Raw genomic sequence first — 144,179 nt, forward strand, 5'->3', positions numbered from 1 at the left:
CCCCAGTGAACGGCACTCACTGTGTGTGTAGACGAAGCTCCTGGGTGACTGGGAAAGCTTCATGCTCTGCTCTCATTCTGAAAAGAGAGAGGACAGGAAGATTTTTGGAGTGGTGATACTGCTGCTTCAAAGCATTTTCTGTCTTGTGGCTGGACATGACCCTTCTCTGCTTTTGTGAGGCTTATGGGTTCCTAGGACCTGCTCAGTGGGCTGGCGAAATAGCTCAGTTGGGTAGTGCGCTGCTTTGCTATGTGCGGGACTCAGGGACTCAGGTTCCAGCCTGGCCCTCACTGCATCAAGGGATACTTCCATGCTGCAATCTCTCTCTCTCCCATCTCTTTCTTTCTCTCTCTCTTCCCCTCTGTCTCTAACAACAGAAGAAGAAGAAGAAGGAGGAGGAGGAGGAGGAGGAGGGGGGGGGGAGGGGGGGAGGGGGAGGGGAGGGGAAGGGGAAGAAAGAGAAGGAGAGGAGGAGAAGGAGGAGGAGAGCACAGAGTAGACAGACCCAGGGACAGATGGGGTGAAAGCCAGCTAATGGGACGTCAGCAGCAGGGGACTTGCTCAGCAGGAAAGACGGTGGGAGCCTTCCCCACAAGACACTACCTCTGCCTTCCCTTCACCTCCTGTCTGCAGCCACCCTGGTACTGGGGTCCAGGAGCCACCTGCCCAGGTTGTCTGCTGGCGTCACCTTGTGGCCTTGGCTGACATGCACAGACCCCAGGCCCCCAGCTTGGAGCAGTGTGAGGGCTCTGTGTGCGACTGTCCTGCCTGCTTCCTGGCTGCTGCTTTGGCAAGCAGTGGCTGCCACTTTGTGAGAATGCCACAGGATCAGAGACTTGCTTCATGGAGCTAGAGGGAGGCCTGGACTTCAAGGCCCTTGTCGAGGGAGGGAGGCTGCAGCCAGGTGAGGCTAGTTCAGGCTAGTTCAGGCTAGTTCAGGCCCACGGGCTGTACCCTCTCTGTCAGCGAGCTGCCCCTGCACCACCGTCTGTTTTGGTGGAGCCAGTACACAAATGACATGTGTGGTCTCACTGCTCCTGGGCCGTTCAAAGAACGAAACAGAGAGAAAGAAAGAGACACCACAGCACCAGAGATCCCTCTGAAGCCTCCACAGCACCCTCCAGTGACCTCCCTGAGTTCAAACTTTCCTGACCACTAGGACAGAGGCATTTGCCAAGCTGCTTGCCATGTGGACGGACAGGCAGACAGGCCCCACACCAGCCTCTGGCACTCCCTACTCACTACAGCTCAGAGCAGATCTTGGGGGCTTGTTCCTACCTGGCTGGCAGGTAGAAACAGGTTGTTCTGGTGGGCAGGGCCCAGGAGGGGAGCCTCGGTCCTCGGTCCTCAGTGGCACAGCCAGAACCCAGGGCCCAGCCAGGCTCTGAGTCTGCGCCCTCTCAGGCCTTGTCCCCAGACTGCCTTTAAGCCGCAGCCGCAGCAGCTGAAGCTGTGGGTCCAGATTTCCATTTGCTCAAGGGCAGATGAGGTGATTGCCATCCTCAAAGCATTGACCTAGACCTTGGGGTACATCTGTTCTTGCTGCAGGCTAACTCCTCTTCCTTCTCTCCCAGCTCCAGCTCCAGCTCCAGGGGAGGAAAATCATCATTACGAGGGCAGCTCCTTCCCCCACCACCTGCACTTTGCTCCCCCATTTCCCCAGACTCTCAGCTCTGCCGGCATATTCTCTCTCCCTCCTTTCAGCCCCACACCACTACAGGCTGCTGGAAAGTTGCAGCCTTTTTTTCTTGGCACATGGAGGAGAAAATTCACTTGTGAGGCCGGCTGAGGCATGTGGAGGGGGCTGCTCCTAACCAGGGGTGACTACCAGGGGCTTCAGGCTCCCCAAGTCTGCCCCCCACCCCAGGCTGTTCTGGAGGCTAAGGGTTTTTACCTGGGAGCCACCAGCCCCAATTCTAGGGGCGCTATGCTGGGGAAGTGCTGGGCTGGGGATGGACCTCTTGGTCCCCTGGGGTGTCAGCTGAAGGTGGAGGGTTGATCTGCTTCTTTCTCACTCACTCAGGAAGGCCAGTGCTTGCATGTGGCACCTGGCAGGTCTTCCAGGTTGGGAAGGTCTCCAGCTGCTCCTCTGGCTGCTGGGTTCCCTTCCCCTGGGCCCACATGGGGCTGGGCTGCAGCCTGGCCTTCCAGCAAAAAGCAATGGCTACAAAAGGAAGCATTTGGAAACACAGAAAGGCCACGTGGGAGGGGCAGCCCAGCCTCACAAGTAAGGTAGTACCGTAACTTCCGAGTTAAAGAGCTCCTTGTACCTGGCCCCCAGATGATGTTGCTGGGGGCACAGGACCTCCATCTCCTTCTTCCATGTGTAGCCAAAAGCTGCCCGGCAAATCAAAGTGCACTTAAGAAGTTACTGCTTAGGGGAAGTGGGGTTGGAAGAAGCCAGCACAATGGCAAGCCCTCCCCGTGGGCGACCGTTCCAACGTGGACAGCAGTCTTCCAGGCACCGCAGCTGCTGACATGAATCCCAGCTCCGTCGTTTCTGCCCGTGGGCCTGAGCCCTTAATATGCACGTTTTGGAGCAGCCAACAGGGGTCTCAGCTGGGGCTTTGCAAGAACAGCCTTATAGGGTGGGAGAGACAGCTTAATGGTTATAGAAAAGACTTTCGTATCAGAGACTCGGAAGTCCTGGGTTCAATCCCCTACACCACCATAAGCCACATAAGCACAAAAGGTAGAGCAGAGCAGTGCTCAGGAGGAAAAATAATGAAGCAAAGCAGCAACTGATGGGGGTGTGTGTGAACCGCAGCACATTCCAGTATCTCCAAGTGATCCACATTCACACTCTCAGAGGTGCTGTGACCTGGAGAAATGCTGAGCCAAGCTGAGCCTGCTGATGACATTGTCCTATTTTGTCCAGGCTGATTTCTTCCAGACACATGCAGGAAGACAGAGGGACAGGAGAGACAGCACACACTGAAGCTTCCCCTGTATAGCGGGGACCAGGCTTGAACCAGGGCCAGGCAGATGACAGAGCAAGCAGTTTCCCAGGTGAACCCTCTTGCCCTATTGCTTCTTTTTTTTTTTTTTTTTTTTGGCTACCAGGATTATTGCTTGGGCTCACATTAAGAGTCCACTGCTTCCACTGGCCATTTTTTTTCCCTTTTAAAATTTTTTTGACAGGACAGAGGGAAATTGAGAGGTGAGGGAAGATAGAGAAGGAGAGACCTGTTTCACCACTCATGAAGAGTTCCCCCCAAGCAAGTGGGGAGCAGGGGCTCGAACCCTGGTTCAATTAGGTGTCTCATTGCCCTGCCCCCTCCTCTTTCTTCACTTTTGAGATAATTTTTTAATTTTAATTTTAATTTTTAACTTGCTTCCCCCCTTTTGTTGTCCTTGTTTTTATTGCTGTTGTAGTTATTGGTGTTGTTATTGATGCCGTCGTTGTTGGATAGGACAGAGAGAAATGGAGAGAGGAGGGAAAGAGAGAAAAGGGGAGAGAAAGACAGACACCTGCAGACCTGCTTCACTATCTGTGAAGCAACTCCCCTGCAGGTGGGGAGCCAGGGGCTCAAACTAGGATCTTTACGCCGGTCCTTGCGCTTTGCGCCACGTGCGCTTAACCCACTGCGCTACCGCCCGACTCCCACTTTTTTTTTTTTTAATTTTTTATTTAAGAAAGGATTAGTGAACAAAGGCATAAGGTAGGAGGGGTACAACTCCACACAATTCCCACCACCCAATCCCCATAACCCACCCTCTCCCATGATAGCCTTCCCATTCTCTAGCCCTCTGGGAGCATGGACCCAGGGTCGTTGAGGGTTGCAGAAGGTAGAGGGTCTGGCTTCTGTAATTGCTTCCCCGCTGAACATGGGCGTTGACTGGTCGGTCCATACTCCCAGTCTGCCTCTCTCTTTCCCTAGTAAGGTGTGTCTCTGGGGAATCTGAGCTCCAGGACACATTGGTGGGGTCTTCAATCCAGGGAAGCCTAGCCAGCATCCTGGTGGCATCTGGAACCTGGTGATTGAAAAGAGAGTTAACATACAAAGCCAAACAATTTGTTGAGCAATCATGGATCCCAAGTTTGGAATAGTGGAGAGGAAGTGTTAGGGAGGTACTCACTGCAAACTCTAGTGTAATCCTGCTTTCAGGTATATATTTTGCAGTAGTTTATGGATACGTGTGAACATAAGCTCTCTCTCACAGAAACTGTTGTATGTCTAGGTTATGGGACTTTGTTAGAAAGTGAACTACCTGAGATGAAATTAGAGTGTACTATAAAAGGAAAGGTCTCACCCAAGTAATGAAGCTGAAGGGTTGTCATTCCACACGTGAAGTCTGGATACATTCTGAGGTGAAGCATGTTGAGATGGCAATCGTTGCTTTCCGACTCCCACTTTTGAGATAATTTTGTCACCACTCAGCTGAGCGCTAGCAGTGCAGAGCAGGTGAAGCCAGCTAGTGACACATCTGGTTGAGCGCATGGCACAGTGCAGAAGAACCTGGGTTTGAGCCCCAGTCCCCACTTGCAGAGGGAAAGCTTTGCAAGCAGTGAAGCAGTGCTGCAGGTGTCTCTCTCTCTCACCCTATCTCACCCTTCCCTCTCAATTTTTGGCCATCTCTCTTTAAAGATTTTATTTCTTTATTTCTTTCTTTTACCAGAGCACTCCTCAGCTCTGGCTTATGGTGATGCAGGGGATTGAACCTGGGAAGATTTTATTTATTTGTTAATGAGAAAGACAGGAGGAGAGAAAGAACAAACCAGACATCACTCTGGTACATGTGCTGTCGGGGATCGAACTCAGGACCTCATGCTTAAGAGTCCAGTGCTCTATCCACTGTGCCACCCCCAGGACCATGATTTCTGCCTGTCTCTATCCAATACATAAAAATTTTAAAATTATCAGGCCGAAGTTGAAAAACAAGACCAGAAAAGAAAACACAAGTCGAACCTGAAATGGAATTGGAGTATTACACCAAAGTAAAAGACTCTGGGGTGGGTGGGTAGGTGGGGAGAATACAGGTCCATGAAAAATGATGAATGAAATAGTGGGGGTTGTATTGTTAAATGGGAATCTGGGGAATGTTATGCATGTTCAAACTATTGTATTTACTGTTGAATGTAAAAAATTAATTCCCCAATAAAGAAATAAATTATTTTAAAAAAAATAAAAAAAAAGAACATTAGGGGGTAGGGTGGTAGCACAAGGGGTTAAGCGCACATGGCACAAAGCACAAGGACCGGCATAAGGTTTGAGGACCCACAGGCGGTGAAGCAGGTCTGCAGGTGTCTGTCTTTCTCTCCCCCTATCTGTCTTCCCCTCCTCTCTCCATTTCTCTCTGTCCTATCCAACAATGAACAATAACAACAATGATAAAGCAACAAGGGCAACAGAAGGGAAAAAGTGGCCTCTAGGAGCAGAGATTCGTGGTGCAGGTACCGAGCCCCAGCAATAACCCTGGAGGCAAAAATAAATTAATTAATTAAAAAAAAAAGAGTGCTAAGGCTCTCAGGCCCCAGATTCAATCCCCAGCACTTTAGCCAGAGCTGAGCAGTGCTCTGGTCTCTCTGTGTCTTTCTCCATATATATCTCATTAGTATAATCAGATTTTTAAAAAATATTTATTTATTACCTTTTTTATATTTATCTATTTATTCCCTTTTGTTGCCCTTGTTGTTTTATTGTTGTAGTTATTATTGTCGCTGTTGTTGGATAGGACAGAATTGTAGTTATTATTGTCATTGTTGTTGGAAGACAGAGGGGGGAGAGAAAGATAGACAACTGCAGACCTGTTTCATCACCTGTGAAGTGTCCCCCCTCCAGGTGGGGAGCTGGGAGCTTGAACCAGGATCCTTCCACCAGTCCTTGCACTTTGTGCTACGTGTGCTTAACCCACTGCACTACTGCCCAACCCCCAAGATATTTTTTTTAAATAATGCATAGCACACCTATGGACATCTAATCTTTGATAAGGGGGCCCAAAGTATTAAATGGAAGAAGGAGGCTCTCTTCAATAAATGGTGCTGGGAAAACTGGGTTGAAACATGCAGAAGAATGAAACTGAACCACTTTATCTCACCATAAACAAAAATCAACTCCAAATGGATTAAAGACCTGGATGTTAGACCAGAAACAATCAAATACTTAGAAGAAAACATTGGTAAAAACACTTTCCTACCTAAACCTCAAGGACATCTTTGATGAAACAAACCCAATTGCAAGGAAGGCTAAAGCAGAAACAAACAAATGGGACTATATCAAATTGAAAAGCTTCTGCACAGCCAAAGAAACTAGCACAAAAACAAGGAGACCCCTCACAGAATGGGAGAAGATCTTTACATGCCATACATCAGACAAGAGACTAATCACCAAAATATACAAAAAGCTCAGCAAACTTAGCACCAAAAAAACAAATGACCCCATCCAAAAATGGGCAGAGGATATGAACAAAACATTCACTCCAGAGGAGATCCAAAAGGCCAACAAACATATGAAAAACTGCTCCAGGTTGCTGATTGTCAGAGAAATGCAAATAAAGACAACATTGAGATATCACCTCACTCCTGTGAGAATGGCATACATCAAAAAGGACAGCAGCAACAAATGCTGGAGAGGCTGTGGGGACAGAGGAACCCTTCTGCACTGCTGGTGGGAATGTAAATTGGTACAGCCTCTGTGGAGAGCAGTCTGGAGAACTCTCACAAGGCTAGACATGGACCTTCCATATGATCCAGTAATTCCTCTCCTGGGGATATACCCCAAGGACTCCATAACACCCAACCAAAAAGATGTGTGTACTCCTATGTTCATAGCAGCACAATTCATAATAGCTAAAACCTGCAAGCAACCCAGGTGTCCAACAACAGATGAGTGGCTGAGAAAGCTGTGGTATATTTACACAGTGGAATACTATGCAGCTACTAAGAACAATGAACTCACCTTCTCTGACCCATCTTGGTCAGAGCTAGAAGGAATTATCTTAAGTAAGCTAAGTCAGAAAGATAAAGATGAGTATGGGGTGATCCCACTCATCAACAGAAGTTGAGAAAGAAGATCAGAAAGGGAAACTAAACTAAAAGGATCTGACTAAATTGAAAGTAGGGCACCAAAGTAAAAACCCTGTGGTGAGGGGGAGGGTGGACATTCGGCTTCCTGGGCCGGCGGGGGTGGGGGGATGGGTGAGTGGGATGGGACACAATCTTTTGGTGATGGGAATGGTGTTATGTACACACCCATTAAATTGTAGTCATATAAATCACTATTTAATTAATATGAGAGGGGGAAAATTGTATGTCTAACAAAGAGACTTTTCAAAGTTAACCCAATTACCAAATAATGTGATGATAACAGTAACTATCCATTGTCTTCTTGAACCCTAAGACAGCAGGAACCTCACATTTCCAATATAGAACCTAAATTTCCCCCAAGTCCTGGGACCCTAGGGTAGGGCCCACTTTCCCGTATGCTTCTCCCAATTCTTATCAAATAATATTGCATCCACTGATCACAACCTAATCAATACAAGGAGTGCCACCCCAGCATGCTTCACTTCAGACTGTGTCCAGAGACTTCAGGTGTAGAACAACAACTCTTCAGCTTCATTACTTGGGTGAGACCTTTCCTTTCATAGTATTCTCTAATTCCATCCCAGGTGGTTCACTTCCTAACAAAGTCCCAAAACCTAGATATAGACCAGGTTCCAGGAGATAGAGCATATGTTCACAGGTATCCATAAACTAGGGCAAATATATACCTGAAAGCAGTAGTACACTAGAGTTTGCAGTGAGTACCCCCCCAACACTTCATCTCCACTATTCCAACCTTTGGGTCCATGATTCTTCAACAATTTGTTTGGCTTTGTATGTTAACTCTCTTTTCAGCCACCAGGTTCCAGATGCCATCAGGATGCTGGCCAGGCTTCCCTGGACTGAAGGCCCCACAATATGTCCTGGAGCTCCGCTTCCCCAGAGACTCATCCTACTAGGGAAAGAGAGAGGCAGACTGGGAGTATGGACCCACCAGTCAACGCCCATGTTCAGCGGGGAAGCAATTACAGAAGCCAGACCTCCCACCTTCTGCAACCCACAACGACCCTGGGTTCATGCTCCCAGAGGGATAGAGAATGGGAAAGCTATTGGGGAGGGGATGAGATATGGAGATTGGGTGGCGGGAATTGTGTGGAGTTGTAACCCCCCCATCCTATGATTTTGTTAATGTCTCCCTTCTTAAATAAATAAATTAATTAATAATAATAATAATAATAATAATGCATAGCACACGTCAGTCACCTGAAGGATTTATATATTTATTTTGTGATCCAGGGCTTTACCCATTGTCACACCACAGCACTGGACCTTTCTGCAATGCCATGGCACCTCCCACATGCAAGAAATGCTCCCTACCCAGTGAGCTGTCTCTTTAGCCCGGCCACTTGAACGGCTGATCAACTGATCAGCGCAGTCTTCTGCCAGCCTGCTGTATTCCCAAAGAAGCTCAAAGTGGGATGAATATTTAATATAGCAATAGAAACAACCAATCTGACATTCATAAGCAAACATCACTTTTATTGAAGTGTTTAGGAAGACAATAGACAACTTCATAAAACACAAATAAGATGACATCAACACAGAGGGGAGCGAAATTGCAGCAGAGAGTTTAATACTCTTCAGCCTTACTCTCTCTATCAGTTTATCCCCTCCAACCTCCTCATAATCCTTCTCCAGGGCAGCCATGTCCTCACGGGCCTCAGAAAACTCTCCCTCCTCCATGCCCTCACCCACATACCAATGAACAAAGGCACGCTTGGCGTACATCAGGTCAAACTTGTGGTCCAGCCGGGCCCAGGCCTCAGCGATGGCCGTGGTGTTGCTCAGCATGCACACAGCCCGCTGGACCTTGGCCAGGTCTCCACCAGGGACCACAGTGGGAGGCTGGTAATTGATGCCAACTTTGAAGCCAGTGGGGCACCAGTCCACAAACTGGATGCTGCGTTCGGTCTTGATGGTGGCAATGGCAGCATTGACATCTTTGGGGACCACGTCACCACGGTACAACAGGCAGCAGGCCATGTATTTACCATGGCGAGGGTCACACTTCACCATCTGGTTGGCTGGCTCAAAGCACGCATTGGTGATCTCTGCGACAGAAAGCTGTTCATGGTAGGCTTTCTCAGCAGAGATGACAGGGGCGTAGGTGGCCAGAGGGAAGTGGATGCGGGGGTAGGGCACCAGGTTGGTCTGGAATTCTGTCAGGTCAACATTCAGGGCTCCATCAAACCTGAGGGAAGCAGTGATGGAGGACACAATCTGGCTAATAAGGCGATTAAGGTTGGTATAGGTTGGGCGCTCAATATCAAGGTTTCTACGACAGATGCCATAGATGGCCTCATTGTCTACCATGAAGGCACAGTCAGAGTGCTCCAGGGTGGTGTGGGTGGTGAGGATGGAGTTGTAGGGCTCCACTACAGCTGTGGAGACCTGGGGGGCTGGGTAGATGGAGAACTCGAGCTTGGACTTCTTGCCGTAGTCCACAGAGAGCCGCTCCATCAGCAGAGAGGTGAACCCAGAACCGGTTCCCCCACCAAAGCTGTGGAAAACCAGGAAGCCCTGAAGCCCTGTGCACTGGTCGGCCTGTTAGAAGAGAGCAGAGGAGACACAGTTACAGTTTTCTGTGATGCCATCATAGTGGATACACCTTCACTTCTCATACCATCTTAAGAAATGCATAGGGGGGGGTCGGGCGGTGGCGCAGTGGGTTAAGCGCATGTGGCGCAAAGCGCAGGGACCGGCGTAAGGATCCCGGTTCGAGCCCCCGGCTCCCCACCTGCAGGGGAGTCGCTTCACAGGCGGTGAAGCAGGTCTGCAGGTGTCTATCTTTCTCTCCCCTTCTCTGTCTTCCCCTCCTCTCTCCATTTCTCTCTGTCCTATCCAACAACGAATTGCGTCAACAAGGGCAATAATAATAACCACAAGGAAGCTACAACAAGGGCAACAAAAGGGGGAAAAAAATGGCCTCCAGGAGCGGTGGATTCATGGTGCAGGCACCGAGTCCAGCAATAACCCTGGAGGAGGAGGAAAAAAAAAAAGAAATGCATAGGGATTCAGGCGGTAGGTAGTGCAGCGGGTTAAGCGCAAGTGGCATAAGGATCCTGGTTCAGGCCCCTGGCTCTCCACCTGCAGGGGAGTCGCTTCACAGGCGGTGAAGCAGGTCTGTAGGTGTCTATCTTTCTCTCCCCCTCTCTGTCTTCCCCATCTCTCTCCATTTCTCTCTGTCCTATCCAACAACGACAACAATAACTACAACAATGAAACAACAAGGGCAACAAAAGGGAATCAATAAGAAATACATAAAAAACCTATTCATTTATTTATTATTGGATAGAGACAGAGAAGTTGAGAAGGGAAGGGGAGATAAGAGAGGGAAAAAGACAGACACCTGCAGCTCTGCTTCACCACTTGTGAAGCTGTCCCCATGCAGGTTAGGACCAGGGGCTTGAACCTAGGTCCTTCGCACACTGTCATGTGAACACTTAACCAGGTGTGCCACCATCTGGCCCCCTCTCACTATCTTCTTCTTCTTCTTCTTTTTTTATTTATAAAAAGGAAACATTAGGGAGTCGGGCGGAAGCGCAGCGGGTTAAGCGCACGTGGCACAAAATGCAAGGACCGGCTTAAGGATACTGGTTTGAGCCCCCAGCTCCCCACCTGTAATGTAGTTCCTTCACAGGTGGTGAGGCATGTCTGCAGGTGTCCGTCTTTCTCTCCCCCTCTCTGTTTTCCCCTGCTGTATTCATTTCTCTCTGTCCTATCCAACAACGACGATATCAATTACAACAATGATAACTACAATAGCAAAAAAATAAAATAAAAAAGGAAACATTGACTAAACCATAGCATAAGAGGGGTGCAATTCCACACAATTCCCACCACCAGAACTCTGTATCCCATCTTGATAGCTTTCCTACTCTTTAACCCTCTGGGAGTATGGACCCAAGGTCACTGTGAGGTGTAGAAGGTTGAAGGTCTGGCTTCCGTAATTTCTTCCCCACTGAACATGGGTGTTGACAGGTTGATCCATACTCCCAGCCTGTCTCTCTCTTTCCCTAGTGGGGAAGAGCTCTGGGGAAGCAGAGCTCCAGGACACATTGGTGGGGCTGTCTGTCCAGGGAAGTCTGGTCTGCATCATGCTAGCATCTGAAACCTGGTGGTTGGAAAGCGAGTTAATATACAAAGCCAAACAAGTTGTTGACCAATCATGGATAAAGGCTGGAATAGTGCAGATGAAATGTTGGGGGATACAGGTCCATAAAGGATGATAAATGACATAGTGGGGGGTTGTATTGTTAAATAGGAAACTGGGGAATGTTATGCATGTACAAACTATTGTATTTACTGTTGAATGTAAAACATTAATTCCCCAATAAAAATAAAAAAACAAAACAAAACAAAGAGTTGGGGGGGGTCCTCCACTTTGTAGAGAGCTAGTAGGCATATTTTAGTTATATTCCAAAGGGCCTATGGCTATACTAGGTTTTTTTTCTTTCTTTCTTTCTTTTTTTCTTTGTTCTGTCTGAGCCTGAAATCTGATATGCAGGTGTGTTCAAGTTATTGTCTGGGGAAATGATGTCATGGCTGGAAAAAGGACCAGAAAGCTGGATCAGGGAAGAGTAGCTCCCTAATATGGAAAGGTGTATAAATATTGTTGACTGTAAACCCCATTGATTTGATGTGATCTGGGGCCCATATTCAGCTTAGGAGCCTATATGACCTCTGCATCTCTGTAGATCTGAGCTCACATTCTGTGGTCATGAGTAGGAACATTCCAAGCTGCCCCAATATCAGGACCCATCTTCCTCAAGTGTAGCATAGAGTATGTTGTCCATCCTCCCTTCAGAGGATGGAACATTCTCTACCATTGTTGATTCAAGTTGAGGGCAGGGTCCTATGAGACCCCATTGTGTTGTTCCTGATAGAAATGACCGGTAACAGTGGAGAGAGGGATTTATTCGAGGTCTAGGCCCATCATAGCTGTTTGGGAATCTCAAGACTCCCCGATTAGGGCCCCAGCTAATGGGGTGGCCTGACTATCTTCTTCTTTATTGTACTTTATTTTTGAGAATTCACATACCAGCTTCTGGATTCGGTCCAAGACAAGGTCAATAATCTCCTTGCCAATGGTGTAGTGGCCACGGGCATAGTTATTGGCAGCATCTTCCTTGCCTGTGATGAGCTGCTCAGGGTGGAAGAGCTGGCGGTAGGTGCCAGTGCGAACTTCATCTGCAAAGGACACCACAGCAGCCACCCGTCACTGACCCTGTGTGAGACCGCCCAACCCAGGAAGTCAAAGGGGCCCCTGGACACACCCCAGCCCTGGGGTCTGACTGAGGCCAACTCACCGATGACTGTGGGCTCCAGGTCTACAAACACTGCCCTGGGCACATGCTTGCCAGCGCCCGTCTCACAGAAGAAGGTGTTGAAGGAGTCATCTCTTCCCCCAATGGTTTTGTCACTGGGCATCTGGCCATCAGGCTGGATGCCGTGTTCCAGGCAGTAGAGCTCCCAGCAGGCATTGCCGATCTGGACACCAGCCTGGCCAACGTGGATGGAGATGCACTCACGCTGTGGGAGGGAGACAGATGCCTGAACATGACACAGCAGGTGGACTCTTTTGGAATGATTTACACCTCCAGGATAGAGAATCACTTGGTGGGTGTGTATGTGTGTGTGTGAGTCCTGCCCAGGAACTATTGCACAAGCAAATATATATAGATATAGATAGATTTAGATATATACATTAGATAAAAATGTCCAAATTGGAAGAAAAATGAAGGCATAGCTATTTGCAGGTGACTTAATAACATCTATAAAAAATCGTAAGGTAGGAAGTCAGGCTGTAGTGCAGCGGGTTAAGCACAGGTGGTGCAAAGCACAATGACTGGCATAAGGATCCAGGTTTGAGCCCTGGCTCCCCACCTGCAGGGGAGTCACTTCACAGGCAGTGAAGCAGGTCTGCAGGTGTCTATCTTTCTCTCCCCCTCTCTGTCTTCCCCTCCTCTCTCCATTTCTCTCTGTCCTATCCAACAATGACAACAATAATAACTACAACAATAAAACAAGGGCAACAAAAGGAATAAATATTATAAATAAATAAATAAACATTTAAAAAATCCTAAGGTGGAGTCAGGTGGTAGTAGCACAGAGGTTTAAGCGCACATGGCGTGTAAGGATCCAGGTTCGAGCCTCCAAATCCCCACCTGCAGGTGGTGAAGCAGGTCTGCAGGTGCCTATCTTTCTCTCCCCCTCTCTGCCTCTCTCCATTTCTCTCTGTCCTATCCAACAATGATGACATCAATAACACAATAATAACTACAATAACAATAAAAAACAAGGGCAACAAAAGGAGAAATAAATAAAATTAAAAAAAAGAAAATCCTAAGGACTCCACCAAAAAAAAAAAAAAACTCACTAGAAACTATCAATAAACTCAGTAAAGTGGCAGAATAAAAATCAGTCTAGGCCAGGTGGCAGCACACCCATTTGAGCCCACATACCTGCAGGGGGAGCTCAACGAACACTGAGGCAAGTCTGCAAGTGTCTCTCTTTTTCTCTCGCTCTCTATCTCTCAATTTCTATATGTCTATAAATAAAATTTAATGGGGAAAATAAAAGGAAAAAGGACAAATGTCCGCCAAGAGTGGTGGGTGTGTGTGTTCAGCTAAGTGTGCCCACCCAGCCTAGTGCCTCTCTTCCTCTTTGATTCTCTCCTGCACTCTCGCCTCCCCACCTCTGTCTCCCACCTTCTATCAAAACTAAACAAAAAGGACTCATGCCTGAGGCTCCAAAGTCCCAGGTTCAATCTCCTGCACCACCATAAGCCAGAGCTGAACATGCTCTGGTAAAAAAAAAAAAAAAAAAAAAAAAGGGGGGGGGCCGGGTGGTAGCGCAGCGAGTTAAGCACAAATGATGTGAAGTGCAAGGACCAGCGTAAGGATGCCGGTTCAAGCCCCCGGCTCCCCACCTGCAGGGGAGTCGGTGAAGCAGGTCTGTGGGTGTCTGTCTTTCTCTCCCCCTCTCTGCCTCCCTTCCTCTCTCAATTTCTCTTTGTCCTATCCAACAATGACAACAATAATAATAATGACAACAAGGGTAACAGCAAGGGCAACAAAATGGGGAGAATGGCCTTCAGGAGCACTGGATTTGTAGTGCAGGCACCGAGCTCCAGCAATAACCCTGGAGGCAAAAAAAAAAAAAAAAAAAGGAGAAGAAAGAAAGAAAGAAAGAGAAAGGAAAAGAAAAGGAGGCCCATGTGGTAGAACACCTGGTTGAGTGCACATGTTACAATGTGTAAGGACCCAGGTTCTAGCCCCATCCCCACCTACAGGGGGAAAGAAAGCTTTGTGAGTGGTGAAGCAGTGCTGCAGGTGTCTCTCTGTCTCTCTCCCTATCTTCCCCATGCCTCTTGATTTCTGGCTGCCTCTATCCAATAAAAAGATAATTTTTTAAAAATTTGTAAAAACAGGAAAGGAAAAAAATGCCCCCTGCTCACCTACAACAGTGGAGTTGTGCAGGCACTGAGCCTCAGTAACAAACCGGATTTTAAAAAGGAGGAAGAGGAAGAAGAGGATAAGGAAGAAATAGAAGTCAACAAGACAGCTCACTTGGATAGTATGTTTGCTTGGCCAAGTTCATGGCCCAGGTTTGAACTAGGCCCCAGTGTATCAAAAGAAATTTTGGTGCTCTGATGTCTCTGTCTCTGTCTTTCTATCTGCAAAAGTCAGCCTGGAGCAGTGAAGCTCCAGTGAAGACCAAACAAACAAATATACAAGACCAAGGATTGAGCATGGCAAGAAGAGACAACCAGTATCAGCTTCTTGAATAGGAAGTCAGTGAGTTAGGAGGAGGAAACCCAGTTCTTCTTCTAGCGTTTGCCCTTCTTCAGTAGCCAGTCAACAGCGTCAGGTTAAGCCTGATGTAGAGTTTCGAGACCTCCTTTGAATCTGGAGAGGTGGCAGTCGTTGACTATGTGGGTCATAGTCTGTCTGGAGCCGCAGGGGCAGTTCGGGTCGTCTCTGGCTCCCCAGCGATGGAACATAGAGGCGCACCAGCCATGGCCTGTTCGATAGCGATTGAGGAGGGCCCGATCATAACGTGCTAGGTCAAAGCCGGGTTGACGCTTGCCCCAGTAAAGTCTTAGAAAGGAGAACTCAGGTGTCAAATGCTGCGAACAAGTGAAGAAGGGGAACAACTCCACAACAGGTGCAGGTGATGGTGCACCCAGGGGAGTGAAAGCGCTACCATGTATAAGAACCTGAGTTCAAGCCCCCAGTCCCCACCTGCAGTGGGGGAAGCTTCCCGAGTGGTGGATCAGTGCTACAGCTATCTTTCTCTCTTTCCCCTTTATTTATCTCTGTCCCTCTCTGAGAGAGAAAGAGAGACAGAGACAGAGATTGAGAGACAGAGAGTGGCTCCAGAGAAAGTTTTGTTGTGGTGGTTTCTCTTTCTGTCTCTATCTGAGAAAATTGGCCCAAAGAGATGAAGTCCCGCTTATGACAAAAACCAGTAAACTAAAAAGTACCTAGGAAACCCAAATTAATAGGCCCAAGGATTTTCCTTCTGTGACTACGACCTCTTGCCAGCAGCCAAGAAAGGAGGGGATTTACTTAGATTTACTTAGAGATTATGCATCTTATGATAGATAACCTTTCACCTTTCACCTTCCTGGGTCTCTGCCTACCTAACCCCCTCTCCCTAGGACACACAGCTAGGTATTTGAAAGGTCACTCAGGATTTACTCTTTCCTACATATTATTACAGTAGGAACTCAAACAAAGAAATATAAGTATATAAACTATATGGGGAGGAATCAGGCAGAACCATCTCAAATTTGATCTAATTAAAAGCCGTCTGAGTCTCCAGTGGGTATGTCTTCCCACTTCATTCCCAGTGGGCTTCTCCCTAACCTGAACTGTGACTGTTTCGTCTGCTCACTGGAGTCCAGAGCCAGCTAGAGTCACTTATTATTAGATTTCCAGGGATTGGGTGGGGAGATAGCATAATGGTTATGCAAAATGACTTTAATGCCTGAGGCTCTGAGGTCCCTAAAGTTTAATCCCCAGCACAACCATAAACCAGATTGGTGCAGTTTTACCAGAGCAGATGCAAGCTCTGGTAAAAATACATAAATAGGTAATCCCAGAATCCGAGCCAGTAGGATAGCACATAGGTAGTTGGAAATAAGCTGTGGTGGGTGTGTTTATACTCTGGGAATTGGTGACTAATATAGGTGAGGCTGGCCTAGAATTTCCCCAGAGCTTTAGACATCTCCATCTCCCCCACCGACATGAAAGTCTTTCCTATAGTCATTATGCTTCACTGCTCAGGGATAACGAGAGAGAGAGAGAGACCACTGCACCAAAGTTTCCTTCAATGCACTGGGGACCAGGCTCGAACCTGGGTCATGCACACAGCAAAGCAATTCTGGCTTCCGGTGGTGATTCAGCAGGAGACTGAAATTGCAGCCTCAGGTTTGAAGGTCTTTTTGCATAACTATTATGCTATCTCCCAGCCCTAAAACTTTATTTACTTATTTATTTGATTTACTCTCTGCCACCAGAGTTATTGCCTGTGAAGTGACTCCCCTGCAGGTGGGGAGCCGGGGTTCGAACCGGGATCCTTATGCCGGTCCTTGTGCTTTGCGCCACCTGCGCTTAACCCGCTGCGCTACAGCCCGACTCCCTTCTTTCTTTTTTTTAAGATTTTATTTATTTATTAATGAGAAAGATAGGAGGAGAGAAAGAACCAGACATCACTCTAGTACATGTGCTGCCGGGGATTGAACTCAGGACCTCATGCTTGAAAGTCCAGTGTCTTATTAGCCACTGAGCCACCTCCCGGACCACTTATTATTATTTTTAAAGATGTATTTATTTATCAGTAAGAGAGAACCAGAGCATCACTCTGGTATATACAAATGCTGGGGATGAAACTCGGGACCTCACACACACAAGTCTGACACACTACCCACTGCGCTAACACCTGAGCTGTATAAAATCGTAAGTGCATGTTTATTATCCCCATCTCTCCAGACCTGGGATGATCACCAAGCTCTTAGGTTCTAAGACACAATGAAAGAAGGAGGCTGGTAATGAGTCCTAACAGATGCGGGGCTGTATTCAAAGGTCTATTTTTATAGCTCTTTGCTATTTCGGTCCTCTAGTCTGTGTTTTTTCCCTCACCCTCCAGCATATTTTGTTCCAGTCAAATCAGGAATACAAGCCATCTACAAACCCTGAAAGGCCTTTTTTTTTTTTTGCTTGTTCTTGTTAGATCCAGATTGCCTCATTCTAAACCACATTCTTTGTTTTGGGGACTTGTGGTCCCTTGCTGACCTTGTAAATGTGGAACAGCCCACAAGCTGACAAGAGTCAGCTTGCTCACCCAGTTCCCTCAGGAGCTCTGTTTGACCTGAACCCAAGGGACAGAGTCCAGTTCATAGACTGTAAGGAAAGAGGAGGAGGAAAATCTTTGTGTTCACAACAAAACCAAAATGCTAATTATGGGATGTTTTCCCCCTTCACTCTGCCTGAATGGTGTCTAGTAAACCAACCCTATTTCAGAAGAGAAAAAGCTAAGCTAGAGAGGTGGTCACCTACCAAGCTGTGAAATCTGGTTCCTTGCTGTTGGCTCTCTTGATTGCATTACGGGGTGCACGGTCTGTGGGCAGGGCTCAGATAGCCTGTCTTGGGCACAGTGCTTGTATCTCTCCAATTCCTACAAGGAGGAAGTCCACCGTGATGGCCAGCAGGGAGGCAGAAGCTCGGGGAGGTAACTGGGTCACAAGGTCAGAGCCTGGTGCTTAGTGCTGATGACAAGGACCTGGGAGCGCTGGTTTGCCAAGTGAGCAGAGGAGGGTATGGCAGCCTGCCACCAACAGGAGGCACCCTGGTCTCAGGCCTCCAGCCTCCAGAACTGTACGGCATGGATTTGTGCTGTGGCGGCAGCTGAAGAATAATATAGAATCGTGTTGCTGGGAGTCCGGCGGCAGCGCAGTGGCTTAAGCGCAGGTGGCACAAAGCGCAAGGCCTGGCGTAAGGATCCCGGTTCGAGCCCCCGACTCCCCACCTGCAGGGGAGTCGCTTCACAGGCGGTGAAGCAGGTCTGCAGGTGTCTTTCTCTCCCCCTCTGTCTTCCCCTCCTCTCTCCATTTCTCTCTGTCCTATCCAACAACGACGACAATAAGAATAACTACAACAATAAAACAAGGGCAACAAAAGGGAATAAATAAATAATTTTTTTAAAAGAATCATTTTGCTAAGAAGTTACAGAGTTTACGGTGATTTCTTTGTGAAAATTAACCGTTCTAGGGGGTTGGGCGGTAGCGCAGCAGGTTAAGCGCAAGTGACGCAAAGCTCAGGGACCCGCGTAAGGATTCCGGTTCGGCTTCCCAACTGCATGGGGGGGGTCGCTTCACAGGTGGTGAAACAGGTCTGCAGGTGTCTATCTTTCTCTCCCTCTCTCTGTCTTCTCCTCCTCTCTCCATTTCTCTCTGTCCTATCCAACAACAACGCCATCAATAGCAGCGATAATAATAACCACAACGATAATAAAAACAAAAACAACCAGGGTAACAAAAGGGAAAAAATGGCCTCCAGGAACAGTGAATTCGTGGTGCAGGCACCGAACCCCAGCAATAACCCTGGAGGCAAAAAAAAAAAAAAAAAAAAAGCTGACCATTCCATAGACTTTTTTTTTTTTTTTTTTTAATGGGGCCAGGCAACATTCATATAGAAATTGTATCACCTCCTCCTGGAAACTAGACCCAGGGCCCAGGATAGCACAGCCCAGAATGCACCAGAGGTACATGTCTCCGCTCCAGAAGAGGCCTAAGTTTAATTCCTGGTGCCAAACATATGTCACAGCTGAGCAGTGCTCTGGCCTCTCTCATAACAAATCAATATTTTATTTTTTTTTTACTAAAGAGATAGGCCAAAGCAATTGCTTTAAAACATATTGAGGGGTCTGGATTGGTGGCACACCCAGTTGAGTGCACACATTAACATATTCAAGGACCCTGGTTCAAGCCCCCCACCCGCCCCACCTGCTGGGGGGAAGCTTCGCAAACAGTGAAGCAGGTCTGCAGGTATCTCTCTCTCTCTCCCTACCTCCCCCTTCTCTCTCAACTTTTCTGTCCTATCAAGTAAAATAGAAAGAAAAATAAATGGCAGCCGGGAGCAGGGGATTCATAATGCTGGCACCGAACCCCAGTGATAACCTTGGTGCCAATGACAAAGATGTTTGAGAGGTTCTCTAAGTCGTAAGGACCAAAGGTTACAGAATTTTTGATGGAGGATAGAATCAGAAGCCAGTTGTGCATAAACAAGCATAGTTTAAGATTGTTAGCACAAATCAACTTTTTTTTCCCCCACAGTATAATGTTCTACTTTTATCTTTAAATAGTAATTATGGGGAGATAACATAATGGTTATGCAAATGTCTTTCAATCCCCAGCACCAGCAAGCAAAAAGGACAAAACTGTATGCATAAAATATTTTCTTACTTATTTCATGAGGGGCAGGTAGACCAAGAGAAAGAGGCCAGAGCAGCACAGGCAAATGTGGTGCCAGGGGTTGATCTCAGTGCCTCCTGCCTGCCAGCTCAGACCTCTACCACCCTACCACCTCTTTGGTTACATCTCAGCACTGAGTGCCTCATCTCCCTCCCATCAGAAATGCCCAATTTAACCCTTGTTTTAGTGTGTGTGGCACATTTTAGGTTTCCATTTGACCCTTACTGTGTACCCCAAATTGCAACCCATTAACCGCAAGTAAGAGTGCTGAAAAAAGCTTTGTGCAATGGCAGTATCGTAGCCAATGAGATTTATTCGAGGTGCAATTGTTGCTATACCTATATTTTTAAAAAGGAGTGCTTTAGAAGCTGCAGAGGACCAAGTTCAGCAGTAGGGGGAAGTATTTATTTCCAGAGTCCTTCCCCCACCTGTCCTCCAGCCTCTCCTCCCTCTCCCCATCACCAGTTTGGCTCTTGCTCAGACCTGCAACTCCCTTTCTCCTTTTTCTTTGTTGTGTTCAACTGACAAAACCCCAAAGCTGATTAAATCTAACCCACCTCCCCCATGCCTGCAGGCATGGCAGTGACAGGCTGACAGATTCATTTGAAATTCCTGACTCCTCGCCTCCACTGGGCACTGCACTGCTCAGAAGTGTGCTAAATTGCCCAGGCTCCTTCACTTCCCCACTCGCCTCAAAGTCTTCTTATTCTCCCTTCACTGTCCTCAAGCCTCCAAAATGTTCTTCCCGTTCTCACTTTCAGTTCATTATTTGGCATCCTTAGCCACTGAGAGAATAGAAGCAATCAGGGAGAAAAAAAAAAAAAGAAGAACTATCATAACCACCACCCCCATTATTTTATATATATATATATATACATTCCTTGTTAAAATGGACTTTTCAAAAAGTTAGCCAGTCCAGGGAGAGTAAGGTAAGAGTTGGCAAGAGGGGATGAGTATCAAAAAACAACAACAACAAAAAAGAAGCTAAAATCATGATCCATATAAGTATAAATATGTATCCAAGATTTATTAACTAAGTGTTATAGCATAAAAGTACAAATAAAGGGGAGTCAGGTGGTAGCACAGCGGGTTAAGCACACGTGGCGCTAAGCACAAGGACCGGCATAAGGATCCTGGTTCTGAGCCCCTGGCTCCCCACCTGCAGGGGAGTCGCTTCACAGGCAGTGAAGCAGGTCTGCAGGTGTCTGTCTTTCTCTCTCCCTCTCTGTCTTCCCCTCCTCTCTTCATTTTTCTCTGTCCTATCCAACAGCAACATCAATAACAACAACAATAACTACAACAACAATAAAAAAACAAGGGCAACAAAAGGGAAAATAAATAAGTAAATAACTATTTAAAAAGTTTTTAAAAAAAGTATAAGTAAAGCTGTTGGGGGCTGGAGAGACAGCATAATGGTTATGTAAAGGACTTCCACGCCTGAGGCTCTGGGATCTCAGGTTCAATCCCCAGCACCACCATAAGCCAGAGCTGAGCAGTGCTCTGCTCTTGCTCTTTTTTCCATATATGTAAATGAAGCTTTTTGCCAAGAAGACAGAGAGCAACAGTTCAGAGATAGGCCAGTGAAAACCCTCAAGCTTAAGACATTTTTAAGTGGGAGCCGAGAAGTGGCCCACCTAATTGAATGCACAAGGACTCAGGTTCAAGTCCCCAACCCTGCAGTCAGCTGCTAGTTGTTCTGAATGATAATATCAAAAGGTAAGGCTCCAACCTGATGATTGAACAGGACAGGCCGAGGAAGCTCCCTGACTCCAGCAGAGGGCCAGCAGCACACTCACCCCTTTCCTGTTTTCCCACAAAACCCAATTTCAGTTAAAAGCTGTATTACCAGTACCCTCCTGCCCAGCCGCGGGCAGTTTGCTTTGGCTCTTTGCTGACAGGACTCCCTCAGTCCCACCTGTCAGAAAGATGGTTCTTTTTCACTCTTCACCCTTCTCTTCTCTTGGTGACATTTTTTTTTTTTCAATTTTATTAGTGATTACAAAATTACAAAATAACGGGTACAATTTCACACTGATCCCACCACCAGAGTTCTGTGTCCCTATTCCCTCCCTTGGAAACTGCAGTGGTTCTCCCAAGGTCACAGATAAGGGTTGACTATAACTTCTAAGTTGACTATTTCCTAACTTGTTTATTCCAGTAAACTTTCTTTCTTTTAAATATTTATTTATTTATTCCCTTTTGTTGCTCTTGTTTTATTGTTGTAGTTATTATTGTTGTTGTTATTGACGTCGTTGTTGTTGGATAGGACAGAGAGAAATGGAGAGAGGAGGGGAAGACAGAGGGGGGAGAGAAAGAGAGACACCTGCAGACCTGCTTCACCGCCTGTGAAGCGACTCCCCTGCACATGGGGAGCTGGGGGCTCGAGCCGGGATCCTTATGCCGGTCCTTGCGCTTTGCGCCAGGCGCGCTTAACCCGCTGCGCTACTGCCTGACTCCCTTTTTTTTTTTTCAATGGAAGCATGCCTTTTTAAAATACTTATTTATTCCCTTTTGTTGACCTTTGATTTTATTGTTGTAGTTATTAATGTCGTCGTTGTTGGATTGGACAGAGATTGAAAGAGGAAGGGAAGGGCGGGGGAGAAAGATAGACACCTGCAGACCTGCTTCACCGCCTGTGCAGAGACTCCCGCAGGTGGGGAGCCTCCCCGAATCGGAATCCTTGCGCTGGTCCTTGTGCTTTGCGCCACCTGCGCTTAACACACTGCGCTACCGCCCGACTCCCCTCCAGTAAACTTTGTATAACTTTTGCTGTGTGTGACCTTATTCTCTCCCAGATCCCCTGTGCCTCACTGGCTAGAAGTCAGCAAGTGCCAGTAAAATGATAAAGCTGGAGCCAAGAGGTTTGAAAAGTCTATACAGTTTTTAAGGAAAAGTACTTTAAAAATATTACAATCGGGAGTCGGGCAGTAGCGAAGCGGGTTGAGTGCAGGTGGTGCAAAGCACAAGGACCAGCGTAAGGATCCCAGCTGGAGCCCCAGGCTCCCCACCCACAGGGGAGTCGCTTCACAGGTGGTGAAGCAGGTCTGCAGGTGTCTGTCTTTCTCTCCCCTTCTCTGTCTTCCCCTCCTCTCTCCATTTCTTTCCGTCCTATCCAACAACGACGACATCAATAACAACAACTACAACAATAAAAAAAATAGCAACAAAAGGGAATAAATAAATAAATATTACAATAGGGGCTGGGTGGTGACACATCTAGTAGAATGCTCACATTGCCATGTACAAGGACCCAGGTTCAAGCCCCCAGTACCTATGTGCAGACAGGAAGCTTCATAAGTGGTGAAGCAAGACTACAGGTGTCTCTCTCGCCATCTCTATCTCCCCCTTTCCTCTCAATTTCTCTCTATCACTATCCAAAATTAAGTGAATAAAATATTTTCAAAAGATATGTGATTAATATTACTGTAGCATCCCAGGAGGTGACAAGTGGATAAAGCACTTGATGCTCAGGTGTGGAATCTCAGGTTTGATCCCTGGCATCACAAGTATCTCAGTGATGCTCTGACTGTCTCTCTCCCTCTCTCTCTTTCATTGATATTTTTTTCTTTTGCCTCCAGGGTTATTGCTGGGGCTCGGTGCCTGCACTACAAACCTTCTGCTCCTGGAGATCATTTTTTTCCTTTTTGTTGGCCTTGCTGTTTATCGTTGTTGTTGTTATTATTGTTGTTGTTGTTGCTGTTATTGCTGTTGGATAGGACAGAGAGAAATCGAGAGAGGGGGAGAGAAAGATGGCCACCTGCAGACCTGCTTCACTGTTGTGAAGCGAACCCCTGCAGATGGGGAGCCGGGGGCTCAAACCAGAATCCTTGTGCTTTGTGCCATGTGCACTTAACCTGCTGCACTACCACCTGGCCCCCTTATCAATAAATCTTTTTTTTAATTTCTTTATTGGGGAATTAATGTTTTACATTCAACAGTAAATACAATAGTTTGTACATGCATAACATTCCCCAGTTTCCCATTTAACAATACAACCCCCACTATGTCATTTATCATCCTTCATGGACCTGTATTCTCCCCACCCACCCACCCACACCAGCCAGTCTTTTACTTTGGTGTAATACTCCAATTCCATTTCAGGTTCGACTTGTGTTTTCTTTTCTGGTCTTGTTTTTCAACTTTTGCCTGAGAGTGAGATCATCCCATATTCATCCTTCTGTTTCTGACTTATTTCACTCAACATGATTTTTTCTTTTTTTTTAATATTTATTTATTTATTCCCTTTTGTTGCCCTTGTTATTTTATTGTTGTAGTTATTATTGTTGTCGTCGTTGCTGGATAGAACAGAGAGAAATGGAGAGAGGAGGGGAAGACAGAGAGGGGGAGAGAAAGACACCTGCAGACCTGCTTCACAGCTTGTGAAGCAACTCCCCCTGCAGGTGGGGAGCCGGGGCTCGAGCTGGGATCTTTATGCCAGTCCTTGCACTTTGCGCCATGTGCGCTTAACCTGCTGTGCTACAGCCCGACTCCCTCAACATGATTTTTTCAAGGTCCATCCAAGATCAGCTGAAAACGGTGAAGTCACCATTTTTTAAAAAATTTTTTTATTTAAGAAAGGATTAATTAACAAAACCATAGGGTAGGAGGGGTACAACTCCACACAATTCCCACCGCCAAATCTCCATATCCCACCCCCTCCCCAGTAGCTTTCCCATTCTCTATCCCTCTGGGAGCATGGACCCAGAGTCATTGAGGGTTGCAGAAGGTAGAAGGTCTGGCTTCTGTAATTGCTTCCCCGCTGAACTGGTCGGTCCATACTCCCAGTCTGCCTCTCTCTTTCCCTAGTAGGGTGTGTCTCTGGGGAAGCTGAGCTCCAGGACACATTGGTGGGGTCTTCAATCCAGGGAAGCCTGGCTAGCATCCTGATGGCATCTGGAACCTGGTGACTGAAAAGAGAGTTAACATACGAAGCCAAACAAATTGTTGAGCAATCATGGACCCAAAGCTTGGAAAAGTGGAGAGGAAGTGTTAGGGAGGTACTCACTGCAAACTCTAGTGTACTTCTGCTTCTTACTTTGGTGCCATACTCCAAACTCAGTCAATTTCTGCTTTGCGTTTCTACTTCTTTTTTTTTTTTACATGCATAACATCCCCCAGATTCCCATTTAACAATACAACCCCCACTATTTCATTCATCATTTTTCATGGACCTGTATTCTCCCCACCTACCCACCCACCCCAGAGTCTTTTACTTTGGTGTAATACTCCAGTTCCATTTCAGGTTCGACTTGTGTTTTCTTTTCTAATCTTGTTTTTCAACTTCGGCCTGAGAGTGAGATCATCCCATATTCATCCTTCTGTTTCTGACTTATTTCACTCAACATGATTTTTTCAAGGTACATCCAAGATCGGCTGAAAACGGTGAAGTCACCATTTTTTACAGCTGAGTAGTATTCCATTGCGTATATATACCACAACTTGCTCAGCCACTCATCTGTTGTTGGACACCTGGGTTGCTTCCAGGTTTTGGCTATTACAAATTGTGCTGCCAAGAACATATGTGTACATAGATCTTTTTGGATGGATGTGTTGGGTTCCTTAGGATGGACCTTGAAAAATTCATGTTATGTGAAATAAGTCAGAAACAGAAGGATGAATATGGGATGATCTCACTCTCAGGCAGAAGTTGAAAAACAAGATCAGAAACAAAAACACAAGTAGAACCTGAAATGGAATTGACATATTGCACCAAAGTAAAAGACTCTGGGGTGGGTGGGTGGGGAGAATACAGGTCCATGAAGGATGATAAATGACATAGTGGGGTTGTATTGTTAAATGGGAAACTGGGGAATGTTATGCATGAACAAACTATTGTATTTACTGTTGAATGTAAAACATTAATTCCCCAATAAAGAAATAAATTTATTTAAAAAATATATATAGGGAGTCGGGCGGTAGTGCAGTGGGTTAAGCCCACGTGGTGCAAAGCACGAGAACCGGCTTAAGGATCCCGGTTCAAGCACCTAGCTCCCCACCTGCAGGGGAGTTGCTTCACAGGTGATGAAGCAGGTCTGCAGGTGTCTATCTTTCTCTCCCCGTCTCTGTCTTCCTCTCCTCTCTCCATTTCTCTCTGTCTTATACAACAACGATGGCATCAATAACAGCAACAATAATAATAACTACAACAACAATGAAAAACAAGGGCAACAAAAAGTGAAAATAAATAAATATTTTTTAAAAATTTTAAGATAATAAATAAATATAAAATATATACAGCTGGGTGTCAGGCAGTAGCGCAGTGGATTAAGCACACGTGGCGCATAGCTCAAGGACCGACATAAGGATCCCGGTTCAAGCCCCAGCTCCCCACCTGCAGGGGAGTCTCTTCACAGGCGGTGAAGCAGGTCTGCAGGTGTCCCTCTTTCTCTCCCCCTCTCTGTCTTCCCCTCCTCTCTCCATTTCTCTCTGTCCTATCCAACAACAATGACATCAATAACAATGATAATAATAACCACAACAATAGTAAAACAACCAGGGTAACAAAAGGAAAAAATGGCCTTCAGGAGCAGTGGATTCACGGTGCAGGCAGTGAGCCCCGGCAATAACCCTGGAGGCCAAATTTATATATACATATATATATATACAGCTAGAGAAATAGCTCCACTGGTAAAGCACTGGGCTTGTATGGCTGATTAAGAGGCACCACATATGCCAAAGTCCCTTTGTATAACCATTATGCTGTCACCCCAACTCCTTTGCTCTTTTTTAATTAATTTTTTAAATATTTATTTATTTTCCCATTTGTTGCCCTTGTTGTTTTATTGTTGTAGTTATTATTGTTGTTGTTATTGATGTCGTCGTTGTTGGATAGGACAGAGAGAAATGGAGAGAGGAGGGGAAGACAGAGAGGGGAAGAGATAGACACCTGCAGACCTGTTTCACTGCCTGTGAATCAACTCCCCTGCAGGTGGGGAGCCGGGGGCTCGAACCAGGATCCTTATGCCAGTCCTTGCCTTTTGCACCACGGGCGCTTAACTTGCTGTGCTACTGCCCAACTCCCTAATTAATTTTTTTTAACCAGAGCACTACTCAGCTCTGGCTTATGATGGTGCAGGGGATTGAACCTGAGACTTTTGAAGCCCTAGGCTTGAGAGTCTCTTTGCTATCTCCCTTGCCCTGCCCCTGTACTCTTTTTAAACTTACCTATTCTCCAGGTAAGTATATATTCCTTATATTATTTTTTCTTCCTTATATTATTTTAAATAATATAGCTTCTTCTCTCCTTGTGACACTCTTTCTCATGCATAATCAGTAAAAAAATATTAAAAATATTTTTATTTTACTTATTTCACATAAAATAGTCTTTCACATGAGAGAGGAAGAGAGAGAAGACAGAGCTTCTGTTATATGCGGTGCTGGGGGCTGAACTGAGAGCCTCAGGCATACAAGTCCTGCACTCTACCTGTTGAGCTATCTCCCCAGCTGCATATATAACAAGAGAGGGAGAAAAGCAGAATATCACTTTGGCACTTCTGGCACTGGTGAGTAAACTTGAGCCTTGTGCATGCAAGCCCTGTACTCTGCCTCTGCACATCTCAGCAGCCCATTCCTTCAACTGGCTGCATGTGTGACCAGCACATCCCCACTCTGCACAGTACATCTCGACGTGTGCACACTTCATTTGGAAAGGGATACACTGGGGCCGGGGTAGCGCAGCGGGTTAAGCGCACATGGCTCAAAGTGCAAGGACCTGAGTAGGGATCCTACTTTAAGCCCCCGGCTCCCCACCTGCAGGGGGTCGCTCCATGAGTGGTGAAGCAGGTCTGCAGGTGTCTACCTTTCTCTCCCCTTCTTTGCCTTCCCCTCCTTTCTCGAGTTCTCTGTCCTAGCAAACAACAACAGCAATAGCAACAACAACAATAATAACAACAATGATAAACAACAAGGGCAACAAAAGGGAAAAAATAGCCTCCAGGAGGATTCGTGGATTTGTAGTGCAGGCACCAAGTCCCAGTGAAAACCCTGGAAGCAATAAATAAATAAATAGATAAATTGATATACCATTGTATTTCTGTGTGTACAATTTACAAACATGTACCAAAACAGAACACTGAAGAGGATGGCATAAAAATAGTGTAAGCAGAATTTGAAACATTTTCCCTCAGTAGTTCTTAAGTATCTCTCTCTGAAGACCACTGGCTTATAGGATAAAAACTGGCTTCTAGGGAGTCGGCAGTAGTGCAAAGGGTTAAGCGCATGTGGCTCAAAGCACAAGGACAGGTTAAGGATTCCGGTTCAACCCCCACCCCCAGCTCCCCACCTGCAGAGGAGTCACTTCACAGGCAGTGAAGCAGGTCTGCAGGTGTCTATCTTTCTCTCCCCCTCTGTCTTCCCCCCCTCTCCATTTCTCTCTGTCCTAACGACAGCATCAATAACAACAACAATAATAACTACAACAGCAATAAAAAAACAACAAGGGCAACAAAAGGGAAAATAAATAAATAAAGATAAAGAAAATTTTTTTAAAAACTGGCTTCTAGGGGGTCGGGTGGTAGCACAGTGGGTTAAGCACACATGGCTCAAAGTGCAACGACCTGAGTAAGCATCCCAGTTAGAGACCCCGGCTCCCCACCTACAGGGGAGTCACTTCACAGGCAGTGAAGCAGGTCTATAGGGTCTCTCTCTCTCTCTCTCTCTCTCTGTCTCCCCTCCTCTCTCTTTTTCTCTCCGTCCCATCCAACAATAACAACTTCAGTGGCAACAATAACAATAATAACGGCAACAAGGGCAATAAAATGGGAAAAAATAAAAGGCCTCCAGGAGCAGTGGATTCATAGTGCAGGCACCGAGCCCCAGCGATAACCCTGGAGGAAAAAAAAAAAATTAATGAAAGAGAGGGGGAGAGAGACAGTCAGAACATCACTTTGACACTTGTGATGCCATGGATCGAACCTGAGATACCCTGGAGGCAAAAAACAAACAAGCAAATAACAACAACAACAAAACCCACTTTCTATAAAGCCTTAGTCTTCACACTGAGAGAGCTAGGTCCTCTGAGAGAATACAGTATAGATAATATTGCATGATATGTGTACCATGTGCAGATATGTATAATTACATACACACATTTTCTTTTTCTTGCTTCAGTTTATCTGAGCTACAGTAAAGAAAACTGCAGTGAATATGAGAGTTCATAGATTTTTTTTTTTTATTTTTACTTTTTTTGTTTGTTTGATTGATTTGTTACCAGAGCACTGTTCAGCTCTGCCTTATGGTTGTGCGGAGGACTGAACTTTGGACTTTGGAGCCTCAGGCATGAGAGGCCATTTGCATAACCATTATGCTATCTACCCTGTTGGTAAGCTTCTAGTTCTGCTTCTGTGATCCCTTCTGTTACATAGCTTGACGTTGTGGTCTATTTACATGGTCATTCTGTTACATTGGTTTGGTCTCACTCCCCCTGCCTCTGGGAGATTTTGGTTTAGTCTTTGCCTTTTCAAGCTTCTTCCTTCTCCCCACCCCATATATCCTACGTACTTCCTGGGTTCCTGATGCTGCCGCTGGAGGAGAAGGATGCAGGATAGATTTGGGTTGTGATTAGATTAGATTAGTTTTTTGAACCGTTTGCTCGTGAATAAAGAAATATTGCTTCTCCGCTCAGCCATGTGTCCCTGATCATCTGTCTCCCGCCGCGAAGCTAGCCTGGCATACTGGCGCCGTGAACTTTGACCGACACTACTCTCCACTGAGTCACAGATCTTTTCAAGCCAGTGTGTTGAACTGAAAAATAAACCGAAGACTGGGGAGATATGCAGCAGTAGCACACAGGACTTGCATGTAAGAGGTTCAATCCCCAGCACCTCCAGTAGACACAGCTGAGCAGTAATTTGGTCAAAAAGTAACAAAATAAAAGGAAAAAAACTTAACACATTTCTGGTAAAGTCTATCTGGTTAATTGGCTCGCCTATATAGACTAGTTTTGCAAACTAAGTAGTATTTTCCACAAGTGGAATGGACTCGATCTATGACTATGCTTCTGGTGAAGATATAGGCAAAACCCTTACCTCACATACAATATACCAGAAACTTTATCAGCAGCAACTACCGCTAACTCGTGAACAACCCAGGGCTTGTCTGGGAGACATGAAAAATCCGAGTATAATTTATAGTCAGCCCTTACATGTCAGAGTATAATTTCAAATCAGTGTGGTTCAAGGGTCAACTGTATTTCAGCTTCTGGTGATTACCTTGAGCCAGTGTTCACAATAGTCTTACCCACTCAGACTCCTTCCCATCTTATCTCCCGTCAGCCCCTCCGGCTTCAGCTTGACTACACTCCTGCTTGCTCCATGGGAAACAGGCTGCCCTCCCTTCACCGTGTGTTGAAATCCCACCTGACTTCTGCTTGGTCTGAAGCACTAACTGGGCACTGAGGAAGCAGAATGGGCATACTGAGAGCCTTTTCCCCATTTCCAGAGTGGAGAGTGTAGTGTGGGAGACACACAGGTGAGCACTGCCCTGACACAACACATAGCCAGGGAACCACGAGGTGCTGGGAACTTGCCCGCCATCCAAAAAGGTGGAGGCCAAGGAAGGCTGTGACCAGAAGGCCCAGACCCACTGATAAGTGGCGATTAGCATGAGTTTTTCCAGGGAGGAGAGAGATCTATAATGAGAAAGCAAAAGGCAGAGGAACTGACATTGTTAAGGCAGTATCTCTATGAAGTAAGGGTTTCAACCAGGAGAAATATAGTTAGCCAACTCTCGGGTCCAGATTACACATTCTAGCAAACTCCATCTGCTTCATGTTTCGGGGCTCATGGCCACTTCCAGCAAAAGCCCATTTTAGAACAGCCTGAAAGATCAAGGGAGGGGTCATCTTTTGGAACAAATTTCCCTCCCTCAACTTTTTTTTTCAAACATAAAACATCTGAACCCCAAGCTCACTTACTGGGGCAGCGGGTAGCCATCTTCTGTTGGGTTCACCAGAAACAGGGCTCGAAGAATGCTCTGTGAAGAAGGTGCCATGTAAAGTGAGTGTGTGACTGTTTCTGAGGGTGGAAACGCCTTCTAAATAAATAAGCTCATGAAGTAAGGAGAACCACAAAAGAGAAAACATCCAAGGTGAGGGAGACAGCATAATGGTTATCCAAGCAGACTCTTATGCCTGAGGCTCCTAAGTCCCAGGTTCAATCCCCCACACCACCACAAGCCAGAGCTGAGTAGTGCTCTGGTGTTTTTCTGTGTGTGTGTGTCTCTCTCTCTGCATCTCTCTCAAAAATAAAATCAATTAAAAAATTTTTTAAGTTAAAAAAAACCTCCAGTTTCCAAGGTCTGCCCTGTTTTGGTTTTTTGCCACCAGTGTTATCACTGGGGCTCAGTGTCTGTATGATGAACCCACAACTTTCAGCAGCTTTTTTCTTTTTCTCTCTCTCTTTTTTAAAGATTTTATTTATCTATTAATGAGAAAGATAGGAGGAGAGAGGGGCTGGATAGTGGCGCACCTGGATGAGTGCACATTACAATGCCCAAGGATGCAGGTTCAAGCCCCTGTTGCCACCTGCAGGGGGAAAGCTTCATGAGTGCTAGAGCAGGGCTGCAGGTGTCTCTTTGTCTCTCTCCCGCTCTATCTCCCCCTTCCCTCTCAATTTCTGGCTGTTTCCAGTAAATAAAGATAGTAAAAAATTAAAAAGAGAGAGAGAGGGAGTCAGGCAGTAGCACAGAGGGTTAAGTGCACGTGGCGCGAAGTGCAAGGACCAGCATAAGGATCCCAATTCGAGCCCCAGGCTCCCAACCAGCAGGGGAGTCACTTCACAGATGGTGAAGCAGGTCTGCAGGTGTCTGTCTTTCTCTCCCCCTCTCTGTCTCCCCCTCCTCTCTCCATTTCTCTCTGTCCTATCCAACAACAGCAACAACAACAACAATAATAACCACAACAATGATAAAACTACAAGGGCAACAAAAGGGGAAAAATGGTCTCCAGGAGCAGTGGATTCGTGGTGCAGGCACAGAGCCCCAGCAATAACCCTGGAGACGGAAAAAGAGAGAGAGAGAGAGAGAGAGGAGGAGGAGGAGGAGGAGGAAAGAAAGAACCAGACAACATCACTCTGGTGCATGTGCTGCCGGGGACTGAACTCAGGACCCCATGCTTGAGAGTCCAATGCCTTTATCTGCTGCGCCACCTCCCGGACCACAAGACATTGTTTTTGTTTTGTTTTGTTTTGTTTTTTAGAGAGAAATTTAGAGGGAATGAGGGAGAGAAAGGGATAGACAGAGACATCTGCAGTACAGTTTTACTACTCATGAAGCTTCCCCCTGCAGCTGGGGATCAGGGACTTGAATTAGGGTTCTCGCGCATGGTAACAAGCACACTGCACTGGTGTACCCAACCTCACCAGAGTTTGTCTCCTGCAACATGCGAAGAAGAGACGGTGAGGCATCAAGGCGTCTATCTTTCACTGCTCCACCAGGACGCAGCACTGTCTGAGTCAGGAAGCACCATCACCAAGAGATAGTCAATTCATCCCTAATAGTGCTGACTTGTAATTTGATATTTATTTCTAAGAAAGCCTCTTCTCAGGACCGGCGTAAGGATCCTGGCTCCCCACCTGCAGGGGAGTCGCTTCACAGGCGGTGAAGCAGGTCTGCAGGTGTCTGTCTTTCTCCCCCTCTCTGTCTTCCCCTCCTCTCTCCATTTCTCTCTGTCCTATCCAACAATGACAACATCAACAATAATAACTACAACAATAAAACAACATGGCAACAAAAGGAAATAAATATTTTAAAGAAAGAAAGAAAGAAAGGGAAAGAAAGAAAGAAAGAAAGAAAGAAAGAAAGAAAGGTCTGGGAGGTGGCACAGTGGAAAAGCACTGGACTCTTAACCATGAGGTTCTGAGTTCAATCCCCAGCAGCACATGTACCAGAGTGATGTCTGGTTCTTTCTCTCTCTGCCTATCTTTCTCATGAATAAATAAATAAATAATTTTTTTTTAAAAAAGAAAAAGAAAGAAAGCCTCTTCTCTACAAAAATAGAGTATATGTGGCACCAACATTTGCCCTTACTGGTCATAGCTTGGTATCCAGTAAGTCTTTGTTCATTCAGAATAGAACCTATCTTCAATCTTTTGATTCTAAACAGTGCCCCCATGTGTCATTACATCACATTTTAATTTTATTTCTCATACTGGTTTGGTGTGTACGTTTGTGCTTGTTTATTGGTTTGTCTGCTTTTAACAGAGCATTGCTCAGCTCTGGATTATGGTGGTGCAGGAAATCAAACCTCAAGCACGAAAGTCTGTTTTGCCTCAGCATTATGCTATCTTTCCAGCCCTCATACTGTTTTCTTAATTGATTATCTTCTTCAAGCATCCATGAAGAGGCTGAACATTTTCTCTGTGAAATTTTTCACTATGGCAGTAGAACAAGTAGAGTTTATTCATGACAGTTTAGTTATACAAGTACTAAAAGATATCTTTATTTTTTATTTTTTAATTATCTTTATTTACTTGATAGAGACAGCCAGAAATTGAGAGGAAGGGGGCAGACAGAGAGAGAGACAGACCTGCAGCCCTGCTTCACCACTTGTGAAGCTTTCCCCTTGGAGGTGGGGACCAAGGGCTTGAACCTGGGTCCTTGTACATTGTAACATATGCGCTCAACTAGGTGTGCCACCAACCGGCCCCCTAAAAGATATCTTTATAAGGCACTAACTGTAGTGGTTGGGTAAATAGATTAACTGGCAGAGTACAGGACTTGCAAGTCTGAGGCTCCCTGTTTGACCCCCGGTACCCCATGGATCGGGGGGGGGGGTGAGGTTTCGTGACTCTCTCTGCCTCTGTCTCTCTCTTATGTGGAACTACATCATATGAAATAAATAGCAATCCCCAGCACCACCTTGAGTCTGAACTGAGCAGTATTCTGGTCTCTCTTCCATTTTTCTATCCTTCTCACTCTTAAAAATCAATTGGGGCTGGGCGGTGGCACACCCAGTGGAGTACACACCTTACAATGTTCAAGGACCCAGGTTCAAGCCCCTAGTTCCCACCTGCAGGGGGGAAGCTTTGCAAGTGGTGAAGCAGCGTTGCAGGTTGCTGGGAAATTGTGCAGTCACATCTGCCATGTTGTCCCCTTGGGCTATTGCTAGTTCCCGCAAGAGTTGGGACATTCAAGGAGCGCCTGTTCAGCCATGTTGTGCCCTCAGAACATTGTCTATTTCCCCGCCATAGTTGAAGTGCTTTGGTTACTCCTCCCCCCTCTCATTCTCACGAGAGTTATTATCCTATCCTGGAGTGCTATGGTTACTGCTCCCCCTTCCCATTCTGGCAAAAGCTGCTCCTATAAAATCCCTTCTTCCGCACCTCGTTCTCTTGCCAGCGCTTCACTCCGGTGTTCAGACGCAGGAAAGGTTACTGTGTGAGGTGGCCATTTTCGCTACCTCCACGTGGCCCAACCTGTTTCTCTAGCACCCAACTCTGAGGTGTCAGTGCAAATAAAGATTTGTGTTCCCTCTTCGCTCCAGACCTCCTCTCTCTTCTCCGCGGTCCACAACAACATCTGGTGCCCGACGTGTCCCGCACTCACGCCCGGCCTGAGGTCCAGAAAAGCCGCCCAGACACAGGTAAGTGGCAGCCGCCTGACTCTGCAGCCCCACGTTTCCCCCACCATGGTATTTTTTCCGTTTTATGAGGAGGTGTCCCAGACATTATATCCTTCTCACCTGGAACAGGCTCTCGATCTCAGAGATGCTTTAATTTTCGCTACACCATGGGTTCTCATAATTATATTTGCTACTTACAAGATATGTACAAGGTGTTCTGCCAAAAGGTTAAGTGACCTTGAGGCTGAGATACAAGAGTTAACAGATATGTGCTTATGACCTAAATGCCCTAAGCGATTTGCAGTCAGCACCCGAGATATGTGCTTACGACTTAATGCCCTAAGCGATTTGCAGTCAGCACCCAAACTTCTGTCCCTGCAGACACGTGTTCGGTTCCTTCTGCGGCTTCCATGACCCCTTCACCTGCTGTCCCTGCAGACACGTGTTCGGCTCCTTCTGCAGACACGTGTTTGGTTCCTTCTGTGGCTTCCATAACCCCTTCCCCCGCTGATACCTCGTCATTAAGAGACCTTGTGGCTGAGATACAGGAGTTAAAGGATATGTTTTCAGTGTTTAGAGACCTTAAATCTTTTGCAGTCTGCCCCAAGAGCTCCGTCCCAATAGATACGTGCTCAGTTTCCCCTGAGGCCACTACAGCAGCTTCTACTTCTGTAACTCTTTCCCACGCATCATCAGACCAAGTCCACACCTTCCCGGTAAATGTGGCCCCCAATAGACAAAACCCTCAGGTGTGGCACCCATACTCCTCTAAAGAGCTCAGAGAACTCTGCCAAGCGGTCAGGGAGGACGGAATTCACGTGTCATGGACCAAGTCCATTTTAAGGAGTTTTTACCAGCACCTTAACACCCCCCAGGACTGGAAAGACCTGGCTTGTGCTGCACTCCCAGACCCCCTCTACCTACAATGGAAGGCATACTTCCGTGATGAATGCTCTAGACAATCGCAGGAAAATAGTAATAAACAGGTAGAATGGAATTTTGATGCTTTGTTTGGAGCAGGAGCGTTTGAATCTGGAACTCAGTAGGCAGAAGCTAAGTTTCCAACTGGTTATTTTGAACAGGTACGCATCTGCACAACACAAGCATGGGAAAGGGTTACCCCAACCAACGTAGATTCTTCAGTTCCCATTAACTCTCTTTGCCAAGAGAGTTAATGATGGTACTGATGAATCATTAGCGAACTTCATCTCAAGGGTGAGGCAAACCTTAGAGAGAAAGGTTTATAATCCTGAAATCCTCTCTTTCCTCCTGCGTTCTATTGTCTGGGATGGCATGATAGCACAATTCCGTCAGTTATGCCTTAGTCTTAAACACCTACATCCAGATAATTGGATTTTAGCGACACAGGAACTTACATCAGGCAATTATGGGGCACCCGCTATGACACAGGTTTATGCAGTTACCCCACGTAATCAAAACGGGGCCTGCTTTCAATGTGGTTGCCAAGGGCATTGGCATAACCAATGTCCTGATAAGCTGCGACCACGCCTCCAGTTAGAGCAACCCCGCCTCCAGTTAGAGCTACCACGCCTCCAGTCAAGGCAATCCCGCCTCCAGTCAGGGCAACCCCGCCTCCAATCAGAACAGCCCCGCCTTCAGTCAGGGAGCCAGAAGCCACGTACGGTGTGTCCCAGATGCCATAGAGGGTTTCACTGGAAGAGAGATTGTTGGTCCAAATTTCATAAAGATGGCACGCCCCTGAATGGTACAAATTCAGGGCCTGAGATTTTGTGGACCACTCCTGTTTTAGAACGAGGTCACCCTACTATGACAGTAAAGATTGACAACATTCCTTTTAAATTTTTGATTGACATGGGTGCAGAAAAGATGATTTTAAGGCAAGCAGAGGTTCCCAAAAATTGGGAACTCTTCCCGGGACCCTGTATACATGGGGTTGGAGGGGTGACCCAATCCTTTCTCACACAAGATTCGCTCATGTGGGAAGACCCGGAAGGTTCTACTGGACACTTCCACCCATTTGTAGCTGATATTAGCACCAAACTATTGGGCAGGGATCTTCTAGAATGTCTTGATGTTAGGATATCCACAGATGCCTCTGCAGAGCATAACACCCACTCCTGCAAGACCAGATCTAACCAGCACCCCCAATACTAACTGCCACTGTTCGTATACAAACTCCCCGCTTAGACAGGCTTTCTAATGAACCTGTCTGGGTGGAACAGTGGCCTTTACCTAGGGATAAGCTAGAAATTTTTAAAGAGCTTGTCCGAGAGCAGTTGTCCTTGGGACACATTCGTCATTCTCAAAGCCCATGGAATACTCCTGTCTTTGTGATTAAAAAGTGCTCAGGAAAATGGCGCCTCCTCCAAGTTCTCTGTGCAGTTAATAAAACCATGCAGGTCTGGGGCTCCCCCAAAAGGGGTTTGCCTCTTGCTTCTGCAATTCCCACGGGAATTCCAATCATAGCTATTGATATACAAGATAGTTTTTTCTCTATTCCTTGCATCCACAAGATTGTAAACGTTTTGCCTTCTCTTTTCCTTGTATTAATAACGCCAGCCCTGCTGATAGATTTGAATGGGTGGTGCTGCCCCAAGGCATGGCCAATAGTCGTACAATTTGTCAAGAGGTTGTTAAATCTGCCCTTTTCCCATATATCCATAAGGGCCTTAATGTTTTTAATTACATGGATGATGTATTAATATGGGGGAAATCAGATACAGATCTCTGTGCCCTACGTGATTTTCTCATTCCTGCATTAAAGAAAAGTGGCCTTAATGTGGCTCCTGAGAAGATACAGCTAATTCCTCCAATATCTTTTTTAGGTTCAGAGATTTCTCTAACGCAAATTTGTCCCTTAAAACCTAGTGTTAGTTTTCCTTCTAACCTCACTCTTGCTTCTTTACAAAGTTTTCTTGGAAATTTAAATTGGCTTAGGCAGTATCTTTATCTGCCTACTAGCTGCCTCCAACCACTGTTTGACCTGTTAAAAGGAAACAAACAGCCCTCCTCAAAACATAGGTTAACTCCCGAGGCCTCCTCGGCACTGGAAAGGGTTAACCAGGCCCTCCAGGACATGCATCTTGTTTGATTCTCCCCCTCCTCTCCGGTAAACCTTCTAATCTTTAACTCCACCCCCACAGTAGTAGGGGCATTGTGGCAGAACCATGGGGTTCTCGAGTGGCTTCACACGCCAGTAGGCGGAGCTCCAAGACTACTCACTGAGATAGATGCATTAGCATTCATGGTTCGCCAAGGAAGAAATAGGTCTGTGCAGGTCTTAGGGAAAAAACCGGATTTAATTATTCTGCCCTTTTCTCTCACAGATACAGAGTGGCTCATATGCCATCATTTCCGCTTTGCCATAAGCTTCGTGGGGTTTCCAGGACAAATAGATAACCATTTTCCTTCTAATAAATTGATAGCTTCTTTACCTCTTTTGCCTCTCCTAGCACCTAAACTTTTCTCTCGAGATCCCATTCCTTCTGCTCCTACAGTCTTCACTGATGGTGGAAAAAAGGAAGCTGCTGCCCTTATATATTACCCGGACAAACAACCCCCTAAACCTCTCTTTACTGAGTTTCCTGAGAATTCCCCTCAGTACAAAGAACTTTATGCTGTTTTCCTTGCATTAAAAGCTGTACCAGAATCCTCCAACCTTTTTTCTGACAGTGTGTATACTGTTAACTTACTTCCATGGCTTGCTCGTTCCTATGTGAAAATTGATGACAACCCACTTTCCCCTCTCTTGATTCAAATCGCCTCTATGCTCTCTTCTCAAACCCAACCACTATATATTCAGCACCTTCATTCCCACAGCCCTCTTCCTGGTTCCCTGTCCGAAGGGAATGCTGTAGCTGACCGCTTTGCCTCCACAGGAGCTCTCCTAGTCTCTGTCTCTGATCCTGCTGACTTTCATTCTCTAACCCATGTTAATCTTAAAGGCCTTCGAGCTCGATTTCCTGATGTTCCTTTACTACAGTTAAAACATATACTCGCTACATGCTCTTCCTGTGCAAGTCTCACAAAAACACCTGTTACTCAGACTCTTGGTGTTAACCCCCGAGGCTTAAAAGCTAATGCTATTTGGCAAATTGATGTCACCCACATACCAAACTTTGGCAAACAAAAATATGTGTTTGTCTCAATTGATACCTTTTCTAAATTTATGTGGGCAACAGCTCAGACAGGAGAAAGCTCTAAAAAGCTTATAAGCCATATGCTCTCCTGTTTTGCTGTGATGGGCTTACCTCCTCAACTGAAAACTGACAATAGACCTGTGTTTACCAGCAAACAATTTAAAGATTTTTGTTCCCTCTGGAACATTACTCATACCACAGACATTCCCTATAATCCACAGGGACAAGGCATTGTCGAGAGGGCCCATCAAACCCTTAAGGCTCAATTATAAAGATAAAGGAGGAATGTACCCCCCCAATATCCAGCTAGCAAAAGCCTTAACTACGTTAAATCTCTTTAATATTTACAATAACTCAGACTTACCTCCTATTATTCTTCACTGGCAAACACCATCTACTCTCCCATCTATTAAGGTCAAATGGAAAGACCCACTTGATAAAATTTGGAAAGGGCCTGACCCTCTATTGACCATGGGAAGAGGTTTTGCATGCATTTCCCCACATAATTACTCTAAACCTGTCTGGGTTCCTGCCCGCCATGTCCGACAATACCCTCATGATGGCACTCTTATCCCTGAAGAACAAGAAATACAAGAGGACTAGCCGCAGGATACATCCCAGGACCCATAATATGACATGGCAGAACCTACAAAAGTTAGCTCACAGAGTCCTCTCTCCTACCCCTCCCCTGAATGTCTTATGTTATGACTGGCCAGTTGTGTTTTGTGAGTGAGTGTGTTGAATGACCAAAATTTTTTGTATGACCCATCTGCTCAGAGTACTCTAAATGTTAAAACCATTGTCACTAACATGCGTTAACTCTCTAATTAACCTGAGTCTGTTTATAGTCCAAAGTAAAAATGGTTAAGAAAAATCAAAATATTTAAACCAATTATAATCATCGAGGTATCAATTATAATAAACCTCTAACTTGTTACAAGTTTTTTTTTTTCACAAGTAAGTGATTACAGCTATCAAGCCTTCATATAAAGAATCATCTGTTCATATGGTAGGGTATTAAACTGTAAGAAGTTCCTCCATATCCAACCTATGTGAATTAACAACATTCACATATTCTTGTACACTTAACTGGTATATCTTGTCTTGCCACCATAGGCCTGCCTTTGTCAGCCAACAATTTAAAGATGTTTCCCTTTATAACATCACCCATGCCATAGACATACCGTACTACCCCCAAAGACAAATGGCTGTTCCCCTGGACATCACATCCACTGACTGCTTCCCTTAGAATTGAGATATGTTCCCACCTTTTCATACAATGGATACATTCCCCCTTCCTTACCTGTGTACCCTTAGTTGTGGGACCCTAGCTTGTTTTACTTCTCCTGCTCACAATAGGTCCTATAATTTTTTTTTAAACATTTTAATTTATTGAAAAAGAGAGGAGGAGAGAGAAAGAACCAGATATCTTTCTGGTACACATGCTGCCAGGGATTGAACTTGGGACCTCACGCTTGAGAGTCTAATGCCTTATCCACTGCGACACCTCCCAGACCATGGTCCTATAATTTTTAATAAGCTCATGGCCTTTTTGCAACAACAGATTGATGCCATAAAGACGCAACCTATACAAACTCACTATCATAGGCTGGACATGGCAGTATATTGAGTTGCTGTGGAGGATTTGCCCCCCTCCATCAGAACATCCACCATGTAGAGGACTGGCTAGCCAATGATGGGTAAAAGGGAAACTAGCGCTATCCAGTCAACCTAAGACAGGGCACCTGGTACTACTGGGCAAAAATGACCAGGTGTTCCAATGACGGGTAAGACGGAAGGCTGATCCCCAACCTAAGACAGGCACAGTCCGCCCTGCCACAAAACAAAGTCCGCCAAACATCAAAACATGATATAAGAAAGGGGGACATGTGGGGAGCCACATGTGCCCTCAAGGTTGCTATTGGCATGGCCATAGAGTTTATGTTAAAAGGTAGTTCCTGGGAATCGGGCGGTGGTGCAGCGGGTTTAGTGCAGGTGGCGCTAAGTGCAAGAACCGGCTTGAGGATCCCAGTTTGAGCCCCTGGCTCCTCACCTGCAGGGTAATCGCTTCACAGGCAGTGAAGCAGGTCTGCAGGTGTCTGTCTTTCTCTCCTCTTCTCTGTCTTCCCCTCCTCTCTCCATTTCTCTCTGTTCTATTCAACAACCACAATATCATAATAACAACAATATAATTACAACAATAAAACAACTAGGGCAACAAAAGGCAAAATACAACAACAAAAAAAATCCCGCTTCCCTACACCTTAGAGTCCTTGTTAAAAGATAAGTTCTTTTTCCCCATGAATCACCCAGGACCTTCCAGATAACAGCTGACTACCATGACAAATAATATAAAATATAATCATAAATGAATAGGAAAGATACATCCCCCAATACTCAGTTGGCTAAGGCACCAAACCTCTTTTTCTATAAAGCATTCAAATCAGATGCCCTGCTAACCACGAGAAGCAGATTGTTTGTGTTTCTTCCACAGGAATCCGGGAAAAAAACATCTGGACCCCTGCACACCCTGATATCACCCGTTACATGGCACGACTACAGTGGCACACCCCCCCAAAACCCTAGATGTCACCTGACGCGATCTGAAGAACCTGACTCACAGACTCCAAGGACAGAACTTTTTTACTGCCTGTCTGCCTTTCCTGCTTCTGCTATGACCTGTCACGTTTTGGCAGTTCCAGCTCACTCTCTACAGAAAAGCAGAATTCCAGAGGCTGACCTTCCTCATGCAGCATTTCATCCCCTGCCATTTCTCCCCCGTCGCCTACTTTGGACTGAGACTTTTATCGGACTTGCTGGTATACCCTTTGGACACTTTAGACAATTTTACAGCACCTTCCTTCCCTTCACGTTGCTGGTTTTTCATAGACTGACCCTGACTTTACAGACTGTTGCCCTGGCCATTAGATAAAAGGAAAGGGGGAGATGCTGGGAAATTGTGCCGATGCAGTCACATCTGCCATGTTGTCCCCTCAGGCTACTGCTAGTTACTGCGAGAGTTGGGACATTCTCGGAGTGCCTGTTCAGCCATGTTGTGCCCTCAGGGCATTGTCTATTTCCCCGCCATAGTTGAAGTGCTTTGGTTACTCCTCCCCCCTCTCATTCTCATGAGAGTTATTATTCTATCCTGGAGTGCTATGGTTACTCCTCCCCCTTCCCATTCTCGCAAAAGCTGCTCCTATAAAATCCCTTCTTCTTCCGCACCTCGTTCTCTTGCCAGCGCTTCCCTTCGGTGTTCAGACGCAGGAAAGGTTACTGTGTGAGGTGGCCATTTTCGCTACCTCCACGTGGCCCAACCTGCCTCTCTAGCACCCAACTCTGAGGTGCCAGTGCAAATAAAGATTTGTGTTCCCTCTTCGCTCCAGACCCCCCCTCTCTCTTCTCTGCGGTCCACAACAACAGCAGGTGTCTCTCTGGCTCTCTCCTTCTCTATCCTCTCTCCCTTCTTGATTTCTGTCTGTCTCTATCCAATAAATAAATAAAGATAATAAGAAAAAAAATTAAGGAAGAACAAGAGAAGTGATACTGTATGGTTTTAAAGGCTTGGTGCTAAAAGGCACAGCTGGCTCTCTGCTTATTCTTTCTTTAAAAAAATAAAATAGGGAGTCAGGCGGTGGTGCAGTGGGTTAAGCGCACGTGGTGCAAAGCGCAGGGACCGACGTAAGGATCCTGGTTCGAGCCCCCGGCTCCCCACCTGCAGGGGAGTCGCTTCACGGGCGGTGAAGCAGGTCTGCAGGTGTCTGTCTTTCTCTCCCCTCTCTGTCTTCCCCTCCTCTCTCCATTTCTCTCTGTCCTATCCAACAACAAAGCAATGTCAACAATGGCAATGATAACCTCAACAAGGCTGCAACAACTAGGACAACAAAAAGGGGGAAAAATGGCCTCCAGGAGCGGTGGATTCATGGTGCAGGCACCGAGCCCAGCAATAACCCTGGAGGGGAAAAAATAATAATAATAAATAAAATAAAATAAAATAAAATAAAAATATGTGGTGCAGGAGGTGGCACAGTGGATAAAGCATTGGATTCTCAACCATGAGGTCCTGAGTTCAATCCCTGGCAACACATGTACCAGAATGATGTCTGCTTCTTTTTCTCCTTCTATCTCTCTCATTAATAAATAAATTCTAAAAATAATTTAAAAAAATAAATCTTGCACCTGGGTGGTGACACACCTGGTTCAGCACACGTTACAATGTCCAAGGACCCAGGTTCAAGCCCCCAGTCCCCACCTGCAGGGGAAAGCATGGCTGCAGGTGTCTCTCTCCCTCCTCTCTCCATTTCTGACTGTCTCTATCCAATAAATAAATAAATAAAAAGATAATACAACAAAACTTCTAAAACAAAAATAATAAATCTTAACAAACAAAAAAAACCCCAGATGATATGGGTTCCCAGGACTACACAACCAGTGAGGTTCCAACAGGATATGCTGTTGCTTAAGTTATTTCATCTGTTTCAGGAAAACTATTACAAGTTCATCCCAGAGCACAAAAACTCATTTAGAAAGAGAAAGTAACTATCAAGCTCTAGAGAATCTTAGCTATGTCTGATAATATTTTTCCATCAGAAATGTTTCCCATCACCATATTTTTCCAGATGGGTGGGCAAACTGTAATTCTGCTCTAAAATTCCATTTTCTGGAGTCCCCCTACAAGCATTTTTCAATTATGGGCTTTAACAAAATGTTCAACAACAGTGAATGCAGACTTCTGTGGAATTATGTATATAAATGTGCTTACAAATGGGTTTGGACCCTTGTGTGGAAAGAGCCAAGAGGTCCCAAAATAGAAAAGTCTTCAAGTAAATCAGACCTGACTTAAGAATTCGTTAAGTAATGGGGAAGCTTAGTGACTTTATATCAAAGCGCAGCCGAGGCCACATTTTAACTCCTCCCCACTTACTCCCAGACTCATTTTATTTCTGTCACCCTCTTCACCTTTGCAATCTCTTCCATTCAGCAAAATCACTGCCGTTCAGGAGAACAAATGCTTAGGGACTTCTATTGCTGATCTTCCCCTCTGTGCAGTGATGGAAAAGACAGCTTGAGTTTTCAGCTCCGCATGAGACACGATGGGTAAAGGAATGAGTTCTACCTCCGCAGCAAGCCCCTGGTTTCCCTGGGAGACCACGCAAGTAAGAGCTTTTTTTAAACCGAGGGCTCCTTGCAACCATGACCTTTTCTTGCGGCGGGTCAGTTCTGTCTCTTTTTAGATAAGCAGGCTGCAAAAGAATGATACCTGCAGTTTCTTCACCCAGCACCGCCCCCTCCTTCCCGGTGGGGCCTTGTAGTATCCGAAGTGTCCAGCAGATGGCGACACAGCTGAATCTTAGTGAGCTGCTTTCTACGTAGCAAAATCTGGAATCAACAGGAAGGGAACTTTTATTTATTTATTTATTTAACATTCTAGCCACCACGGTGGTGGATTAATGGGTTAAAGTAAAACAAAAAAATCTAATTTTCAACAAAATAATTCCCCCTTTTTCATCAGGTCTGAGGATTTTTATTGGACTGAATAAAAACGCTTTTGGACTAAGTAGAGATGATTAAAACAAAAAAATCAGTTATTACCCACATACACTCTGGTTCTCATATAAAATCCATTCTTGCAAAGGACCGAGGGAGCAAGTTTTCAAGTAGCATAAACTGTCACCAAGCAAAGTGACTCTGAAAAGTTAGCAAGAAGCCAGGGTGAGAAGCCCGCCGCATCAAGGCCAGCAGGGCGCGGGTCGGACCCGCCTCCCGGAAGTGACCGTCGTGGCGAGCAGGGCGCGGCTGCTGTGAAGCAGCGCCGCCTGCTGGTGGCAAAGGAGACAATTCGGGCCTCGCCCAAGGCTGAGGCCTTGCTGCGGAGGAAATTTGGGCCTAAGCAACACCCCTGCAATCAGGATGCTGCATGTTTTTGCTAGTTAGTACCAAGGAAAGCTAAAATAATGGACACGACCAGAACAGCCCCTATGTTCGGAAGAGAAACCGAGAGGCCCGTGGTGATGTTATTATGCACTGTTCCAAAGGGCTTGCCTCTCATGCTTTCTAAAGAAACGAGGGGTGGATTTGATCTTTGTGATCTACTCATTTTTTAAGACAACCCTAAAAGAGAGTAAAAGAGGTAAAAGGGCCAGGGAGACAGCTTAACGGTTCTTCTAAAGATTTTCATGCCTGAGGCAAGTTTGGTCCCAGCACCACTACAAGCCAGAGCTGTGCTTTCTTTCTCTGGCTAGAAAAGAGACACAGAGACAGAGACATTCAACAATAAAACCGGCAGGGAGCCATTTTTCATTTCTCCTATTCTGCTCTATGCTATTTACAAAATATTAAATAATCTTATTAAAAGCATACTGGGGTGGGGAAAATAGCATAGTGGCTATGTGGACAGACTTTCAGGCCTGGGGCTCTGAGGTCCCAGATTCAGTTCCCCCACACCACCATAAAAACAGAGGTGAGAGGGAGTTGAGCGGTAGCACAGAGGATTAAGCGCACGTGGCGCAAAGCGCAAGGACCAGCGCAAGGACCAGCGTAAGGATCCGGGTTCCAGCCCCTGGCTCCCCACCTGCAGGGAAGTCGCTTCACAGGCGGTGTCTATCTTTCTCTCCCTCTCTGTCTTCCCCTCCTCTCTCTGTCTTCTCCTTTCTCTCTGTCCTATCCAACAACGATGATATCAGTAACAACAACAATGATAACTATAACAATAAAACAAGGGCAACAAAAGGAAATAAATAAATATATAAAAAAGAGCTGAGCAGTGCTCTGGTAAGAGAAAGAGAGAGAAGTAAGGAAAAGAAAAGAAAAGGAAAGAAAAAGGAATGTAAAAAAAAAAAAGGAAAGAAAAGCAGGTAACTGTGCTCATCATTTTCCACCAGGCTTTTCATTTTTATTCCAGGATTGCCTGCCGCAGTGCTGCTTCTAGAGTCCCTCCTCCTCTCCCCACTGCCTTTTTCTCTTCCCTCATTTGACAGGGGGCCTCTGCAATCATCTGCTTAGAACACGTCACCAGCCTCCAGTGGGAGAGAATTGTGGTACCACCTTTCTCCCCCTATGACTGAAGCCTGCAGAAAGATGCTGACTGGCTCTTCTGCTCTCGCACCAGTGTCATTATGGGAAATGGTTACCTGCAAGATGATGCCAAAGTGTGGCTTGGCTTTCACTTTTCGTGCCGCATAGAGCTGTATGCTGCCCTTCAGAGGCTGTCTCCTATGTCACACTGCCCAGAAGATGCACTAGTAACTTTCCTGTCCCTTCCATCTGCAGGGATCCACTGTTCTAAGTGTAAGGATGGCTCATCTCTATTTTTCTAATGATAAGGGAGTAAAGACCTTCAGATGTACCTTTCATGATGATTATTCTTGGCCCCTGTTGTCTGACATGAAAATCCCTATCTCCCACTAGCAAATAGCTGGAGGTAGAAATTACAGGCTCAGTTTCAAAACAGGCCCTGTAGTCCAGTGGCGCCAGACACACCATAATTAGGAACCCACTGGAGAAGGAGGTTTGGCTTCTGGAGGGTTCCAGAGAAGGGAGATTGGGCCCCCCAGTCCTGTAGCTGGCCAGTAGGGGTGTACCCTTCACAATCTAGATCCACATTGTTTGCAAGACAAAGAAGAGTTATAGATAGTAACAGTGAACGAGGAACAGTGTCCAAGACTGTACTTGACATTTGTTTAAGACAAAGACATAAAGTCAAGGAAGGGAGTGCCCCCCCCAAGTGTAACTTGTATAAAAATGTTCTTTGTGGGGAACGGATACAAGAGCAGATAACAAATGCTATGCAGGCAAGCTCAGATCCTCCCACATCCCCCAGGAAGGCTCCGCCAAGAACTACTAACCTAATCCGCAGAGACAGCCAAGCCTTGCTGCTGCTGTCCTCAGAGGGAACTGGCTCAGACAAAGCCAAGTGGCTTCCATGAGGGGGTGGGGCGCTGCTCTCTCTTTGTTCTGCCTTGGAAAATGGGTTCTCAATGGTGCTCAGGCTTTCACCTCTTGCAGTAGGGCAAAATTAACTCAGAGCCAACAAAGTCTTAGCCCATTTCAGGGAGCCCTGGACTCCATGAAATGCACGGGCAGACCTTTTTTTTTTTTAACTCTTACACATGAACATTTATTCTGAATTTCAGGGCTTGAGAAAGGAAGGTTCCCTCATCAGATTAAAAATAAATAAATAAATAGAAAGTTCAATTTCAAAAAGGGGTAATAGACTAAAGTGCTTTGAATCGTCTTTACCCTAACAGTTACACGTTCTGCGCCTTACGTGTAAGACTCTCTTCTTCACAGAAATTATGATTTCCCAAGCACATTCTTTTGTCTGCTGAGAAATTCCTTCTGCAGTAAAAGGACTCTTTGAGAAAAACAGACCATAAATGATTTTTTCCCCCCAATCCTGTGAATAACATTGGGCATAGACTTCGTGGAGGTTTTGAAGTCAGTCACGGGAAAAAACAAAACTTCCCTTTTAGCTAAGAAGGACTCCCCCCACCCCCTTTCATTCCAGCCTCCTGTGGCAACTTGAAGAGACCACAGACCAGAACAGCTGTCAGGCCTGGAACCAAAAGAGATTTTGCTTCTAATTTGCATTTCCTCATACCCAGAATGGCTTCTGTCTCAGATAGTATCTCTGGGATTCAAAATATGCATTTTCTTATTCATATATTTTCTTCTCTTGGTTGTTCTGGATAATAGGAAATACCAAATACCCTCTCAACAAATGCTTTGTTACTTTGAAATATTGATGTGATGTAAATTTTTCCTCTAAGGAGACAAAATGTGGTTTCAATGTATAAAAGTTGGAATCTGCTATGGGGGGTGGTGTGGAGAGTAGCTAATCTGAACTCTGTTCATTTCATCCTCTTGGTAGTTCTCAGTCTAAACTCCAAAAAAAAAAAAAGATGTTTTTCCTTCACTCCTCTATGCAACAGTGATCTTTTCATTTTGGTTCACCCTCCTTTAAAAATAGCAACGTTTTGGACTACACTGCCACCAGCTGCGAGTGGAGTGAAGACATAGGCGCCCACTCCTGTGTCAGCAAGAGGCAGGCAAGCCCAGACAAGGCAGGCAGGCAGGCGGGCAGGCGGGCAGGCGGGCAGGCGGGCAGGCGGGCAGGCGGGCAGGCGGGCAGGCGGGCAGGCGGGCTGGCGGGCGGGCGGGCAGGCACTCCCAAGGTCCTCAGAGCATCTGCTGACTGGAGGAGTCTTAAACAAAACTACATGTGGCTTCTGCCCTGGGCAGCTGAGCTGGTCTTTCATATCCAGTTGGAATCTCAGTTTGGACCAGCTGGAGTGGGTTCACACACATGACAGAAAATGGCCCCTGAGAGTCAAAAAAAAGCTTACTAAGGCTGACAGGCTTATTTCCTCAGCATTTTGTTTTTTTTTTTTTATCAGAGCACTGCTCAACTCTGGCTTATGATGGTGTGAGGGATTGAACCCGGGACTTTAGAGCCTCAGGCATGAGAGTCTCTTTGTATGACCATTATGCTATCTACCCCTGCCCATTTCCTTATTTATCATTCATTCATTCATTTTTAAAAAATATTTATTTATCCCCTTTTGTTGTTCTTGTTGTTTTATTGTTGTAGTTATTATTGTTGTCGTCACTGTTGGATAGGACAGAGAGAAATGGAAAGAGGAGGGAAAGACAGAGAGGGGGAGAGAAAGACCTGATTCACCTGCAGACCTGCTTCACTGCTTGTGAAGTGACTCCCCTGCAAGTGGGGAGCCAGGGGGCTTGACCTGGGATCCTTACGCTGGTCCTTGCTTTGGGCCACCTGTGCTTAACCCGCTGTGCTACAGCCCGACTCCCTCATTCATTTTTACCAGTGCACTGCTCAGCTCTGGCTTATGGTGACACTGGGAATTGAACCCTGAACCTTGGAGCCTCAGGCACAAAAGTCTTTTTGCATAGCCATTGTGCTATCTCCCCTGTCCTCCTCAGGCTTTTTAGAAATCACTTACTCTGGGATTTCATCTGCTTGCTAAATATCAGCTATTTTATCTCAAATAACAACCTTCACACATTCTACTCAACCAAACCCAAGACTGTGGAAAGCAGCCCCTCCACCAGCTCCCAGTGGCCTCCTCCTCTCCCAGCAGTGAAACTGGTCCATGTGGGAAGGTGCCTAGTGGCTCAAAAGGTCCAGGTGAGTCTCTAGAATAATTCTGCAGCTAGATAGCGAATTCATAAATGTTAAAGAATTGCACATGGCCAGGGGATAGGTCATTCCATTACAGCACTGAGTAGCATGTCGTAGGACCCACAGATACAGGTTCAATCCCCCATCTGCCCTACTACCTATGCCAGAGCTGAGCAGAGCTCTTTGCCCACATATCTATCCATTTCTCTCTCACACACACACTTTCTCTTTCATAGTAATTTTTTTTGTAAAAAATAATAATTACCTAGACACCTTTGTAATAGCAGGAAATTTTTACACAATAGCCATTGGGCAGATAGGCTCATAAAACTAGCCTGCATTTGGGCTGGGAGTATGGATCAACCTGTCAATGCCCATGGTCAGCGGGGAAGCAATTACAGAAGCCAGACCTTCCACCTTCTGCACCCCATATTAACCCTGGGTCCATACTCCCAGAGGGATAAAGAATAGGAAAGCTACCAGGGAAGGGGCGGGGATACAGAGTTCTGGTGGTGGGAATTGTGTGGAGTTGTACCTTTCTATCCTATGGTTTTTGTCAGTGTTTTCTTTTTATAAATAAAAAATTAAAAAAAAAAAAAACTAGCCTGCATTTGTTTCTGTTGTTATCTGTTTCCTGTAGGGTCTATTAGCAAAAGTCTTTTAACTAACAAGCTGCAAGTTTCTTGGAATGTTTTTTTTAAATATTTATTTATTTTCCCTTTTGTTGCCCTTGTTTTTCATTGTTGTCGTCATTGTTGGATAGAACATAGAGAAATGGAGAGAGGAGGGGAAGACAGAGAGGGGGAGAGAAAGATAGATACCTGCAGACCTGCTTCACTACCTGTGAAGGGACTCCCCTGCAGGTGGGGAGCTGGGGGCTTCAACTGGGATCTTTACTCCGGTTCTTGTGCTTTGCGCCACACGCATTTAACCCGCAAGGCTTTGCTGCGCAGTTTAGAGAACTGATGTGTACGCTTCCTCCCCTTCCTTCCTTCCTTCCTTCCTGCCTGCCTGCCTGCCTGCCTGCCTGCCTGCCTGCCTTCCTAACACTGCAGTGAATCACACAGCCCCCTCCAGACAAACAGCTGTGTTTATTCTTGCTGTGCTGTGAGCCATTTCAAAAGCCCAGGCAGGGCAGAGAGGAGAGCGAATGTGCTGGCAGAGTACCTGCGATGCGGCACAGAAAGGCCGGGTCAGGCTGCAGCACACGCAGTGCAGAGATGCCTCAAGGCACACCAGCATAAGAGACAAAAGCAAGTCCAGGAGAACATGCACAGCATGGCACCTTGTATACTTAAAAAAAAAATCACACAAAGCAGCATAATACACACATTCATATCTGTTTAGACACATGTAGAAAACTGTTGTTGACACCCCAAAGTAGTAAACTGGGACTCGGGTGAGGGGTGGTAAAGGATATTTTGTTTATCTTTTTTTTACACGGTAATTGATTAAAATAATGTATATGGAAGAGAAAAATAGAAAGGAAAGAAAGCAACTGATGTTAGAAAAATGAAAGATTAGTCGACAATTTGCTCTGCCTTAAATATTAACTCTTTGTCAGCCACCAGGTTCCAGATGCTATCATGATGTCAATCTGGTTTCCCTGGGCAGACGACCCCACCAAGATGTCCTGGAGCCCCCCCCCCCCCCCGATCCCTAGGGAAAGAGAGAGGCAGGCTGGGAGTATGGATTGACTTGCCAACACCCATGTCCAGCGGAGAAGAAATTACAGAAGCCAGACCTCCCACCTTCTGCACGCCATGATGATCCCAACCCCAAGGGGGACAAGAAATAGGAAAGCTTTTAAGGGAGGGGATTGGATACGGAATTCTGGTGGTGGGAATTATATGAAATTGTACCCCTCATATCCTATGGTCTTGTCAATACTTCCATTTTATAAATAAGTAAATTTAAAAAATAAAACAAACAAAAAAAGATTAGCAACATGCAGTAAAGAGAGGTTAATTATTCAAATGAAAGTATCACTCTCACTGCCTCATCCAGTCTGCAAGAGAGCCCTCGTGCTGGAATTATTACTATTAATTTTTTTTCTTGTCATCACCAGGGCTTCAGTGCTCCAGGCTGACTTTTTCAGACAGAGCACCAGAGGCAGAGAGGAGAAGAAAGCACAGCACCAAACCTTGCCCGAGTGCCACACTGGGGGCTAAGGAATCTCATTCATTCATCCTTAGTCCCTTCCTTCCCCCCACCCCTTTCTATTTTCTTTATAGGAAAGAGAGAAGTTGAGAGAGGGAGATAGAGTGGAAGATGCCTGCTGACCTGCTGCACCACTCCTGAAGCGTCCCACCTACAAGTAGGGAGTGGGGGCTCCACTCTGGGCCCTTGTGCGTGTGATGTGTGGCGTTCAACTGGCTGTGCCACCACCCAGCCCGAAACCTAATAATTTTTAAAATGTGAATCTCCTGTGGGCTGGATGGTAGTGCATCTTACCATGCACAAGGACCAGAGTTCAAACTTCTAGTCCCGACCTGCAGCGGGGAAGCTTCCCCATGGAGGAAGCACACTGCCTGTGTCTCTCTTCCTCTCTCCCTCTGTCTCCCCTTTCCCTCTCAATTTCTCTGTTTTATCCAAAGAAACCAAAAAATAAAAGACAAAATAAAATAAAATGCAGATCTCTTAACTCTACCAGAAATTTGGTGTGGAGAAACACAGTGGACTTGGGACCACATGACCTGGGCTCAAGGCCCGACTGCATTACTCTGTAACCTTGGGCTGTTTTCTCAGGGCCTTGGTTTCCTAATCTGTGGAGGAGCTGACAGGCACACACTTCACTGGGTTAGAGTTAAAGCAGATAACACACACGGAAGAGCAGCTAGACCCTGTGACTAAGACTTGTCCGCTATAGAATGCCTTGTATTAAATAAATTAAAATTAAAAGAAAAGTTTGTATTTACTCTCTTACCGTTCTCTCCCCTTCAGATATCTGCTCCCCCATCTTTAATATATCTCCATGCTGGATACAGAAACAGCTAAATTAGCAAGCAAACCTTTAGTCTTCAGTAGAGGCTGTAACAGCTAAGCCTGTTACTCGAGACTTCGATGATGCAACTGCATAGCTGTTAAGCTTCAATAGCTGGGAATCATGTTTACTTAAGATATTTGTTTACCTGATTCCATTTATCAAATGGGATACACTCATTCCCTTTGAAACCCAGTGTTGATACAAGAGCCCAACTATTCAAATCAAGAAGGCTATTTGAATGTTAAGCCAAAATTTTCCTTATTGTTGTTATTTGCATCTTAAAATGTGCCCATTATGGTCTGATTAAAACCTTAGGCAGGTCTATGTGACAAGTCTTGTAAAACAATGTTTCTGAAATAAAAAAGAAATAAAATTTCTTTTCAGGCTGGTGTCAACTTTCAAGAATGGAATTAACACCCTTTATAATCACAAGAGTTGCAAGAATGAGAGGAACAAACATCAGAGATACCTTCAGGAAAGAGAGAGAGAGAGAGAGAGAGAGAGAGAGAGAATCATGAACAAATACCCTCTGTCTCCACAAGCATGATGTAACTATTTCCAATCTCAGCCTCACCTTTGAAACAGAGCCAGGCTCTCCCCGGTTTTGACTGGATGTGCGTGGGATAAAGTGTGGGAGCCTGCAGCTTTCTGGTGCCCCGTTTAAGCTGTTTTGCAGCTCAGGAAGGACCATTTGAAGGAACCTGGTCCTAGCACACAAAGCCTACATTTCTGGAAAGCGCCTCCACCCTATTCCATCGAGCTGTCATCTTAGAGCTGGATGCCTATTGTTCCTTTTCTTCTGCTCTAATTATACTTGACAGATTGCTCTTTTCGCCTAGCCCGGCTGCTGCCCAGAGCAGAAGAGAGATAAGGCTGACCTTGTATGTATGCCCTTGGTATCCGCGCCCCACCCCCAGCCCACACTGCAGACAGAAATGCCTTGCCAGCATGTTCGCCTTCTCCCACAGCTTCCTTACACCCCCTGCCATTTCGGCGCCGCTGCCTTTTCTTTCAATGCCTTGACACTCAAACCCTCGCTAGGCTCTGGGAGCAGAATAAATGGGGCTTTGATATCTTTTCTATTAATACTCGACCACTTTGTTTCCCCTCCGGGTCTGATACACCACCTTTCCTAAAGGGAAAGATACTTTAGTTTCACACAGGAACTAAGAAGTGATGATTGCTTCATGAAACAAAGCTTGGGAAGGAACCAGGCTCTGCCTCCTTTTCCTCAAGTTTCTTTTACCAAACCACTGTTCAGCTCTGATTTAGCTGGTGCCTGGGATTGAACCTGGGACCTCCAGGCCTCGGACATGAAAGTCTGTTGCACAAACTGCTGTGCTCTCGGTGACTCATCCTCAGCTTCTGTGTCTGTAAAATGTCATCCAAATTAATCCTTTCCTTTTTTTTTTTTGTACTAAAAAAAGATGCTGGGAGTTGGGCAGTAGCGCAGCGGGTTAAGCTCACATGGTGCAAAGCACAAGGACCAGCCTAAGGATCCTGGTTCGAGCCCCCGGCTCCCCACTTGCAGGGGAGTCACTTCACAGGCGGTGAAGCAGATCTGCAGGTGTCTGTCTTTCTCTCCCCCTCTCTGTCTTCCCCTCCTCTCTCCATTTCTCTCTGTCCTATCCAACTACAATGACATCAATAACAACAACAATAACTACAACAATAAAACAACAAGGGCAACAAAAGGGAAAATAAATAAATATTTTTAAAAAATTTTTTAAAAAGATGCTACACTGCTTTTGTTTGTTTTGGCTCCAGGGTTATCACTGGGGCTCAGTGGCTGCACTTCGAATCCACTGCTCCTGGAGGTCATCTTTCCTATTTTTGTTGCCCTTGTTGTTGTTATTGTTATTGGATAGGACAGAGAGAAATTAATGAGAGGAGAAGACAGAGAGGGGGAGCGAAAGATAGACACCTGCAGACCTGCTTCACTGAAGCAGTGAAGTGATTCCCCTGTAGGTGAGGGGCCTGGGGTTGGAACGGGGATCCTTATGCCAGTCCTTGAGCTTTGCACCACATGTACTTCACTCGCTGAGCTACTGCCCGACTCCCATAAATATTTTTTTGAAATATTTATTCCCTTTTGTTGCCTTTGTTTTATTGTTGTAGTTATTATTGTTGGATAGGACAGAGAGAACTAGAGAGAGGAGGGGAAGACAGAGGGGGGAGAGAAAGATAGACACCTGCAGACCTGCTTCACTACTTCTTCTTCTTCTAGCGTTTGCCCTTCTTCCGTAGCCAGTCAACAGCGTCAGGTTGAGCCTGATGTAAAGTTTCGAGACCTCCTTTGAATCTGGAGAGGTGGCAGTCGTTGACTATGTGGGTCATAGTCTGTCTGCTTCACTACTTATAAAGCGACTCCCCTGCAGGTGGGGATCCGGGGGCTCGAACCGGGATCCTTATGCAGTGCTTGTGCTTTGCGCCACGTGCGCATAACCCATTGCGCTACCACTGGACTCCAAAATAATTAAAAAGAAAAAAAGAAAGAATCAGATAGTAAAGTTATCTTACAACTAGTATAAAGGAACTAGAGAAAGGTTTTGAGCATGGGTATGATAGAGCCACACAATTGTGCATTGAAGGCTAATTTTGTAACTAAGCTGCAGGAAGAAAGCAAAGTAATTCTCCTGGCTGATTTGGACACTGAATATTAAGTGACAGTAAGTGTCAATGCATTTGCATTTGTGAGATTTCTTTTTGTCTTTCCTTATGTAGAGGCCAGTGTTGTGATTTTAGTTTTCTTCTACCCTGTTTTAGGATGCTTGACAGCTGAAGAGAGGCCTTATAAAGCAATGAATTGCTAGTACTCAGAAGAATCAAAGTGTCTACATTTTCCACATAAATAGAGTATAAGGAACTCAAGAATTTCCCCAAGAGTGTTCTGTGTCTCTCCTCATCTGCTCAAAGCTTTGTGTGTTTTTCTGTTACAAAACTCAGCCACTTCTATCCAAGCAGCCTCATAACTTAGGAATTTGACCAGCTGTCCAAGAGGAAGCAAGCTTTTTAAAAAATCAACTATTCTCTCTCTCTCCCTCTCCCTCCTTCTCTCTCTCTCTCTCTCCTCTTTCTCTAGCACTCTTATATTTACACATCTTAGTGCTTAGCAACACACCATATGTAGACTACTCCTATAGCTTGCTTCTTATTTTCAGTGATTACTGACTTCCAGAAAGGCGAAGGGTTAGGGAAGGCTCTTCATTACTATGATGACTCATAGTCAGTTCAAGTCAGGCACCCAGGAACCACTGCCACCAGCAACTATTGTATTCAGGGCCTCATCCATCATAAGGCCCTCCCAGCTGATGTAATCACTGACCACAGACAAGGATCTGACCAAAACCCACAGCTGAAACTCCAGGCGAAAGGCTATTAGTAAATTACCCCCACAGGATAGCAAATTGAGAAGGAAACCTAAAATACAACAAATCTCTGAAATTCCTTACTTTTGGAAGGAACAGATCCACCTTAACAGTGTTTGAACCATCTCTGACTAAAGTCTAGGGTAGCATGTTTTTCAGAAAAGCTTCACTGACATGAAAAAAAAAAAAAAGCTTCATTCTACATGAAAGGCTAAGCATCAGCGTTCTAATTTCATTCCTCTGATTGTACACATGGTTTTTCTGGGTTCCAGAGGTTGCTGCATTATCCAAGACCACACACCTGCTTCAAAGCAGAATCACCCTGAGAAAGTGAACTTCTTGACTCCTCGCCCAAGACCTTTGTTCTCACCCTAGCATCCTGCCACACTGTGTTCCAAACGTCTCTTACTATTCCTTTTAAATAAATCTTTAAGTAGATGATTTAAGAACTGTTAATTAATAACAAATCACCAATTTTCAAAACCTAGCATTTAGGAAAAATGTCAGTCACAAAAGACCATGAGCAGGCTTCTGCCTCAAGTCAACATGGCAGGTGGGTGGTGTTACAGCATCATGCTGGTTGGAAGGTATTTGAAAATGGCATTACAATGCTGCAGGGTTCAATAAACTGGAGTTAGTTCAAGATGATACAATCTATGGGGATTATGAGATAAAAGAAGCTATAAAGATGCTTTGTGAGAACCTTTAAGTGCCAAGATATTCTGCATTCAAAGAGTACTAGACCTGACTGCGAGGCAACAGATCTTGCCTAAAGAGCGGTGGACAAAATATGAACAGGATAGGCTCTACCCTGAATGATATCTGAACGGTTATTCAAGAAAGAGAAAAAAGAGACAAATGGGAAAAGAACCAGTCATGCAGTTTAAATTTGTGAATACAGCCCTCTTCAAATTATTCTTAGGATGTTGGCTGAATCAGAAATGTACAATTTAGAACTTTTTTGACCCCAAAATGCATTATTTTAAATAAATACATATTGTAATTAACAAAAACAAACAAGCAAGAGACTATGATCACATTTATATGAAAGGTCCAGAGTTGTCAGCTCCATGATTAGTGAATTACCAGGAGTGGGGACAAGGACAAGAATGGGATTCTTTGGGGGATGATGAAGATTTATAAAATTAGTTGTGTTAATGATTGCCCAACTCTGAAAATATACTAGAAACACTGAATAGCACACTTTGAAAAACTAAGTTGATCGATATGTGAATTGCATGTCAATCATGCTGTTACATTTTCTAGCGCGAACTTGTCGTGGGATTCTGAATCAACATACAGAGACAGTTCTAATTAATTCATTCTTCAACATTATCTCCAAAATACTTGTCTCCAGATAGGCCTATTTTTCTTAAAGATTTATGTGTTTACTTTGTCAGAGAGGCACCAGAACACTACTTTGGCACATGCAGTGCCAGGAATTGAACATGGGGCCTCACATGTGCGAGTCCTAGGCTTTACGTGCTGAGTCACCTCCCAGACCACTCCAGATGGGTCATAGTCTTGCATTTAGTTCATTCTCTCCTAGGTTCATCTTCCAGTGCCCTGTACTTCAGCAACAAATTCATTTTCCGAGAGTGTGGTCTGATATAGAGGATTCTTAGCCAGCATACCTCCGGTCTCTGCTTTGCCAAGATTGTTCCCGTCACTAGGCCCCAACTGTGTGACTAAGGCCTGCCTCATTTCTCCTTTTCTTTCTTTTATTTTAATCTTTTAATTTTTTTTAAATCTTTATTAGTTGGATAGAGATAGTCAGAAATTGAGAGGGAAGGGGGAGATAGAGAGGGAGAGAGACAGAGAGACACCTGCAGCCCTACTTCACCACTTGTGAAGCTTTTCCCCTGCAGGTGGGGAACAGGGGCTTGAACCTGGGTTCTTGCACACTGTAATATGTGCGCTCAACCAGGTACGCCACCATCCAGCCCCAAGATTTTTTTTTTTTTTTAGATACTTGGACTAGTCTGGGTGTCAAGCACCCTTCATCTGCTAAGATTTTTTTATTTATTTATTTATGGAAGTCAGGTGGATTAAGTGCACATGGTGCAAAGTGCAAGGACCGGAGTAAGAATCCTGGTTTGAGCCCCAGTCTCCCCACCTGCAGGGGAGTTGATTCACAGGCAATGAAGCAGGTCTTCAGGTGTCTGTCTTTCTCTCCCCCTCTCTGTCTTCCCCTCTCTCTCCATTTCTGTCCTGTCCAACAACGACATCAATAACAGCAACAATAATATCTACAGCAACAAAACAACAAGGGCAACAAAAGGAAAAATAAATAAATAAATAAATAAAATTTTTTTTAAAAAAAATAGTTTATTTATTTGTTTTATTTAACCAGAGCACTGCTCAGCTCTAGCTTATGGTGGTGCTGGGGATTAAACCTAGAACTTCAGATCCTCAGGCATGACAGCCTTTAGTATCACCATAAAGATGTCTTCCCTGCCCTGCTGCTAAGAATTGATACTAAAGTGTTCCCACTTGTGGAGCTTTCTGGCTTTGCCTGTATATACATACCTCAAAGAAACATGAATTACTATATTGGCTTGTTGGCAGTTGAGGTGACAGTATGTCTAGGAGAGTTCAAAACAATCATAAAGGTGAGAAGAAGGTGATGAAAGGCTTGAGCCTGAGCTTCACACACACTATGATTAAATTTTATACTATATACTTAACACGCATACCATACTTCCACTGCTCTACACACAAAATGGTTTCACCAGCACAGCTGGAAGGGCCAGAGATAGCTTTCTACTTCTATAAAATAAAATACATAAATCCATGTGGTCCCTGAACTGCATCCTGATGAAATCTTGAGCCTCAGTGTACTCCAGTAAGTTATTGCTGTGGGGAGGAGGGGACCGGGCACTGAGGCTCTGTAGGTGGCTTGTGGACAAAGGCCACACAGAATCCTGAAAGATCTTAGAATGAACTGCTTCTTTCACATCTGTGATGTGTTTAAAAAAAAAAAACTGGTTGAAAAATAGAACTTGTTTGTCTTAGGATAGAAAGATAGAAACCGCAGAGGCTAGAAGGCAACTGCACAAAATGGCAAGCCCACCTGTCAACAGCTCCCTTTCACCAAAACCTTGAGTGATGGGCGAGGACCTGCAGCTGTCAAAGCGGGACTCAGATGCGGGGCATCTGGCAGAAAACTGGCAGCATCATGACAAGAACGAGCACCCCTGGCTTCTGCCTGGTTCTGCCTCAGTGGACAGGTCTGTCAATTTGTCTGGTCTAATGTTCCTCATCAATAAGCTGATCAGTGAGGAACAGGAAAATGATCTCTCTTTTCCTTGACATTTAATGATTCTGTTGAGTCTAAGAAGATCTATACAATATCATTATTATTATCATTATTATTACTATTACTACTATTTTATTTTTCACCAGATTACTACTCAGCTGTGGTATATGGTGGTGGGGATTGCATCTGGGACCTTTTGCGCTTCAGGCATGGAAGATTTTCATATAACCATTATGTTGTCTCCCAACCCTGTTGTTGTTGTTGTTTTCAGAGCCTCACATAAGCATGATTTCAATACTCCAGGTATTCAGATAGAGAGACAGACAGAGACCACAGTACTGGAGCTCCCCTGCTGTAACTGCGCACCTTGCCGCAGCACCTCTGAGTGAGACTCGACCCTAGAGTTCGTCCTGGGCCAGGCACATGCAAGGCATACATCTTATCCTGTGAGCTATCTTTCTGGCCTCAATTCTGCATTCTAGCTTTCTATTTCCATAAAATAAAATACATAAAAACTTTCTCTTCTTTCTCCCTTCCTTCTCTACCCTCCCAAAGTTACACCCTGTTTCAATTCCTCTTTCAGTTCAGAGTTTGAAAAATATCCTTAGGCCCTAAAATACTAGTTAGAGTGAAGTGTGGCTTATATTTTCCCCCTGCATGTGGCTGGGAGGCATTTGCTAGAAGCCTGACTTTAAAGTTGCCCTTTCCAAGGAACAGGAAAGATGGTGACTGAGTGGAGCTGTCTCGAGGCAGTTTCCCCAGCAAGCTGAATGAACAGTGGTCCCACAGAAAGTTAATGAATATATGGCTCCTCTGTTTCCTTCCCAATAGTTCCTTAGGATGAGGATTGCTTTACCGTCTCCGTAATAGTTCTTAACCACACTGGATCTTTCAGGCCGTTCTCTGATATAATTTCTGAGCAGACAGTCAGTGTGGAAAAGGACTAGGTCATCTCTTTGTGTGCAGTGCTGGGCAGCTCAGATCCTCTGGGGAGCATCTCCTGGCACCCAGCCAGCCCAGCTATCAACAAGAAAAGCTTCTCTGTGTGCTGCCAGTAAGTCATAAATCAAGCTCCTCACCCTACCTGCTTTTAGAGAAGAGCTTCCACTGTATGCTTTACCTTGAGTTATACATAATAATCAAGATAAATCAAGTAGCTGTGGAAAGTCCACTCTGGGGCTGTCCCTTAGTACTACTGCCCACTCCCCACATTTAGATATGCAATCTGAGTGGCAGTCCCTTGAGTTCCAGGTTCGAAGATGGAACTGCTTCCCCACTTTATATTAAGTGCCATTTTGAAGCTGCTCATCCCTAAGCAATCTCCTGTGTGTGGAAATTAGGGTTTGTGGAAGAAAGTCTCCGGAGCGGAGGGGCAGAAATGACACACCCTTCAATGCGGCCATGCCATGTGAGACACGGCGGGGGTTCCAGAGCATTAATCACTGTTCCCAAAAGGTACCAGGGCCAAGAGTGTTGATCTCAGAGGAGAGTACCGGAACGGGGCTGACACTAAAGGAAGAACAGAACAGAGTTTAGCTCAATTGCAGCCCTAAACAGGTTGGATTTCTTTCTTTCTTTTTTTTTTTTAAATACTTATTTTCCCTTTTGTTGTCCCTGTTGTCTTATTGTTGTAGTTATTGATGTCGTCGTTGTTGGACAGGACAGAGAGAAATGTAGAGAGGAGGGGAAGACAGAGGGGGGAGAGAAAGACAGACACCTGCAGACCTACTTCACCGGCTATGACACGACTCCCCTGCAGGTGTGGAGCTGGGGGGCTCGAACCAGGATCCTTAAGATAATCCATGCACTTTGTGCCAAGTGAGCTTAACCTGCTGCACTATCACCCGACCGCCCAGGTTGGATTTCTTAAATACCTCTCACCAAAATCCTCCTCCGAAACTTTAAGCTTCATATGACAGTTCTAAAGAAAACATTAACCCTATTTTCCAGAAAGATGTAGAATGGGGTGGAGCACTATTGTTTTCTACGGATGGCTGTCAGTCCATGGGGGAATTTTGAGACTATGCTAAATCCACTGTTAAAACTGCGCTAATGGGAGTTGGGCGTAGCGCAGCGGGTTAAGCACACATGGTGCAAAACGCAAGGACCAGTGTAAGGATCCCGGTTCCACACCTGCAGGGGAGTCGCTTCACAATCGGTGAAGCAGGTCTGCAGGTGTCTTATCTTTCTTTCCCCCTCTCTGCTTTCCCCTCCTCTCTCCATTTCTCTCTGTCCTATCCAACAACAATGACAGCAATAACAACAATAACGATAAACAACAAGGGCAACAAAAGGGAAAATAAATAAAATATTTTTTAAAAACTGCACTAATGGGGCAGGGGGCACAGCACTTTGCTGCTGGGGGTGTGGTGTGAAACTATAGCCAATAAAGCTTATCATTTTGTGAACAATTATTAAATCACTAGTGCAAATAAGTAAAATAAACTGCATTAATGTATCATTTCATCTGATGCATTATCACTGAGTTCAGATGAGCAACATTTTTCCTGAGGTATCAAAAAATAGAAGTAAGCTTTTTTTCCCCTTCCCAATGGCTATGAAAGAGGTCCAGAAGGAGCAGAGTGGATATTTTGTATATTTGTCTAAACTGCCTTCTCTCTCTCTCTCTCTCTCTCAATATATTTTTATTTGCACCAAGGTTATTGTTGGGGCTTGGTTGGACCCTATAAATCCACTGTTCCTGGAGGCCATTTATCCTTTTCTTTTTTTTCCGATCCCTTCCTTTCCCTTCCCTTCCCTTCCCTTCTTTCCCTTCCTTTTCTTTCCCTCCTTTCTTTTTTTTTATTTCTCTTTTTTTTTTTTCTACTAGATAGGACATGTAGAAATTGAGTGGGAGGGGGTTGGGCAGTAGTGTAGTGGGTTAAGTGCACATAGTACGAAGCACAAGTACCCAACTAAGGATCCTGGTCGACAACCTGGCTCCCCACTTGCAAGGGGATCACTTCATGGGTGGTGAAGCAGGTCTGCAGGTGTCTGTCTTTCTCTCTCCTTCTCTGTCTTCCCTCCTCTCGATTTCTCTCTGTCCTGTCCAACAACAGCAATGACAACAACAATAATAATAACAACAAGGGCAACAAAATGGGAAAAATGGCCTTCCTCCAGGAGCAGTGGATTCATAATGCAGGCACTGAGCTCAGCAATAACCCTGGAGGAAAAAAGAAAGAAAGAAAGAAAGAAAGAAAGGAAGAAAGAAAGGAAGAAATTGAGAGGGGAAGGGGAGCTAGAGAGAGACAGTGAGAGAAAGAGAGATAGCTGCAGATCTGCTTCACCACTGTGAAGTATCCACCTTACAAGCGGGGGTGGAGAAAGAAGAGGACTATGAACTGAGTCCTTGCATGTGGTAATATGTACACTCAACCAATGCAGCACCAACTAGCCCTCCATACTACCTTCTTTTGTAATGCAAATTCTGCAAGGGAACTTTACACATGTTCCCACAATTCAATTATTTATTTATTTGATTGTTTTAAGATTTATTTACTTATTTGTTTTTAGCCAGAGCACTGCCTAACTCTGCTTTAATCATATGATAATTAAACCTGGAGCTTTGGAGCCTCAAATAAGAAAGTCTTTTTGCATAACCATTTGCTATTTCACTGTTCCCAAGACTTATTTACTATTGAGAGAGATGAGAGAAGTGGGAGAGAGAACCATGGCAGCACTCTGGCACATGAAGTGCTGGGGATCAAACTCAGGACCTCACGCTTGTGAGTCTAATGCCTCAGCACCTGAGCCACACACAATTCAGGTGTTTTTTTGTTTTCTTCTTTATTGGGGAATTAGTGTTTTACAGTGAATAGTAAATACAATAGTTTGTACATTTCCCAGTTTTCCACATAACAATACAACCCCCACTAGGTCCTCTGCCATCCTGTTCCAGGGCCTGAAGCCTCCCTCCCACCCATCCCAGAATCTTTTACTTTGGAGAAATACACCAACAATTCAGCTTGTTAATATGGCTTTTAAAACAGCTATACACTGGGAGTCCGGCGGTGGCGCAGAGGGTTAAGCACACGCGCGCCAAGCGCAAGGACTGGCATAAGGATCCGGGTTAGAGCTCCCGGCTCTGCACCTGCAGGGGAGTCCCTTCACAGGCGGTGAAGCAGGTCTGCAGATGTCTATCTTTCTCTCCCCCTCTCTGTCTTCCCCTCCTCTCTCCATTTCTCTCTGTCCTATCCAACAATGATGACATCAAGAATAACAGTAACAACTACAACAATAAAACAACAAGGGCAACAAAAGGGAAAATAAATATAAAAAAACAGCTATACACTATCTTATATAAGCATAAGAATAAAAGTAATATGAAATACACTCTGAAGCATAGCAGTAAAACCGGCATCTTTGAACCATTTTTTTAAAAAATCACTTGGGGGGAGTCCTGCGGTAGTGCAGCGGGTTAAGTGCACATGGCACAAAGCGCAAGGACCTGCATAAGGACCCTGGTTCGAGCCCCCGGGTCCCCACCTGCAGGGGAGTCGCTTCACAGGCGGTGAAGCAGGTCTGCAGGTGTCTATCTTTCTCTCCCCATCACTGTCTTCCCCTCCTCCCTCAATTACACTTTGTCTAATCCAACAACAACAATGGAGAAAAAAAAAAAAAAAAAAAAGATGGCTGCCAGGAGCTGTGGACCAAGCAGGCACCAAGACTCAGCAAAAACCTTGGAGGCAATAAATAAATAAATAAATAAATAAATAAATAAATCAGAGCCAGTCAATGGAATCAACAAGGAGGGATTTTTATATTAACATTAATGGACCACAGAAAGAGCTTTTACTCTTAAAGAATTCTGAGCCCTGAACAAAAGGACAATATAACTTATACAGGGGGCTACAGGCGGACAGGAGAAAGTATTCTCACAGAGGCAGAAGCTGTGAGGCTAAGGGGGTGGGACTTGTACCCATTGCTCAAGGTCTGGTTGCTTTAGTTACTGTTATGGTTACTGTTATCTTTTCCTGCATAGCTGTGTCTGAGGAAAGTTTAGCCTCAGGAATTAGAAACTTCATGACCTGTCAGGATAAGATACACCACTGGGGGTGGGGGTGGGGTGAGGGGGGTGGTAGTGGGGTTACCTTTCTCAAGGTCTCCTGTTATCTGGGGCTTCTTTCCTTCTAGTTTGGTTAGTTAACTCTTTCTTTGCCTGAACATTCTTTTTCACGCTTCACCCTGTGCATTATCCCCTGACCTGAGCACAGGAGAGTTGACTTCTCATCCTCTTGGTTTTCTTGATACTTTTGCTGCATATATATAACAGTAACTCAAGCAACCAGACCCTGAGCAGTGGGTACAAGCCCCACCTTCTTAGCCTTGTAGCCTCTGCCTCTGTGAGAATACTTTCTCCTGTCAGCCTGTAGACCCCTGTATAAGCTGTATTGTCCATTTGTTCGGAGCTCAGAATTCTTTAAGAGCACAAGCTCTTTCTGTGGCCGATTAATGTTAATATAAAAGTCCCAAGCTGCCCCAATATCAGGACCCAACTTCCTCAGGTGTAGCATAGAGTATGTTGTCCATCCTCCCTTCAGAGGATGGAACAGTCTCTACCGTTGCTGATCCAGGTTGAAGGCAAGGTCCTATGGGGACCCACAAAGGGGTCTATTTTGTTGTTCCTGATATAGATGACCAGTAACAATGAAGAGAGGGATTTATTCGAGGTCTAGGCCCATCATGTCTATTTGGGAATCTCAGGACTCCCCAACTAGGGCCCCAGCTGATGGGATGGCCTGATAGTGACTTAAGAGTCATCATTAAAGTATGCCAGTCAATTACCCTTATTCAGCTTTTGCAGTCCTTGCTTTGATAAGGATAGCTTGGGAGTGAGTGAGGGAAATATAATAGGAAATAAATGAGGAGGGTATCTAAGTCTAAGTAGACACTATTTCATTATGAACTTCAGACTGACTCACTGTGGACTATTGTGTACTTTTGCTTTCAGATATATATTTTGCCCTAATTTATGGATACATGTGAACTTATGCCCTATCTCATGGGACCTGGTCTATATCTAGATTTTGAGACTTTGTTGGGAAGTGAACCACCTGGAATAGAATTAGACAATCCTATGAAAGGAAAGGTCTCACCCAAAGAATGAAGCTGAAGGGTTGATATTCCATGACTGATGTCTCTGATGACCACAGAACGTGAGCTCAGATCTACAGGGATGCAGAGGTCACATAGGCTCCTAAGCTGAATATGGGCCACAGATCAGATCATATCAGTGGGGTTTACAGTCAACAATATTTATACAACTTTCCCATATTTGGGAGCTACTCTCTTCCTAGATCCAGCTTTCTGGTCTTTTTTCCAGCCATAACATCATCTCCATGGACAATAACTAGGATCCACCTGCATATTTCAGATTTCAGGCTCAGGGAAACAAACAAACAAACAAACAAATTAGTATAGCCACAGGCCCTTTGGAATATAACTAAAATATGCCTACTAGCTATCTACAGAATGGAGACCCCTCCCCCCAACTCTTCATCTGCACTACTCCAGCCTTTAGGTTCATGATTAGTCAACAACTTGTTTGGCTTTATATGTTAGCTCTCTTTTCAGCCACCAGGTTCCAGATGCTAGTATGATGCCAACCAGACTTCCCTAGGCAGATGACCCCACCAATGTGTCCTGGAGCTCTGATTCCCCAGAACCTCACCCCCTACTAGGGAAAGAGAGAGGCATGCTGGGAGTATGGATCAACCTGCCAATGCCCATGTTCATCGGGGAAGCAATTACAGAAGCCAGACCTTCCATCTTCTGTATCCTACAATGAATGACCTTGGCCCCATACTCCCAGAGGGTTAAAGAATAGGAAAACTATCAAGGGAGGGAATGGGATACAGAGTTCTGGTGGTGGGAATTGTGTGTGGAGTTGTACCCCACTTATCCTATGATTTTTGTCAGTGTTTCCTTTTTATAAATAAATAAGATATATATATATATATTCCCTCCTTGTTGATTCCATTGACTGGCTCTGATTCTTTTTTTTTTTTTTTTGCCTCCAGGGTTATTGCTGAGTCTTGCTGCCTGCACTAAGAATCCACTGCTCCTGGCAGCCATCTTTGTTGTTTTTTTTCCCACTGTTGTTGCTGTTGCTGTTATTGTTGTTGGATTGGACAGAGGGTAATTGAGAGAGGAGGGGGAGATAAAGGGGGATAAAAAGATAGACACTTTTCTAAGTGGATCAAGGACTTGGATGTTAGACCACAAACTATCAGATATTTAGAGGAAAATATTGGCAGAACTCTTTTCCGCATACATTTTAAAGACATCTTCAATGAAACAAATCCAATTAGAAAAAAGATTAAGGCAAGTATAAACCTATGGGACTACATCAAATTAAAAATCTTTTGCACAGCAAAAGAAACCAATACCCAAACAAAGAGACCCCTCACAGAATGGGAGATCTTTACATGCCACACATCAGATAAGAGTTTAATAACCAAAATATATAAAGAGCTTACCAAACTCAACAAGAAAATAAATGACCCCATCCAAAAATAAGGAGAGGACATGGACAGAATATTCACCACAGAAGAGATCCAAAAGGCTGAGAAACACATGAAAAAATGCTCCAAGTTTTTAATTGTCAGAGAAATGTAAATAAAGACAACAATAAGATACCACTTCACTCCTGTGAGAATATCATACATCAGAAAAGGTAGCAGCAGAAAACGCTGGAGAGGTTGTGGGGTCAAAAAAAAAACCCCTGCACTGCTGGTGGGAATGTAAATGGGTCCAACCTCTGTGGAGAACAGTCTGGAGAACTCTCAGAAGGCTAGAAGTGGACCTACCCTATGATCCTGCAATTCCTCTCCTGGGGATATAGCCTAAGGAACCCAACACGCCCATCCAAAAAGATTTGTGTATACCTATGTGCACAGCAACACAATTTGTAATAGCCAAAACCTGGAAGCAACCCAGGTATCCAACAGCTGATGAGTGGCTGAGCAAGTTGTGGTATATATACACAATGGAATACTACTCAGCTGTAAAAAATGGTAATTTCACTGTTTTCAGCCCATCTTGGATGGAGCTTGAAGAAATCATGTTATGTGAAATAAGTCAGAAACAGAAGGATGAATTATGGGATGATCTCATTCTCAGGCAGAAGTTGAAAAACAAGATCAGAAGAGAAAATGCAAGTAGAACCTGAACTGGAGTTGGTGTATTGCACCAAAGTAAAAGACTCTGGGGTGGGTGTGGGGAAGGCTTCAGGACCTGGAACATGATGACAGAGGACCTAGTGGGGGTTGTATTGTTATGTGGAAAACTGAGAAATGTTATGCATGTGCAAACTATTGTATTTACTGTCGACTGTAAAACATTAATCCCCCAATAAAGAAATTTAAAAAAGAGAAAGAGAAAGAAACTGAGGGGGGCAGAGATGAGAGAGAGACTTGCAGCACTTCCACAAGCTTTCCCCCTGAGGTGGGGGCTGGGAACTTGAACCTGGGTCTTTGCACATAGTGCTTTGTGTGCTCAGCTGGGTCCACCACAGCTCAGCCCCAAATTTCCCCTTTCTAAAAGAATACTGAGGCAGGCAGGGTTCATTTAGTCAAGGACAGTAGGAAATAATCACAGCACTATCACATGATTTAAAAAAAAACAACACCAAAAATGGCTAAAAGGGAGAACAAGCTACTGGCTGAAGCTGGCTGAAACCAGAGAAATTGTAACCAAACAGAGAAAATTTCAGTTTAATTTTAACTTAGCTACCCTGCACTAGCCCTGGCCTTCACTACTATCTTTGCTTTGCCACAGTAATCCTCTCTGTGGCCTTCACTCTGGGGCCTTCCCAGCAATCCCTATTTAAGTGTAAAGAGGATGCTTTCACTGAGAGAGAGAGAGAAAGATGCCAGGAGCCAGTTCTCTTGAGAGAACAAGAAAGAAATGTTCTTGACAGAGCCTAGCACTAAAACCTCCCAATGAATCTTACACAGTAATATATAAATATGTATATGTATATGCATATGCATATGTATATATATAAATTTTTTATCTATTTTCCTTTTTTGTTGCCCTTGTTTTTTTAAAATAGGTTTTAAATCATAAAGTCTTTTTTAAAGATTTTATTTATTTATTAATGAGAAACATAGGAGGAGAGAAAGAACCAGGCATCTTCCTGGTACATGTGCTGCTGGGAATTGGACTCAGGACCTCATGTTTGCGAAGCGACCACCCTGCAGGTGGGGAGCCAGGGGCTCGAACCAGGATCCTTACCCTGTTAAGAAGGTCCAGTCTGCTACAGCCCGACCCATATATATATATATATATATATATATATATTAACAATGTATCAGATGAAGACTTGCCCATGGGGAATGAAAGAGCTTTGTTTAAACTGAGTCTTTCCAATAGAGAAACAGGAAGGACTGGTGGAGATTGCTTGATTGTTCCTCCTCCCTCAGGCTAGTATTCCTGAGAAACACCACGAAGACAGGGACCAAGTTAGAGACAAGCTGCCACTTCCCTCCAGTGAGTCAGCACTGTCTGTGGAGTATGTACTTCTGACTTCCTGTAATTTCCTAGAGTAGGAGAAATAGGCTGGAACAAAAAAGCTCATGGTTCCTGCTTTGTTGGGGAGGAGGAGGAGGAGGAAGCAAATTGCTTTTTCTCTAGTCTCCTGGCTCTTTCTGCCTAAACTCAGTAAAAGCTTCCTTTTAAATCTATTTTATTGTCCTTGAATTCTTTCTTATGGTAAAGACAGAGAATACAGGAGCTTGGAGGATAGCAATATCAGTCATTTTTGATTCAGATCAACCATGTTTTCCTTAGGAGTGGACTAAGGACTATGGGGCTTGGGCGAGAAGGCCACAGAGGGGAAGTGCAATTCCAGTCACTTCACATCAGGGTTACATGCTTTGGGTGCAAGGCGTCATTGAAGATATGAATCTTGATCGCCTGACTGACAGGGTCTGTCAGGTTTTACCACTGTAAATCAGGTAACTCTCCTTCCCTTTGCACACTGTACTCTTTGGAAGGAAGTTACTATACACAATTCATACTTGAGTGGGGAATATGTCCTAGCTCCTTAAGAGAGAAAATTCTACATACATTATTTGGAATGTGGGATTGGGAAAAATAGTTTAACTTGTTACAGCACAGTGTCAGTACGCCTGAGGTCCCAAGGTCTCAGGTTCAATCTGTGGCACTACCATAAGCCAGAGTTAAGCAGTGCTATGGTCTCTTTTTCTCTGATTTTCTCATTAAAATAAATAAAATAGAAAAGAAGAATAAAAAACTGTTTTTTTAATACAAAAATAATTTCATTCCTAAGGCTCCAAAATTCTAAATTGAATATCCCATACCACCATAAACCAGAGCTGAGCAGTGCTATCTTGCAGCCCATTCTTAATATTTCTATTTGTAACCATTATAGCTGTATTAAGTTAAATAAGGGTTCAGGGTCTGGCTGGTGGTGCACCCAATTGAGCACAAATGTTACCATGTGCAAGGACCAAGGTTTGAACCCCTGGTCCCTACCTGCAGAGAAGAGGCTTCAGGAGTGGTGAAGGAGGTCTATAGGTGTTTATCTTTGCATATCTATCTATCTATCTATCTATCTATCTATCTATCTATCTATCCATCTACCTATGTCTCCCTTCTCAATTCCTCTCTGTCTTATCTAATAAGTAGAAAGACAAAAAAGAAAAAAGAAAAAAAAGGAAAATATGGCCACTAGGATTGGAGGATTTGTAGTGCCAGCATTGAGCCTAAGCAATGACCCTGGTGGCAATAAATCATCATCATCATCATCATCATCATCATCATCATCAAGGGTTCATACTGATGTTTCCAAGTCTAAACCATTATCGCAGGCCTAACTTTAACTTTGTCTGTCTGTAACTTCCAACAGTAAGGAAGAAACCTGGCCCTCACCATCTGCCATCCATTTACTTAGCTGTCAGTTCTGGTAAAGAGGAATAGTGGTTTCAGAAATGGAAAACAGCTTTATTGACAAGTTAAATCCTTAAGTACAGTTCCTTTTGCTTTTAGTCACTGACTCTATTCATTTCCAAAGTTACTTAGATCAGCATCTTTTCTCCCCATCCTTTTCAGTGAAGTTGTTTCATACATTTACAATCTATTCAGAATCTCTTACCACATTCTATACTGTAGGGCCCTGAACTGTAGTAGTACATGGTTTGGGAGTAGTGTTTTATCTCACAGTCTGGGTGCTACGGGGGCTCTGGTGTCATTATTTTCAGATGTACTAAGCTAACACAGATAGGAAATATTCACAGAGTTGTGTAGCTATCACCATAATTAATTTTAGATTAATTTTATCACCCTACAAAGAAATCCTGTATCTACCACAGACACCTCCCATCAGTCTCAGCAAACACTGATCTAAGTTTATCTAAATCTGGGCCAACAAAACAGCTCACTTGGATAATGTGTTGCTTTGCTATGCCTGTGACCCAGGTTTGAACTTGGCCCCCACTGTACTGGAGGAAACTATGGTACTATTGACTCTCTAAAAAAAAAAAATATATATATATATATATGTGTGTGTGTGTGTGTGTGTGTGTGTGTGTGTGTGTGTATTCTACAAAGCCTAGAGCAGTAAATCCCTGTAGACAATAAATTTGTCTAAGTCTGTAGCTTTGTCTATTATGGGATATATATGGAATATAACATGTGACCTTTTCTGTGTGACTTTGGTTCCAAAGTTCCTCTATATTGTGGCATGTATAAGTACTTCATTCCATATTATTTTTTGTATATTCTATAGGAAGATATATCATAATTTACTCATTCATCAGTTGATTGATACTTGGGTTGTTCGACTTTGGGGCCAGTATGAACAATGCTGTTGTGAACACATGTGCATAAGCTTTTGTGTGACCATATGTTTTCTTTTCTCTTGGGCATATAAGTAGGAATTGAATTACTGGCCTTATGGTCACTGTATATAACAGTCTAAGGAGCTTCTGAATTGCTGTCCAAAGTGACTACGCTGTTTTAGAGTCCCACAGTGTTTGAGAGTTCTAATTTCTTCATGTCTTAACCAACAATTGTCTGTGTTGTTGTTTTCAACCTAGCTTCATGAGTGTGGTGTGCTGTCAGACATTTGTTTTCCATCTTAGAATCTTCTTGCATCTGTGAATCCCAGCACATCCCTTATTGTAGCAATGTAATCATGTACATTTCATTTGATAATCATAATTTGTTGTTGGTGAATACTCTGATATAGCAGAAATAGAATAGAACCTAAAATTAGATTTACTCAAACTCAAAACTAAAGTTTCTACCTTTACTTTTTCTTTTCTTTCCTTTTAAAATACAGCACAAGGGAGAGTCAGGCGGTAGCACAGCAGGCTAAGCGCACATGGTGCAAAGCACAAGGACCGGCATAAGGATTCAGGTTCGAGCCCCCGGCTCCCCACCTGCAGAGGAGTTGCTTCACAAACAGTGAAGCAGGTCTGCAGGTGTCTGTCTTTCTCTCCCCCTCTCTGTCTTCCCCTCCTTTCTCCATTTCTCTCTGTCCTCTCCAACAATAATGACATCAATAACAGCAACAGTAATAACTACAACAATAAGACAAGGGCAAAAGGGAATAAATTTTTTTTTAATTTAAAAATACAGCACAAGAGTTAATCCACTGCATCACGCATGCACTATACCTCTAAGTGGTCTCCCCAGCCCAATTTTTCTTTTTTCTGAAAGAGGGGAGAGAGATACACCACTGCACCAGCCCCCTTTCATAAGCCACCAACCCCTCACCATGCCATCTGTGTGCTCTCATGTGGTGATGGGGCTCAAACCCAAGACTGAATCCACAGGAAGGCATGAACTTCACTATCTCTCAACCCCAGTTTCTGCTTTCCTATGTGTAGCAAGTGAAAATAGTAAGAATATATATTCCATACTGGGGAGATAGCATAATGGTTATGCAAAAGACCTATATGCCTGAGACCCTGATGTCTCAGGTTCAAACCCCACACTACAAGCCAAAAATGAGCAGTGCTGTGGAAAACAAATAAATTTCTACCACAACCACCCCCCAATAGCTGAATAGATTAAATGAGATAATAGATGTGAAAACCCCTACAAGTCACTATACATCTACCTAAAAAAACACAGAGGAAATAATAAAGTCTGCATTTGTACAGAGTGGTGTTAAGAAACTGACTTAGATTGATTTAGAAGGCTCATTTAAAGCCAATTTTTAATTTCAAGAAAGGATGTCAGCATTTATGGAGATGAAGCTGAAAAGGATCTTTGTCAGAACTTTCTGGGGCAGGAGAGACAACATAATGGTTTTGCAAATAGTCTTTGTTGCCTAAGGTCCCAGGTTCAATCTTCCACTCCAACATAAGCCAGAGCTGAGCAGTGCTCCTGTACAAAATAAATAAATAAATAAATAAATAAATAATGGGTATATGGCATAATGGTTATGCAAAGAGACTCTCATGCCTGAGGCTCCAAAGTCCCAGGTTCAATCCCCTGCACCACCATAAGCCAGAGCTGAGAAGTGTTTGGAAAAAAAAAAAAACAGAAAGGAGGAGGGAGAAAAGAAAACTTTCTGGATTTCCACTAAAAATGGTTTCATCATTTGTAACATGACATCCGAGGTCACCACCCTAATCTCAGGCTACCAGCAAATGACAAAAACCCTCCCTCCTCAGAAGTGGAAGTCACCTAAATCTGACAAAATCTCAGGTCTACGGTCCTGCCACACTCTTTAATATGCACTCAGCGGTGACAGCGGCCTATAAAATCGATTTCTATTGCAGCTCTCCCCAGTGTCCTCTCAGTGCCCGCCCTGCAGAGAACTAGCTTTGGTGATAAGCTCTTTGTGTGAGTGCCCACAAAATGGGCTGTTTGCAGCAGGACCATTGGGGGTAACAGACAATGGATTTTATGCAATGATTTTTATCATTGGTATTGCTGGCACTGATTAAGGTTTCAAGCAAACAGAGACACTGAGGTCTTAGCAACAATCGCTAGGGAGCTTCCTGGTTGCCAGCAGCAGTAAATACCACTGAGACACAAAGACTCAACTTTTCGCATGCACACAATGAAACCCAGAGCCCGGTTTCTTATTTCAGAGACAAGAGTCATCCAGGTAGAGCACGAGAGTGTCTTCTTTCCCTGCTTTACACTGGAGTATTACATTTCTTTTTTAAATTTTTTTAATATTTATCTATGTTCCCTTTTGTTGCCTTTGTTTTTTATTGTTGTTGTAGTTATTGTTGTTGTTGTTACTGATGTTGTCCTTGTTGGATAGGACAAAGAGAAATGGAGAGAGGAGGGGAAAGACAGAGAGGGGAGAGAAAGACAGACACCTGCAGACCTGCTTCACAGCCTTTGAAGCGACTCCCTTGTAGGTGGGGAGCCGGGGGCCAGGATTCTTACGCCGGTCCTTGCACTTCGTGCCACATGTGCTTAACCCGCTGGGCTACCGCCCGACTCCCAGGATGATTACATTTCTGTGAAGAAACTCCTATTGCTCAGGAAACTGGCCATCTTGTTTCTAACTTTGCCCAGGAACACTTACGTTCTAACGACCCTCTGAGCACTGCCCCTTTTCACTAGGTTGAGGGAGAAATGAAATGAAATAGTGTTGCATATCTGACTAGAGTTCTAACGAGTGTGGAAAGAGTTTAATGTGTTTAACTCCCAGGCTACAGTAAGAACGAGAGCTGGTCAGCTTTTTAAAAATATCCAGGGATACTTTCTAAAATAGTTCTCCACATTTATCCTCCAATTTGTTTTTTTAGAAGAAATAAAACCATACAGACTATGAAATAGAGCACTGGCAATTTAAGGTTTTTCCATGACTCATTCAAGGAAATTCCATGAGTTTTCCTTTGCCCATCTCACACACTCTTCTCAAACACCTTGCAATTCTCCTTCTTCTATCATCTGACCCTTTTCCATCCTTTCTACCTGCCATTAACTTTTTTCCACCTTTTTCACCTAAGGCTATAAGCCTCTAGGGCACAGTCATGTTGGCATGCAAGGTCATAAGTGAAAACTGAAGTACCCCCAATCTTGCTAGCCTGTCTCTAAGCAACTGTATGACATGTTGCTAAGTAACAGGAAGGCTGAAAGTGAAATCTCTTATATATCTAAAAATACTGAAATCATTAAAAATATGAATTAGAAGCTCATTAGAGACAGTCTGACCACTGAAGGAGCTTATTAAGGCCATAAGTAGATCTCTGCATCATTTGTAATTTTCTTTCTTTTTTCACCCTTTCTTTCTTTCTTTCTTTCTTTTTTTTACCAGAGCACTAATCAGCTCAGGTTTATGGTGGCACTAGGGGATTAAACCCAGGACTTCAGAGACTTTGGCATGAGAATATCTTTGCATAACCATTATGCTCTCTGCCTCTGCCCCATCACTTGTAATTTGTATGCTAGGACAACAGATTGCTGTTCTGAAGGAGGTGAGGATAAAAAAAAAAAAAAATTACAATTGGGGGCAGGGCACACCAGGTTAAGTGCACATAGTGCAAAGTGCAAGAAAAGGCACAAGGATCCCAGTTCGATCTCCCGGCTCCCCACCTGCCAGGAGTAGCTTCACAAGCGGTGAAGCAGGTCTGCAAGTGTCTATCTTTTGCTTTCCCCTCTCTGTCTTCCCCTCCTCTCTCAATTTTTCTCTGTTCTATCCAACGACAACAATGAAAAAAAGATGGCCACCAGGAGCAAAGGATTTATAGTGCAGCACTGAATCTCAGCGACAACCCTGGAGGCAAAAAACCACAATGAATTCACTTTAGCATAATAAATATTTGGAGAACTTGGAGAAATTTTTTAAACATTTTATTTATTTATTTTGGATACCAAGAAATTGAATAGAGAGATAGAGGGAAACCTGCTATACTGCTATACTGATTCACCACTTGTGAAGCTTCCCTCTACAGGTGGGGACTAGGGGCTTGAACCTGGGTCCTTGTAAACTGTAATGTGTACACTTAACCAGGTGTACTGCCATCCGACCCCATCTGGTTTTTTTTTTTCTCTCCTTTACCTGAGCACTGCTTAGCTCTGGCTTATGATGGAGCTGGGAATTGAACCTAGAACCTTTGGTACCTCAGGCATGAAAGACTTTTTTTCATTATCATTATTCTGTCTCCTCAGCCAGGAGAAAGATTTCCTAAATATCATAAAAAGTGGAGCGGTGCTGTGATGTCTCTCCTCCTCCCTCTTTTCTCTCCACCTCTGTCTCTGAATTAAAAAGGGAAAAAATGAGTCTTTAGGGAATGGTGGAATTGTACTAACTGGATCCCAATACCAAAGTAAATAAATAGCCAACTTCCTGAATCAGACTGGCATAAGGACTGGGAATCAATTTTCCTTTCTTTTTTAAATTTCTTTATTGGGGAATTAATGTAAAACATTCAACAGTAAATACAAATAGTTTGTACATGTATAACATTTCCCAGTTTTCCATACAACAATAAAACCCCCACTAGGTCCTCTGTCATCCTTCTTGGATCTGTATTCTCCCCACCCACCCACCCCAGAGTCTTTTACTTTGGTGCAATACACCAATTCCAGTTCAGGTTCTACTTGTGTTTTCTTTTCTGATCTTGTTTTTCAACTTCTGCCTGAGAATGAGATCATCCCATATTCATCCTTCTGTTTCTGACTTATTTCACTTAACATGAATTTTTCAAGCTCCATCCCAGATAGGAATCAATTTTTCAACTAACCCCCTAGTTACTTCAGCACAGGGAGGAAATACTGGCATAGAGAATGTTTCTAAGAAACAGGACTAGTGCAGGGAGGAAGAGGAAAGAGAATGCTTTTACATCTGTAACAAAAGGTAATCACTATGTTGGCTTCTGGATTTATACACCTGACACTTCAAACACACAGTGCTAAGTATTCTGTCATAGTCTTGCCTTGATTAGATAGGCCTTTAACTAGTGACAGTTGTTTAGAAAGTTTAGAAGATTAAACACTTGTTCATTTTGCAAGTATTTATTAAGACTACATTTGGGGGGGGGGCGGGCTGGGCAGTGGCTTAACTAGTTAAGGCCACATATCACTAAGTGCAAGGGTCCAGGTTCCAGCTCCTGCTCCCCACCTGCAAGGGAGTGCTTCACAAGCGGTGAAGTCTCTTTGCATAACCATTACGCTATCAAACCCCACCTGTGTTTGTCTTTATTTCTCCCTTTCTGTCTCCCCATCCTTATAGAAGTATACAACAGTTTACTGGGTGAATTATCTCTAGCCCCAAGACAATTTTTGAACAAAATTGCCAGAATTTAGTGATAAGGTAAAACTGATTTGAATTAATCAATATACATGTGCTAAGACTAGTGCCTGGGGGTGGGGGAGGGGGTCGGGCGGTAGGTAGCACAGCCGGTTAAGCGCACATGGCCGAAGTGCAAGGACTGGCGGAAGAATCCCTGCTCAAGCCCCGGCTCCCCACCTGCAGGGGGTCACTTCACAAGTGGTGAAGCAGGTCTGCAGGTGTCTGTCTTTCTTTTCTCCTCTCTGTCTTCCCCTCCCCTCTGGATTTCTCTCTGTTCTATCCAACAACAATGACATCAATAACAACAACAATAATAACTACAACGATAAAACAACAAGGGCAACAAAAGGGGAAAAAAGTAGCCTCCAGGAGCAGTGGGCTCATAGCGCAGGCACCGAACCCCAGCAATAACCATGGAGGTAAAAAAAAAAAACAACAACAAAAAACCGCCTTTGATCTTTAAAAACAAAAAGAACCTAAGAATACCACAGAAGTGGCAAGTCAGCAGATAGAACACATTGTTTGCATGCCTGAAACCCTGGGTTCTATTCCCAGCAGTGCCTATGACTAAACTGTGCTGATGTCTTACTCTTTGTGCCTTTCTTAAAATAACTCTAAGTGGGAGCCCGGCGGTAGCGCAGCAGGTAAAGCGCACGTGGCGCAAAGCGCAAGAACCGGAATAAAGATCCTGGTTCGAGCCCCGGCTCCCTACCTGCAGGGAGCCGCTTCGCAGGTGTCTTTCTCTCCCCCTCTCTGTCTTCCCCTCCTCTCTTCATTTCTCTCTGTCCTATCCAACAACAATGACATCAGTAACAATAATAACTACAACAGGAAAACAACAAGGGCAACAAAAGGGAATAAATAAATATAAAAAAACTTAAAAATTAATAATAATTCTAAGTAAGATAAGTAAATACTAATAAATTCAAAAATATCTTTTAAAAGATAAATAAAACTAAGAGCCAGAGACCCAGTGGTGGCTTACTCAGTAGAGTATACATGTTACCATGAGCAAGGACCCAAATTCAAGTTCCTACTTGCAAAGGAAAGCTTCACAAGTGGACCTGTGCTGCAGATGTCTTTCCTGTCTCTCCTCCTCCTCCTCCTTCTCTCTCCCTCTCCCTTTCTCTCTCTCTCTCCAAAATAATGGCCACCAGGAGTAATGGAGGCACTGATCCCCAGTGATAACCCTGTTGGTAAGGAAAGAAAGAAATAAAAACATATGCAAAGATAACTGAATATGTAGAATACTGAGGAGGGAAATGGAGAAAAAGAACCAATTCCATTTATAAATGTCAACTGCAGTCACCCAGGGGAATAAAACCAGAAAGAAATACAAGTCTCAACAACTGGGGCATGCTTATATGGGATTTTTTAAAATGAATTCTGACATTTTTGTGTGAATAGCTCTATGTAAAAATGGATTAATTATAATTTTTTCAGGGTTTTAATTCTAATAAGAATCAATAGCATCAACAAATATTTTGAAGACAATTTTTGTTCACTTGCAAATTAACCTCAATCTGGTTTATCTATTACTTCGAATTAATTAAGACAAGGATTTGAGAGAAAGACAGAAACACACATTTGGATGGTTGGGGGAAGGGGGTCTCTGGAGCTTCTTGTGATTACTATGAAACCCTGAAGCCACAGCACCATGGCAACCTTCCCAATCTGCCACCTAATTTCCATCTGCTTTGCAGAGAAGTAGGGGGAGGGACACAGTGTGCATTCTTGTGTGTGTGTGTAATTTGGGTTAATGAAATGCAAGCAAATTATAAACTGTGTTTCACGGGAAGCAGGGTATGGGGGTGAGGGTAGCACAGCAGTGGCGCACAGAACTTGTATGGGAGAGGTCCCAATTTGAGCCCTGGAACCACCAGAAACCAGAGTTGAGCAGTGTTCTGGCAAAGCAAACAAATAAAACAAACAGAAAACTGAGATTATCTACTGCTCTCTCCCCTTCTTTGTCTGCTCTTCTCAGGCTGTTTTTAAACCTCAAGTTTTGTTCCCTTTGAAACTATTGTTAATTTCATCAGCAGCCTTGAATAAACCACCTCCCCAATATATCAGAGTGAAATTAGAAATTAAAATGCCTGTTCTAGATGTAAATATTTTGTAAAGAAAAAAAAGTTTCACTAAATGACGATATCTCAATACCAGAGAGATGCTTTTAAAATTACATAGCACAGGTATTTATTGTGCTGTTTTTTTAAATATTTATTTTTTATTCTCTTTTGTTGCCCTTGTTGCTTTTTATTGTTGTAGTTATTATTGTTGTTGTTGATGATGATGTCGTTGTTGTTGGTAGGACAGAGAGAAATGGAGAGAGGAGGGGAAGACAGAGAGGGGGCGAGATAGAGACACCTGCAGACCTGCTTCACCGCTGTGAAGTGACTCCCCTGCAGGTGGGGAGCCGGGGCTCGAACTGGATCCTTACGCAGGCCCTTGGGTTTTGCCCCACCTGCTCTTAACCCACTGCACTACCACCTGACTCCCTTATTGTGCTATTTTATGCCTTACTGATGGAATAGAAATTTATTAGCTTATTTTTTTACTTTAAAAAAATTATTATTGGGGGTTGGGCAGTAGCGCAGAGGGCTAAGCATACATGGCACAAAGTGTAAGGACCACCTTAAGGATCATGGTTTGAGCCCCCAGCTCCCCACCTGCAGGAGGTCGCTCTGAAAGCAGTAATGCAGGTCTGCAGGTGTCTGTCTTTCTCTCCCTCTCTCTGTCTTCCCCTCCTCTCTCAATTTTTTTTTTAATTTAAGAAAGGATAAATTAACAAAACCATAGGGTAGGAGGGTTACAACTCCCACACAATTCCCACCACCCAATCTTCATATCCCAACCCCTCCCCTGATAGCTTTCCCACTCTCTATCCCTCTGGGAGCATGGACCCAGGGTCATTGTGGGTTGTAGAAGGTGGAAACTGGCTTCTGTAATTGCTTCCCCCTCTCTCACGTTTCTCTCTGTCCTATCCAAAAACAACAACATCAATAACCACCACCACCACAATAACAATAATAATAATAAAAACAAGGGCAACAAAATGGGAAAAATGGCCACCAGGAGCAATGGACCTAGTCCAAAGTCTGCTATGACTCTGAAGCCTCAGCTTTGACTCTTCACTGTTCTTCATTTTGATCTGTCGTAGCAGCTCAAACCTGGGTCCTTGCTCCTCGTAACCTGTGCACTCAACCAGGCGCCCGCCACCCGGCCCGTAGGTGTTTCTGTATCGTGACTACTTTGGTGAACATATGGGTCTACACATCTTTTCAGACTAGTATTTTTGTATTCTTCACATCAATACCCAGAAACAGAACAGCAGGATCACACGGTGTTCTTCATCTTGTTTGTTTTGTTTTGTTTTGTTTTGTTTTTGAGAAGTCTCCATACTATTTTCCATAGCGGCTATGCCAGTTTACATTCCTATGAACAGTCTATAGGACAACAAGGATGTACAAGGATTCCCTTTAATTCATTCTCACTAACTTTGATTCTAGCCTTTTTTTTTTTTTTTTTTTACCAGAGCACTGCTGGACTCTGGCCCATCTCCCCTTCCCTTCCCCTTCCCTCTAGTATTTTTCATTCTACCCATTCTAACAGGTGCGAGGTGAAAGAGCTCTTAAATGTAACCTGAAAAGAAAAAACAAAAACAAAAACTGCTCACTAATGGCGAAGAAAAGTGATGAGCAGGGGCCTGGTGGTGGCGCACCTGGTTGAGTGAACATGTTACAATACGCAAGGAACCGAGTTCAAGCTCTGGTGCCCTCGTGTCATATGGGAGCACATATGGACAGTACTGAAGGAACTCCATGAATGGTGGAGTGATGCTACGGTGCATCTATCTATCTATCTATCTATCTATCTATCTATCTATCTATCCATCTATCCATCCATCCATCTATCTATCCATCCATCCATCCATCTATCTATCCATCCATCTATCCATCCATCCATCCATCCATCCATCCATCTATCAATCTATCCATCCATCTATCCATCCATCTATCCATCCATCTATCAATCTATCCATCCATCCATCCATCTATCCATCCATCTATCTATCTATCCTGAAACAGGGGGACAGAGTGAAGCCCAAGAGCAGGGGGACTATGCACATAAGACCATGGGTCCAGAAAAAAAATTTAAGAATTTCTGTTCACCACATAACACCACTAAGACAGTGAAAAGCCAGGCTGTGGAGTGGGAAAGGGTCGGCCCATCTACCCATTCCCACTGTGAATACAATGATCTTCTGGGTTGTTGTGATAATGTTCCTAATGGTCTCTTTCCCTCCTCTTCCTCTACTCCAGTCTTTGTTGTTGTTGTTGATGATGCCCTTATTGTTGTTATTGCTATTGTTGTTGATGGATAGGACAGAGAGAAATGTAGAGAGGAGGGGAAGACAGAGGGGGAGAGAAAGACACCTGCAGACCTGCTTCACCGCCTGTGAAGGGACTCCCCTGCAGGTGGGGAGCTGGGGACTTGAACCAGGATCTTTATGCAGGTCCTTGCACTTCATGTTGTCATGTGCTTTTAACCCTCTGCGCTACCAACCCCCCCCCACTCCACTCTTTATAAGTTCATGGCTTTATATTACTAAACATTGTTATTATATTATTGTCACAAAACTTCACATATATGTGAAATACATGAAACAACTTCACAGCATAACATGTACAATGTGAATATTCAGTTTTTATGCCCACTTGCCTCCTCTCTCCTATAAAAGTCCAGTTATAAATAATAATTTACAGAAATTTATCTAGGACTGGGGAAATTGCTTTTTTTTTTTGCCTCCAGGGTTATTGCTGGTTATTCAGTGCCTGAACTACGAATGCTCCTGGAGGCCATTTTCCCCATTTTCTTGCCCTTGTTGTCATTATTATTGTTGTTGTCATTGCTGTTGTATAAGACAAAGAGAAATCGAGAGAGGAGGGGAGACAGATGCCTGCAGACCTGCTTCAGGGGAGCTAGGGGCTTGAACCTGGATCCTTACCACTTCGTGCCATATGTGCTTAGCCCACTGTGCTACCCCACCCCGGAAGTTGCATAATGTTTATGCAAAAAAGACTTTTTTGTGCCTGAGGTTCTGAAGTCATAGGTTTAATCCCCATAACACCATAAGCCAAAGTTGAACTGTGCTCTGGTTAAAATAAATAAACAAATAAATAAATTAAAATTAAAAGAAAATTATATGAATTCCAGTTTAAGAAATCTGCCCTTAAAAAATAATAAAAATTGGGGGTCGGGCGGTGGCGCAGCTTGTTAAGCGCACATGGCACAAAGCACAAGGACCAGCGGAAGGATCCCAGTTCCAGCCCCCAGCTCCCCACCTGCAAGTTAGTCGCTTCACAGGCGGTGAAGCAGGTCTGCAGGTGTCTATCTTTCTCTCCCCTTCTCTGTCTTCCCCTCCTCTCTCCATTTCTCTCTGTCCTATCCAACAACGAATAGCGTCAACAAGGGCAATAATAATAACCACAACGAGGCTACAACAACAAGGGCAACAAAAGGGGGAAAAAATGGCCTCCAGGAGCGGTGAATTCATGGTGCAGGCACCTAGCCCAGCAATAACCCTGGAGGAAAATAATAATAATAATAATAATAATTTAAAAAGAAATCTGCCCTTGAGGGGCCAGGCCATGGCTCACCCAGAGTAGCACACTAGTTGAAGTGTATAAAGATGTGGGTTCAAGACCCCAGCTCCCACTTGTAGGGAGGAAGATTCGTGAGTGGCAAAGCAGTGCTATAGGTGTCACTCTCTTCCTATTCTGTCTCCCTCTCAAATTTTCTCTGTCTCTATCCAAAGTAAGTACATAAAAATAAAAACTGTTAGCGGAGTCAGGCGGTAGTGCAGCGGGTTAAGCGCAGGTGGTGCAAAGCGCAAGGACCGGCGGAAGGATCTCAATTTGAGTCTTCATCTCCCCACCTGCAGGGGAGTCACTTCACAGGCGGTGAAGCAGGTCTGCAGGTGTCTATCTTTCTCTCCCCCTCTGTTTTCCCCTCTTCTCTCCTTTTCTCTCTGTCCTATCCAATGACGAGGACATCAATAATAACAATAATAACTACAACAATAAAATAAGGGACCCGGTTCAAGCCCTGGCTCCCCACCTGCAGGAGAGTTGCTTCACAAGCGGTGAAGCAGGTCTGAAGGTGTCTGTCTTTCTCTCCCCGTCTTCCCCTCTTCTCTCCATTTCTCTCTGTCCTATCCAACAACAACAACAACAATAATAACTACAACAATAAAACAACAAGGGCAACAAAAGGGAATAAATAAATAATTAATAAATTTAAAAATAAAATAAGGGCAACAAAAAAGGAATAAATATTTTTTAAAATAATAAATAAATAAAATTGTTGTGGTCTAGAAGGTGGTACAGTAGATAAAGCATTGAACTCTCAAGCATGAGGCCCTGAGGTCAATCCCTGGCAGCACATGTACCAAAGTGATGCCTAGTGCTTTGTCTCTCTCCTCCTATCTTTCACATTAATAAATAATTTAAAAAATTAAATAAAAATTGCCCTGAATTAGACTCAGGCATGAAAGTTTTTCTGTATAATCATTATGCTATTTCCCCACCCCTAAGGTCAATATATTTTCTCAGATTTTAAGACAAAAATTTATTTGTATTATGAATTTGAAGCACTCATATTAAAAGTCTAGAATTTTATCATTAAAACTAACAAACAGGGACTGGGCAGTGGCTCACTCACCCAGAATAGCATGCATGCTACCAGGCTCAAGGACCTGGGGTTCAAGCCTCAGACTCCCACTTACTAAGGACAGAGAGGAAACTTCATGAGTGGTGGATCAGTGCTGCCGGTGTCTCGATTTTTCTCTCCCTTTCTCCATACTATCTCTCTATTTCTCTTTGTCTCTATCAAATAAAACGAAAAGCAGGGAGGTCCACTGGGAGTGGTGGAATCATACAGCCACTGAAACCCAGCAATAACCCTGATGACAAAAAAAAAAAAAGGTACCAACAGATAGCCACTGTTCTACTTTAAGCAGAGTGACATGATCTGTGATACGCATTATGACAAGCTCTCTCTAGCTGTTGCATTGAGCTAGGTAGGAGTGGGAGTGAATGTGGAAGAAATCCAAGAGGATACCAAGGTGCTCTAGGCAAGAGATGACATATTTATTAGCATGGAGGAAGTAGAGAAAGAAAAGATTTGAGTGATCTGGGAGGTGGCTCAGTGGCTAAGCATGAGGTCCTGAGTTTGATCCCCAACAGCACATGTACCAGAGTGATGTCTGGTTCTTTCTCTCCTCCTATCTTCCAAATAAATAAATAAATAAATAAATAAATAAACTTTAAAAATAAAAGATTTGGGAGTCAGGTGGTAGCCCAGCGGGTTAAGCGCATGTGGTGCAAAGCTCAAGGACTGGTCTAAGGACCCCGGTTAGAGCCCCCAGCTCCCCACCTGCAGGGGAGTCATTTCACAGAAGACAGTCTGCAGGTGTCTATCTTTCTCTCCCCTTCTCTGTCTTCCCCTCCTGTCTCCATTTCTCTCTGTCCTATCCAACAACAATAATAACTACAACAATAAAACAACAGGGGCAACAAAAGGGAATAAATAAATATGAAAAAAAACTAAGTTAAAAAAAGAAAAGTTTTGGGGAGTCGGGCTGTAGCACAGCGGGTTAAGCGCACGTGGCGCAAAGCACAAGGACCGGCATAAGGATCCCGGTTCGAACCCCGGCTCCCCACCTGCAGGGGAGTCGCTTCACAGGCGATGAAGCAGGTCTGCAGGTGTCTATCTTTCTCTCCTCCTCTCTGTCTTCCCCTCCTCTCTCCATTTCTCTCTGTCCTATCCAACAATGACAACAACAATAATAGCTACAACAATAAAACAACAAGGGCAACAAAAGGGAATAAATAAATAAATAAAATAAATATTTAAAAAATAAAAAAAAGAAAAGTTTTGAGAAATATTTAGGCAGTAGACCTGACAAGATTGAGTAACTGATTTTATGAGGGTCACAAAAGGAAGGGAAGATAAATTTTGATCAAAAGTAACTCCCACTTCTGCTTTGAGAAACCAGTTGTAAGTTTGTTGCTCCAGTAACTGAACTAGGGAAACTTGAAGGAGGTGCCTGTCTATGAGGTATAAAGCTAGTTCAATTTAGGACAGCTGTGAGAAACTCGGAGGCTAGAAATCTACTATGCAATCTGAATCTGAAATGTCAAGAAGTCATGGGCATCTAGAAAGAATTTGCATCTTGGGAATGGAAACACTTGCAATTCACTAAGGGAGAATGAGAGCACAGACAATAAAATGGGAAAAAGGCCTAGGGCTGAACCTTCAGGAATACGAACATTTAAAGATTAGGTGAGAAGGAAAGCTCTGTAGAAAGCTGCAAAGAAACAAAAATGTAGGAAGGGGGACCCAGAAATTTTAGTTTATTGAGGCCAGGGAAAAAACTCTCAAGAAAGATAGCTGTCAACTAACTGCAAAGATTATCAAGGCTCAGCCAGCACTGAAAAGTATCTTGAGGATTTAGCAACAAACAGAAGGCACTTATTTCAAGGGATGATAAGAATAGAATCCTAGGGAGTTGGGTGGTAGCGCAGCAGGTTAAGCACACATGGTGCAAAGCGCAAGGACCGTAAGGATCCCGGTTTGAGTCCCTGGCTCCCCACCTGCAGAGGAGTTGTTTCACAAGTGGTGAAGCAGGTCTGCAGGTGTCTATCTTTCTCTCCCCCGCCCCCACCTTCCCCTCCTTTATCCATATCTCTCTGTCCTATTTAACAATGACAACATCAATAACAACAATAATAACTACAAAAATTTTTAAAAAAACAAGGACAACAAAAGGGAAAATAAATAATAATAATAATAATAAAGAATAGAATCCTAGCTGGAATGAGGTTAAGGATAAATAGGAAGTGAAGTAGAAAAAGAATTAGACAACTCCCTTCTTTCATTCATAAGTTATGTTACATGGGATGAAGAAATTGATTCTATAAAGTTCCCCCTGACTGCCTCACACACACACACACACGCACACGCACACGCACACGCACACGCGCACATGCGCACGCGCGCACGCGCACACGCGCGCCACTCTCCTATAGACATGCACTTTCCATTTTTTCAGTTAGATTGGAAGATTCTAAAGAAGAGACCATGTTACTTCCTCTCTCTGGGGTGGTTCTGCATTCAATGTAGACATTCAAAAAGTGCTTTACTTACGTATTTATTTATTTATCAGAGCAGTGAGTGGCTCTGGCTTATGGTGGTGCAGGGAATTGAAACTGGTACTTGAGAGCCTCAGGCATGGAAGAAAATACTTTTAATAAAAATAGGTAATTTATTTTATTAAATACCTTTAGATTACTAACCATGATGACAACATGCAGAGAAGTTGTCTGGAAAATAGCTCTGCAGTAGAGCATCGAACTTGCATGCTTGAAGCGTCTGGTTTGATCCACCAAGTCACAGGTGTCAAAGTGGTGCTATGGTATCTTTCTCTCTCTCTCTCTGTCTCTCTGTCTTTCTCTCTCTCTCACACACACACACACACTCTCTCTCTCTCTCTCTCTCTCTCTCTCTCCATATATATTATATGAAATACAATGAATCAAAAATATTTTTTTTAAAGAAAGAATACATAATGGCCTGGGAGGTGGTACAGTGAATATGGTGTTGAACTCTCCAACATGGACTCCAGAGTTTGATCACCAATGTCAGTGCCAGACTGTTTCTCTGGATATCTCTCTCTTTCCTACCCCACACTCTCTCATTAATAAATGAGTAGATTTTTAAAAAAAAAATTTCCCTTTTGTTGCCCTTGTTGTTTATCATTGTTGTTGCTATTGCTGTCATTGTTGTTGGATAGGACAGAGAGAAATGGAGAGAGGAGGGGAAGACAGAGAGGGGGAGAGAAAGATAGACACCTGCAGACCTGCTTCACCGCCTGGGAAGCGACTCCCCTGCAGGTGGGGAACCAGAGGCTCAAACCGGGATCCTTCCACCAGTCCTTGCGCTTCATGTCATGTGCGCTTAACCCGCTGTGCCACCACCCAGCTCCCAGATATTTTTTTAAAAAAAGGAAGAAAATACAGAGTTTATTCAATAAACTCAACAAACAAACTAGTATATAATTACAATGTCTGTTGTAAGCTAGGCACTTTGCCTAGGACTAGAATTCATATTTTAATGAGGGAGAGGAATAGACATACAAATGAATAATTCAAATTCCATAAATATTATAAAAGAAAAAGATGCTTATACTAGTCTTACTGTGGACAAAGGAATCCATTAGTCTTTTAACCACATTTAGATATTGATCTAAGTTTTAAAAATCAGCAATAAAAATAAGATTTAAAGCAGTAAAAAAGAGGTTTCCTTCCAATAGTTTGCAGGCTATTAAGTCAGATAAGAAACAAAATAATGGGAGTCGGGCTGTAGTGCAGCGGGCTAAGCGCAGGTGGCGCAAAGCACAAGGACCGCATAAGGATCCCGGTTTGAACCCCGGCTCCCCACCTGCAGGGGAGTCGCCTCACAGGCGGTGAAGCAGGTCTGCAGGTGTCTATCTTTCTCTCCTCCTCTCTGTCTTCCCCTCCCTCTCTCCATTTCTCTCTGTCCTATGCAACAACGACAACAACAATAATAACTACAACAATAAAACAACAAGGGCAACAAAAGGGAATAAATAAATAAAATAAATATATAAAAAAAGAAAAAAAAGAAATATATATAAAAAAAGAAACAAAATAAAAGGGAGTCGGGCAGTAGCACAGTGGGTTAAGAGCATGTGGAGCAAAGCGCAAGGACCAGCATAAGGATCCGGATTCGAGCTCCCAGCTCCCCACTTGCAAGGAAGTCACTTCACAGGCGGTGAAGCAGGTCTGCAGGTGTCTATCTATCTCTCCTCCTCTCTGTCTTCCCCTCCTCTCTCCATTTCTCTCTGTCCTATCCAAAAACAATGACGTCAATAATAACTACAACAACAAAACAAGGGCAACTAAAGGAAATGAAGAAATAAATATTTTAATTTAAAAAAAGAAACAAAATAGCATATGACTGTCCCTATTCTCTCTTTATATATATTTAGAATTATCAGTGCTCAAATGTCTAGTGCTGACCCAGATTTTACTGTTCCTTATACAGAGGGCAGAAAACTAGCCTCCTCTACATACAGAATAAGGCTGTCTCTGAGACAGAATTACAAAGAACTGACTGCATGGGCCTTCCTCTCTACTGCTTAATCCTCTGCAATTACATAAACAAGTGATACTGTCAGGGGAGCATAACAGTTATTCTTACACTGTAAAGAAAATAAAATCCAAAGCTATGCCTTTTTTTTTTTTTAAAAAAAAGGAGATTTGTACACTTTATCATGGTCCAATAGTTCTGATTTATTTTGCTATTGAAATATTGAGGGGCTGGGGAAGTGGTTTAGCAGTAGAATACCTGCCTTGAGTATGAAGCTCTGGATTCAGCCCCCAGCACCATATGAGAGCCACAGACAAAAGCAAGTGGAACTCCATGGAAAGTAGAACACTCCTTCCCCCCCCACCACACACACACACAAACACACACATTCGCTCATAAAAATAAATAAAAACTAGACCAGCAGTGGAGTAAATGGATAACACTGAGTTCAGTGTTCAGTACTACGTTAAAAAATATTTTGAAAGAAGTATTTTGAGGGGCTAGTGGATATTTTACCCAGTAGCGTACATGTGTTACTGTGCTTGAGGCCCTGGGTTCCAGCCCTGGCACCACATGACAGTACCATGGACAGCACCACGTGAGTTGCTTGGGTGGCAGAGTAGTGGCAATGAGGTGCACCTGCTCTGTCTTTGTCTGGCTGTTTGTCTCTCTTTCTCAATACAGAATGAAAGAGATAGACCCGGGAGACAATTCAGTGATGGTATAAATACAGAGGGCACTGAGTTCATTTCCTGATACCACATTTAAAAAGAAGTAGTAATATTTTAAATGAACTACTTATTAAACTTTATGCCCTATAACATTGAATTCTTATTTTTGATAAATGTGCTTTTGAGTTCTAAAGGAAACATTCGAGTCATCCTTAATTCTTATCTCTCATTATGATATGAAATACACTTTTATTTGTTAAAGGTATGGAAGGGATAAGATAATGTTGAGGCTTACTTCTCCTAGGAAATATGTAAGGTTTTAATTTTTTCAGGAGACCACGGCAACAAATTTGAACAATGATCTGTGGATATCAAGCTAGCAGAATCCACAAGCGCCATTGTCACTCCACGGCCTACAGCAGTCATCTCCCCCACCACCACACCCTGCTCCGCCCGCCTGCCTGGAAGAATGAATGGCTTCTGCAGAGCACTGTACATGAAGATCTCTTACTGAAAATTGAGAGGAAAGAAAAAAACCTGCCCAAACACAAATTTTCAACTTTGGTGGTCATCACATACCTCTTTCCCTCTGAGATTTCTTTGGCAGTGTCCATGATGCCCAGTGCAGTCTTATTCTGCATAACCTATTCTTGTGGGTAAAATGGAGCCTTTCTAAACAGCAAAAGAATGCTACTGCAATCCATTTCAAGGGGTGAAAGCAAATCCTTTTGTCCCAAGAGACGTTGAGCAATCAGCAGTCTCTAGCCGAATAGCAACTAGCAACGGTGTGAGGCTGACTACAGTTTCCACACTTACAAGCTCAGTCTCAGAGGTTTACTGCATTCACATAAGAACAACATAAAAAAGAAACGCGGTCATTGAGCTAAGACACAGCTGTCTGCTGATGGTGCCAACACTACAAAATTGTATCATTTTCACATTGCACAGCTTTCATCCGGTGCTCAACTTGGTGTCTCAGTTGTTCTCCCTTTCGCAGAAACGCGAACAATGCAAAATATAAGTACACGCACAGGTAGTACTAGTTTCTGAAGCCAATTCTTTCTCCTTGTGTTTTCTCAACCCTGGTATCAAGAAAACTGATTCATTTTAAGAAAGAATACACTATATGAAATATATTGCATAGCCTTCTGGAAGAGGAACATTTCTAGTAGACTATTGTATGCTCATTTTAATTGTTGCCATGTTAGAATTACTTGTGTAACTTCCATACTTATGTGTTGGTTTTTTTTTTTAATTTTCATTCAGTATAAACCTTTTCACCTTTTTAATGTTTAGTTACTTAAGGGAGATCACAGAAAGTCTGAAACTAAATTGCTTCAACCTTAGAAAATATTTTGGTTAGATTTATTATTAAACATATTTTTTAAATTAAAAAACACATTTGCCTAAGCCATTTTAAGCATCACTCTCACCTTCTCGTCTTTTTTTTTTTTTTCTTTTTAAGTAGTTAGACGTGGTTGAGACTAGTGTACTTTCAGGGAGGACCTTTCCCATAAAACGTTTCATTTCAATACAGATTCTGCTATTGTGTCTTGAGAAGAAGCCTTATGTTGGTCTTTTTAACAGTAGTCTGAGGTTTAATCAATATAAAACCACGTACCCCAGTTTTCTAGCCTTTCCACCGCACCACCCCACCCCCAACAGCCCCACCCCATAATGGATGCTCCGCTTTTTTTTTTTTTCTTTCACGGTCTCTTTGTCTGAAGGATGCAAGCAGTCTATGGATGCTAGGGAGAAAGGGGTGGGGCAGCAATTACCTCATCCCATGTCGCTTGCACCAATCACCACTCTCCTGCCCTGGCTTCTCCCGGCAGATGGAGGGGTCTGGACCAACGAGAAAAGGCCCCAGCCCATCCCCATGGTGACCGGGCGGTATATAGGGAGCCGCATCCGCCCCTGTGCCGCAGGTTCTCTTACATCGACCGCCTAAGAGTCGCGCTGTAAGAAGCTACCACCTCTCCTCCTCCTCTCGGCCATTTGCTCGGCAGCCGCAAAGCAGCAACCATGGTAAGAATCCTCCAGCTCTTTGTAGCCCTGGGGTGTGGCCAGTCCCCAGGCTCCGCTGGGGGAAATGCTAGCCCTTTTCCTTATTTCCCGGGTGGGGTGGCTTTATACTCTCTGCTCAAGGCAGCCCAGCAGAAGCCGCGCCCGAGCGCTGCGGAGCCGCGGGGGAGACAAAGGCGGTGGCACCGGGAGCCCGCGCCCCTGGCGCACTGGCGGCCGCCGGGAAGGGCCCCGCAGGCGGGCAGCGGGGCGGGAAGCGCGGCCGCCATCCACACAGCCGGGCTCGCTGGGCGTAGCGGGCAGCGGGAGGAGGAGCTCGGCGCGGGCGGACGTGGCCGCCGCTCCCTCTCGGTCTCCGGCCCGCCGGGGCGGGGTTGGTTGTTTCTCGCTGCTCGGCCAGCAGCCGCCCGGCGGGGCTCGCCCCTCAGCCTCCCTGTCGGGGGGTTTAGTAAAAGCCTTTCATCAGGGCGGAAGTGTGGGCGGCAAGGGGTTCTCCTTCTCGGCTAAGACTTCCATGACAGGTTTCTTTTGAGGTGCAGAATCAGGGGACACCCCAGCATGACTGACGTGTGTCCTTGCCGAACGTTCAGGGAAGGAGAAACCCCAATTTGTGAAGCTGGGTGCCCTCACGCTCACGATCCCGGGAAACGCCCTTCTTCTCCCCGCCCCCCATGTCAGGGACTAGACAATGGAAGGGTGGCCTCAAAGACCGTAGAGAATTCCCACTGAAGGTGTGATGAGCAGGAATATTCCCTGTGGGCAGAGAATCTCAACAGTGAAAATACTGCTTTATCGTGTCAGTAAAGTATGCTTTTTCACTGGACTTGCCTCCATTTTGGACTCTCTTCCATTTAGCCCTTCACATGTTAGTTTCTAATTTAGGGACTGTATTTCCTCTTCAGTCTTTTACAGTCAGTAATCTGGAAAACTCATTTTAAAAAGTAACACTGCGGCAAACAAAGCAGCATACCCTATGTCCAGCTGGCTTTTGTTCTGCTGCATCTTTACTAGTTGATTTCAGTTCAGACAGATGGGTCCAGCCTGGGTCGGAGGAGGAAAACTGGCAGAAGAGCACAATGAGATCATGTCAGCAGCTGCTGGAAATAGAGCTTGCTCTGTTAAATAATGCAGCAGCCAGTACAGGCTAGCACCAGGCACAGCCAATGCAGCAGTGCAGCAAAGGAGGCCTTGCTAAGCTTCTGATGGATTCTGCAGATAGACTGCAAATGGGTGTGGCCTCTAGCCTCAACTGCAGCACAGAAGTCAAAAATAAATAAATAAATACCAGGGCATAGTTAGAAGCAGCTCTCATTAAAATAGGAAGGGACCAGTAACATTCACAATAGTTCATTTGAGACAAATTAATTTACTTCATTTTGTCTCTCCACGTGGAATATTTTTGATGAAAAACCTTCCACTTACACATGGCTGCGGGAACAATGGACTAATGCCATGTGCGCCATTGTTACTCAGACCACACCCCACTGCAGCATTTCCAGAAGATGCCTTTCCCCATTCATTTCGATTACAACAGGAATGCTACCTCGCTACAGTTGAAGGACATCCTACGTATTATTAGAAAAGCTTTTTTTTTCAATTTGAAATATTAACTTATTCTTACAATTTTCCTTTTTTTCCTCCACAGCGTGAGTGCATCTCCATCCACGTTGGCCAGGCTGGTGTCCAGATCGGCAATGCCTGCTGGGAGCTCTACTGCCTGGAACACGGCATCCAGCCTGATGGCCAGATGCCCAGTGACAAGACCATTGGGGGAGGAGATGACTCCTTCAACACCTTCTTCAGTGAGACGGGCGCTGGCAAGCATGTGCCCAGGGCAGTGTTTGTAGACCTGGAGCCCACAGTCATCGGTGAGTGGGCCTCAGTCAGACCCCAGGGCTGGGGTGTGTCCAGGGGCCCCTTTGACTTCCTGGGTTGGGCGGTCTCACACAGGGTCAGTGACGGGTGGCTGCTGTGGTGTCCTTTGCAGATGAAGTTCGCACTGGCACCTACCGCCAGCTCTTCCACCCTGAGCAGCTCATCACAGGCAAGGAAGATGCTGCCAATAACTATGCCCGTGGCCACTACACCATTGGCAAGGAGATTATTGACCTCGTCTTGGACCGAATCCGGAAGCTGGTATGTGGGTTTTCATTAATAAAGAAGATGGTGAATTAATTGTCCCTGGTCATTTCTTTAAGTATTTGTTGTCAAATAAGATCGTTGTATTTGGAATGGTATGAGAAGTGAAGGTGTATCCGCTATGATGGCATCACAGAAAGCTGTAACTGTGTCTCCTCTGTTCTCTTCTAACAGGCCGACCAGTGCACAGGGCTTCAGGGCTTCCTGGTTTTCCACAGCTTTGGTGGGGGAACCGGTTCTGGGTTCACCTCTCTGCTGATGGAGCGGCTCTCTGTGGACTACGGCAAGAAGTCCAAGCTCGAGTTCTCCATCTACCCAGCCCCCCAGGTCTCCACAGCTGTAGTGGAGCCCTACAACTCCATCCTCACCACCCACACCACCCTGGAGCACTCTGACTGTGCCTTCATGGTAGACAATGAGGCCATCTATGACATCTGTCGTAGAAACCTTGATATCGAGCGCCCAACCTACACTAACCTGAATAGGTTGATAGGTCAGATTGTGTCCTCCATCACTGCTTCCCTCAGGTTTGATGGAGCCCTGAATGTTGACCTGACAGAATTCCAGACCAACCTGGTGCCCTACCCCCGCATCCACTTCCCTCTGGCCACCTACGCCCCTGTCATCTCTGCTGAGAAAGCCTACCATGAACAGCTTTCTGTTGCAGAGATCACCAATGCGTGCTTTGAGCCAGCCAACCAGATGGTGAAGTGTGACCCTCGCCACGGTAAATACATGGCCTGCTGCCTGTTGTACCGTGGTGACGTGGTCCCCAAAGATGTCAATGCTGCCATTGCCACCATCAAGACCAAACGTACCATCCAGTTTGTGGACTGGTGCCCCACTGGCTTCAAAGTTGGCATCAATTACCAGCCTCCCACTGTGGTCCCTGGTGGAGACCTGGCCAAGGTCCAGCGGGCTGTGTGCATGCTGAGCAACACCACGGCCATCGCTGAGGCCTGGGCCCGGCTGGACCACAAGTTTGACCTGATGTACGCCAAGCGTGCCTTTGTTCATTGGTATGTGGGTGAGGGCATGGAGGAGGGAGAGTTTTCTGAGGCCCGTGAGGACATGGCTGCCCTGGAGAAGGATTATGAGGAGGTGGGTGTGGATTCTGTTGAAGGAGAGGGTGAGGAGGAAGGAGAGGAATACTAAATGTAAAATGTCACAAAGGTGCTGCTTTTACAGGGAAGCTTATTCTGTTCTAAACATTGAGAAGTTATGATCTGGTCAGTTAATTTGTCTGTAGCAGTGTATGCGCTCATATGCAATTACTGCCTTTCAAACACGACGCTCTGTCACAGACCAAGCTTTCCTTTCTGTGACAGGCTTGAATAAAGTATTCCCTGTCTTACATGAGTCCTGTCTTGTGTTTTCTGCCTTCCTGTCTGAAATTCTTCATATATGTAGTGCACTGAGAAGAAAGAAGTGGATGGCGCACCTGGTTGAGTAAATTACAGAACCTGGGTTCCAGCCCCTGGCCCCCACCTGCAGGGGGAAAGCTTCACGAGTGGTGAAGGAGGCCTGCAGGTGTCTCGCTCCCTCTAAATCTCCCCCTCCCTCTCAACTTGTAGCCTAAATAAAGAGTTGAGGACTTGAAAAAAGAGAAGGAATGAGAGTGGGCGGTAGTGCAATGGGTTAAGCGCACGTGCCACAAAGCACAAGGACTGGCGTAAGGATTCCAGTTCGAGCCCCCAGCTCCCCACCTGCAGGAGAGTTGCTTCACAGGTGGTGAAACAGGTCTGCAGGTGTCTTACCTTTCTCTCCTCTGCCCCCCATCTTCTCTATTTCTCTCTGTCCTATCCAACAATGACAACATCAATAACAACACAACAATAAAAAGAAAAGGGCAACAAAAAAGAAATAAATATTGAAAAAAAGAGAAGGAATGTGTTGACTATGTAAGTACTATGAAGTGTCTTTCTTTTTGCTTTTAATATTTTCATATATACAATCAGCGTACAAGGCTAGGAAGACTGCACATTGGTCTATACAACACACTTTCACACTTAAAGCTTGGAGGTTCTAGGTTCAACACCTGACACTGCTATAGCAGTGCTCTGATTAAAGAAAAAAAAAACTTAGAATTTTCATTAGATAAAATTTTGTAAAATATTTATTCCCTTTTGTTGCTCTTGTTTTATTGTTGTAGTTATTATTGTCATTGTTGGATAGGACAGAGAAATGGAGAGAGGAGGGGGAAGACAGAGAGGAAGATAGACACCTGCAGACCTGCTTCACCGCTTTCCAGGGCTCGAACCAGGATCCTTACATTGGTCCCTGTGCTTTATGCCACCTGCATTTAGCCTGCTGCACTACTGATAAAATTCTTTTTTTAGCATTCATTTTATTGATAAATATATGAGTGGCCCTAGTGGTGGCAAAGAGGATAAGGCACTGGGACTCTCAAGCATGAGGTCCTGAGTTCAGTGACCAGCAGTGCATGTACCAGAGTGATGCTCTGGTCTGTATCCATTAAAAAAAAATTTAGAAAGTTAAATGGGGGGGGGGAGATAGCATAATGAATATACAAAACATATTTTTAACCATAAGCCAGAGCTGAAGAATTCTCTGGCAAAAATAAAAATGTCAGGAAGTTGGGCGGTAGTGCAACGGGTTAAGTGCAGGTGGTGCAAAGCACAAGGACCGGTGTAAGGATCCCAGTTCGAGCCCCCGGCTCCCCACCTGCAGGGGAGTCACTTCACAGGCGGTGAAGCAGGTCTGCAGGTGTCTGTCTTTCTCTCCCCCTGTCTTCCCCTCCTCTCTCCATTTCTCTCTGTCCTATCCAACAACTACGACATCAATAACAACAACAGTAATAACTACAATAATAAAACAACCAGGGCAACAAAAGGGAATAAATGTTTAAAAATAATAATAATAAAAATTTTTAAATATCAAGGAATGTATTAGAAATCATTAACCCGGAAGTCAGGCGGTAGCATAGCGGGTTAAGTGCACATGGCGAGAAGCACAAGGACCGGATCCCCGTTTGAGCCCCCAGCTCCCCACCTGCAGGGGAGTTGTTTCGCAATTAATGAAGCAGGTCTGCAGGTGTCTCTCTTTCTCTCCCCCTGTCTTCCCCTCCTCTCAATTTCTGACCTATCCAACAGCAGCAGCAATAACAACAAGGGTAACAAAAATGGGAAAAAACATGACCTCCAGGAGCAGTGGATTCATAGTACAGGCACTGAGCCCCAGTGATAGGGCTGGAGGCAAAAAAAAAAAAAGAGAGAGAAGGGAAAAGATACACCTGCAGACTTGCTTCACCACTTGTAAGGTATCCCCCTAAAGCTGGGGAGTAGGGGCAAATCCAGGTCCTTGTGATGGTAATATTCGTGCCACTGCCCAACTCCTCTTGCTAAATCTTTTTTTTTTTTTTTTGCCTCCACGGTTATTGCCGGGGCTCAGTGCCCGACTCCCTATTTTTTATTTTTTAATAAAATAGGACATATAGAAATTGGGGCAGGGGGCAGGCGGTAGTGCAATGGGTTAAGTGCACATGACGCAAAGCACAGGGACGATTGTAAGGCTCCCCTCCTACAGGGGGGTCAATTCATGGGTGGTGAAGCAGGTCTGCAGGTGTCTGTCTTTCTCTCCCCCTCTCTTGTCTTCCCCTCCTTTCTTGATTTCTCTCTGTCCTATCCAACAACAACAACAAGGGCAACAAAATAGGAAAAAATGACCTCCAGGTGCAGTAGATTTGTAGTGTAGGCACTGAGTCCCAGCAATAACTCTGGAGACAAAAAAGAAAAAGAAATTGAGAGGGGAGGGGTTATAGAGCAGGAGAAAGATAGACACCTGCAGACCTGCCTCACCCCTTATGAAGCATCCCCCTGCAGGTGGGAACTGGGTGCTCACCCGGGTCCTTGCATATGGTAATATGGGCTCTCAACCGGGTGCACCAACACCCAGCCCACAATCAACTAATTTTTAAAATATATTTTATTTTATTCATTTTCCCTTTTGTTACCCTTGTTGTTTTTCATTGTTGTTGTAGTTATTATTGTTGTTAATGATGTTGTTGTAAGATAGGACAGAGAGAAATGGAGAGAGGAGGGGAAGACAGGGGGGAGAGAAATACAGACACCTGCAGACCTGCTTCACCACCTGTGAAGTGACTCCCCTGCAGGTGGGGAACCAGGGGCTCTGTCGGGAAATTGTGAGGAGCCTCACAAAGCACCCTGCATTCCTGATACTATGGCCTATCTACATAATCATTGTTTTGCCTGAAAGATCCCCACCCATTCCATTCCTTTGATCTATTTTCTTTCTACCCTCAAGACCCTTTTGCCTACAGGATAATATTAATCCTACCAGTTAAAACCCTCGCAACATGTGGTCCGGGAGGTGGCGCAGTGGATAAAGCATTAGATTCTCAACCATGAGGTCCTAAGTTCGATCCCCGGCAGCACATGTACCAGAGTGATGTCTGGTTCTTTCTCTCCTCCTATCTTTCTCATGAATAAATAAATAAATTCTCAAAAACCTCGCAACAGTTGCTAAGGAAGTTCCTACCTTCCCAGCCCCTTTTGCCTTTCTCCACCCCTTTCCTAGCCATTTCCATTTCCAACTTGCCACTTCCGGGTCTGCCCTTTAAAAGCCTGGGCTCTCTGATCAATAAGGAATTGCATTGCTTCGCACCACATGTTTGGTTCCTGAGTCATCTCCCTCGCATAGCTGAGTGAGTAGCAGCCCAGGCTGGCTCCGGTCACATTCTCTCCAACCCAGAGAGTACGTGCCCAGGAAGAGGCACCCCCACGCTAGCCTGACATCTGGCGCCCGAACTTCACACACGTGGCAGATGTACGAAGGCACCCCAGCCCCAGGTAAGTATACAGCTGCTTGGCTGTCTGCAGCCACGTGTTTACAACGGCACTGCGGTTCTTTTTCTCCCTCTTCTAATTTTCCAGAGACCCCTCTATCATGAGCAACCTTCCTCCTTATCAAGAGGATCCCCAAATCCTCTACTCCTTTTCCACTAGACAGTTTCTCTGCCTCTGGGAGTTTGCTCTGGGCCACACCTTGGTTCTTCCTGACCATGATCGAAGCTTTCAGGAGATATGCAGGGCCTCCTCCAAAAAGACTGAAGAAGTTCCCCCTAAGACTTCCTCACAATTTCCCAACATCTCCCCCTCTCTTTTTATCTAATGGCCATAGTATAGGAATGTGGGGTGCTTTGTGAGGCAGGGAGTCTGATAAGACGGGGCACACAATTGGGGTTACTCCTGTCCTTCCTTGCTCAACCTCTTGGTAGAGAGAGACTGACAGTGTAGATGCACTCTTCAGGTCAAACCCTGCCAGGCTCTACCACATCCTCACAATTTCCCGACAGGGCTTGAACCATGATCCTTACTCCGGTCCTTGCACTTCACGTCATATGTGCTTAACCCACTGTGCTACTGCCCAACTCCCTACAATCAACTAATTTTAAAGTGAATCCAATACTGCCCAGCAGCTATGACTGAAAGATTATGAGAATAGATCTGATGCACAAAAATAAAGGAACTTGCTCATTCTTCCTTCCATATAAAAAGCAATGTAGAAAATAAATCATGGGGTGGAGGAGATCATATAATGGCAATGCAAAAAATCTTTCATACAAGAGCCTGCATAAGGATCCTGGTTCAAGCCCCCGGCTCCCCACCTGCAGGGGGGGTCACTTCACAAGCAGTGAAGCAGGTCTACAGATATCCATCTTTCTCTCCCTGTTTTCCCCTCCTCTCTCTATTTCTCTCTGTTCTATCCAACAACGACAGCAATAACAATAATAAACAAAAAGGATAACAAAAGGGAAAAAATAGCCTCCAGGAGCAGTGGATTTGTAGTGCAGGCACCAATCCCCAACAATAACCCTGGAGGCAAAAAAAAAAAAAAAAAGACTCATGCCTAAGGCTCCAAAGTCCCATATTCAATCCTGGATACCATAACAAGCCAGAGCTGAGCATCTTGCAATAAGGGGTAAGTTAGATGTGTAATGATTATTAATTGAATGAGTAAGGTATAGCGTGAAGAAAAAAAGATAGCATATATAAAAGATGTTATACAAGAGCTCTTTTTTAAATTTATTTTTAATTTACTTATTTTCCCTTTTGTTGCCCTTTTCATTGTTGTTGTAGTTATTGTTATTTGTTGCTGTCGGCCGGCAACAATGACACGGACACCAGAGTCTTCTTCCTCAATTCCCTTTATTTCCTTCTTATGGCCACCTTAAGTACCTTTCACTGTTACATAGTCAGCCAATGGGCATTAAGCAAGCATACAGCATTCATAGATCATGCAGCCTTCTACCAATTATAAAACAGTTCACGTGTACAGCACGCAGTCTGTGAAGTTGGATCGTCCAACTTCTGCAAAGTTGTTTACCACTTTACTGGTTTAGCCACCACATGGCCGGCGCCATCTCAGGGGCGTGATGTACAGTGTCATTATGGCTCCCAACAGTTATTGATATCGTTGATGTTAGATAGGAAAGAGAGAAATGGAGAGAGGAGGAGAAGACAGAGAGGGGGAGAGAAAGATAGACACCTACAGACCTGCTTCATCTCCTGTGAAGGTGGGGAGCTGTGGGACTCGAACCAGGATCCTTACGCTGGTCCTTGCGCTTTGCGCAGCATGAACTTAACCCACTGCGCTACCACCTGACTCCTACAAGAGCTCTTTTATCCCACTTTAATTGTAAACATCAGTATGAGATAATTGTAGATTTTCTATTATGAAAGGGATAAACATGTCATAGTTTTGTCTATTGAAAAGGTCTAAGACAATGTATCAATAAGCATCTCCTGGTGTTCCACACAGTAGTTTTTTTTTTTTTTTTTTAGTAGTAGAGAGAAAATGAGAGGGAAAGGGAAGTCCAGAGGGAGAGAGAGTGCAGCACTACTTCACAGCTCTTGGTGCTTCCCTCACCCAGCAGATGGGAACCAGGGGTTTGAACTCAGGTCCTTGCACATGGGTCTTTAAGTGCTACTACAAGAAAAAAGACCAAATATTTAGAGAAAGGCTCTAAATCTGAATATTTGATGGATGTGGATATGAGCCCCCTGAAGCCGCAAAAGCAATATTTTTAGTCAAAAACTAAAAGCTAACAAAGGGGGGCCAGGTGGTAGCACGCCTGGTTGAACACACACATTATCATTCTCCAGGACCAGGGTTCAAGTCCGTAGTCCCCACCTGCAGGGGGAAGCTTTGTGAGCAGGGAAGTAGTGTTACAGGTGTCTCTCTCTCTGTCTCTTTTTAATTTTTTTTATTTTATTATTGGGGAATTAATGTTTTACATTCAACAGTAAATACAATAGTTTGTACATGCATAACATTTCCCAGTTTCCCATATAACAATACAACCCCCACTAGGTCCTCTGAATCCTTCTTGGACCTGGATTCTCCTCCACCCACCCCAGAGTATTTTACTTTGGTGCGATACGCCAATTCCAGTTCAGGTTCTACTTGTGTTTTCTTTTCCGATCTTGTTTTTCAACCTCTGCCTGAGAGTGAGATCATCCCATATTCATCGTTCTGTTTCTAACTTATTTCACTTAACATGAATTTTTCAAGGTCCATCCAAGATTGGCTGAAAACGGTGAAGTCACCATTTTTTACAGCTGTGTAGTATTCCATTGTGTATATATATATATATATATCACAACTTGCTCAGCCACTCATCTGTTGTTGGACACCTGGGTTGCTTCCAGGTTTTGGCTATTACAAATTGTGCTGCTAAGAACATATGTGTATACAGATCTTTTTGGGTAGGTGTGTCGTGATCCTTAGGATATATCCCAAGGAGAGGAATTGCAGGATCCTAGGGCAGGTCCATTTCTAGCCTTCTGAGAGTTCTCCAGACTGTTCTCCACAGAGGTTGGACCAATTAACATTCCCACCAGCAGTATAAGAGGGTTCCTTTGACCCCACACCCTCTCCAGCATTTGCTGCTGTTACCTTTTCTGATGTATGACATTCTCACAGGAGTGAAGTGATATCTCGTTGTTGTTTTGATTTGCATTTCTCTTACAATCAGAGACTTGGAGCATTTTTTCATGTGTTTCTCATCCTTTTGGATCTCTTCTGTGGTGAATATTCTGTCCATGTCCTCCCCCCATTTTTGGATGGGGTTATTTGTTGTCTTCTTGTTGAGTCTGGCAAGCTCTTTATATATGTTGATTATTAAACTCTTGTCTGATGTATGGCATGTAAAGATCTTCTCCCATTCTTTTTTTTTTTTTTTCCTCCAGGGTTATTGCTGGGCTCGGTGCCTGCACCATGAATCCACCGCCCCTGGAGGCCATTTTTTTTCCCCTTTTTGTTGCCCTAGTTGTTGCAGCCTCGTTGCGGTTATTATTGCCATTGTTGACATTGCTTTGTTGTTGGATAGGACAGAGAGAAATGGAGAGAGGAGGGGAAGACAGAGAGAGAGGGGAGAGAAAGATAGACACCTGCAGACCTGCTTCACCGCCTGTGAAGCGATTCCCCTGCAGGTGGGGAGCCGGGGGCTCGAACCGGGATTCTTACGGCGGTCCCTGCGCTTTGCGCCACGTGCGCTTAACCCACTGCGCCACCGCCCGACTCCCGATCTTCTCCCATTCTGTGAGGGGTCTCTTGGTTTGGGTAGTGGTCTCTTGTGCTGTGAAGAAGCTTTTTAATTTGATGTAGTCCCATAGGTTTACACTTGCCTTAGTCTTCTTTGTAATTGGATTTGTTTCATTGAAGATGTCTTTAAAATGTATGCGGAAAAGAGTTCTGCCAATATTTTCCTCTAAGTATCTGATAGTTTGTGGTCTAACATCCAAGTCCTTGATCCACTTGGAATTTACTTTGTATTTGGTGAAATACAGTGGTTCAGTTTCATTCTTCTGCATGTTTCAATCCATTGTTTCCAACACCATTTGTTGAAGAGACTCTGCTTTCCTCATTTAATAGTCTGGGCCCCTTTGTCAAAGATTAGATGTCTGTAGGTGTGTTCTCTCTGTCTCCTTATCCACAATTTCTCTCTATTGTATCTGATAAAAAAGAAAAAAAAAAGAAGAATGTCTTTAACAGTCATCAAAAAGTATCAGTTTAAGTTGGATAATGGTGGAAAATGAGCATGTTATGTATCTTTATTTTTTATTTTTTTAAATTATCTTTACTGGATAGAGACAGCCAGAAATTGTGAGGGAAGGGAGTGGGAGAGAGAGACACCTGCAAAACTGCTTCAGCACTTGCAAAGCTTTCCCTTGTAGACTGGGAGCAGGGTCTTGAACCCGGGTCCTTGCATTGCATCATGTGTGCTCAACCAGGTGTACCACTGCTCAGACCCACAGTTAGTTATGTTTTAGAAAGGTTAATTTATGGTGGGAGTCGGCGGTAGTCGACATCAGTAATAACTACAACAATAAAACTACAAGGGCAACAAAAAGGGAATAAATAAATAAATAAATGTTAAAATAAATAATAGAAAGGTTAATCTAGTGGTCCGAGAGGTGGTGCTGTGATAAGGCTTTGGACTCTCAAGCATGAGGTCCCAAGTTCGATCCCCAGTAGCACATGTGCCAGAGTGATGTCTGGTTCTTTCTCTCTGTGTCCTACCCAACAGCAGTGACAACAATAATAATTACAACAATAAAACAAGGGCAACAAAAGGGAATAATTTTTAAATTTATTTCCTTTTTTAATATTTATTTATTTATTTTTAATATTTATTCCCTTTTGTTGCCCTTGTTGTTTTATTGTTGTAGTTATTATTGTTGTCGTTGTTGTTGGATAGGACAGAGAGAAATGGAGAGAGGAGGGGAAGACAGAGAGGGGGAGAGAAAGATAGACACCTGCAGACCTGCTTCACTGCCTGTGAAGCGACTCCCCTTCAGGTGGGGAGCCAGGGCTCAAACCCAGGTCCTTATGCCAGTCATTGTGCTTTGCGCCACATGTGCTTAACCCGCTGCACTACAGCCCGACTCCCCCTTTTTGTTTTTATTGTTGCTGTAGTTATTGTTGTTGTTATTGATGTCATCCTTGTCAGATAGTACAGAGAGAAATGGAGAGAGGAGAGGAAGACAGAGAGGGGGAGAGAAAGACAGACACCTGCAGACCTGCTTCACCGCCTGTGAAGCGACTCCCCTGCCGGTGGGGAGCCGGAGGCTCAAACCGGAATCCTTATGCTGGTCCTTGCGCTTTGCACCATGTGCGCTTGACCTGCTGTGCTACTAGCCAACTCTCGGGAATAAATAAATATTTTTTAAAAAAATGTTTAAAGTGGGTGGCCTGGTGCAAAGGAAAAACTGTATAAACAACCGAAAAGTTGGTACAGTGAACAAAGCATTAAAGAGGTGGGAATAGATAGCATAATAGTTATGCAAACTGACTCTCACGCTTCAGACTCTAAGGTCCCGGGTTCAGTCACCAGACCACCATAAGATAAAGATGAGCAGAGCTCTGGGAAAAAAAAAAAAAAAAAAAGCATTGGACTCATAGATATGATGCATAACACTTAGTAGCTCTGGAGGTAGATGCAGAATCAAATCAGAGGAATTGGAGGACAAGAGACACCTCAGACTATCTGGAAATAAGTCTCCCCCGAGAAGAATAACAGGGTTCCACAGAAAACCTTAAAACTTTCTGCTGGGAAAAATGATGATGATGATGATGATGACGACGACGACAGTGACAATGTGGAGGAAGAAAAGGATGGCGGTTATGGCCGGAGCACTATTTAGCTCTGAGTTAGGGGACAAAGGGTTGGACGTGGGAGCTCTCACAAGCAGACCCTTGATAATAAAGAAACAGAAGAAAAAGTGCCAGTAATGGAATCTACACAAAACAAAAACAAAAATTTCATTTACAAAAAGTGGGGAGACATGCTACTGATAAATAGACACTTCACCAAAGACCTACAGATAGTCAACAAGCAAGTGAAAAGTGCTCACTATTGATCTAGGAGATGGTTCAGTGGCTAGAGCTTTGGGCCTAAGAATGTGAGGTTCCCTAGCTCAACCCCCAGAGGGATGCTTTAGTTATCTCTCTCGCCAGTTAATAAATAGGTATTACAGAATGAAACTTAACAACAGGTCTTAGGTTCAACCCCTAGCACTACTAACATTCAGAGGTGAGTAGTGCTCTGACTTAAAATAAAATAAAATGAAATAAAATAAAATAAAATAAAATAAAAGCTGGGGACGGGGCCAGTGGTGGTGCACCCTATTTAACACACATAGAACTATATGCAAGGACCCATGCAAAGACCTGAGTTTGAGCCCCAGATCCCCAACTGCAAGGGGGACACTTCACTAGGCATAAAGCAGGTCTACAGGTATGCATCTTTCTCTATCTCCCCCTCCTCTCAATTTCTCTGTCGTATTGAGCAGGTAGAAAAGAAAAAAGAAAACAATGACAACATCAATAACAACAACAAAATAACTACAGCAATAAAACAACAAGGGCAACAGAAGGGAAAATAAATATAATAAAAAAATTTTTTAAGCTGGGGAAACAGCAAATTGGTTATACAAATGACTTTAAAGCCTGACACTCTGAGGTCCCAGATTTAATCCCCAAAACTACCAGAAGCCAGATCTGAGCAGTGCTCTGGTCTCTCTTGCTCTGTATCTTTCTGTACCTCTCTTTCATAAATAGAAGAAGGAAGAGAGAAGAAAGAGAAAGAGAAGAAGTAAAAAAGAAAGAAAAAGAAAAGAGCAGGGGAGACAGCATAACGGTTACGCAAAGAGACTCTCATGCCTGAGGCTCCAAAGTCCCAGGTCCCTGCACCACCATATGCCAGGGCTGAGCAGTGCTCTGGTAAAAAAAGAGAGAGAGAGAGAGAAAGAGAGAAGAGAGAACAGGAGTTTGGGGCTCGGTGGTGGTGTACCTGGTTGAGTCCACATATTACAATGCACAAGGACCCGGGTTCAAGCCCCCAGTCCCCACCTGCAGGAGGAAAGCTTTGTGAGTCGTGAACCAGTGCTGTGGGTGTCTCTCTGTCTCTCTTCCTCTCTCTCTCTTTTTTTCCTAAATATTTTATTTCTTTATTAATGAGAAAGACAGGAGGAGAGAGAAAGAGCCAGATCTTACACTAGTACATGTGCTGCCGGGAATTGAACTTGGGACCTCACACTTGAGAATCCAGTGCTTTATCCACTGCACGACCTCCCGGACCACTCTCTCTCTCTCTCTATTACCCTCTTGATTTCTGGCTGTCTCTAACCAATAAATAAAGATAATTTTTAAAAAATTAAAAAAAGAAAGAACAGGAATTTCAAGCACTGTTTTAGGTAAAACGTGATTATTTCAGAAAGCTATCTTAAGTAAGCTTGCCATTAAAATCAGAGTGAGGGAGCTGGGCGGTAGTGCAGCGGGTTAAGCGCAGGTGGTGCAAAGTCCAAGGACCAGCATAAGGATCCCAGTTCGAGCCCCCAGCTCCCCACCTATAGGGAAGTCGCATCACAAGCTGTGAAGCAGGTCTGCAGGTGTCTTTCTCTCCCCCTCTCTGTCTTCCCCTCTTCTCTCCATTTCTCTCTGTCCTATCCAACAACAATGGCATTAATAATTACAACAATAAAATAACAAGGGCAACAAAAAAGAATAAATAAATATTAAAAACATCTAAAAATTTTAGGAAAAAAAATAAAATCAGAGTGCATGGGAGTCAGACAGTAGCGCAGAGGGTTAAGTGCAGGTGGCACAAAGCCCAAGGACCTGTGTAAGGATCCCAGTTTGAGCCCTGGCTCCCCTCTTGCAGGAGAGTCACTTCACAGGCGGTGAAGCAGGTCTGCAGGTGTCTGTCTTTCTCTCCCCCTCTCTGTCTTCCCCTCCTCTCTCCATCCTATCCAACAACAATGACAACAATAATACCTACAACAATAAAACAAGGGCAACAAAAGGGAAAATAAATAAATATATATTTTTAAAAAGGGGGAGTCAGGCGGTAGCACAGCGGATTAAGCACACATGACACAAAGCGCAAGGACCAGGGTAAGAATCCGGGTTCAAGCCCCGGCTCCCCACCTGCAGGGGAGTCGCTTCGCAGGCGGTGAAGCAGGTCTGCAGGTGTCTGTCTTTCTCTCTTCCTCTCTGTCTTCCCCTCCTCTCTCCATTTCTCTCTGTCCTATCCAACAATGATGACATCAATGACAACAATAATAACTACAACAATAAAACAACAAGGGCAACAAAAGGGAATGAATAAATAAGTATTTTTTTAATCAGAGTGCACAGTGACACTCTTCCCAATCCCAAGATTAATCCTGCCTCTAACACTATCTTTCCCCTAATATCTCCTAGACTGAAAAGTAGTTCACATGTCATACAATTAACTAATTTACAGTGAATGAAAGGTTGTTTGTTTGTTTGTTTGTTTTTCACTTCCAGGGTTATCGCTGGGGCTCAGTGCTGTACTATGAATCCACTGCTTCTGGTCATCCTTTTTTCCATTTTTGTGGATAAGAAAGAGAGAAATTGAGAGAAGAGAGAGATATAGGGAAAGAGAAAGGTGGTCCCCGAGTTGGCACAGTGGATACAGCAATGGATTCTCAACCATGAGATCCTGAGCACAATCCCTGGCAGCACATGTACCAGAGTGATGTCTGGTTCTCTCTCTCTCTCCTCCTATCTTCCTCATAAATAAAATTTAAAAATCTTAAAAATATATAAAATATAAAAAGAGGAAGTCGGGCGGTAGCGCAGTGGGTTAAGCACAGGTGGCACAAAGCACAAAGACCCACATAAGGATCCTGGTTCAAGCCCCCGGCTCCCCACCTGCAGGGGAGTCACTTCACAGGCGGTAAAGCAGGTCTGCAGGTGTCTGTCTTTCTCTCCCCCTCTCTGTCTTCCCCTCCTCTCTCCATTTCTCTCTGTCCTAGCCAACAACAACTACAACAATAAAACAACAAGGGCAACAAAAGAGAATAAATAAATATTTAAAAGAAAACAATAAAATATAAAAAGAGAGAAAGGTAGACACCTGGAAACCTGCTTTGCCGCTCATGAAGCTTCCCCCCTGCAAGTGGGGAGCAGAGGTTTGAACCCGGATCCTTGCGCTTAGCCCTATGTGTTTTTTTTTTTTTTTTTTTGCTTTTTAAAATTTCTTTATTGGGGAATTAATGTTTTACATTCAACAGTAAATACAATAGTTTGTACATGCATAACATTCCCCAGTTTCCCATTTAACAATACAACCCCCACTATGTCATTTATCATCCTTCATGGACCTGTATTCTCCCCACCCACCCACCCCCTATGTGTGTTTAACTGGGGGTACCACCACACAATCCCCAATGTAAGGGTTTTTAAAAAAAAATTTTATTAACTTTATTTACTGGATAGAGACAGCCAGAAATTGAGAGGAGGAGGGAAGACAGAGTAGGAGAGACACAGAGAGACACCTGTAAACCTGCTTCAACACTCACAAAGCTTTCCCCCTGCAGGTGGGGACAAGGGGCTCGAACACAGGTCCTTGTGCACTGTAATATGTGCGCTCAACCAGGTGCACGACCACCTGGTCCCTCCAATGAAAGGTTTTTTTTTTTTTTTTTTTTTAACCAGAGCACTGCTCAGCTCTGGCTTATGGTGGTGCAGGGAATTGAACCTGGGACTTGACGGAGCCTCAGGCTTGAGGGTCTGTTTGCATAACCATTATGCTATCAACCCCTACCCCAATGAAAGGTTTTTATAATAGTATATCACAAATTTGTATGACCATTACTGCACTCAATTTTATTGTTTTTTTACTTTACTTTTATTATTTTTTTAATATTTTAAAAATATTTATGTATTCCACTCCCTGCCAGCTTCTATGAAGCCAACATCACCCTGATCCCAAAAGCAGACAGGGACACAACCAAAAAAGAAAACTACAGACCAATATCTCTGATGAACATAGATGCGAAAATATTGAACAAAATTCTAGCCAACCGGATACAGCAGTATATCAAAAAGATTGTCCATCATGACCAAGTGGGGTTTATCCCAGGCATGCAAGGTTGGTTTAATATACGTAAATCAATCAATGTGATCCACCACATCAACAAAAGCAAGACCAAAAACCACATGGTCATATCAATAGATGCAGAGAAAGCCTTTGACAAAATACAACATCCCTTTATGATCAAAACACTACAAAAAATAGGAATAGATGGAAAATTCCTGAAGATAGTGGAGTCTATATATAGCAAACCTACAGCCAACATCATACTCAATGGTGAAAAACTGGAAGCATTTCCCCTCAGATCAGGTACTAGACAGGGCTGCCCACTATCACCATTACTATTCAACATAGTGTTGGAAGTTCTTGCCATAGCAATCAGGCAGGAGCAAGGAATTAAAGGGATACAGATTGGAAGAGAAGAAGTCAAACTCTCCTTATTTGCAGATGACATGATAGTATACATGGAAAAACCTAAGGAATCTAGCAAGAAGCTTTTGGAAATCATCAGGCAATACAGTAATGTGTCAGGTTATAAAATTAACATTCAAAAGTCAGTGGCATTCCTCTATGCAAACACTAAGTTAGAAGAAATTGAAATCCAGAAACCAGTTCCTTTTTCTATAGCAACAAAAACAATAAAATATCTAGGAGTAAATCTAACCAAGGAAGTGAAAGACTTGTATACTGAAAATTATGAGTCACTACTCAAAGAAATTGAAAAAGACACAAAGAAATGGAAAGATATTCCATGCTCATGGGTTGGAAGAATTAACATCATCAAAATGAATATATTACCCAGAGCCATCTACAAATTTAATGCTATCCCCATCAAGATCCCAAGCACATTTTTTAGGAGAATAGAACAAATGCTACAAATGTTTATCTGGAACCAGAAAAAACCTAGAATTGCCAAAACAATCTTGAGAAAAAAGAACAGAATCGGAGGCATCACACTGCCAGATCTCAAACTATATTATAGGGCCATTGTTATCAAAACTGCTTGGTACTGGAACATGAACAGACACACTGACCAGTGGAATAGAATTGAGAGCCCAGAAATGAGGCCCCACACCTATGGACATCTAATCTTTGACAAAGGGGCCCAGACTATTACATGGGGAAAGCAGAGTCTCTTCAACAAATGGTGTTGGAAACAATGGGTTGAAACATGCAGAAGAATGAAGCTGAATCACTGTATTTCACCAAATACAAAAGTAAATTCCAAGTGGATCAAGGACTTGGATGTTAGACCAGAAACTATCAGATACTTAGAGGAAAATATTGGAAGAACTTTTTTCCGCATAAATTTTAAAGACATTTTCAATGAAACGAATCCAATTACAAGGAAGACTAAGGCAAGTATAAACCTATGGGACTACATCAAATTAAAAAGCTTCTTCACAGCAAAAGAAACCACTACCCAAATCAAGAGACCCCTCACAGAATGGGAGAAGATCTTTACATGCCATACATCAGATAAGAGTTTAATAACCAACATATATAAAGAGCTTACCAGACTCAACAACAAGACAACAAATAACCCCATCCAAAAATGGGGGGAGGACTTGGACAGAATATTCACCACAGAAGAGATCCAAAAGGCCGAGAAACACATGAAAAAATGCTCCAAGTCTCTGATTGTCAGAGAAATGCAAATCAAGACAACAATGAGATATCACTTCACTCCTGTGAGAATGTCACACATCAGAAAAGGTAACAGCAGCAAATGCTGGAGAGGGTGTGGGGTCAAAGGAACCCTCCTGCACTGCTGGTGGGAATGTCAATTGGTCCAACCTCTGTGGAGAACAGTCTGGAGAACTCTCAGAAGGCTAGAAATGGACCTACCCTATGACCCTGCAATTCCCCTCCTGGGGATATATCCTAAGGAACCCAACACATCCATCCAAAAAGATCTGTGTACACATATGTTCTTGGCAGCACAATTTGTAATAGCCAAAACCTGGAAGCAACCCAGGTGTCCAACAACAGATGAGTGGCTGAGCAAGCTGTGGTATATATACACAATGGAATACTACTCAGCTGTAAAAAATGGTGACTTCACCGTTTTCAGCCGATCTTGGATGGACCTTGAAAAAATCATGTTGAGTGAAATAAGTCAGAAACAGAAGGATGAATATAGGATGATCTCACTCTCAGGCCGAAGTTGAAAAACAAGATTAGAAAAGAAAACACAAGTCGAACCTGAAATGGAATTGGAGTATTACACCAAAGTAAAAGACTCTGGGGTGGGTGGGTGGGTGGGTGGGGAGAATACAGGTCCATGAAAAATGATGAATGAAATAGTGGGGGTTGTATTGCTAAATGGGAATCTGGGGAATGTTATGCATGTAAAAAAAAAAAAAAAAAGAAGTAGAAACGCAAAGCAGAAATTGACTGAGTTTGGAGTATGGCACCAAAGTAAGAAAGCAGAAGTATACTAGAGTCTGCAGTGAGTACCTCCCTAATACTTCCTCTCCACTTTTCCAAGCTTTGGGTCCATGATTGCTCAACAATTTGTTTGGCTTTGTATGTTAACTCTCTTTTCAGTCACCAGGTTCCAGGTGTCATCAGGATGCCGGCCAGACTTCCCTGGATTGAAGACCCCACCAATGTGTCCTGGAGCTCAGCTTCCCCAGAGACCCATTCTACTAGGGAAAGAGAGAGGCAGACTGGGAGTATGGACCGACCAGTCAACGCCCATGTTCAGCGGGGAAGCAATTACAGAAGCCAGACCTTCTACCTTCTGCAACCCTCAATGACCCTGGGTCCATGCTCCCAGAGGGACAGAGAATGGGAAAGCTATCGGGGGAGGGGGTGGGATATGGAGATTGGGCGGTGGGAATTGTGTGGAGTTGTACCCCTCCTACCCTATGGTTTTGTTAATTAATCCTTTCTTTAATAAAATAAATAAATAAATAAATAAATAAAATAAATAAAATAAAATAAAAATATTTATGTATTCCCTTTTGCTGCCCTTGTTGTTCTTTATTCTTATAGTTATTATTGGTGTTGTTGGATAGGACAGAGAGAAATGGAGAAAGGAGGGGAAGACAAAGAAAGGGTGAGAAATATAGACACCTGCAGATACGCTACCGCCTGACTCCTTTTTTCTTTAAATTTTTTCCCCTTTGTTTCCCTTGTTGTTTATCATTGTTGTTATTGCTGTCGTCGCTGTTGGATAAGACAGAGAGAAATAGAGAAAGGAGGGGAAGACAGAGAGTAGGAGAGAAAGATAGACACCTGCAGACCTGCGTGAAGCAACTCCCCAGCAGGTGGGGAGCAGGGGGCTAGAACCGGGATCCTGATGTCTGTCGGTCCATGCACTTCATGCCATGTGCGTTTAACCCACTGCGCCACCACCTGGCTCCCAATTTTATTTATTTATTTTAAAGATTTTATTTATTTATTCATTAAGATAGAAGGGGAGGGAGTAGGGTGGTGGCATAGCTGGTTAAGCACAGGTGGTGCTAAGGACCTGCGTAAGGATCCCAGTTCGAGCTCTGCCTCCCCACCTGTAGAGGAGTCGCTTCACAGGCGGTGAAGCAGGTCTGCAGGTGTCTGTCTTTCTCTCCCCCTCTCTGTCTTCCCCTCCTCTCTCCATTTCTCTCTGTCCTATCCAACAACAATGACAACAGTAATAACTACAACAATAAAACAACAAGGGCAACAAAAGGGAAAATAAATACATATATATTTTTAAAAAGGCGGGGAGTTGGGCAGTAGCACAGCAAATTAAGCGCACGTGACACAAAGCGCAAGGACCAGGGTAAGAATCCAGGTTTGAGCCCCGGCTCCCCACCTGCAGGGGGGTCACTTCACAGGCAGTAAAGCTGGTCGGCAGGTGTCTGTCTTTCTCTCCCCCTCTCTGTCTTCCCCTCCTCTCTCCATCTCACTCTCTGTCCTATCTAACATTGATGACATCATCATCATCAACAACAACAACAAAAAAACAACAAGGGCAACAAAAGAGAAAATAAATGTAAAAAAAAAATTTAAAGGAGTCAAGGGGTAGCGCAGTGGTTAAGCGCAGGTGGCGCAAAGCGCAAGGACCGGCATAAGGATCCTGGTTCGAGGCCCCGGCTCCCCACCTGCAGGGGAGTCGCTTCACAGGTGGTGAAGCAGGTCTGCAGGTGTCTGTCTTTCTCTCCCCCTCCCTGTCACCCTCCTCTCTCCATTTCTCTCTGTCCTATCCAACAATGACGACAACAATAATAACTACAACAATAAAACAAGGGCAGGCAACAAAATGGGAATAAATAAATAACTTTTAAAAAATTATTATTTATTGGGTGGAAATAAAGAAATTGGGTGGGGGCAGATAGCATAATGGTTATGCAAAGAGACTCTCATGCCTAAGGCTCCAAAGTCCAAGGTTCAATCCCCCACTGAGCAGTGCTCTGCTTAACAATAATACAGACAGACAGACAGAAAGGTTCAATCCCCTGGACCACCATAAATTAGTACTGATAGTACTCTGGTAGAAATAAGTACATAGTGGGAGTAGGGCTGCAGTGCAGCGGGTTAAGTGCACGTGGTGCAAAGCCCACGTACCAGCGTGAGGATCCCGGTTCGAGCCTCCAGCTCCCCACCTGCAGGGGAGTCGCTTCACAGGCAGTGAAGCAGGTCTGCATGTGTCTATCTTTCTCTCCCCCTCTCTGTCTTCCCCTCCTCTCTCCATTTCTCTCCATCCTATTCAATGAGGACAACATCAGTAACAACAATAATAATAACTACAACAATTAAAAAAACAGCAAGGGCAACAAAAGGGAATAAATAAATAAATTAAAAAAGAACACTCCCTTTGAAAATAGCAAAAGAAAGCTCATTCTAACTACAACCTTCATCACTATGGTGAAAGTCTCAATCTATAAATCAAGAAAAACAGGGAGTCGGGTGGGCGGTAGTGCAGCTGGTTAAGCACATGGCGCAAAGCACAAGGACCGGCGTAAAGATCCCGGTTTGAGCCCCCGGCTCCCCACCTGCAGGGGAGTCACTTCACAAGCGGTGAAGCAGGTCTGCAGGTGTCTTTCCCTCCCTCTCTCTTGTCTTCCCCTCATCTCTTCATTTCTCTCTGTCCTATCCAACAAAAACAACAACATCAACAACAATAACAACTACAACAACAATAAAAACAATAAGGGCAACAAAAAGGAAATAAATAAATATTAAAAAAGTTTTTAAAAAATCAAGAAAAACAAGAGAAATAAAGAATTCAAAGGAATAACTATAAATGCAAATTATATAGGCTAAAGTATAATTTAAAAAATTATCTTTGTTTCCCAATTCCTGGCACAGAGTTTCTAAAATCCATAGAGTGCTAAGAAGGTAAGGAGACTATTACTTCTGTGCCAATAATATTATGGGGTGGGGGTTAGGCTGGGTGTAGGGCTAGATAGTTACTTTTAGGATGGGAGTTGAAGGTTCACTGAATTACGGAGTCATGATGGGCTGAAACTTTCAGCTTCAGCCCACATCCCACCTTCAGGAAGGGGAGAAGGGCTAGAGATTGAGTCCATCAACACTGAGCAGTGATTCAATCAATCATGCATGTGTAGTAATACCACCATAAAAGCAAATGACAGGCCTTGCAGCGTCTGGTGTGAACACATCAAAGTGTGAGGAAGCAAAGGGAAGCAACGAGGCGGTGTACCGCATCGGGAAAGCTCTGTAGCCCTCCCTGCCTCCCCCATACCTTGCCCTCTGCATCTCTCCCCCCTGCCTCCCCCATACCTTGCCCTCTGCATCTCTCCCCCCTGCCTCCCCCATACCTTGCCCTCTGCATCTCTCCCCCCTGCCTCCCCATATCTTGCCCTCTGCATCTCTCTCAGGTGACTGTTTCTGAGTTGAATCACTTATAAAAAAACAGCTGATAAGAGTCCGGTGGTAACGCAGCAGGTTAAGCGCACGTGGAGCGAAGTGCAGGGACCGGTGTAAAGAACCTGGTTGGAGCCCCTGGCTCCCCACCTGCAGGGGAGTCGCTTCACAAGTGGTGAAGCAGGTCTGCAGGTGTCTATCTCTCTCCCCCGTCTGTCTTCCCCTCCTCCCTCCATTTCTCTCTGTCCTATCCAACAACAACAACATCAATAATAACAATAATAACTACAACTATAGAACAACAAGGGCAACAAAAGGGAATAAATAAATATATATATATAAAACAGCTGAAAGTAAGTAAAGTGCTTACCTGAGTTTTGTGAGTCCTGGTGAATCATTCAGCCTGAGAGTGAGGCCTATGGGAATCTCTGCAGAAACAGTCAGAAGACAGGTGCCAAACTGGAGCTGGGACTAGTGCCTGAAGTGTGAACAGCCTTGTGTAATTCAGCTAAGCAATACTCTGGTCTTTTTGTCTGTATCTGTATTTCTCTCTTTCTTGAAAATCAAATATCTTAAAGTTGGGGCCAGGCAGTGGCACACCTGGCTAAGCGCACACACTACAATGTCCAAGGACCTGGGTTCAAGCACTGGTCCCCACCTGTGGGGGGGAAAGCTTCACAAGTGGTGAAACAGGCTACAGATGTCTCTGATCCTTCTCTATTACCCCCTCCCCTCTCAATTTCTGTCTCTATCTGATGATAAATAAATAGGAATAAAATAAATAAACAGAAAGAAATGGGAGGAGAGAGCATAATGGTTATGCAAACAGATTCTCAGACCTGCATGGGGAAAGCTTTTCAAGTGGTAAAAGCAGGTGTCTCTCTGTCTCTCTCCATCTCTCTCTTCCCTCCTCCTCTCAATTTCCGTCTCTATCCATTAAATAAATAAAGATAATACAATTTTTTTAAAGATTTATTACAGTAAAGAAATTATTTTTAAAAAGATTTTACTAAATTGAAACTTTCACATGAGAGGGAGGTATTATCAGAGCATCATGCTAGTACACTTGGTACCAGGGACCAAACTGGTAACCTCAAGTATGTCAGTCTAATGTTATACCAGTTAAAGCATTTCCCTAGCTGCACTCAGATTATTTTTATAGGCTCTATTTTCTAATGTTCTTTTATTATTTTTTAATATTTCTATTGGGGGCAGGGGTAGATAGCATAAAGGTTATGCAAGAAACTCCCATGCCTGAGGCTCCAAAGTCCCAGGTTCAAACTGGCGCACCACCATAAGCCACAGCTAATCAGTACTCGGGTAATAAATAAATAAATCTTTAAAAAATATTTCTATTGGGGGAGTAATGATGTACAGTAAATACAGTAATTGGTACTTGTGTAAAACTTCTCAATTTCTGCAAAAGCCTTACCTTCAGCCAAGGTCCTCCTCCTCCATCACATGACGCACCAGGGCCTGAAAGTCTCCCTCTGCTGTCTTGGCTTGTTGTTGCCTCCAGGGTTATCTCGGGCTCAGTGCCGGCACATGAATCCACTGCTCCTGGCGGCCATTTTTTCCATCTTATTGATAGGACAGAGAGAAATTGAGAGGGGAGGGGGAGACAGAGAGGGAGAGTAAAAAATACCTGCAGACCTGCTGCCCCACTTGTGAAGCATCCCACCTACAAGTGAGGAATCTCCTGTGTTTTTTTTTTTTTTTTTTTTTAACCAGAGCACTGCTCAGCTCTGGTTTATGGTGGTATGGGGGACTGAACCTGGGACTCTGGCGCCTCAAGCATGAAAGTCTCTGCATAACCATTATGCTATCTACCCCCGCCCTCCTTTATTGTTTTTAAAATTATTTATTTTATGAATGAGAAAGAGATTGGAGGACTGTTCTGGCATAAGCACTCAGAGCCTTGGACGTCCACAGCCAAGTCCTGCGCTCCACCCACCCCCAGTCACCCTCTAGCCATTCATTTCCACTACTTGAAATGTAATCAGGGATGGAGAGAGTTCGCCAGGTACCGTGTCATGTATGTACCGCAAGTTAAAGTCCCAGCACCACGTGGCAGCTGCCATAGAACAAGGGAATTCTCCAGTACTATGGTGTCTTCCATTTTCTTTGTCTCTCTATTCAAATGAAAATGTTGGTGTGAGAGCACTGAAATAATAAATGCATGAGACTCCAACTCCAGAGAAAGGAAAACAAACAAAAAAAAAGCAATCATCCCTTAGATTCTCTAGTGAGGCCAGGTTATTTACTAAGCCCCACTCCTAATTCTGCACCTCCCCCAAGAGGTCTAGGTCAACTCTTTCAGATAGAAAGTGAGAGACGGGGAGTCGGGCGGTAGCACAGCAGGTTAAGCACATGTGGCGCAAAGTGCAAGGACCAGTGCAAGAATTCCCCTGGCTCCCCACCTGCAGGGGTGCTGCTTCACAGGCAGTGAAGCAGGTCTGCAGGTGTCTGTCTCTCCCCCTCCCTGTCTTCCCCTTCTCTCTCCATTTCTCTCTGTCCTATCCAACAACAATGACATCAACAACAAGTATGACTACAACAACAATAAAAAACAACAAGGGCAACAAAAAGGAAATAAATATTAAAAAAAAAAAAAGAGAGAGAGAGACGTGGTCTAGGAGGTGGTGCAGTGGATAAAGCATTGTACTCTCAAACATGAGGTCCTGAGTTCAATCCCTGACAGCACATGTATCAAAGTGATCTCTGTTTCTTTCTCTCTCTCCTCCTATCTTTCTCATGAATAAATAAATAAAATCTTTAAAAAAAAAAAAAAGAAGTGAGAGATACAAAGTGCAAGGACTAGCTTAAGGATCCTGGTTCGAGCCCCCGGCTCCCCATCTTCAGGGAAATCACTTCACAAGCGGTGTGCAGGTGTCTGTCTTTCTCTCCCCTTCTGTCTTCCCCTCCTCTCTCCATTTCTCTCTGTCCTATCCAACAACGACACAACAATTATAACTACAACAATAAAACAAGAGCAACAAAAGGGGATAAATAAATAAATATTTTTTTAAAAGTGAGAGACAGAGAGCCAAAGGGAGAAAGAGAAAAGGCAAGACACCACAGTGGCGAAGCTTCCTTATTATGGTGGAAGCCGGTGTGAGAGATAGGTCTTCTCTCAAAAGAACATGAATAGAACAACTGTTTAGTACAAAAATTCCTTTCATAAATTGTTATCTGTGACCACCAGTGGCCAGTAGTTTTGGATTCTGTAGGTCAGCTCCTTGCAGTGCTTGCTGATCCCCCAGCAGAGCCCCTCAGACTCTCTCCCTCTTTTCCTTATTTCGGCAGCGGGGAGACTGTGAGCTCTGAAGCCCAGCCCAGGGGTGGAGGAGACAGTTCTGCTTCAGGTATAAAAGATGGAAGAGGGAAGGGGGCTTACTGCTACCCGATGGCCACTGTTGGTGACACACTCTTTTGCAAAAGAATAAGTGCCTTGCTTCGACTTCTTATTTTTTGCCTTTATGATAAGTGATTTTAATTGGATGCCATTTACACCAGGAACAGCAGGTGCACTATCTAGATGAGCTATCTTTTTTTTTTTTCTTTTTGTCTCCAGGATTGTTGCTGGGGCTCAGTGCCAGAACTATGAATCCATTGCTCCTGATGGCCATTCCCCCCCCCTTTTTTTTCTCTCCATTCTACCGATAGGACAAGACAGAAACTGAGAGGGGAAGGTGAGAGATAAGACACCTACAGACCTGCTTCACCACTTATGAAGCATTCCCCTTGCTGGTGGAGAGTAGGGGCTCAAACCTGGAACCTTTCCTGGGTCTTTGAGATTAGCCAGGTGCACCACCGCCTGGCCCTCAGATGAGCTATCTCGTCAACTCACATGACTTTTGTTTAAACCAAAGCACTTTCCCCCCCCTTTTATTGTCACCAGGGTTGCTAGAGCTCTGTGCCTGCATGATGGAGCCACTGCTCCTAGTGGCCATTTTTCCTTTTCTTTCTTCATGTTGTTCTTTTTTTTTTCCCCTTCCCTTTTTTCATTTGACTTGATGGACAGAAAGAAATTGAGAAGGGATGGGGAGACAGACAAGGAGAAAAAAAAGAGAAGACACCTGCAGCCCTGCTTCATTACTCATGAAACTTCCTACCCTCCTTCCCCTGCCACATGTAGGAACCAGGGGTTTGACCCAGGTCCTTGCACATGGAAATGTGTGGTCAGCTGGGTATGCCGCTGCCCAGCACCTGCCCTCCCGCCCCTAGTTTTCATTCAATATTTTATTTTATTTTAAAGAATTGATTTATTCATGAGAGAGATAGGAGGAGAGAAAGAACCAGACATCACTCTGGTACATGCGTTGCCAGGGATCGAACTCAGGACCTCAGGCTTGAGAATCCAGTGCTTTATCCACTGCACCACCTCCTGGACTACAATATTTTATTTTTTAATGAGGGGGGAGCACCAGAGCACAGTGAACTCAGGCTTATGGTGGTGCTGGGGGTTCAGAGACTCAGGCATGAAAGTCTTTTTCATCACCATTATGCTGTTTCCCCTGCCCCAAAGCCCATCATCTTTCCTTATATCATCTATAGGTGGAAAACCAAAACTCAAAGAAAAAAACAAATCACTTAATTTTATTATTATTTTGCAATATTTGTTTACAACACTGTATAGGTTTCTGGTGTACAATTTCTAATCTCAGTAAATATCACATCAGGTCCACATTGGTAGTAACACTGTTATAAGGGTAAAAGGTCAAATGTTTGAAAGTAGCAGGTGATTGCTACTTTGTTATTTTGTTCTTTCATTGTAGCCCTGATTAAACAAGCAAAACATCTTGTGATTCTCTGTGTACAAACCACAATATAGAAACATTCAAAATGTTACCGACTGCTTAAAACAGTAGCAAAGAGCCAGGAAAGCAAGTATTGAAGGTGGGTGTGGCTAAAATAGGAACATAAGGTTTCCTCTACATCAAAGGCTCTAAGCAAATAGTTACAGGCTCAGAAAAAGCCAACCAAACAAAGTTCTATATAATCAATTAAAACCTTAAGATAATCATCCATTAATAATGCTGCTTATATTCCAATAACAGATGACTACTATCTAGCTGTGAACATCTATAGATAAACCAAAGTTTAGTGTGGGTGAGGATGGGAAAAGAAATGAACATCATTCAATACTTTTCTGGTGCAAAGACACAGACTAGGTTGTATTTAAAGGTCCCTTTTGACTGTGAAACCTGAGGTATCATCAGGGACATAAAAGAAACTCAAATACTTCCTCACTCACAACAGGGGAATTCACAGATAACGAGGCTGGCTTTCTAGTGGTGGTAGGAAGGTATCTAGGGAGACTCACAAGCAAACTCTGCAGCGGAAGCCCTGAGGCTCTGCAGAGCGCGGGGCGGAGGGAGGCGCCTGCGCTCAGACGGCCTCCTCCAGAGCAGACAGCAAAATGGAGTTCAGCCTCAACACTCCATTCTCCCAGTCAAGACGAGCTGATTATTCCCCACCTCTTTCCAAGAGTTAGGTGGTGGGGAGAGAAGGCAAGCGAAATACTAATGTATTCTTTCATTTATAACACAGTCTAGGGGAAAATGTTCAAATCTGGATTCAAAGCTAATAACATTTTCTCCAAACCTACAAAAAAAAAAAAAAAAAAAAACGGTTATTAGAAATAATGAGAACTTGGACTGCAGTCCAGGCTCATGTGAGTAGGTTTCTTTATACACGTTTTTATATACAATACAAACAACACACACACACACACACACACACACACACACACACACACGCATTAGCTGTCGATGTGTTTGTCTGAAATGAAAGGTGAGCCCTTTATCAAATATGATGGAGTGAATGTGAATTTGTTACTAAAACATTATCACTGGCTGGATATTTTGAATTTAGCAACCAAGATAGATTTCTGCTAGGATTACCTTAAAATCATACTTTCAACTACCTAATCACTTTATGTAATCCCAAGAATTTGCAGTGTAGTTTAGGACGTTGGGCTTGCCTTTCCTGAAAGGGGGGTGGGGGGAGAAAATCCTATTCCCTCCACCCTGGATCTCTTAGCAGTAAGCTAGAACCAGTCGGTTTTGACATAACAGAAAGCAGTTATTATGTAAAGTTTAAACACAACACTAAGACCTCCAAGGAACCTTTACTTCCTCACACCCCTCATGACCATGCAGTTTCCTTCCTACCCCATTTTCCGCTCCACCCCATCTTGATCAATTCTGATACCCAGATAAGAAAATGTGGCTTCAGGTATCCATTTTAAAAAGCTCTGGAGCTGTCGTAAAGCCGGCTGCTTAAACCTACAGCACATACACACAAAAACACCGGGGCCTACTCGGGCAGTTTCCATGTTCAATAACAGCGTCCATGACTGAAACAGTCACTGCCTCCCTTGTTTGAAAGCTTCAGTGCAAAGACGAGATCACTATATTAAAAAAAAAAAAAAAAAAAAGGCAAATGAAGCGACCCGGCCTCCTAAGGCCAGCGCTCCGCAGGGTCAGGGGATGGCCTGATGCTCTTTAAGGGCCGGGGAACATTAAAAGGGCAGCACTCACTGACACACTGCGGCCCGGGGGGAAACATCAGCCGGGCGGTGCAGGCCAGAAACGACTGCATTTCATGCCGCTGCGTGGAAAAGCCCGACAGATGCGCGGCCCGGGGTCCGGCCAGGCCGGGTCAGGCTGGGCTGGGCGGAGGGCCCGCGCCATGTGCGGCAGACTGCGGCGGGGGGCGGCGGGCGGCGGACCCGCCTCTGCGGCTGCCGAGCCGGGCGCCGAGTGGGCGCGCCCAGGGGCCGGAGGAGGGGCCGAGCCCTTGGCGCCGCCCGAACCCGCCGCCCCGCCCGGCGGCTACTTAAGTGGCTCCCGCAGCGTCGCCGCCTCAGTGCGTTACTTACCTCGACCCTTTGCCTGTCGAGGACGGTAACCGGCCCGGCGTCTGCTTCCCGTCTGCTCCTGCATCTGCTACCCCGAACCCGCCATGGTGAGAGAGCCGCCCTGGGCGCCAGGCCCCGGTGGGAGGAAGCCGGGGCGAGCGGGCTGGGGGCGCCGGGGCCGGGCCTCACGGCGTGAGGACAGAGACGGTGGGGTGGCAGGAGGGAGACGTGAGTCTGTGGGACGCGTCTGGGACATGAACGGGTGGGGCTGCCTCATTTTGTTTTCCTCTGTGAACCCGGCGCCCCCTGAGCCCTGGATCCCGGGGCGTGGTGTCGCGAGACCCCGCATCATTATTTTCCCGCGCGCGCCCATCCCCCACCCCCGCCTCGGGCGCGCGCGCGAGCGAGCGAGCTCTCCCGCCCTCACTTCCTCCCAGGCGGGCGTGGGCGGGAGAACCTGACAAAGGCGCAGGCGCGACCGTTATCCTTCCCGCCAAGCGGCGGTGGGAGGCGCCACTGCGGCTGCGCAGTGCGGCGCTGCGGCGTATAGCCGAAGGGCGTGTCTCTCGCTACCTGCAGCTGTTTGCTAAGAGCTTTATGTGTGTGTGTATATAGATGCACACACACATTTATATATGTGTAAAGCAAATAATGGATATGGGTTAGGATTCCTTACCCTGGTGTTCTGTCTTCGCCAGGGTAATAGGGACCACCTGCCTCTCTGCTGCACTGGGAATGCGAGTGGGAACAGGTGGTGGAGGGATTTGGGGGGAACAGAAATCGGATCTGGCTGCTATCTGGGTCAGTGATAATCTCCTGTCGCGCCCCGCGCAGATAGCGCTGGAGGATGCTCGGCCTCGTGGCCCGGGCCCCAGCCCCAAACTGCTCCTTCATCCTGTGCCGCAGAGCCCCGCCCAGGCCCCGCCTCCACGGGACACGCGCTTCCGCCGCAGCTGCTTGCGGGCGGTGTTCTGGGAAGCTGTGACTAAGCAGTCTTTGGTCTTTTGTCTTTTTTTTTTTCCCCCTTACCAGATCACACTGCACAACTCTGACTTATGGTGGAGCAGGGTCAGTCCAGGACTTTAGAACATCAGTCCTCAAAGTCTTTAATATAATCACTCTGCTGTATTCCCCAGCCCCAAGATCTTTTGCTTTTCAATAGTGATGTAAAGCCAAGCTTAGAACCGTTCTCTAGTGAGATACAAAGAGCATTGACTTTTTACCTTTTAGTATCTGAAAGGGAATGGTGGTGTCATGGATGAAATCGTTGGAGCATAAGATACTTCCATTTGAGTATCTCAGTGATGCTCTGCTTCTGTCTCCTATTATTGGATGGATGGTGACGTGGAATTTTTGTTCTAATTCACAATCATTTATTTTCCCTCCCACAGCGTGAGTGCATCTCCATCCACGTTGGCCAGGCTGGTGTCCAGATCGGCAATGCCTGCTGGGAGCTCTACTGCCTGGAACACGGCATCCAGCCTGATGGCCAGATGCCCAGTGACAAGACCATTGGGGGAGGAGATGACTCCTTCAACACCTTCTTCAGTGAGACGGGCGCTGGCAAGCATGTGCCCAGGGCAGTGTTTGTAGACCTGGAGCCCACAGTCATCGGTGAGTGGGCCTCAGTCAGACCCCAGGGCTGGGGTGTGTCCAGGGGCCCCTTTGACTTCCTGGGTTGGGCGGTCTCACACAGGGTCAGTGACGGGTGGCTGCTGTGGTGTCCTTTGCAGATGAAGTTCGCACTGGCACTTACCGCCAGCTCTTCCACCCTGAGCAGCTCATCACAGGCAAGGAAGATGCTGCCAATAACTATGCCCGTGGCCACTACACCATTGGCAAGGAGATTATTGACCTCGTCTTGGACCGAATCCGGAAGCTGGTATGTGGGTTTTCATTAATAAAGAAGATGGTGAATTAATTATCCCTGGTCATTTCTTTAAGTATTTGTTGTCAAATAAGATCGTTGTATTTGGAATGGTATGAGAAGTGAAGGTGTACCTGCTATGATGGCATCACAGAAAACTGTAACTGTGTCTCCTCTGTTCTCTTCTAACAGGCTGACCAGTGCACAGGGCTTCAGGGCTTCCTGGTTTTCCACAGCTTTGGTGGGGGAACCGGTTCTGGGTTCACCTCTCTGCTGATGGAGCGGCTCTCTGTGGACTACGGCAAGAAGTCCAAGCTCGAGTTCTCCATCTACCCAGCCCCCCAGGTCTCCACAGCTGTAGTGGAGCCCTACAACTCCATCCTCACCACCCACACCACCCTGGAGCACTCTGACTGTGCCTTCATGGTAGACAATGAGGCCATCTATGACATCTGTCGTAGAAATCTTGATATCGAGCGCCCAACCTATACCAACCTTAATCGCCTTATTAGCCAGATTGTGTCCTCCATCACTGCTTCCCTCAGGTTTGATGGAGCCCTGAATGTTGACCTGACAGAATTCCAGACCAACCTGGTGCCCTACCCCCGCATCCACTTCCCTCTGGCCACTTACGCCCCTGTCATCTCTGCTGAGAAAGCCTACCATGAACAGCTTTCTGTTGCAGAGATCACCAATGCATGCTTTGAGCCAGCCAACCAGATGGTGAAGTGTGACCCTCGCCACGGTAAATACATGGCCTGCTGCCTGTTGTACCGTGGTGACGTGGTCCCCAAAGATGTCAATGCTGCCATTGCCACCATCAAGACCAAGCGCAGCATCCAGTTTGTGGACTGGTGCCCCACTGGCTTCAAAGTTGGCATTAATTACCAGCCTCCCACTGTGGTCCCTGGTGGAGACCTGGCCAAGGTCCAGCGGGCTGTGTGCATGCTGAGCAACACCACGGCCATCGCTGAGGCCTGGGCCCGGCTGGACCACAAGTTTGACCTGATGTACGCCAAGCGTGCCTTTGTTCATTGGTATGTGGGTGAGGGCATGGAGGAGGGAGAGTTTTCTGAGGCCCGGGAGGACATGGCTGCCCTAGAGAAGGATTATGAGGAGGTGGGTGTGGATTCTGTTGAAGGAGAGGGTGAGGAGGAAGGAGAGGAATATTGATTGCCTTTCCTTTGAATACCCCGCAGCATGTCCTACTCCAGAGTCTCAGCTTCAGCATTAGCTGACAGGCATCAAAGCTTTCTGGTCTAATTGTCTCCATTTTCAGCTGTGAATCATGTCTTTTTACATGTGTTTCTGTAAGATTTGTTTGCCATCATGTCTCAGTAAAAGCTTTAAAATTCAAAGCTCTATTTCTGGGTTTTTTTTTAATTACTAATGCGAGATGAACTAGTACTTGTCTGTATTTGGAAACTAAAATTTGCAATATCAAGGTTGCACATTGAACTGAGAATGGTGTGATTCTGTCAGTGTCTGGAAAAATGTAAGAGCCCTAAACTTTAAGGGGATTCAGGCTGGGTGTTGGTTTTAACTCTTGGCTTCTACATTTCTGTGAGAAAAGGGGCGTGAGTTCCCAAGTATATGGGTGAGTCCATCCAAAAGGATGGTAGAAACAGGGAAGATAAAAGTCTCAAACTCCACAGTAATTCCTAGGGCCTACTGAACCCCGGTTGAAGAGGGAAGAAGGCACACTATAGTTCAACCATCACCGCTCACTTCCTGCCTGTCTTAGGCCCTGTGTCAGTCCTAGCCACCTCTATGGGGCGCCACAGATAGTGTTGCTCTGTCTTTTCATGAAAAACATGGTCCAGAGAGGCTGCTTATTGGTACATTAAGAGGGGGAGGGTGCAGCCTCTTGATGAGGCTACCTAGGAGGCAGCACAATGGCTAGAGCAAAGGTGGGGGGGTAGATAGCATAATGTTAAGCAGAGACTTGTGCCTGAAACCACAGTCACAGGTTCAGTCTTCTGCACTAGCATAAGCTGGAGCTTAGCAGTACCCTGGTAAAGACTAGGGCAGGGCTGGGCTAGATAGTGTAATGGTTATATAAAGAGGCTCTCATGCCTGAAGCTCCAAAGTTCAGGTTCAAACCACCATAAACCAGAATAGTGCTCCAGTTTTAAAGAAAAAAGGAAAGACCAAAAGCTTTCCACTTTTTCTAGCCCATAAATCCTATACATACAAGACAGTTTATGATAACAAAGAGTCTGATTTGGGATAGAAATTAGAGAAATCTGTGTGGCACTGTAGACCTATCAACACCTCGTGATCTGCTATTATCCCCAAAAGATGGTACGCATCAGCTTTAAAACACTAAAGGGGGTGAGGCGAAGTGGTGTACCTGGCTGACCAAACGCTAGTGTGCAAGGGCCCAGATTTAAGCTCCTGGTCCTCTGCAAGGGGAAAGCTTCAGAAGTTGTGAAGTAGTGCTGCAGGTGAAGTCTTTTTTTTTTTCTTATATATGCCATACCTTGCAGGTCTATGTTTAGGTTCACTTTTTCTTTGCATAATCCAAGGAGTTGCAAACCATTCCAAAGCCAGTTCTCTTGCCACTACCAAAATGAGTCCTGAATCCAAACACGACGATGACATCTGGCATAGTCTTGTATATTTTAGCTAGTTTTTCCCAGATTTCTGTTTTTAGGTACAGTTGCCTTTCTGGGGTGAAGAACATCGATGACTTTCCCTCCACAGAAGTCATCCTTTCTTCATGAACTTCCTGGTGCAGAGAGTGACCCTGTTATTCATGATGGAACTTGAGGTGAAAGAGCTTCAGGCCTCCAGAGAAGAAAAAAGCCATAGCAATTTTTTTTTCCTCAGCTGGATTTTTTTTTTCCCTTTGAATTTCAGTAGAGAGGGGGAAAAGAGAAACACCATAGCACCACCCTACACTGGAGTTTCCCCTTGGTGCTGTGTATGCCTTGGTCCTTAGTTCTTAAGCACAGTGAGATGTGTACTCTACCAGGAGGTTATTCCAACCCAAGTGATACTTATTTTAGAGGAAGGGCATACTCCACAGTGCTAGGGCTTCCCCAGTGCCATGTCACTGTCTTGTCGGTTTGAACCACGACTCCATACCTGTCAAGCTGCACATCCTAAGTGAACTACCACTTGGCCCCAATAGTTTAATTTTTAAAAAATATTTAGGGGATCAGGCGGTAGCGCAGCAGCTTAAGCGCATGTGGCGTCAAGTGCAAGGACCAGCTTAAGGATCATGGTTTGAGCTCTGGCTCCCCACCTGCAAGGGAGTCCCTTCACAGGCGGTAAAGCAGGTCTGTAGATGTCTATCTTTCCCTGTCTCTGTCTTCCCCTCCTCTCTCCATTTCTCTGTCCTATCCAACAAGCACAATATCAATAACAACAACAGTTGTAACTACAATAATATAACAAGGGCAACAAAATGGAAAATAAATAATAAAAATAATCTAGTTAATAGAGACAGTTATATAGGGGAGGGGGAGATAGAGAGGAAGAGACCTGCATTACTATTTCACTGCTCATGAAACTATCTTCCTGCAGGTGTAGACCAGGGGCTTAAACCTGGGTCCTTGAGCATTGTAATGTGTGTGCTCTACCAGGTGCTTTACCACCTGGCCCCTTGAATATTACATTTGTGAGTCCCAGGAAGTGGGGCAGTAGATAATGTGTTGGATTCTCTGATTTTGATCCCTGACATCACATATGCTCTGTTTCTCTTTTTTTCCTTTCTCATTAATAAATCTTCAAGAAAACATTTATTAATGAAAAGAGCCAGGGATTGGACAGTGGGACACCCGGTAAAGCACACACATTACCATGAGATTATTATTATTATTACTTATTATTATCACTTATTATTACTATTAGACAATTATTATTATTATTATCACTTATTACTATTAGAGACAAACTGAGAGGGGAGGAGAGATAGAGAGGGAAAGAGACAGACACTCATAGCCCTGCTTCACCACTCATGAAGCTTTCTCCCTGCAGGTGGGGACCAAAGGCTGTGCTTGCTTAACCAGGGGCACCACTGCCTGGCCCTAAGGACTCTTTCAAGCAGTTTCTACCTGCAGAGGGGAAGCTTCACCAGCAGCAAAGCAGTGCTATCTCTCTTTCTCCTCCCTCTCAACAAAAGAGAAAGAGGGAATCAGAGCATCACTCCAGCACACATGGTGCTGGGAATCAAACTACCTCTAGGGACCAGGCTGTGGCACACCTGACTGAGCACACACATCACAGTGCTCAAGGACCCAGGTTCAAGCCCCAGGTGGTGAAACAGCACTGCAGGTATCTCTCTTTCTCCCTGACTACCTCCCAATCCCTTCTCAATTTGTCTCTATTCAAAATTAATTTTAAAAAAATAATAAAAAAAGAGGAGCCGGGCAATAGCTCACCTGGTTAAGTTCACGTTACAATGTGTAAGGACCTGGGTTCGAGCCCCCGGTCCCCACCTGCAGGGGGAAAGCTTCATGGGTGGTGAAGCAGGGCTGCTCTGCCTCTCTATCTCCCCCTTCCTTCTTGATTTTTGACTTGTCTCTATCCAATAAAGAAGTAAAGAAAGATATCATATATATATATATATATATATATATATTTTTTTTTTTTTTTTTTTTACTTTCAGTTACTGGATAAACAGCCAGAAATTGAGAGGTAAGGGGGTGACAGAGAGGGAGAGACACCTGCAATACTGCTTCACTACTTGCAAAGCTTTCCCCCTGCAGGTGGGGACTGGGGGCTCGAACCAGAGTCCTTGTGCACTGTAACATGTTCACTCAACCAGGTGCATTACCACCTGGTCCCTTTTTAAAAGAATTTTATTTATTTATGAGAAAGACAGGAGAGAGAGAAAGAACCAGACATCACTCTGGCATATGTGCTGCCGGGGATCGAACTCAGGACCTCATGCTTGAGAGTCCAAAGCTTTATCGCTGCACCACCTCCCGGACCACGAGATATTATATATATATATATATGACAACCTCATGTTATTTTTTTCTTTCTTTTGATAGAGGTGAGATATATAGGGAGAGACAGAAAGAAGGGACACCTGCAGCACGTCTCTACCACTTGTGAATCTTCCCTGACACACACACACACAGGTAGGGACTAAAGGCTTGAGCTGATGTTTCTGAGGTGTGCCACTACCTGGCTGCTTTTCATGTTCTTTTTTTTTTTTTTTTAAGATTTTATTTATTTATGAGAAAGGTAGGAGGAGAGAGAAAGAACCAGACATCATTCTGGCACATGTGCTGCCGGGGGATCGAACTCGGGACCTCATGCTTGAGGGTCCAAAGCTTTACCACTGTGCCACCTCCCAGACCACTTTTCCTTTCTTTTTAAACATCAGATTACCTTTATACCTACTCTTCTCTCTCTCTTTTAAAAGACTTTATTTATTTATTAATGAGAAAGAAGAGAAAGAACCAAACATCACTCTGGTACATATGCTGCTTGGGATTGAACTCACAACCTCATGCTTGAGAGTCCAATGCCTCATCCACTTCACCACCTCTGGATGATATTTCTTTCTTCTTTTCTTCTATAATTTATTTATTTATTCCCTTTTTGTTGCCCTTGTAGTTATTGTTGTTGTTGGATAGGACAGAGAGAAATGGAGAGAGGAAGGGAAGACAGAGAGGGAGAGAAAGACAGACACCTGCAGACCTGCTTCACTGCCAGTGAAGCAACTCCCCTGCAGGTGGGGGGGGGGGCTATTGCGCCTCCTGTGCTTAACCCGCTACCCTACTGCCCGACTCCCCCAGAGTACTGCTTTTAAATTGGGAGACAGCCTAGTGGTTATGCAGATAACTTTTTTTTTCTTTAAGATTTTACTTATTCATGAGAAAGATAGAAGGAGAGAAAGAACCAGACATCACTCTGGTACATGTGCTGCCAGGAATTGAACTCAGGACCTCATGCTTGAGAGTCCAGTGCTTTATCCATTATGCTACCTCCCAGAGCACATGCAGATAACTTTTAAACCTGAGGTTCTGAGATCCCATGTTCAATCCCCAGCACCATTATAAACCAGGATTAAGCAGTGCTCTGGAGAAAGAAACAAACTGGGGAGTCAGGCGGTAGCAAAGCTGATTAAGCACAGGTGGTGCAAAGCACAAGGACCCGTGCAAGGATTCCAGTTCAAGACCCCCGACTCTCCACCTGCAGGGAAGTTGCTTCACAAGCTGTGAAGCAGGTCTGCAGGTGTCTGTCTTTCTCTCCCCCTCCCTGTCTTCCCCTCCTCTCTCCATTTCTCTCTGTCCTATCCAATAACAACAACAATAAAACAACAAGGGCAACAAAAGGGGATAAATATTAGAACAGTCACTTTAAAAATAAAAAAAAAGAAAGAAAGAAACAGGTTTCAGAATACTGCTCAGCTCTGGCTTATGGTGACACTGAGGATCTGAACGTGTGATCTCAGAACCTTAAGCATGAAAGTCATTATTTATTTATTTAGTTATTTTATTTATTATTATTATTTTACCAAAGCACTGCTCAGCTCTGGCTTGTGGTGTGGGAGACTGAACCAGGGACTTTGGAGCCTTAGGCATGAGTCTCTTTGAATGACCATTATACTGTCTGCCCCTGCCCAGCATGAAAGTCTTTTGCACAATGATTATGCTGTCTCCCAAGCCCACAACTGGCATTCTACATAGATAGATAGATAGATAGATAGATAGATAGATAGATAGATATAGAGATACAGATATAGACAGAAAAACAGGTACAGATGACCAAAGAAGATGAGAGGTGGAGGGGAGGGGAGGGGAGAGAGAAGATACCTCAGCCCTGCTTCACCACTCCTAAACATCCCCCATATAGCTCGGAACTGGGGGCTTGAACCTTGGTCTTTTCATTTGGTAATGCGTACACTCAGTTGGGTATGCCACACTCAGCCCCCAGACTGACTTTTTTATATTTATTTATTTATTCCCTTTTGTTGCCCTTGTTGTTATTGTTGTTATTGATGTCGTTGTTAGATAGGACAGAGAAATGGAGAGAGGAGGGGAAGACAGAGAGGGGGAGAGAAAGATAGACACCTGCAGACCTGCTTTACCCCCTGTGAATCGACCCCCCTGCAGGTAGGGAGCCTGGGGCTCGAACCAGGATCCTTACGCCAGTCCTAGTGCTTCGTGCCACACATGCTTAACCCACTGAGCTACCGCCCAACTCCCCAGACTGGCATTCCTAACCTCCTTAAAGGTGACCATCGGGCAGGGGTAGATAGCATAATGGTTATGCAAAGAGACTCTCATGCCTGACGCTTCAGAGTCCCAGGTTCAATCCCCTGAACCACCATAAGCCAGAGCTAAGCAGTGCTCTGGTTAAAAAGAAAAAAAAAAAAAAGTGACCACCGAAATAGAAAGAACCCAGTGCTTTCTTATTACTAGGTGACAGATTTGTTATGAAAGAAAGGAAGACAGGTTCAAACCCCCGCACCACCAAAAAGCCAGAGCTGATCAGTGCTCTGGTTAAAAAAGAAATAAATAAAAATAAAAAAGAAAGGAAGAGATTCCACAGCCACAGGATTAGAGAAAATAGGGGTCTTGACTATGGAGGACCAGGACTGTGATTTGGGGACATACTCAGGTTAAGAGATTTGAGCTAGGGAGAGATGCCATTTTCATTTTCCCTTCTCTATTTCCTCATATTCCTGGCAAATTCCTTAATGCCCTGCAGATGGCACCACCGACAAGGAGTTCTCAGCTCTGGAAGCTGAGAGCTCAGATTTTGTGAACTCTGCCCTCTGGATCACCTAGGAACCAAGCCTAAAAGATATGCACGACAAACAGGAAGTGACTGGCCTGGAATCCCTGGTATTCACGAGCTTGTCGCTCTTTGTCCTGTCCATCCCAGGAGGTGGCTGGGTCTGTGGCTGAGGCATTGTGAATCTGATAGTTACCGGAAATCCCACACTTCTGAAGCTCTGAACCTCAACACTGTCTCCAGGGTGCTTCCCAAAGTGGGATAATATATCTAAAAGCACAGCCTTGAAGCCTGCAGGTAGTCAGGGAGAAGTTTGTTGCTTCATTAGACTCAACTCAAAGTCAATAATGATACAAACCTATAGCCATCTGGTGATGTAGATGTCATTGCATAAATATTGATAGCACTGCCTCGGCTGTCTGCTCCCAGCCACCTGGTGTGTAAAGCAAAACAAACGCCTTCCCCTCTGCCATCACCCCAAACCCCGCCCCCCCCAAAAAAAAAAAAACTGGCTGATTTATCTCCCAACTGAAAATCTGTTGCTGGAATAGAATCAAGCTTAAGGGGTCAGGCCACAGCACCTGGTTATGCACTCATACTACAGTGCACAAGGACCCAGGTTCAAGCCCCTGGTCCCCACCTGCAAAAGTGGTGAAGCAGGGCTGCAGGTGTTTCCGGCTCTATCTCCCCTCTCCTCTAAATTTCTTTCTCTATCCAATAATAAATAGGACATTAAAAAAAAAAAAGAATCAAGCTTATTCCCTGATTGCTACCTGGAATGTTTGTTTATTATTTATTTATTTATTATTGCTAGAGAGAAACAGTATCACTCTGGCACATGTGATCTGGGGAATCATACTTAGAACCTCATGTTTGAGAGTCTAGCACTTTATCCACTGCAAAACACCTCCTAGGCTACACTTCATCTTTTTTTTTTTTGAATATTTATTCCCTTTTGTTGCCCTTGTTTTTTATTGTTGTAGTTATTGGTGGTGTTATTAATGTCATTGTTGTTGGATAGAACAGGGAGAAATAGAGAGAGGAGGGGAAGATAGAGAGGGGGAGAGAAAGACAGACACCTGCAGACCTGCTGCACGGTCTGTGAAGCAACTCCCCTGCATATGGGGAGCCTGAGGCTTGAACCAGCATCCTTAGGCCAGTCCTTGCGCTTTGCGTCTGCACTTAACTTGCTGCACTACCGCCCGACTCCCGCTACACTTTATTTTAATGAGAGAAATGCAGAAAGAGGGACCAGGAGGTGGTGTGTCTAGTGAAGCACACACACTACAGTGCACAAGGACCCAGGTTCAAGCCCCTGGTTCCCTCCTGCAGGGGGAAAGCTTCACAAGTGGTGAAGCAGGGCTGCAGGTATCTCGCTCCATGTGCATTTAACTCACTGCACTACTGCCTGGCATCCCACAAATAAATATTTAAAAAGGAGCCTGGGCCAGGTGGTGGTACACCTAGTTAAGCACACCCACTACAGTACGCAAGGACCCAGGTTCAAGTCCCTTGTCCCCACCTGCATAGGGAAAGCTTCATGAGTGGTGAAGCAGGGCTGCAGGAGTCTCTCTCTCTCCCTTTCTATCTCTCCCTCCCTCACAATTTCTCTCTGTCTCTAACCAATAAAAAAATAAATACTAAAAAAAAAAAAAAGTTGTGGTCCGAGGTCTAGAGTTTGATCCCTGGCAGCACATGTACCAGAGTGATGTCTGCTTCTTTCTCTCTCCTATCTTTCTCATATGTAAATAAAGTTAAGGGAGTGGGGCTGAAGGTTAAGCGCACTTGGCACGAAGTGCAAAGACAGTGTAAGGATCCCAGTTCGAGCCCCCAGCTCCCCACCTGCAGGGGGAGTCACTTCATAAGTGGTGAAGCAGGTCTGCAGGTGTCTATCTTTCTCTCCTCCTCTCTGTCTTCCCCTCCTCTCTCTCTCCATTTCTCTCTGTCCTGTCCAACAACGACAACATCAGTAACAACCACAATAATAGCTACAACAATAAAAACAAGGGCAACAAAAGGGAATAAATAAATATTAATAAAAAAATTTTTTAAAAATCAAAAGTACTAGTCTGTTCTACAGCTGGGTTGATGTGATGTACTTGGTAAACCCGCAAGGATTATTGACATTGGATTCATAGATTTGGAGACAGTTTAAAGGCACTTCTAGGTTTGTTTGTTTATTCATTTATTATTAGACAGAGACAGAGTGAAAGAGAATTACCATATTGGGGGCTGGGCAGTGGCACATCTGGTTAAGTGTACATAGCGCTATGTGCAAGGATCTGCTCAAGGAACTGGCTTCAAGCCCCTGCTCCTCACCTGCAGCTGGATGCTTCACAAGTGGTGAAACAGGTCTGCAGGTGTCTCTCTTTCTCCTTCTCTCTTTCTCCCTCCCCTCTCAATTTCTCTCTGTCCTCTCCAATGAAATACAAAGAAATGGCTGCCAGAAGCAATGGAGTCATAGTGCCAACACTGAGCTCCAGTGATAACTATGGAGGCAAAAAAGAGAAGTACTATATTCAAGACAAACACCATTCTCTCTCTTTTTTTTTTTTAGATATTTATTTCCTTTTTGTTGCCCTTGTTTATTTATTTTTTATTGTTGTTGTAATTATTATTGTTGTTGTCGTTGTTGGATAGGACAGAGAGAAATGGAGAGAGGAGGGGAAGACAGAGAGGGGGAGAGAAAGACAGACACCTGCAGACCTGCTTCACCACCTGTGAAGCGACTCCCTTACAGGTGGGGAGCCTGGGGCTCGAACCAGGATTCTTACACCGGTCCTTGTGCTTTGTGTCCAGTGTGCTTAACCTGCTGCGCTATTGCCCAGACTCTCCATTCTTTCTCTTTAAGAGCCTATGGAGGTCTTCACATCTGAAAATCTGAGACTATCCAGTATGCTATCTCCTGTGCCACAAAGATTTATTTATTCACTAGTGAGAGAACCAGATTTCTACATACATATGTATTTAATTAATTTTGATATGACAGAAAGAAATTGAGTGGGGTAGAGAAGATGGAGAGAGAAAGAAAAGCGCTTACGTAGCTTGCCCTTTGCAGGTGGGGAGCAGGGGCTTGGACTCTGGTCCTTGAGCTTGGTCACATGTATGCTTACTAGGCGCACCATTACCCAGTTCAGAAACAAGCAGATTATCATTCCAGCACACGTGACTCCAGGGATTGAATCTGACCTCATGCTTGAGAGTCCAACAATTTATTCACTACATCTCCTCCAGGGCTTCAAAACCTCTCTCTCTCTTTTTGTTTGTTAAGATTTTATTTATGAGAAAGATAAGAGGAGAGAGAAAGAGAGAAAGAACCAGACATCACTCTGGTACATGTGCTGCCAGGGACCGAACTCAGGACGTCATGCTTGAGGGTCCAATGCTTTATCCACTGTACCACATCCCGGACCACTCTTTTCTTTTTTTTTATTGGGGAAATAATGTTTTACGTTTAACAGTAAATACAATAGTTTGTACATGCATAACATTTCCCAGTTTTCCACATAACAATACAACCCCCACTAGGTCCTCTGTCATCCTTCTTGGGCCTGTATTCTCCTCCCCACCCACCCCAGAGTCTTTTACTTTGGTGCAATATGCCAATTCCAGTTCAGGTTCTACTGGTGTTTTCTCTTCTGATCTTGTTTCTCAACTTCGGCCTGAGAGTGAGATCATCCCATATTCATCCTTCTGTTTCTGACTTATTTCACTTAACATGAATTTTTCAAGATCCATCCAAGATTGGCTGAAAACGGTGAAGTTACCATTTTTTATAGATGAGTAGTATTCTATTGTGTATATAGACTACAACTTGCTCAGCCACTCATCTGCTGTTGGACACCTGGGTTGCTTCCAGGTTTTGGCTTTTACAAATTGTGCTGCTAAGAACATATATGTACACAGATCTTTTTGGATGAGTGTGCTGGGTTCCTTATGATATATCCCCAGGAGAGGAATTGCAGGATCCTAGGGTAGGTCCATTTCTAGCCTTCTGAGAGTTCTCCAGACTGTTCTCCACAGAGGTTGGACCCATTTACATTCCCACCAGCAGTGCAGGAGGGTTCCTTTGACCCCACACCCTCTCCAGCATTTGCTGCTGTTCCCTTTTCTGATGTGTGACATTCTCACAGGAGTGAAGTGGTATCTCATTGTTGTCTTGATTTGCATTTCTCTGACAATCAGAGACTTGGAGCATTTTGTCATGTGTTTCTCGGCCTAGGACCACTCTTTTCGTTCCTTTTTCTTTTTTAACCAGAGCATGTTCAGCTCTGGCTTATGATGGTGCAGAGACTGAACCTGGGACTTCAAAGCCTCAGACATGAGAGTCTTTTTGCATAACCATTATGCTATCTACCCTCCGCCCAAAATTTTCATTTTTTTTTTTCCTTTTTTAATTTTTATTTATTTTTCCTTTTGTTGCCCTTGTTTTTGTTGTTTTAGTAGTTATTATTGTCGTCATTGTTAGGACAGAGAGAAATGGAGAGAGGAGGGGAGGACAGAGAGGGGGAGAGAAAGACAGACACCTATAGACCTGCCTCACTGCAGGTGGGGAGCTGGGGGCTGGAACCCGGATCCTTTTGCCGGTCCTTGAGCTTTGCAGCACGTGCGATTAAACCGCTGCGCTACCACCTAACTCCCTATTATTATTTTCTTTTAGGAGTCTGAATTTTTACTTCTTGGCTCTCTTGCATTTCTTTGGTTCCGCTACTCCTACTAGGAGCCCACTCATTCCTGGGTAGGGATGGGGTGTGCAATGCCTATCCTCTTGGTTGGTTGTTTCTCTTTTCTTTCCTTTCCTTTCCTTTCCTTTTCTTTTTTCTTTTCTTTTCTTTTCTTTTCTTTTCTTTTCTTTTCTTTTCTTTCTTTCTTTCTTTCTTTCTTTCTTTCTTTCTTTTTTTTTTTTTGCCTCCAGGGTTATTGCTGGGGCTCAGTGCCTGCACCATGAATCCACTGCTCCTGGAGGCCATTTTCCCCCCTTTTGTTGCCCTTGTTGTTGTAGCCTTGCTGTGGTTATTATTGTTGTTGATGTCGCTCGTTGTTGTTGGATAGGACAGAGAGAAATAGAGAGAGGAGGGGAAGACAGAGAGGGGGAAGAGAAAGATAGACACCTGCAGACCTGCTTCACCACCTGTGAAGTGACTCCCCTGCAGGTGGGGAGCTGGGGGCTCAAACCTGGATCCTCATGCTGGTCCTTGCGCTTTGTGCCACTTGCGCTTAACCCACTGAGCTACCACCGGACCCCCTCTTTTTTCTTTTTTAAATATTTATTTATTCCCTTTAGTTGCCCTTGTTTATTGTTGTAGTTATTGTTGTTGTCATTGTTGGATAGGACAGAGAGAAATGGGGAGAGGAGGGGGAGACAAAGGGGAGAGAAAGATAGACACCTGCAGACCTGCTTCACTGCCTGTGAAGAGACGCCTCTGTAGGTGGGGAGCCGGGGGCTCGAACCGGGATCCTTAAGCTGGTCCTTGTGCTTTATGCCATGTGGGCTTAACCCACTGTGTTACCACCCGACTCCCTCTTTTTTTTTTTTTTTTAACCAGAACACTGCGCAGCTCTGGCTTATGGTGGGGCAGGGGGTTGAACCCGGGACTTTGAAGTCTCAGGCACAAGTGGCTCTTTGCATAACTATTAGACTATCTACCCCTGCCCATTTCTTCCCTCCTTCCTTCCTTTCGCCTCCAGGGTTATTACTGGGGCTCGGTACCTGCACTACGAATCCACTGCTCCTAGAATTTATTTTTTCCCTTTTGATGCCCTTGTTATTATTATTGTTGTTGTTGTTAATACTGTCGTCAGGTAGGAGAGAAATCGAGAAAGGAGGGGAAGGCAGAAAGGGGGAGAGAAAGACAGACACCTGCAGACCTGCTTCAGTGTCTGTGAAGCTACCCCCCTGCAGGTGGGGAGCCGGGGGCTCCAACCGAGATCTTCAATGCTGGTTCTTGGGCTTTGTTCCATGTGCACTTAACCCACTGCGCTACCACCCGCCCCCCTGTCTTTTTTTTCTTGCCAAATCACTGCTCAGCTTAGATTTATGGTGGTGCTAGGGATTGAACCTTGGTTACTCAAGACATTAAAGTCTTTTTGCATAATCATTATGCTATCTCCACAGTCTGTGTGTCTGTTTTTTAAAATTATCTTTATTTATTTATGCATTTGGATTAGGACAGCCAGTAATTAAGAGGGAAGGGGGTGATAGAGAAGGAGAGAGACAGAGACACCTGCAGCCCTGTTTCACCACTTGTGAAACTTTCCCCCGAAGGTGAGGGCCGGGGGCTCGAACCTAGGTCCTTGCGCACTGTAACATGTGCGCTCAACCAGGTGCATCACCACACAGCCCTATGTCTGTGTTTTTAGTTTGTTTTAAATCAAGCTATTTTTTGGAGCAAAGAACTCTAATTGGATATTAGACCAGAATTTCTTTCTTTTTTTAAAAGATTTTATTTATTCATGAGAAATGGTAGGAGAGAGAGAGAGAAAGAATCTGGTACATGTGCTACTGGGGATCGAACTCAAGACCTCATACTTGAGAATCCAATGCTTTATCCACTGTGCTACTCACGGACCACTAGACCAGAATTTCTAAAATTTATAGGAGAAGACCTTTGCAGGATATTCACATTAAAGATTTATTATATAGGAGGCCAGGCGGTGGCACACCTGGTTGAACACACATTGCAGTGCTCATGGACCAGGGTTTCAGCCCCCATCTCCACCTGGGAAGCTTTGCAAGTGGCGAAGCAGTGCTGCAGGTGTCTCTCTGTCTCTCTTCCTCACTATCTTCCTCACCCCTCTTGATTTTTCTCTGTCTCTATTCAATAAATGAATAAAATATATATATATTTAAATTTTTAAAAAAATATTTTCCCTTTTTGTTGCCCTTGGTGGTTTAACATTGTTGTGGTTATTGATGTCACTGTTGTTGGATAAGACAGAGAGAAACGGAGAGAGGAGGGGAAGACAGAGGGGGAGGGGGAGAGAAAGACAGACACCTGCAGACCTGCTTCACTGCTTGTGAAGTGACTCCCCTGCAGGCGGGGAGCCGGGGGCTCAAACCGGGATCCTTATGCTGGTCCTTGTGCTTCGCACCACATGTGCTTAACCCGCTGTGCCCAACTCCCTAAATATATATATATATATATATATATATATATATATATATATATATATTTTTTTTTTTTTTTTTTTTACCAGAGCACTGCTCAGCTCTGGCTTATGGCAGAGTGGGGGATTGAACCTAGAACTTGAGAGCCTCAGGCATCAAAGTTTCTTTGCATCACCATTATGGTATACCCCCACCCCAAAGTATATGTTTTTTAAAAAGATGTATTTACGAACTCAACCCCACTGGGCATGAGAAATGAAAACAAGACTAAATAAGCAGGACTACATGAAACTAAAAAGCTTCTGTGGGATTGAAAAACAACTGCACAAGGTTAACCAGGCAACAGTAAATGGGAGAAGATTTAATATTGATTTACAAAATTACAAGATAAGGGGTACAACTCCACACCATTCCCATCACCAGAGTTCTGGATGCCCAACCCCTCCACTGTAAGCTTCTGCAGTTCTCCCAAGGTTGCAGATACTGGCCTTCTATTATTTCTACAACCCTCTGTCTGTATTTGTATATATTTGACCTTTTTTTTTGGGGGGGAGTCCCACCTTCTTTTTCTTTCCAAGTCACACATACATCTATTATTACATCCAAATGTCCCTAATGGGAGAAAATATTATCACATTAAATTAAACCATTTTTAAAATTTGTGATTAATAGTGGTTTATAAAATTGTAAAATTACAGGGAATAGTTCCACACTGCACCCACTTAAAAGTGTTTGTTTTGGGGAATGGATAATAGGAATCCGAGAAAGAAGCATGAATGTTTTCCTTCCTAATTTAGTATTGCTGGTAGTATTAAACTTGAGATATTTAGGATTTCTCAGAGACCAATAAAAAAAAAAAATGAAGAGCTCACCAAATTCAACAACAGAAAAAACAAATCACCCCAGCAGAAGTTAGATAGTATAATGGTTATGCAAAAAGACTCTCATGACTGAGGCTCTAAAGCCCCAGGTTCAATCCCCCACCACCACCACTACCATAAACCAGAGCTGAATTCTGGTTTCTTTTTTTTTTAGGCAGAAAGAAAGAAAGAAAGAAAATCAAATGACCCCATCCAAAAAAGGGGGAGAGGATATGAATAAAATATTCACCAAAGAAGAGATCCAAAAGGCCAACACATGAAAAAAATATTCTAAGTCTTTGTCAGAGAAATGCAAATAAAGACAACAATGAGATACCACTTCACTCCTGTGAGAATATCACACACATCAGAAAAGGTAGCAACAACAAATTCTGCAGAGGTTGTGGGGGGCAAAAGGGCCCTCCTAGACTACTGGTGGGCATGTAAATCGGTCCAACTCCTTTGGAGAGCAGTCTAGACAACTCTCAGAAGGCTAGAAATGGAGCTTCCCGACCTATGACCCTGCAGTTTCTCTCCTGGGCATATATTCTAAGGAACCAAACACAACCATCCAAAAAGATTTGTGTATACGTACATTCATAGCAGCACAATTTGTAGTAGCCAAAACCTGGATTCAACCTAGATGTCCAACAACAGATGAGTGGCTGAGAAAGTTGTGGTTTATAAACATAGTGTGTGTGTGGGAGGCATGCAGTGGCACACCTGGGTAAGCACTTACATTAATTACAGTGCACAAGGACCCAGGTTCAAGCCCCTGGTTCCCATCTGTAGGCAGAAAGCTTCATGAGTGGTGAAGCAGGGCTGCAGATCTCTCTCTCTCTCCTCCCCCCTCTAGCTCCCCAACCCCTCTCAATTTATCTCTACTCAGTAATAAATAAATGAATATATTTAAAAAATAAACACAATGGAATACTACTCAGCTATTAACATGATGAATTCACCTTTTTTACTTTATCATCTTGAGATAAGCCATAAAGAGGATGAATATGGGATGACCTTGTTCATAGACAGAAGCTGAGAAGTGAGGACAGAAGGGGAAACACAGAGCAGAATTTGGACTGGGTGTGGTGAATTGTAAAGGGCTCTGAGGTGAAGTGGGGGGATTCAGGTCCTAGAGGACCTAGGACCCAGGTTCAAGCCCCCAGTCCCCACCTGCAGAGGGAAAGCTTCACAAGTGGTGAAGCAGTGCTGCAGTTTCTCTCACCCTCTCTATCCTTTCCTTCCCTCTTGATTTCTGACAGTGACTATCCAATAAATCAAACTAATTTTTTAAAAAACTGAGAAATTTTACACATATACCAACAATTGTATTGCTGTTGACTTTAAACCATTAATGCTCTCCTCATAAAAATGAATTTTAAGATCTGAACTTTTTTTTTTCTTTTTTGGCCAGAGCACTGCTCAGCTCTGGTGTATGGTGGTACTAGGAATTAAATCTAGGAACTTCAGTACCTCAGGCATGAAGGAAGGTCTTTTTGCATAACCATTATTGTTTCCCCATCCTTATTTATTTATTTATGAGAAAGAGGAGCATTGCATTGGCACCTGCAATACCAGAGACTGAACTTGGGGTCTCATATTTGCAAGTCCAATACTTTATCCACTGAACCATTTCCCAGATAACAAAACCTGAAAATAATTAATATTTAATATATTTTAATGAGAGACAGAGAAACATAGGATCACTCTGGCATATGTGATGCTGGGAATTGAACTTGAGAATTTGTATGTGAGAGGCTAACAATATTTTATTTTGTTATTATTATTATTATTTTTACCAAAACACTGCTCAACTCTGGCTTATGGTGATGCTGGGGATTGAATCTGGGATTTCAGAACCTCAAGCATGTCATTTTGCCCCATCCCTTTATTAATTTATTTAAAAAATTTTTGAAACATTTTTTTTCAATTTTTAAAAATATTTATTCTCTTTTGTTGTCCTTGTTGGTTTTCATTGTTGTTCTAGTTATTATTGTTGTTGTTATTGATGTCGTTATTGGATAGGACAGAGAGAAATGGAGAGAGGAGGGGAAGACAGAGAGGGGGAGAGAAAGATAGACACCTGCAGACCTGCTTCACCGCCTGTGAAGCGACTAACTTGCAGGTGGGGAGCTGGGGGCTGGAACTGGGATCCTTCCGCTGGTCCTTGTGCTTTGTGCCATGTGCGCTTAACAAGCTGCGCTACGGCCTGACTCCCCCCTTTATTTATTTTTAATTTTTTAATTATTATTTATTTTCCCTTTTGTTGCCCTTGTTTGGTTGTTGTAGTTTTTTTTGTTGTTGTTGATGATGTTGTCGTTGTTGGATAGGACAGAGAGAAATGGAGAGAGGAGAGGAAGACAGAGAGGGGGAAAGAAAGACAGACACCTGCAGACCTGCTTCACCGCCTTGGAAGCGACTCCCCTGCAGGTGGGGAGCCCGGGGGCTCGAACTGGGATCCTTACTCTGTTCCTTGGGCTTTGTACCACGTGTGCTTAACCCAATGCGCTACCGCCCGACTCCCATTTATTTATTTTTACACTAAAGCACCACTCAACTCTGGCTTATGGTGGTGCTTAGAGATTGAGCCTGGGACTTTTGGTGCCTCAGACATGAAAATATCTTTTCATAACCATTATGCTATCTCCCCAGCCATAGTCCACAATTTTTAGCCACTCTACTACCTCCCAGGTTGTGAAATACAAAATGTTATGCATCCCTCTTAGTTTATAAATATTCACTCCAATCTATTTAAAACAGTGTGAGTTACAAAAATATAGCATGGGGCTGGGGAGACAGCATAGTGGTTATGCAAAAGACTCTCATACCTGAGACTCTGAGGTCGCAGGTTCAATCCCAAGCACCATAAACTGAGCAGTGCTCTCGTGAGTGTGTGTGTGTGCGTGTCTTATTAAAATAAAATGAATATTTTAAAAATCTTTATGATTAAAAACATACATGTCCAAGCAGTCTAGAGGCCACCATTTGCAACTTCTGAGGGGTATAGATGATTAGTTTACTTTCTTTCTTCCAATTTCATCATCACTATATTGAGGAAATGTTGATTTATAAGATTTTCGTTGTAACAAGGATGAGGTTCAAGACCCAATCTGGCTGTCTCTATCCAATAAATAAAGGTAACAAAAACTTTTTTTAAAAGCACGCTATACAACTAAAAAAAAAAAAGACAGAGAGCGCCAGAAACCGAGAGGGATAATGGATGATATAGAAGGAGAGAGACAGAGAGACAACTACAATACTGCTTCATCACTTGCAAAGCTTTCCCATTACAGGTGGGGACCAGAGGCTTGAACGTGGGTCCTTGCGCATTGTAACATGTGCACTCATCCAGGTGCTTCACCACCTGGCCTCAAGCAGGAAAAAAACAACAACAAAAAACAGCATTTTTAATACAATCATTTGATAAGTTCATAAGAAAGATCTAGGAGTCGGGCAGTAGCGCAGTGGGTTAAGCGCAGGAGGCGCAAAGCGAGGACCAGCGTAAGGAGTGGGTTAAGCGCAGGAGGCGCAAAGCGAGGACCAGCGTAAGGATCCCGGTTCGAGCCCGGCTCCCCACCAGCAGGGGAGTCGCTTCACAGGCGGTGAAGCAGATCTGCAGGTGTCTGTCTTTCTCTCCCTGTCTCTGTCTTCCCCTCCTCTCTCCATTTCTCTCTGTCCTATCCAATAACGACATCAATAACAACAATAATAACTACAACAATAAAACAAGGGCAACAAAAGGGAATAAAAACTACAGCAATAAAACCTGGGCAACAAAAGGGAATAAAGAAATAAAATTTAAAAATGTGTATTAAGAAAGATCTGAGATTTAAGCTCAAGAGTCACCTTTCCCTAAGAAGCTTCAAGGACTGTGACCCATTCATATTTCTTCCTAAAATAAACCTAAAATATCCCTAAAAAAATAGACCCACGCCACCTCTGGCTCTTTGCTGCCACACAGCAAAGGCCCCAATCAGTCCATACAAACAGATATGTGTACATAACAGTGTGCGCTTCTCATTTCATTTCCCAAGGTTCTATGGAAGTGACTGGAGAAACAGACAAACCAAAAAAGAGTTAAGAATAACTTTCCTCCGGGCTGAGGAGTTAAAATTATTCAGAAGACCTTCATTTCTGTGTCTCTAAGGTGCTGGTTCAATCCCCAGCAGTACCCATAACCAAGGTCTCAAGACGGTAACAACATGCTTCAAGGTGTGGCCTTGGGAAAGTGACAATTCCTCTCCATTTCCGATTCTCTGGAAAGCTAAGCATCACGCCTCACACTGCAGGGTTGCGGTGAGGCCAGTCGGTAAAGCCAAGGGAAGGCGGTCAGTCAAGTTTGATACAGCCCCACCCAGCAACGACTCCCTGGGGGCATTTATTCAGGATGCCATTCAGTCCTAACTGTTTTCTCTCTGTCTCTCTCTCTTTGCTCCAGCAAATCCTGCGCCTTCCACAAAAAGGTGCCGAACGCAAACTCGTGGCGGTGGAGCAACCCCCTAGTCCTTAAATAGAAACACTTTGAGCAAAAGCTGTCACGGACCTTGGGTTCCAAGGCAGCAGAACATTTCAGAACCCCCAAGTCATCCTCACAGCCTGCCTAGCTGATCTGGTCCAAACAGTTCGTATAAGCACGGAGAAACCAGAACCACGATGACTACACAGCGCAAGAGGGTACAACCGCGTTCCGTACAGCAGGAGGTGAGGGAGGCAGCTTAGTTTTAGGAGTTACCGTCCGCCCAAAGTTCCCGCCTCCTCCCACAAGACAAGCCTATCAGCGCGCCTCTCCTGATGAGTGGCGGCTCATAACAGCCAATGATCTCCGCGCCCAGGAAGAAACCCGCCCCCGCCTTGTGTCGTCACGCAGTCGCCCATAAGGTAGAACAGGCCCTCGCGCTTCCTCGCAGCAAGCAGGCGGCGGATATTTGGCGTTGAAACGGGATCGTGCCGGGATCTTAAAGGGGAGGGAGCAGAGAGGGGCCGGAATCCTTTAAGGCGAGGCGCACTCGAGCCTGCCCCTTTAAGGGCGGGGCGTCCGGACGCCTGAATCTGAGCCCCAGATTACCCTGAGTTTCCGTCGCAGGCTGGGAGGAGAGGCTCCCTGACTGGGTCCGGGTGCTCGGCGGCGGCGGCTTCTTCCCCGCTCGTCCTCCCCGGGCCCAGAGACGCCCCTGCCCCAGTCATGCTGAGCAGAGTATGGAAGCAGCTGACTACGAGGTGTTATCCGTGCGAGAGCAGCTCTTCCACGAGCGGGTCCGCGAGTGCATCGTGAGTGCGGAGGAGGGCAGGTCGGGGTCGGACCGGGTGCGACCCCCGGGGCTCTGGGCGCCCTTGGAGCCCTCTGGGACCCGGGGGCAGCGATCCGGGCCGGGGCCGGAGAACCCCGAGACCGGGTCGGTGGGGCGCTGCGCCGTAAACAAAGCCGGTTGGTTTCCGTTCCGCCCCTCCCCCGTCCCTCCGCGCGCCCCCTCGCGGGTCTGGGGCGCGGGCCGCCTGGCGGGAGTGGGGGGCGGCTGATCCCGGTGGGGGCACGACGGCAGCTTTGACAGGGCGAGGCCCCAGTGCGTCCCCCTCACCTCCGAGCCAGCTGGTGTTTGCCGAGGAGGAAGCGTCCAGACACTGAACTCATGTCACCCAGCCCCGCGGAGGTCAGGGGAGGCCGTGACATTGGCAGGTGTCTTGTTTCAGAAGAAAAGGCTTTTGCGAGAGTGGGCCCCTAAATCGTGGAGGAGATGGAGAATCACAAAGATGAAGGTTTCCCCTTCTTCGCTTCTCCTCGTTTTGCTGTTTGTTAGCAACTCAGGCTCCTGGGGTTTGTTTTCCCGCTTGCGAGTTGTGGCCCCAGCTCTGCAGAGGACCCCTGGCTGCCTCGCTCCTCCCCTGCCCTCCCGCCACCTGCAGCAGCAGCAGCGAGACACCTGCAGCAGCAGACACCACAGTGGACCCCCCTCTTCGGGGCCAGGGGCACCCAGGGAAGCTCAGGGGGTCACTCTCAGCATTCTCCTTTCTCAGCTCTCCGGGACTGTCCTCACACCAAATACTGTGGGGAAGGGGGAGAAGGAGGGGGCCGAGCTGGGGCGCACAGGGTTAAGCGCTCCTGGTACCGAGCAAGAACCCTTGGGAGGATCCGCCTTCGGGGTCCCCAGCTCCCCACCTTCAGGGGGGTCGCCCCACACAAGCAGTAAAGAAGGTCCGCAGGTGTCTATCTTCTCCTTCCTTCTCAATTTCTCTGACCTATCAAAAAAGAAAAAATCGTAAAAATGACCACAGGAGCAGTGGATTTGTAGGCGCTGAGCCCCAGTGGTAACTCTGGAGGCAAACAGAAAGAAAAGGGGACGTTGAGAAGAGCGGGAAAGAGAGTTAAGAGAGAGAGTGTGTGTGTCTCCACTTATGGGGTCATCCCTGATTTTTCTCAGGCTAGGGTCTGGGCTTTTAGTCTGCCCTTGGCAGCTTCAGATTGGGGGAGGGATAAGATGAGCCAAGACATAACTAGGTCTGTCTCATCCTTAAGGACTGAAAAAGTGGGGAGTGTGTCAGTTCATGTGTGGGATTCCTTCTGAATGTCCACTTCCAGGAAGCCTTCTGTGAGTGTTCCTTGAGTGGATAGGCCCACGTGGTAAGGTTGAGCATCTGGTTGCGTCTTGCCCAAGCCTGAGACAGTTTAAGGCCAGCGGCCCACATTCCTGAAGAATTCAGAGGCTTGAGACCTTGGACAGAATCAGCTTCCTGGATATCTCCCCCTCCTTTGGTTCCATTAGCTAAGGACATCAGTGCTGGCCAAGGGCATCCTGCAGACCCTTGGTACCTCCCCTACCCAGTACATCCCCAACTGGGGAGAAGGGCCTACCTACCCTCTGCTGGGACTGCATGGAACTCCAACTTAACCTTTTGAGCCCTCCCGTCTTCCTGTCTTCCTGACTATTACGCAAACCCAGGGCAGATCTCTGGCTGTAAAAATCCTGCAGTTGTAATCTCACTGGCTCATTCCACTCTGCTTGCCTTCTGTCAACAGCTGCACCTTCATCTTAGGCCCATGGCTCTCCTTTGCTCTCTGACTTCTGTATGCAGATTCTCTTTGGAGACAGCTCTTCTTGGGGAGTGGAGGACCCATGAGACTGAACCTGCCATCTTGGCTTACTTCAAATGGAATAACTCTTTGCAGTACTCTCTGGCCCTGATTGTGGAGCCAATCTGACCAGTGTGTCTAGCCCTTCTGGGACTAGAATTACTTCCTCTGGAAAGGGTGGGGAGAAGCAAAATAGCTCACTTGGATGGTGCACTGCTTTGCTGTGTGCGTAATTAGGGTCTGTCCTAGCCCTCACCACACTGAAGGAAGTTTTGGTGTTGTGGTCTCTTTCACTCTCTGCCTCTGTGAGGTGGTGGGGATTTTGGCAGGACCAGTGCCAGCTGTAGAAACTGTAGATGTTGGGGCCCAGCTAACGCTCACCTTTAGTGAGAATACCTTAAATGGGGCTTTGGCTTTACCCACAGTAGACCTGACCTTGTATGGCCCCTGAACAGACACAGATGTTCAACTTGGTTAAGTAGGGACTTGACGTCTACATAATCTCTTGTGGAGTTTGGGTCAAGGTGGCAGTGGGGGGCAGGAGTGAGGGGAGACAGAGTGGAGTACCAAGTTAACCTCCTCCCTTTCCCCTCAAACTGGCTTCCCTTCAGGGTTCAGCTGAAGCCTGTTCTAGGTGAGCCCTCCCAGGGCTAGACAGTGCTGTGTTCCCCCCCAGGCACATGGAACAGCCCTTGGCTGGTGCTGCTTAGTGGTCCCTGAGGCTCTGACACTAGGAGGGAGTGTGTGTGGGGTTGGGGGGCTGGAAGTATGGAACTGTGTTTCAGGAACGTGACCCTGCAGATT

General features: G+C 44.8%; 4 protein-coding genes and 1 pseudogene across 7 annotated transcripts in view; 3 read left to right on the plus strand and 2 right to left on the minus strand.

Moving 5' to 3' along the window:
- Positions 1–2,221: 2,221 nt before the first annotated feature.
- On the minus strand, positions 2,222–9,028 carry LOC132539354 (tubulin alpha chain-like). The gene is made up of 2 exons (XM_060193534.1): positions 8,623–9,028; positions 2,222–2,337 (listed from the first exon to the last, which is right to left on the minus strand). Exons 1-2 carry the CDS (start codon positions 9,026–9,028, stop codon positions 2,222–2,224), a joined length of 522 nt encoding a protein of 173 aa, XP_060049517.1.
- Positions 8,911–88,838, minus strand: LOC132539524 (tubulin alpha-1C chain-like; annotated as a pseudogene).
- An 88-nt stretch (positions 88,839–88,926) lies between these two features.
- On the plus strand, positions 88,927–92,563 carry LOC103118324 (tubulin alpha-1A chain). The gene is made up of 4 exons (XM_060195460.1): positions 88,927–89,068; positions 90,711–90,933; positions 91,053–91,201; positions 91,379–92,563. The coding sequence occupies exons 1-4, from the start codon at positions 89,066–89,068 to the stop codon at positions 92,357–92,359; spliced, it is 1,356 nt and encodes a 451-aa protein (XP_060051443.1). The 5' UTR covers positions 88,927–89,065; the 3' UTR covers positions 92,360–92,563.
- Positions 92,564–118,723: 26,160 nt separating this feature from the next.
- Positions 118,724–121,998, plus strand: LOC103118300 (tubulin alpha-1B chain). Its single transcript, XM_007528512.3, has 4 exons — positions 118,724–118,880; positions 120,165–120,387; positions 120,507–120,655; positions 120,833–121,998. Exons 1-4 carry the CDS (start codon positions 118,878–118,880, stop codon positions 121,811–121,813), a joined length of 1,356 nt encoding a protein of 451 aa, XP_007528574.2. The 5' UTR covers positions 118,724–118,877; the 3' UTR covers positions 121,814–121,998.
- Positions 121,999–141,224: 19,226 nt separating this feature from the next.
- Positions 141,225–144,179, plus strand: part of LMBR1L (limb development membrane protein 1 like) — a 19,946-nt gene continuing 16,991 nt past the window's right edge. Inside the window, exons 1-2 of one of the 4 annotated variants that reach the window (XM_060195416.1) lie at positions 141,225–141,247; positions 141,393–141,577. In XM_060195416.1, the coding sequence (XP_060051399.1) occupies positions 141,506–141,577 (72 nt within the window). In that variant the 5' untranslated portion in view covers positions 141,225–141,247; positions 141,393–141,505. Of the gene's footprint in view, positions 141,248–141,289; positions 141,578–144,179 lie in introns of those variants that run through there. The other 3 variants (XM_060195419.1, XM_060195417.1, XM_060195418.1) reach the window with 3 other exon arrangements.

This window comes from Erinaceus europaeus, chromosome 7 (genome assembly GCF_950295315.1).
Source record: "Erinaceus europaeus chromosome 7, mEriEur2.1, whole genome shotgun sequence".
Taxonomy (NCBI): Eukaryota; Metazoa; Chordata; class Mammalia; order Eulipotyphla; family Erinaceidae; genus Erinaceus; species Erinaceus europaeus.

What these genes read in the sequence shown, in the direction of transcription:
- LOC132539354 (XM_060193534.1), bottom strand. Translation starts at nt 9,028, where the DNA reads ATGGCCTGCTGCCTGTTGTACCGTGGTGACGTGGTCCCCAAAGATGTC. An exon ending in AGAGAGAGTAAGGCTGAAGA is followed by an intron (nt 2,338 to 8,622) that starts GTATTAAACTCT and finishes TTTGCCGGGCAG; the next exon opens with CTTTTGGCTACACATGGAAG.
- LOC103118324 (XM_060195460.1), top strand. An exon ending in CCTGGAGCCCACAGTCATCG is followed by an intron (nt 90,934 to 91,052) that starts GTGAGTGGGCCT and finishes TGTCCTTTGCAG; the next exon opens with ATGAAGTTCGCACTGGCACC. An exon ending in TGGACCGAATCCGGAAGCTG is followed by an intron (nt 91,202 to 91,378) that starts GTATGTGGGTTT and finishes CTCTTCTAACAG; the next exon opens with GCCGACCAGTGCACAGGGCT.
- LOC103118300 (XM_007528512.3), top strand. An exon ending in CCTGGAGCCCACAGTCATCG is followed by an intron (nt 120,388 to 120,506) that starts GTGAGTGGGCCT and finishes TGTCCTTTGCAG; the next exon opens with ATGAAGTTCGCACTGGCACT. An exon ending in TGGACCGAATCCGGAAGCTG is followed by an intron (nt 120,656 to 120,832) that starts GTATGTGGGTTT and finishes CTCTTCTAACAG; the next exon opens with GCTGACCAGTGCACAGGGCT.